The sequence below is a fragment of the Mobula birostris genome, chromosome 13, assembly GCF_030028105.1.
Source record: "Mobula birostris isolate sMobBir1 chromosome 13, sMobBir1.hap1, whole genome shotgun sequence".
NCBI lineage: Eukaryota > Metazoa > Chordata > Chondrichthyes > Myliobatiformes > Myliobatidae > Mobula > Mobula birostris.
In genome coordinates, this window is record NC_092382.1 from 522,092 (window position 1) to 643,987 (window position 121,896).

General features: G+C 46.0%; 4 protein-coding genes and 2 non-coding genes across 6 annotated transcripts; 1 reads left to right on the forward strand and 5 right to left on the reverse strand.

The window, feature by feature from the left end:
- Nucleotides 1–3,022: 3,022 nt before the first annotated feature.
- LOC140208180 (uncharacterized) lies at nt 3,023–10,536 on the reverse strand. Its single transcript, XM_072276666.1, has 2 exons — nt 10,493–10,536; nt 3,023–6,329 (listed from the first exon to the last, which is right to left on the reverse strand). Exon 2 carries the CDS (start codon nt 5,961–5,963, stop codon nt 4,758–4,760), a length of 1,206 nt encoding a protein of 401 aa, XP_072132767.1. The 5' UTR covers nt 5,964–6,329; nt 10,493–10,536; the 3' UTR covers nt 3,023–4,757.
- A 22,770-nt stretch (nt 10,537–33,306) lies between these two features.
- On the reverse strand, nt 33,307–42,134 carry LOC140208183 (uncharacterized). Its single transcript, XM_072276672.1, has one exon. The coding sequence runs from the start codon at nt 42,116–42,118 to the stop codon at nt 41,246–41,248; it is 873 nt and encodes a 290-aa protein (XP_072132773.1). The 5' UTR covers nt 42,119–42,134; the 3' UTR covers nt 33,307–41,245.
- Nucleotides 42,135–56,979: 14,845 nt separating this feature from the next.
- Nucleotides 56,980–120,811, reverse strand: LOC140208185 (uncharacterized). Its single transcript, XM_072276674.1, is given in 3 exon segments — nt 56,980–59,705; nt 78,776–78,780; nt 119,669–120,811. Coding segments are annotated over 3 exon segments (3,069 nt in total). The 5' UTR covers nt 120,520–120,811; the 3' UTR covers nt 56,980–57,492.
- On the reverse strand, nt 75,113–75,303 carry LOC140208783 (U2 spliceosomal RNA). Its single transcript, XR_011888938.1, has one exon. It is a non-coding gene; the product is annotated as a U2 spliceosomal RNA (small nuclear RNA).
- Nucleotides 81,909–104,487, reverse strand: LOC140208184 (NACHT, LRR and PYD domains-containing protein 12-like). Its single transcript, XM_072276673.1, has 4 exons — nt 104,449–104,487; nt 100,267–100,435; nt 88,482–94,943; nt 81,909–88,326 (listed from the first exon to the last, which is right to left on the reverse strand). The coding sequence occupies exon 3, from the start codon at nt 94,873–94,875 to the stop codon at nt 94,048–94,050; it is 828 nt and encodes a 275-aa protein (XP_072132774.1). The 5' UTR covers nt 94,876–94,943; nt 100,267–100,435; nt 104,449–104,487; the 3' UTR covers nt 81,909–88,326; nt 88,482–94,047.
- On the forward strand, nt 81,958–82,140 carry LOC140208745 (U2 spliceosomal RNA). The gene has a single exon (XR_011888901.1). It is a non-coding gene; the product is annotated as a U2 spliceosomal RNA (small nuclear RNA).
- Nucleotides 120,812–121,896: the final 1,085 nt, after the last annotated feature.

Sequence of the window (121,896 nt, forward strand, 5' to 3'; positions counted from 1 at the left end):
AGGTCAGTGAATGGGCCAAAACGTGCATGCAGTGCCAAACGGCCAAGGTGCAGCGGCACACCAAGGCTCCGCCGCAGCGTTTCGAACCCACCCACCGGAGGTTCAACCACATTCATGTGGATATCGTGGGGCCCCTGCCAGTGTCACGAGGAGCGCGGTACCTCCTAACTATGATAGACTGGTTCACGAGATGGCCACAGGCAGTCCCGCTCACCGACACCACCTCCGAATCCTGCGCCCGAGCACTGATCGCAACCTGGGTAGCACGCTTCGGGGTACCGGCCCACATTACCTCTGACAGGGGCACCCAGTTCACCTCCAGCCTGTGGTCGGCTATGGCCAACCTTTTAGGATCACAGCTACACCACACAACTGCCTACCACCACAGTCGAATGGACTAGTGGAGCATTTCCACCGTCACCTGAAGTCGGCTCTCATGGCTCGCCTGGAAGGGCCTAACTGGGTGGACGAACTTCCCTGGGTCCTACTGGAAATCCGCACGGCGCCCAAGGAGGATCTGCACACCTCGTCGGCCGAGTTGGTGTACGGCGCACCCCTGGTCGTCCCAGGAGAGTTCATACCAGCCCCAAGGGGGCAAGAGGAAGAACCCACAGCAGTCCTGGACAGACTACGTGAGAGGCTTGGTAAGCTGGCCCCCATCCCCACTTCACAGCACGGACAGAGCCCGACCCGCGCACCCAAAGACCTGCAGAACTGTATTTTTCTTTTTGTACGACGGGGCGGACACCGGGCACCGCTACAGCGGCCCTACGAGGGGCCGTTTAAGGTGATCAGGAACAATGGCTCCACGTTCGTGCTGGACATTGGGGGGAGAGAGGAGGTTTTCACGGTGGACCGACTCAAACCGGCCCATGTGGACTTGGCGCAGCCGGTCCAGGCTCAGGCACCGCGGCGCAGGGGCAGACCTCCCAAACAGAGGCCGATCCAGACTGTGGACATTGGGGGAGGTATCGCCGGTTCTGGGGGGCGTGGTTATGTGGCGACCCACTTTCTAGCACACACAAACCGGCTCACGAAACAGCGCGCGCAGACAGAGGGCCGGCCCCAAAAAGGCCGCCAGGCCATCTTCACCAGCAGGGGGAAAATCCCGCGTGCGGAAAGGGGCTGGGAATATGCATTCCCCACAGCAATCCCGCCCAGAGAGGGCGGGAACGGGAAGGCTTTAAAGCAGGCCGCGAAGTTAAATAAATCTTTAACCGCAACCCCAACTCACCGACTCCGTGTGGTTATTTTAGCGCTATGTGTCGCACACCGCTACAGTAGTGCAAAATGGGGAAAACCTTTGACCAAATTTAGTTCAAGGCTTAAAAAAACCTGCCAAACAGAGCTTAATAGTTAACAAACACAACAAAGGCAATAAACACTTTCATCAATACAGACATTGACATTTTTTTAAGAAAATATCTTGGTCCCATTTCAATCAGTAAAACTTACAAAGATAAATAAGAGCTGAAATGACAACTTTAGAAAAGTCTATTTACACTCAGACCCACTTAGGCTACGTCCAAACTACACCGGATAATTTTGAGAACAAAGCTTTTTCTCTTCGTTTTGACCCTCCATCCACACTGAAATGGCATTTCCCTCCCCTGAAAATGGAGATTTTCGAAAACACTCTCCAGAGTGTGTAAATTTGAAAACGATTGCTTTGCGTTGAAGTGTGGACGGGGTAAACGGAGATGTTTAAAAACGCTGTCATGACAACACCACAACAACAAAGTTTTTTTTGCTGCTGCTTGGTACTGTGCAAGCACTGCCGGACGGTTGTTATAACGGGCAGTCGGTGTGAACAGCGTGAGAGGTAAATTGTGAAGTGAGCTTTATTGACCAGATCCCATAAATTGATTTGATTGAGTCTATCTTTAAAAATATTAATCTCAGAAATACTGTGCAGGTCTGGCGGCAGAAGATTCCACTCTTGTTGATCTTGGGTAGAGGACGGCTTCATGCATGTGTAGTTTACTTTATTCTCTATGTTAATAGCTTTTTCGGAGTTAAACATCTCCCTCCAACGTTCTCCACTGCTTTGCTGACCTTGTAGTTGTTTGTAACTCGCGGAAACAGCTCGACTTCATTGTCTGTCTAAATGAAGAAGTCCGTCTGCTTTTTCCAGTGGAGGTTTTCTTTGTATTCCTCGAAGACATTTTTGAAAACTTTCTTTCGCTGTTGTTGTAGGTACTCTTGTTTTTGACCAATGGAAATAGCACAACGCCACCGCGGAAACGTAAATATTATACCGTTTCCTCTTCGCTTGTTTTCTGTAGATGTGTCTGCGCATGCCCAGTAGGAGGAAATTCTCCCAAATATCCATTTTAGTGTGGACAGGGATATCTTGAAAAACGCCTGGTGTGGATGCCTGTCGTTTTTACTCAAAACCGTCGTTTTCAAAATTATCCGGTCCAGTGTGGACATAGCCTCAGATTAATACTACCTTGGACAGAAGGAGAAAGAGGAATAACACACATGAAAAAAATAAAATCACACAACACTCAGATAAGACTTCTAAGTATATATTTTCATCAAAAATGAACTGGATTCAGTGCTTCATGTGTGTATATGAAATTCTGATAAGAAACACAGACCAGGAAACCTAAATGAGAGGCTACCTCAGAAAAATGAATCATCACTATGGAAGAAAACATTAACCAGTGGAACGAGTATGACCCTCCATGGGAGACATCCCAACGATCTGAGCAGACTAGATGTTGACAAGGAAGCATCGAGCACCTGACTGAGAGTTGGAGACCTCTACCCCGAAACAGGGGGGTTCCTTGCAGAAGTACAGGACAAGGTGGTCAACAAAAAGAAAAAAAAAATCAAAAATACAAACCATACAAAGTAACAAGGCAATAAATGCAGAAAATGCCAAGAGAAACCAGACACAATCCAACACATTCCAGGATCCTGCTGCAGTTTAACTCAATCTGATTACTGACAGAGGTACGATCAAGTGGCAAATATCATTCACCAAAATCTTGCTTTAAAATACAAACTCATTAATAATCACCATAAACTCATTAAGGCACCTTTAATTCAAGCCTGATCCAGCTAAGGACAGAATCTCACAATTTATATGATAATCAATACATTATTACAGATAGGATAATCTAAAATAACCATCCAGATATAATATTACAGGATAAATAAGCAGGAACAACTCCCTCAATGGATATAACCATTCTCAACACACACATACCTCGACCAGTGGAGCACCTCACCACAGGCATTGTTTGTGTCAGTCAGACAACTGAATTATTTTCCCTGTCAATCAGCTTCCAAACGTTGCTACTCTGTCATTCATTGCCATGCCCTGCAGCTGATTCCCTTCTAATCATCATACGTTGTTTCCCTGACCACCGTCCAGTGCCCCAAACTCTACCCTGTGCAGACCCGCCTCTGGTTTCTGACCCTGCTCCACTGAACATCCAACTAATGGTTTCCCATTCTGCTTTCAGTCTTTAGAGGAGAGTGTTTTCAACAACCCTTCAGAAGCAGGGAAAATGACCCATAATGTAGAAATGAGCCCCGAATAAGGAGATTAACTCCCAATGTCATTCTTTCTCAGCCCAAAGATTTGAGGGGCAAAGAACATCTCAGACAGAACTGCAGTCAGCTCGACTTATTCAGTCTGCAGAAAATTCAAGGGAAACCTTGTCACCCACAGAGTGGTGACTGTTTGGAACCCATCCCACAGATGTGAACAACAGAGGAGGATTTAAAAGGACTATTGTGGAACTGTATCACTGGCTGGGTCCAGCAGGCCTGAGTACACTAGTTGTATTATAAATACTCTAAGTACCAGAAACAGAGTTTAAAATAGAACTAATTAATTTGCCACAGATGCAGAATGTTAAACTCCAGTCCCATTAAAGGTGAATATGCCCCAGAAGAAACTCCTCCCATGCCCAGTGACCAGGGTGCAGAACTGGGTGTGGTGATAATTGCAGCGTTCAGCACCGACAGTCACTCTCAAAATAGCATTCAGCAACGGTGATGGACAAATATCCAGCATGCAGCTTATTGAAACATTCTCCCCAGTGTGAATCCGGCAGTGTGTCACAAGTATAACATGCTGTAAGGTTTCACTGTTAATGTAATGGCCTCTCTGTAATGTTTCACTGCTGAGGTAATGGTTTCTCTGTAGCAGCAGTGTTTAGGTTACAACTAGAGATAACAGGGTTTTGGAGTGCGGGACGATCTGGTGTCAGAAATGTTCTTCCTTGTGAGTCTGGAAGAGATATTTTCATGTTCTTTTGCCGGGGAGAGATGAGAAGATGCAAATGGAGTGGGCCCTTTTTCTTTTTTTTTGTTTTCTTTTCTAACCCTATAGTCAAAGTAAAAATTATAAAGCTCAATCATTTAATCACATATTCTGTACTGCTTGTTATTTCGGGGTACGGATTTGTAACAGGGGACACATCGTGCAGCATCCACCCAAATGAGATTTCTTAAGTTTGGCCGGGCCAGGAGCTATCATCCCCTACATTAAACTGCCAGCCGAAGTGAGAGTTCCATAAGGTTAGATGACTGAGTGAATCGCTTCCCACATTCACAGAGGGTGAACGGGTTTCCCCAGTGTGAACTCAATGATGCAAACCTGGTTGATGTGGCTGAGAGATTCTCTTCCCAAAGTCCAAGCAGGAGATCGGCCTCTACCCAGTGTGAACTTGCTGGTGTCTCTGCAGTTGAGATGACCAAGTGAATCCCTTCCCACACCCTAAGCAAGTGAACGGCCTCTACCTAGTGTGAACTTGCTGGTGTCTCTGTAGGTGGGATGACTGAGTGAATCCTTTCCCACACACTGAGCAGGTGAACGGTCTTTCCCCAGTGTGAACTCGCTGATGTCTCTGTAGCTCTGATGACTGAGTGAATCCTTTCCCACAGTCTGAGCAGGTGAACGGCCGCTCCCCTGTGTGAAATGACTGATGTGTTTGTAGGTGGGATGAGCGAGTGAATCCTTTCCCACACTCTGAGCAGGTGAACGGCCTCTCCCCAGTGTGAACTCGCTGATGTACCTTCAGTTCAGATGACTGAGTGAATCCCTTCCCACAGTCTGAGCAGGTGAATGGCCACTGTCCAGTGTGAACGAACTGGTGTCTCAGTAACTGATTTGACAAAGTGAATCCCTTCCCACAGACTGAGCAGGTAAATGGCCTCTTCCTGGTGTGAACTTCCCGGTGGGTCATCAGGGTGGATAACTGAGTGAATCTCTTCCCGCAGTCTGAGCAGGTGAACGGCCTCTCTCCAGTGTGAACTGACCAGTGTGCTTGTAGGTGGCCTAACTGAGTGAATCCTTTCCCACACTCTGAACAGGTGAACGGCCTCTCTCCAGTGTGAACTCGCTGATGTACCTTCACTGTAGATGATGAAGTGAATCCCTTCCCACACACTGAGCAGGTGAACGGCCTGTCCCCAGTGTGAACTCGCTGATGTACTTTCAGATGTGATGACTGAGTGAATCCCTTCCCACAGTCTGAGCAGGTGAACGGCCTCTCTCCAGTATGAACTCTCTGATGTACGTTCAGTTCAGATGACCGAGTGAATCCCTTCCCACAGTCTGAGCAGGTGAACGGCCATTCCGCAGTGTGAACTCGCTGATGTACGATCAGATGAGATGACTGAGTGAATCCCTTCCCACAGTCTGAGCAGGTAAACGGCCTCTCCCCAGTGTGAACTCGCTGATGTACCATCAGATGAGATGACTGAGTGAATCCCTTCCCACAGTCTGAGCAGGTGAACGGCCTCTCCCCAGTGTGAACTCTCTGATGTACCATCAGATGAGATGGCTGAGTGAATCCCTTCCCACAGTCCAAGCAGGTGAACGGCCATTCCCCGGTGTGAACTGGCTGGTGAGCCATTAGGTCAGATGACCGAGTGAATCCCTTCCCACAGTCTGAGCAGGTGAACGGCCGCTTCCCAGTGTGAACTTGCTGGTGAGCCATTAGTTCAGATGACCAAGTGATTCCTTCCCCACAAATTCAGCAGAAGGCCAGCCTCTGCGCAGTGTGAACTGACTGGTGTGTCCACAGGTGAAAGGCCTTGCCCGATGTGAACTTGCTGATGTACCTTCAGTTGAGATGACTGAGTGATTCCATTCCCACTGTCTGAGCAGATGAATGGGATCCCCCTGTGTAAAATGATGTGCGTGCCAGTCCGTCAGATGATCGAGTGAATCCCTCCTCACAGTCTGAGCAGGAAGGATGATCGAGTGAATCCCTTGCTCCTCTTCTTAAATATCTGGACAGAGACAGCAAAACTGGCGTGTTGTGTTTGAGATTCCCATAGGCAAACTCCTTGTCATTCTTAACCTGTAAAAATATTTACGAAATCTATCAATGGGTGTAGGACAATATTTCAGATGAGATCCCTTGAGTTGTCAACGTGTGATCTGGCATCACACTATTACAGTGAGGTTCAACCCAAGTTGGAGAGAGAAATCATCTAACTGGGCACAGTGCTGGTATCTGGAGTGACCATCAAATTCTCCGATGCTCTTCCTGTCTCTATAAGAATGGAGCATTTCTGCCATCTCCAATCTGTGACCTGGCTCAGTTTGACTCTCTCCATTGGCATTATTCCCTGTTCTCACTGAGCTGCATGGGTTCCTGGCCCCACAGTAACTGAAACACTCACACAAATAGCCGGCAGTGCATTCCATGCACCCGCCACTCTCTGTATAAAAAACTTACCCCTGTCATCCCCTCAGTATCTATTTCAAAGCACCTTAAAACTATGCCCCTCGTGTTAGCCATTTCAGCCCTGGGAATAAACCTCTGGCTATCCACACGATCAATGCCCTCATCATCTTATACATCTAAAAAAGGCTCTAAACATAAACAAGGAAATTATACATTGCTTTGAGGATTTGTTAGAAATATACAAAATTATGAGGGTATAGATAGGGTAAATGCGAGCAGCTTTTTCCACTGAGGTTGCGTGGGATGGCCAGAGGTCATGGGTAAGTGGGGAAGGTGAAAATTTAACAGGAATATTTGGAAAAGCTCTTTACTGAAATGGTCATGAGAGTGTGGAATGAGATGCCAGCACAAGTGGTGAATATGAGCTCAGTTTCACCATTTAAAAGGAGTTTGGATGGGAGCCTGGATGGTAGGGGTACGGAGGGCGATGGTCCCAGTGCAGGTAGACAGCTTAAATGTTTTTTCAGCATTGACTAGATGGGCCAAATAGCCTGTTTCTGCACTGAACTTCCTCATGTTTCTATGACAGAGAAGCTGGACAAACTTGTCTGGAAGGGAAAAGGTGGGAGTGACAACGGAGCAGCAATGGCTGGAGTTTCTGGGAGCAATTCAGGAGCTGAGTGATCGATACATCCCAAAGAAGTGGAAGTATTGGAAAGGCAGGAGGACACAACCATGGCTGAAATGAGAAGCCAAGGCCAACATAAAAGCCAAAGAGAGGGCAAACAAAAGAGCAAAAACTATTGGGAAGCTTTTAGAAATGAACAGAAGACGACTAAAAGTCAGATGAGCTCAGGGGTGGAATTATAATATTGTAGTCATTAATGAGTCTTGGTAGCACCCAACAGTCTGAGGCATTTAGAGGAACAAAATATCCGGGGCCTCAATATCTCTTGAAAACCAAGGTTCCCTGCACCAGTTACCTTTCAACTTTTATTTTGTCAGGCATATACAAACTAGACACCCTCAAAATTTCACTTATGAAGGCCTCCCACTTGCCAAGTACTCCTTTGCCAGAGAACAGCCTGTCCCAAACCACACTTGTCAGATCCTCTCTGATACCATCAAAATTGACCTTTCTCCAATTTGGAATCTCAACCTGTGGTCCAGACCTCCCTTTTGCCATATTTACTTTGAATCTCATGGCATTATGATCACTAATTTCTGTCACCAGCCCTGGATCATTTCCTAACAGTTTATTGCACACTTCTACATCAGGAATTCTACATACTGATTAAGGACATATTTGACAAACTCTACCCCATCTAGTCCTTTTACAGTATGGGAGTCCCAATCAATATATGGAAAATTAAAATCACTCACTGGATCAACCTTTGTTTCTTGGCATGGTCTGTGATCTCTCTACAAATTTGTTCCTCTAAATCCCTCAGACTGTCAGGTGCAAACAAATCCCAATAATGGCTACAATATCATAATTCCCTGTCCTGAGCTCATCTGGCTTTCCTACGATGCTTCTTGCATTGTGATATACACAGCTCAGCACATTCATCTCACCATTCGCAACCATTTGATTGCTGACTCTATCTGAGGTCTGAACAACATCTGACTGGTGTCAAGAAAACAAACTCTCCATCATTGTCACACAAACAAAGGGGCTGATTGTGGACGACAGGAGGAATGGAGACAGGCTAACCTCTATTCAGATCAATGGATCTGGGGTTGAGAGGGTGAACAGCTTTAGGTTCCTCAGCATAAACATCACCGAGGATCTCACATGGTCTGTACATACCGGCTGTGTTGTGAAAACAGCACAACAGCACCCCTTTCACCTCAGACGGTTGAAGAAGTTTGGGATGGGGCCGCAAATCCTAAGAACTTTCTACAGGGAGCATCCTGACTGGCTGCATCACTGCCTGGTATGGGAACTGTACTTCCCTTAATCACAGGAACCTGCAGAGAGTTGTGTGGACAGCCCAGCACATCTGTAGATGTGAACTTCCCACTATTCAGGACACTTACAGAGACAGGTATGTAAAAAGGGCCCAAAGGATATTGGGGAGCCAATTCATCACAACCACAAACTGTTCCTGCTGCTACCATCCAGGAAACGGTACCACAGCAAAAGAACCAACAGGCTCCGGGACATCATCTTCCACCAGGCCATCAGTCTGATTAATTCACTGTCCTATGTACAAACTATTTATTATAAATTACACATTGCACATTCAGACAGAGATGTAACATAAAGATTTCTACTCCTCATGTATCGGAAGGATGTATGTAATAAAGTCAATTCAATTCAATTCACCCTCCCCACTATCTGTTCTGTCATTCTGGCTCCCATTCCCCCTACAACTTATTTTAACCACATCACCCTCTCCCCACACTAGCACTAGCGAGCCTTACCACTGGGATATTAGTCCCCTCTTGTTGTGTTCCCCTAACTAACGAATCCCCTATCACCCCTTTGATTTTCCTCTGCCAGGTAATCCCCCTCAACAGTTTCTAAAGTGGTCCACCCATTGTTGTGTGGGATGGACACAAGCGTACTCTGCGATGGCTATTTAACCTCATTCCCCTTCCTGACTCTCACCCAGTCTCCTGTGTCCTGCACCTTGGGTGTAACTCACCTCTCTTCATGTCATATCTATCTCCTGGATGATCCGGAATTCATCCATTTCAAGTTCCAACTCCGTAAAGTGCAGGGTTACAAGCTGCAGCTGGATGCACATCTTGTAGGTGAGGGCATCAGGGACACTGGAGGTCTCCCCACCTTCCCACCAATGTCCTCTCTAATTTGTCATGACCAGTGTGCACATAAAGCTTGTACTGTACATTTTTTTACCCAGTGACAACATCTGCACCGTGAATTTTCTATAGAGAGGTATTTATTTCAACAACTGGCAAATCACTGTCAGTAAGAACTTTGATCTCCTCTGGCTTTGATTGAGTTCTGCACTCTCACACAACCAATGTAGCAGGCCTGTAACGGGTAATGAAGGATTTCTCACCACAGGTTTTGCACATTGTCCATATGTGGTTTGCTTGCTAAATTACGCTTTAAAAACTCAGATTTCCAAATATCACTCCACTTCTTCCCACTTGTAAATTCTCCAGCAACTTTTGCATCACCACAATACACACAGGTAACACCAGTTTCTGTATTGTACATAAATATTTCCCCTGAACCCTCCCCCAGGTGACTGACAGTGGTGAACTCAGTGATGGCAATGCCAATGAATATGAAGGGAAGGGCAGTAGTCTGTCTCATTGGAGTCTGGCACATTTGTGATGTGAAAGCTACTTGTTGCCCAGGGCAAAGGTGTTTGATATCATTATGTACCCAGAGAGAGTGGGACAAAACATGTTCTCACGGGTAGAAAGTCCAGAACAAGAGGGGGTGGAACAAGCAACAGACACAAAATGCTGGGGGAACTCAGCAGGCCAGGCAGCATCTATGGAAAAGAGTACTAATGCTGAGTTCCTCCAGCAATTTGTGTGTGTTGCTCGGATTTCCAGCATCTGCAGATTTTCTCTTGTTTGTGACTGGAGGCAGAACAAAGGTGATTTTCACAACAGCTGATGTAAAAGATTTTGTTCCCTTTCTCCGAGTTCCCGATCCTTGCATTTAGACAGCTGGAGCTCAGCTCTGTCTGAGAGACCCATCGGTTCCCATTCCCTCATCAGCCGGAAGCTCCCCGGGGCCCGTGTACGGATGGTGGGGCTGAGAGAGAGGGAAGAGAGCAGGACTGTCCCGGGATTGCGGGTCACGGAGTCCGGAGTCACAACATCGCCCCGAGATACCCGCTTACCTGCAGCCGGTCCCGCAGCCGTGATCCCGAGGCCTAATATATACTGCGCGCATGCGTGATATTCACCAACGTCATCAACCTTGACGCCTGCGCATTTGATCAATGCTTCAGCGCCGGCGAAAGTTTTATCGCAGGGCTTTATGGGTAATCACGGTGCCATTAACAGTTTCTGCAAACACCGGTTCCATGTCCATACCTCACTTTTTTTTTGTGTATATAGAATACTCAGCAACTGTTTTAACGCAGAAAGCGGCTCCCATAAACAATATACTCAATATCAACGTGTATCTAATGCCAAAGTACAATCCTTTACAAATGCAGATATAAAATAGAAGAGATTCTGCTGTTGCTGGTAATACAGAGACGCACACACACAAAATGCTGGAGGACTCTGCAGTTCAGGCAGCAACTAAGGAGAGGAGTACATATTCTAGGCGTGCTGAAGGGACTCGGCCGGAACGTTGTCTATTTATTCCCTTTCACATTTGCTGCCTGATCTGCTGAATTCTTCCAGTATTTTTCAGAAAATAACTAGATTTTTTTTCAATCAACCAGTCCGCAAATGTTTCTGATCTTTCATTTGTAGCCACATCATGATGGTCTGATTCCTCCTCTTCCTTGTAAACTCCAGACCCCATCTCTTTCTGGAGCCCCAAAGCCTTGATTCGTGCTGGCGACTCTGGCTTCTGACCCTGCTCTATCGAAGACTCACTCGCTAGTCTGCTGTCAGACTGTGGAGGTGCATTGCAACAACCCAGCTGTCTGAAGGACAGTCCTTTGAAATGAGTGAAAATGTCCCAAAACGTTCGAAAGAGCAGGGAAGAAGGAGTTTAACCTCCTTAGTCCAGAGCCCTGGGGAATGTCAAAACCACAAGGAACTCATCGTCTTATTCAGTCTGGAGAAAACAATGCAGAGAATTCATACAGGTGTATAAAATGTTGAGAGGCATTGGTCGTGGAATAGCCAGAGGCTTGTTCCCAGGACTGAAATGGCTAACACTCGGGGCATAGTGTTAAGGTGTTTGGAAGTAGTTGCAAGACAGAAGTCAGAGGGAATGCTTTTCCATAAAGTGTGGTGGGTGTACGAAATGCACTGCCGGTGACGGTGGTGGAGGCGGATGCAATTGAGTCTTTTATGAGCTTAGAAAAATAGAGGGCTATCTGTGAGGGTAATTCGAGGCGGTTTCCAGAGTAGGTTACATGGTCGGCACAACACTGTGGGCCGAAGGATCTGTACTGTGCTGCAGATTTCTATGATTCTATGAAATTCAAGGGAAATCTCTTTTCCCAGGGAGTGGTGATTAGTTGCAACTTGTCAGCACAGGGAGGGTGAGAGAGGAACGGCAGGGATAGATTTTAAAATACTGATGTGGAACAGAAACATGGGCAGGGTCCAGATGGGCCGAGCGGCCTCTCTAGTATAAACTGTGAGTTTGGTAGAGAGAGTAAGTACTTCTGACAGGGGATTTGATACAGAACTGATTTATCTTTCACAGATCCATGATGTTAATACCAGTCTAGTTTAAGGTTAGCATCAGCAGAACAGACTCCTCCAATGCTCTGTGACCAGGGTTCAGTCCTGGTTGCGATGAGCAGCCGCAAGAACTGCAGAATAACTGGCAGTAACAATCCCTCATGAACCTACAGCTGCGTTCAGTCACCGTGATGGTTAAACATTTAACACAGAGCCGATTTGACCTTCCTCCCTGATGTGAAGTTACTGGTGTTGCAGCAGCTGGGATGATTGAGTAAAACTCTTTGCTCACTCCGGACAGAAATGTGGCCTCTATTTATTGTGAACTCACCGGAGCATCACAAGGTGGGTTAACTGAATGAGTCTCTTCGCACACACGGAGCAGGTGAACGGCTGCTTCCCAGGGCGAAGCTGCTGGTGTATCTGGGATGTCCGACTGAATCCCTTCCAAAATGAGAGCCAGTGGATGACATCACACTGCTATCAACGTCATGGCAATGTATCCAATCAGATCACGGACACGGACACGTGACCGGGCTCTCCTTGTAGCGAGTGGGGCGCTGTCTTCTCCAGCATCTCCGTCTCCACATTCAAGGATCGACGACATTCAAGCGCTGGTGAACTGACAGAAACAGCGGGACTAACGTGCTGTTGTGTTTGTGATTCCCATACACAAATCCTTTGACTTTTCTACCCTGTTAAAAGTTTACAAAGCACGTCAGTGGGTGAAGGACAACATTTCAACTCAGATAATTTTAGTCTCCATGGTGTCTTCTGATTAAAAACACTGTCACAGCTCAAAACAATTTGGAGGAACAAGACTTCATCTTCTAACTGGACACAGTTCTGGCATCAGGCACAATATCAAACTCTCTGCTCCCTCTCTGTATCAAAATGGATCATTCTTCCCCTTCATCAGTCTGCGACTTGGCTCAGTTTGTCTGTCTCCTTCGCATTCTCGGCATCCGCCACACACCTACTAATATCACATTTTATTTACACGGCTGCGACTGGAGACATATTGATTATTATGTCCCTCCTGGCATTTGACGGAGGTAAACTCAGAGACAGCAATTGTATTGACCCTCAGGAGTAGGTTATTAGGCTTTCTCTTTGGAGATCGATGAACTGCCGCTACTGTGTGGCTGGATGAGGGAGTCGTTTTCAGACTGGGAGGAGGTAGCGTTTGGAGTATCCCAGAGATCTCCAATTTAGAATATCAAGCCGCAGAGCAAGCCTATGGTTTGTATATAACCAATAGCAGAGGCGGACCAGCCGAGAGGCCGTCTCCCGCTTCGGCGCCGATCTTTCCTCAGAGCCAAACAAATCCCGAAGTAAATGTCCGCTTTCTGATTTATTTCCATTTCCCTCCGAGGGAAGTTGGGGCGTTTGTGAAGCGTCTCCTGCGGCCGGAGTCTGATGTGTCGCTGAGAGGTAGGAGGAGACCGCTCGGCCCGTCGGTTTGATGCCGGTTCCCCGGGGAGGGAGAGGGGGATTTTATTGAAAGAATGAAGATGGTCAGAGAGGGGGCGGACAGGATGTTTGTCCCGGTGGGGACAGGAGGGGCTCATCTGTGGAAATGTCTGAGCCCATGTTGGTGGCCAGCAGAGGGATTCACCACATTGGGGGGCAAACACCGGCAGACTGTTGCCCTGCAAGCGGGGCCAATGGTCCGGGCAAAGTGACAATTATTTGTGTTTTGTTGAGACTATACCTGGAATATGGTGTAAAATCCCACTCCCCTCGCTAACACGGGTCATACAGACCAAAGAACAAACTGCCGGAGGAACTCAGTGGGTCGGGCAGCATCTGTGGAGGGAAATGGACCGTCAACATTTCGGGCCGAGGCCCTCCCTCTGGACTGAGAGTGGACGGGAAATAGTCAGAGAAAAGAGGTGAGGGGTGGGGATGGGGCAAGAGCTGGGGAGTGAGAGGTGGATCCAGGTGAGGGGGGAGGTGGGAAGGTGGAAATAGTGACGGGGGTGGGAGGTGAGTGGTTGGGGCAACACGGGGCTGCAGAAGATGGAAATTAATTCCATAGAGGATTAACAAAGAGGTTAGAGAGTATTTGTTATAGAGAGTGCAATGAAGATTCACCAGACTGATCCCTGGAGTGGTGGGGTCATCATATGAAGAAAGATCAAATGCGATAACCCTTTCATTTAGAGAATCGAGGACTGAGAGGTGAACACATTGAAATGCACATTATTACCGGTTGAACCAGGGATCCCAGTCTCTGAAAAAAGGGGGTGGACTGTCCGGGAAATGTCTCCATTCTGAGGGTGGTGAATGTCTGTAAATCCCCACCACAGAGGGGGTTAAAATCTATTGCTATGAATTAGGTTCTATTGCTGCCGCGGAGACAACAAATTACATGACACCGACCGCTGCTATTAAACCTGATTCTGATAATTGGTCTGGGAGACACACCACCGGTCACCTGATCCCAGTTACCGCAGATCATAATGCGAGATTGAAGCCTTTTCTATTTATTTGTGTTCCTCAGTTGAGTCAAGTTTCCCTCTGTGGTTCCAAAGCAGAAGCTCAGTTTGTCTAATATTTCCACACAATTAAAATGGAGAATTTGTTTATTCTTATCACGTACTGAGCTACAGTGAAAATCTTGCCCGACCTACCATCCACACAGATCAATACATTGCAACAGTACATTGAGCTGATATACGACAAAACAATAACTGTAACAAAGCATTATGGCTGCAGAGAAAGTGCAGTGCAGATGGACATATGGGGCAGGGTCACGTCCAGTTACATTGTGAGTTCGAGTCCATTTTATTGGACTGGAGACCATTCATTTGGCTTACAACCGCAGACAGGAAGCTGTCCATGAGCCTGGTGGTACGCACTTTAAGGATTTTGTATCTCTTCCCCGGTGGGGGATTGGGTGTTTCTCTGTCCCTGTACCTTCTCATACTTGTGCACTTGGGAATACATTTAATATTACCTGAGAAAACTCAGTGAGATTTGATTAGTGATGATCATCTTGGCAGCTCGGTTGGTCGAATGTAAAGAGACAGTACACTGTTAAATGTAAAGAGACAGTACACTGTTGAATGTAGAGGGACAGTACACTGTTGAATGTAGAGGGACAGTACACTGTTGAATGAAAGTCCCTGAACAGTGTCGATGAGCAGAGGGATTTGGATCCAAGTTCACAGCTCCCTGAAAGAGACTGCACAGATTGATCGGGTGGTTAAGAGAGCTGTAACGAGAGGCTGGACAAACTTGTGTTGTTTTCTCCAGAGCGGCGCAGGCTGGGGTGAGACTGGATGGACATTTATAAGATTACGAGAGGAATAGATAGAGCGGACAGATGACATATTTTTCCTGGGGGTTGAAATGTCTAATACATTTAGAGTGAGAGGAGATGTGAGGGGCAAGTGTTACGAGATCAGAGGTTTCATTTTGCTGTGGGTGTTACTTTAAGAGAGGCTGCAGGAGGCGGGAGTATGACGTCAGTACACTGACTGCTGGAGCTGTCAGTCTCAGAGAGAGGGAGAGAGGAGACAGAGAAAGAGAGGACGAGGGAGGGGGGAGAGAGAGAGAGAGAGAGAGAGAGACACACACACACACACACACTTTGGAATACGGTTCGACAACTGAAAATCTTCTGTGATTTGTATTTCGTTTTCCCAGTGTAGAACCTGCGAAATTCTTTGTGATTACTTCCTCGTTGCATTTTAATGTGGATTTACAAGTTTCCCCATTCCGTGGAAAACTGAAACTTGCCATTGTGAAACTTTCAGAACTGTTCCTAAACTTGACATTTTTGCAGCCACAAAACGCATAACACTGTTAACTTCTGTTTAGAAGAGTAGTTTGTTTAATTGTCTCTATACTAATACAGATATTAGTTTATACTAATACAGACTGAGTTTGTGGTCTATCGCTGCCGGTACATAACACAGAGTGACGGGCGGGTCGCTGGAGTCTCTCCCTGGGTTGTGGGGACCCACCGGTCACGTGATCCCGTTCGCCCCGCCCATTTAACCGCAGACGGGCAGCAGCAGCGGGTCTGTTCCCGAGGCCCCGCCCCCCGGATGACGTTTAATCACTTCGCGCATGCTCACTGTCGCCAGATGGACGGTGTTTGCCTTTCCGCTCAGTGCTGAAGCGAGCCGTCTGCGGGATCGGGAAGGGACGATCGCCTCCTTGGTCGGGGAGCCGGGGGTCGGGATCACTGTCTGCGGGCCGAAGATATCACTTTCCCATCGGTGAGTATTGAGACCGATCCCGAGCGGGGAGATCTGATGTTGGCCGCCAGCCCCGAACGGCGGGCCAATTACTCATTTAGTACCCAGTTATCTGGGCTCGTCAGAAACGTGGCGACTTCACTTAATCTGCATTGAACGACCCAAACCAGGAGCGCAGGCTGTCTATTTCCGCAGAATTGAAATGGAAGTCCCGCCAACTGGTCACGTGAGGCTATTTAGCCCCGCCCTCCGCTTTGTGACGCAAGATCACGTGGTGTGTGCTCACACTCCCCGATGGGTGGCGATTCTCCGGGACCCCTGGTAGCAGCAGAGATGCAGAGGAGCAGATTGGGAGGCAGATTCTGGAAAGGTGCAAAAATAACAGGGTTGTTATCATGGGTGACTTTAACTTCCCCAATATTGATTGGCACCTGATTAGTTCCAAGGGTTCAGATGGGGCAGAGTTTGTTAAGTGTGTCCAGGACGGATTCCTGTCACAGTATGTGGACAGGCCGACTAGGGGAATGCCATACTAGATCTAGTACTAGGTAATGAACCGGGTCAGGTCACAGATCTCCCAGTGGGTGAGCATCTAGGGGACAGTGACCACCGCTCCCTGGCCTTTAGCATTTTCATGGAAAAGAATACAATCAGGGAGGACAGGAAAATTTTTAATTGGGGAAGGGCAAGTTATGAGGCTATAAAGCTCACACCTGTGGGTGTGAATTGGGATGATGTTTTTGCAGGGAAATGTACTATGGACATGTGGTCGATGTTTAGAGATCTCTTGCAGGATGTTAGGAATAAATCTGACCCGGTGAGGAAGATAAAGAATGGTAGGGTGAAGGAACCATGGGTGACAAGTGAGGTGGAAAATCTAGTCAGGTGGAAGAAGGCAGCATACATGAGGTTTGGGAAGCAAGGATCAGATGGGTCTATTGAGGAATATTGGGAAGCAAGAAAGGAGCTTAAGAAGGGGCTGAGAAGAGCAAGAAGGGGGCCTGAGAACGCCTTGGCGAGTAGGGTAAAGGAAAACCCCAAGGCATTCTTCAATTATGTGAAGAACAAAAGGATGTCAGGAGTGAAGGTAGGACCGATTAGAGATAAAGGTGGGAAGATGTGCCTGGAGGCTGTGGAAGTGAGTGAGGTCCTCAATGAATACTTCTCTTTGGTATTCACCAATGAGAGGGAACTTGATGATGGTGAGGACAATATGAGTGAGGTTGATGTTCTGGAGCATGTTGATATTAAGGGAGAGGAAGTGTTGGAGTTGTTAGAATACATTAGGATGGGTAAGTCCCTGGGGCCTGACAGAATATTTCCCAGGCTGCTGCACGAGGTGAGGGAAGAGAATGCTGAGCCTCTGGCTAGGATCTTTATGTCCTCGTTGTCCACAGGAATGGTACCGGTGGATTGAAGGGAGGCGGATGTTGTCCCATTGTTCAAAAAAGGTAGTAGGGATAGTCCGGGTAATTATAGACCAGTGAGCCTTAAATCTGTGGTGGGAAAGCTGTTGGAAAAGATTCTTAGAGATAGGATCTCTGGGCATTTCAAGAATCATGGTCTGATCAGGGACAGTCAGCATGGCTTTGTGAAGTGCAGATCGTGTCTAACAAGCCTGATAGAGTTCTTTGAGGAGGTGTCAAGGCATATAGATGAGGGTAGTGCAGTGGATGTGATCTACATGGATTTCAGTAAGGCATTTGACAAGGTTCCACACGGTAGGCTTATTCAGAAGGTTAGAAGGCATGGGATGCAGGGAAGTTTGGCCAGGTGGATGCAGAATTGGCTTGCCTGCAGAAGGCAGAGGGTCGTGGTGGAGGGAGTACATTCAGATTGGAGGATTGTGTCTAGTGGTGTCCCACAAGGATCTGTTCAGGGATCTCTACTTTTCATGATTTTTATTAATGACATGGATGTGGGGGTAGAAGGGTGGGTTGGCAAGTTTGCCGGTAACACAAAGGTTGATGGTGTTGTAGATAGTGTAGAGGATTGTCAAAGATTGCAGAGAGACATTGATAGGATGCAGAAGTGGGCTGAGAAGTGGCAGATGGAGTTCAACCCGGAGAAGTGTGAGGTGGTACACTCTGGAAGGACAAACTCCAAGGCAGAGTACAAAGTAAATGGCAGGATACTTGGTAGTGTGGAGGAGCAGAGAGATCTGGGGGTACATGTCCACAGATCCCTGAAAGTTGCCTCACAGATGGATAGGGTAGTTAAGAAAGCTTATGGGACGTTAGCTTTCATAAGTCAAGGGATAGAGTTTAAGAATCGCAATGTAATGATGCAGCTCTATAAAACTCTGGTTAGGCCACACTTGGAGTATTGTGTCCGGTTCTGGTCACCTCACTATAGGAAGGATGTGGAAGCATTGGAAAGGGTACAGAGGAGATTTACCATGATGCTGCCTGGTTTAGAGAGTATGGATTATGATCGGATATTAAGGGAGCTAGGACTTTACTCTTTGGAAAGAAGGAGGATGAAAGGAGACATGATAGAGGTGTACAAGATAGTAAGAGGAATAGGTAGAGTGGATAGCCAGGGCACCACTGCTCAATACAAGAGGACATGGCTTTAAGGTAACGGGTGGGAAGTTCAAGGGGGATATTAGATGAAGGTTTTTTACTCAGAGAGTGGTTGGTGCGTGGAATGCACTGCCTGAGTCAGTGGTGGAGGCAGATACACCAGTGAAGTTTAAGAGGGTACTAGACAGGTATATGGAGAAATTTAAGGTGGGGGGTTATATGGGAGGCAGGGTTTGAGGGTCGGCACAACATTGTGGGCCGAAGGGCCTGTAATGTGCTGTACTATTCTATGTTCTACGTTTCCTCTACGTTGTGTTGGGGAAATCTAATGTTGGCCACTGAGTCGCGTTAACTTCCCCCAACTCGCCTCGCTTCCTGAGGCTCCTCGCATTTGTCCCTGAGCTTTAGGCTGTTGACTTCTCCCCGATTGGGGTGGGTGAGAAAGAACGTCCCAGGTTGTGGGGATCTTTCATTTCGCTGCCTGCTTTACCGAGGGACTGGGAAGTCTAGGGGGCAGAAGGGTTTCTGTGATGTGCTGATCTGTATCCAAAGGTCTCTGGAGTTCATCACAGTCACGGGCTGAGCAGTTGCCATGGAAATGTGTGAAGTGTCTGGATGAGAAACTTTCTGTGGTGTGTTGATAAAAATTTGGTGAGGGTCAAAGTATATATGGCAAATTTCTTGTTGTTTGTTCTAACTTTGTCATTTTAGGATCTTTTATACAGTAGTATGTACTATTAATTCAGTATCTGTGTATTGCTGGAGGACCATCAATGATTGTCTTTGATCCCTTCTCCCACCTGGTTCCATGTGCTCATCCCTGCCCATCTTGTTCAACCTCTGTCCAGTCTCCTAACCCCACCCCACTGTCCCGCTTCAGTGATATACATCAACCATCTGGGTCAACCTCGGTCACCCTGTGTCCCACCTCCTCAATGTTGTATATCAGCAATTTTTCTTCTAACCCTTGTTGTTATTGTGAAGTGTTCTTTTGCACCTTTGGCCTTGCTGAGTTATTTCCAGAATCAGTTTTTGTTAGCTGGAATGCCAGAGGGTCATCAGGTACCAGTTGTGTTGTGCATTGGTGTGGAGGTGCTGGTTTTTGAACTGTGACTGGCTGACACACTGCAGCATTTTCCTGTCAGCAAAGAGTACTGGGAGAGTTGGTGCTTGGGCTATAATCCTGTGATCCACATTCCAGGCATATGGAACTGTCATTGTTTCGGTTTTGACTTTGGTTAGTGCTTCTACAGATGGGGCAGGATGGTCGTCCTGCAATGAAGCAGAAATTTCGAGCAGCTGGACATTGGTTGTGTGGAAATCCCAGATTGCACTACCCAGTCTGAGTTGCAGGGGTGATGTGTGAGATTTTCAGGGTCAGTGAGTGGCAGGTTCAGCTGTGTGAGGTTGGATCCTGGGGTATCACAGTTTTTGCTCCAGGTAAAATGGACCCGGGGATCGAGCTGCTTGGGTTTATGAGGTGTTGAGTGAGTATTTCTGGTCTGGGATCAGATGTTTATTTCTGGAGTTCCTTTGGAAGCAATGACTGCTAATCTGAGGAGAGGCTATGAGTAAATGGGCTATTCCGTGTTTACAGCAGTAGAAATAGACCCATGAGTTTGGTGTTCAAACTGTGTTTGGAAATCCCCCCTGTCTGTCACTCAGTGGAAATCAGACAGAATCTCAAGTTGCTGGAGATTGGCACTAAAAACTGAAAATGTTTGAAGTCATTCTGATGAAACGTTATTAACCTGAATTGTAAAGTGTGTTCCTGTCCCCACAGCTATTCCTTACCTGCTGAGTGTTTCTGGTAATTCCAGTTTCCTTTTATTACATTCACCCTGGACTGGTTTATATTTCCTGAAATAAACCTGGTTTCACTTGGAAACGGAAATGGCTTGTTTTGTGATCGTAGTGTTACGTGGTCGGCAACTATGAATATAGAATTGAGTCAGGTTTTAACAAACAAACTGAAATATTTATTAAACTCTGCTTAACCATAGTGAAAAGTAAACTAACGACTAACTTAACCGGAAGTTAACTGCTATATGGCAATTTAACAAACAGCCAAACTCTGGAACAGTTCTTAAAGAGGTAAATTCAAACACAGTCTTAAAGTGGTAAATTTGAAAGTCCAAGTGATTTACGCAGTCAATAAGGAGAGACTTCTCTGGAAACGGATTTCTTCAAAGATGTGACGTTACTGCTGATTCTGTCCAAAGGAAATAAAACGGATTAAAGGAACTGACCTTTTTCTGGATGCTGAACACTGCACAAACCTTTCCCAAGCTTGCAGGGGTTATCTCAGATGCAGATCACTAATTCTGAACGAAGATTCAATAAGGTCGATCTTTTATGAAACCGCCAAATGACACAACCTTTACTCAATCCTTCAGGTTCCTGTAGTTTGGTAAAGGTCTTCACTCTCCGACACTAGACTGCAAAGGTAAACAAACAAAACCTGGCAACGATTGGCAAAACTGCCAGAACAACGGTTTTACCTTAAAATAGAAAGTAAAACTTTGCTTTGAAACAAAACTACGTCATGAGATGATGACGCAGCAAAACTAACTGACGAACCAAAACTGACGAACTAACTCCGTAACAACAGGGGTTTCCCCATGTATACCTGTTGGAACAGGTCATCACATGACCTCACACTGGCAAGAAAATTACTTGACCCCACCATCACAACGCAATTACATCATGCTCACAAGATACTCCATTACTTCATGGTCATAAGACAGTCACAAGATGCCCACAAGGTATGTAACAGTAAACAGTGAAGAAAGCACAACATTTCCCCCTAAATTATCCTGGTACCAATTTGTCTATTATTCCTGGAAATGTGTTTGTACAGTTGTTGCAAACAAGATTTACAAGAATAATCTGAGGAATGATCGGCATTATGTATGAGGAGAATTTCATGGTTCTGGGCCTGTGCTGGATGTAGTTCAGAGGGACAGTTGGGGTGGTGGAGGGATGTATGGTCAAGTAAACCTCTTGAAAGCTGAGAAGCCTGGATACAGTGGACATGGAGAGGATGTTTCCATTAGACGGAGAGTCTGTGATGTGACAGCACAGTCTCAGAATAAAGATGCTTCCCTTTAAAACTGACATGAGAAAAATGTTTTGGCCGAAGGATGTCCGATCTGTAGGATTTGTTGCCACAGATTTTGGTCGAGGCTGCCATTCGGGTATATTTTTGACAGAGATTAATATATTCATGATTGCTAAGTAACTTTGGGGTTACAGGAGGAAGGCAGGAACATGGTGTTGGAATAAAAATCTGCCATGGTTGAGTGGTGAGGCAGACCAGATGGATCGACTCACCTAATTCTGTTCCTGTGTCTTATGTCTTACCATGACTGAATGATGGCTCCTTCTTATCCCACATCGTTCTGTGACGTGTGAAGGACAATAATAGATTGTTCACTGAGATCATTATATCTGCATTCAATGTTTAAATTTTAGTGAGTTTTGTTCTTAGTAACATTAAACAGAAATGTTTTTTTCTCCTTTTTATTGTTATTGTGCTTCATTATCTTTCACGTTAAAGTTAGACCTGCGGTGAGAGATTTATTGGAAGAAAAACCCCAACTGGAAGCAAACCACGACTGAAGATGAGGGAACAGCAACAAGAGAATCCGCCCGAGGGTTGAGAGCATCAGCTGGAGAGGACCCATCTGACTCGGAGAATCCAGTGATTCAGTCAGGGGAAAGTTTGGTGAGTCTCATTTACTCAAACACTGGTCTTTTAGACGTTGCATACTTGTACAAAGGATGGTAGGAAATAGTTGAGGTGAGACTGAATGTTCCCAGAAGAGCCAGTTATGCCTCTGTCAGACCCAGTTGCAATCACTCCAGGTCTGGTAATGTGCTTCCAGCAGCCCAGCCCTTTAAAACCACTCCCATTCTGTGGAAGTCGAATCCGGATAAAGTCACTCAGAGATCGTATAAGTACGAACTCTTTATTCCAAGCACCCGGGGCTATTCAGTTATTCGCTCAAACAGGAACAGTCCATGACTGTTCCTGCCCAATCCACTAACTGACTAACAATTTCCCTTACACCACAGATATATCCGTCCAGATACCCCCCACACAAGACAGGCTGGAGTCAAAGTTATTTGCTAAAGACAAATTACAAAATAGTCATAATGGCTTACACACACAGAACAGACTGAATCTGTCCTATCTCTATGCATGAGTGCACAGGGAGATAAGCATCCTGAAACCCCAGCTAGCTACCCTCAAGAAGAAATATGGCTCAGCGTGGCTCAGCACATCTGTTGATCATCAGCAGTTTCTTTCAGAAAAACAGGCTGCTATCGTTTAACAACGTGTTAACCCTTTTATATACTTTATCATTCCCTCCTTTTGATCATTACATGATCAACAAAGCAGTAATTTTTCACAGAGAAAGCAACCGAGTACAGCATTGACATATCAGTGGGTAATAACAGCGTACAACAGTAATTATAACAATGACATGTAGAACTATTAGGCCATAATGCAATATCATGCCCCACATATCACCGAACAGGCCTTCGAAGACCATCATTTTGACCCTTTGGTGACCCCATGTAAATCCTGTCCAACTTTCTTAATGCTGCAGTCTCCTCGGCAGTGTGCTCGGAGAGGGGTGTAATGTTAGTAGACTCATCAGGGATATAGGTGCAGCATTCTGTGTCAATAATAGCACAGGTTCACCCTTTCTCAGCTGGGATAAAATCTGAAGCCATATGATTCTGTAGGACGGTTTGCCGGATTGCAATCATTTCAGTAGATATTTCTGTTACTTGGGCCTGTGTTTCTGTCAGGGCCCCTGTAGTATTGTGGCCAGCTCCTCAAGTGCTGTAGCCAAATTGATCATCTCTCGTGAATTCCTGGCTACTCCATAGAAGAGAAAAGTGATTATCCAAAATCGTTCAGTCTCAGTTATTCCTCTCCGCTGCTGAGCACCTGCAAGTATGGCCAGGATACATGTTTCCCAGTATAGGAATTTCCATTTAGTGGGGGCCTGAGATACCATTCCTCAAAACACTGACAGCCATGGTCATCTTTGACTGGACCACAGTTCCTCATCTCACTTCCCCGGGTGTTACTTGAGAAAAGCCAGGCTGAGAGTTCCTCACTCTGGTTGAGCGGGATTACTGACATTGTAATCATAGTTTTACCATGCTGCGGAATTGTGACACAAACCCAGCAGACACCTAGTTCTACCTGTATGGCATAGGTGTGATAGAGAGACAGAAAGGTGTTAAAACGGGGGCCCCCGGATGCTGGGGTGAGCCCACTCAAAGACATAAACACGGATACCACTATCAACCAATACATTTTCCTTTAGTCCGAGAGAGTCCTTCTACTCAGTACCTTCAGTATCGTGTTTGTAGTCTGTTCGATTTATCCACCGAGATTGCTCCTTCAGTTTCACAGCCGTGGGAGTGGTCAGTAACACCTGATATGGTCCTCTGTACCGACGTCCAAGTTTCTCTCAATCCCAGTTCTTGATCAGGACAAAATTCCCAGATTCTGTGGTGGGATAGTCACTCCTCTCTGCGGGGTAGTTCTCTTCCTTCTAAGCCTGTCGTAGCTGTGAATGTAATGCTTGGAAAATTTTGGTTAGTTGGCATATATATTTCCCCATCTCTTCCCCTAGAGTATGCACATCTAATTTTGCCGGTAGACTTTCTGGGAGCAATGGTACACAAGGTCTTGGTCCCCAGTGTGTCCTCATGGGCCGTCCATAAGTGATTTCAGCTGGTGATGACCCTGTTTTCCCCTGTGGGGTAACCCTCATGTGGAACAGGGCTAACGGTAGAACCTTCAACCAAGTGGGTCCAGTCTCCGCCGTTAGTTTGGCCAATTTACTCTTCAGAGTGCCATTGGCTCTTTCTACTACGGCAGCGGCCTGTGGGTGGTGTACACAGTGGAATTGTCGCTTCATAGCTAGTTCGTTACATACCCTTTCGTTAAGTTTCACCACAAAGTGTGCGTCATTGTCAGAGCTCAGCATCTCTGGCAGGCCGTACCTAGGAATTATTTCCCATAATAATACCTTCACAGCAGTCAAAGCAGTATTATTGGTAGCTGGAATAGCTTCAGTCTAGCTACTAAACACATCTATAATAACTAAGCAGTATCTATAGCAATGTGCTCTAGGCAATTCAATAAAATCAACTTGTAGACACGAAAAAGGTCCACCTGGTACGGGAGTCGTACCCGGTGTGCAGGGTACAGGTTACCAACTATTCCCTCCTTTTCCAGGTGTCTACAATTATGTATATAATTGACCAATATTGATAAGAACTGTGTAGGAACACAAACCTGTCCCGCTGGGGTGATCCAAAAACCTAGGTCGGGGTCTTTCTGGCATGCCATCTGGGACCACAGTTTGCACTCCTCCTCAGAGGCATCCCCTGAACTTCAGACTGACGTTCCTGCCCTTATCTCCTATCTAGGCCTTGGTTTGCTTACGCTGTTTTCCTGCTCTTGTTTTCAGCTCCCATCCTCCCACTCACGCTCCACTTTTAGTGTCTCCCAACCTTTGGTGTTTCTTCTGCAGTACATAACTCTATTCCTTTGTCACATGCATTATTCCTCCAACTTGCTAATAATATACTGTTCCACTTTACATCTGCCTTTTCCTTCCATTCCCTTTTCAACAATTTCCACTTCTTTCCACAGTTGTTGTGCCATATCTAATTTACTGCTTGTTCTCATGAGGTAAATGTGTACTGCAGACGATCCCAATGGCCACATTTTGTCCCCCAACTGCTTACTGAGCACTGCAGTCAACATTCGCAAATCTTTTTCCTTGTCTGGAAACCTCTCACACACATTGTGTGGGTCTGCTCCTGTTCCAAGCGTATCAATCGACTGCAGTTGACCCGTGTTCTCTGAGTAATTTACCCGGCACAACGCCTCCTGCTCAAGTAACAATCAGATAAACTTACCCGGCCGGCACATCCTGCCCAATTCATTACTTTACCCGGCTGGCATCTCCTGCTCAATTGATAAATTTACCCGGCAAGTCTACCTCCTGTCCACTGAGTAAAGTTTACCAGGTAATACCTCCTGCCCACTAAGTAAAATTTTGCCTTTCTTATACGAGCCTCCTGACAGATTCTTTCCCGATCCCGTCAACGTATGCGATCAGCCTCGGGCGAGGGACTGTTCCTCCAAAGGAACGAACAGAGAGAGACAAAAGGTAAAATACCTATTGGGCGCCTGGTCGGTCTCCGCAGTCCCCAGAGTGGTCCAGCCGCTTACTCAGCCCGTCTGCTTGGTACTCCCTATATTGGGATCCTTTTTGTGACGCCAAATGTTAACTTTGAATCTGAATAAAACACGGGAGACCAGCTTCTTATCGTCACCACAGTTTATTGTGCATTTTCCTGCGGGAGATTGAGACCCAGTTGTCAAAGGGAAGGCACGTAAGCACTGCCACCATCTGACAAGTGGACTGACTTAGTCAGGTTACAGCTGTATATTTACACATAGTAAGCCCCATACATTACTCTTGCAAGATGTTATTTGAATTGGTACACCCAACAAGTCTGTTGGTGCAAAATTTAATTAGTTAGATAAGAGAGTTCGCGAAATCAAAGTTTTATTTACAGATGGATGTACTGTCCAGTCCTTATCAGTTATTCTCTTTGCAAGGCTGTGACTTAATTACAGTCAGATGTTCAGTCCTGTCTGTATCATTGAGTCCTCCTTTCCCCCAGACAAACGAGAGTACGATGTACAATTTATCAATTCTTCCTTTTCTGAAGTGACGGTACAATGTATAATGTTATCAGCTGTCTGTGTGTCTCTCTGCAAGCCGCAGAGAACTGTTATTAAGCTTGTCTTAGCTAACCACTGAAGGCAGAGTTTACTTCAGTTCAAAAATTCCTGTTCGGTCCCAATTATTCTTTTAGATAGAGGTTACATAGGTTCAAAATATTTTTTTTCATATATGCTCAATTCCTCAGGAGGGTTCAGGAAAATATTTATGTTGAATGTGGAAACTGGTGTTACCTGTGTCTATTGTGGTGATGCAAGAGTTACTGGAGAATTTACAGGTGTGACGAAGTGGAGTGGTATTTGGAAATCTGACTTTTTAAAGCATAATTCAGCAAGCACACCACATATGGACAATATGCAAAAGCTGTGGTGGGAAAATCCTTCGTTACCCATTACAAGCCTGCTATATCGGTTGTGTGAGAATGCAGATGAACTCGATCGAACCCAGAGGAGATCAAAGTTCTTATCGACAGTGCTTTGCTAGCTGTTAAAATAAATACCTCTCTATATAAAATTCACTGTGCACATGTTGTCACTGGATAAAAGAATGCACAATACAGGATTTATGTGCACACTGGTCATTACAAATTAGAGGGGACATTGGTGGGAAGGTGGGGAGACCTCCAGTGTCCCTGATGCCCTCACCTACAAGATGTGCATCCAGCTGCAGCTTGTAACCCTGCACTTTACGGAGTTGGAACTTGAAATGGATGAATTCTGGATCAGCTGGGAGTTGTAGGGGGTGATAGATATGACATGAAGAGAGGTGAGTTACACCCAAGGTGCGGGACACAGGAAACTGGGTGAGAGTCAGGAAGGGGAATGAGCTTAAATCGCCATCGCAGAGTATTCTTGTGGCCATCCCACACAGCAACAGGTGGAACCACTTTAGAAACTGTTGGGGGGGATTACCTGGCAGAGGAAAGTCAAAGGGGTGAGAGGGGAACAGAACAAGAGGGGACTAATATCCCAGTGGTGAGGCTCGCTAGTGCTAGTGTGGGGAGAGGGTGATGTGGTTAAAATAAGTTGTAGGGGGAATGGGAGCCAGAATGACAGAACAGATAGTGGGGAGGGTGAATTGAATTTATTACATACATCCTTCATATACATGAGGAGTAGAAATCTTTACATTATGTCCCCATCTAAATGTGCAATGTGTAATTTACAGTAATTTATAATAAATAGTTTGTACAAAGGACATAGAAATCAATTCATCAGTCTGATGGCCTGGTGGAAGATGATGTCCCGGAACCTGTTGGTCATTTTGCTGTGGTACCATTTCCTGGATGGGAGCAGCAGGAACAGTTTGTGGTTGTGGTGAATTGGGTCCCCAATATCCTTTGGGCCCTTTTTACACTCCTGTCTCTGTAAATGTCCTGAATAGTGGGAAGTTCACATCTACAGATGTGCTGGGCTGTCCGCACCACTCTCTGCAGGTTCCTGCGATTAAGGGAAGTACAGTTCCCATACCAGGCAGTGATGCAGCCGGTCAGGATGCTCTCAATTGTGTCCCTGTAGAAAGTTTTTAGGATTTTGGGCCCCATCCCCAATTTCTTCAACCGTCTGAGGTGAAAGAGCTGCTGTGCTTTTTTTTTTAAATTTCTTATGTGTTCTCCTGCATTTCTTATACTCCATAAGAACCTGCCTGCCTATCCCTGTTCTGCAGCTCCATTTTGTGCTTCCCCAGGGTCTCAATATCTCTTGAAAACCAAGGTTCCCTACAGTCTCTATCTTTACCTTTTATTCTGACAAACACACACCCGCTTTGTACTTTGAAAACTTCACTTTGAAGGCCTCCCATTTACCAAGCACACCTTTTCCATAAAGCAGCCTGTCCCAGTCCACAGTTGCCAGATCCTAGTGTCATAATTCCAGGTGTTGATCCATGCCCTGAACACATCTGCCTTTCCTACGCTGCTCCTTGTATTGAAATATACAAGATTGAGCATATTTACTGCACCATGCTCAACGTTTCTCATTCCTGAATTTGTCTGAGGACTGAACAACATCTGTCTCCATAACCCCTCCACTATCTGTTCTGTTATTCAGGCTCCCATTCCCCCTGCAACTTTAGTTTAACCCCCCCCTCTACCCCCACCTCCCACCATGCAGCTCCATCACCCCTTTGGCTTTCCTCCCCCAGATCAATAAAAAGGAGGTGCATACCAGGTACAGGCAGATAGGAACAAATGGGGTACTTATGAGATACAGGAAATTCAAGTGAACACTTATGAAAGAAATAAAAGAAGACATCAGGTTGCCTCAGCAGACAAGGTGAAGGAGAATGCTCATGGATTCTGCAGGTATGTTGAGTGTGAAAAGATTGCAAGGGAAAAATTAATACTCTGCAAGATCAGAATGGTAATCCATATGACGAGACAAAATAGATGTGGGAGATTTTTTGCTCAGGAGATGGACACAGAGTCTATAGAAGTGAGGCAAAGCAGCATCAACTTCCTGGACCCTGTACAGATTACAGAGATGGAGGTGTTTGCTGTCTTAGGGCAAATTAGCGTGGATCAATCCCCAGGGCCTGACAAGTTGTTCCCTAGGACCCTGCGGCAGACAAGTGCAGAAATTGTCGGGGCACAAGCACAGATATTTAAATCATTCTGAGTGACAGGTGAGGTACTGGAGGATTGGAGAACAGCCAATGTTGTTCCACTGTTCAAGAGAGGCTCTAAAAATAAACTAGGAAATTATACATTGTGAGCCTGACATCAGTAGTGGGAAAGTTATTGGAATGTGTGTGCCAGTAGGAAGTTCTTTGGATTTGGGGCCCCATCCCAAGCTTCTGGTGGAAGAGGTGCTGTTGTGCTCTTTTCACAACACAGCCAGTATGTACAGACCATGTGAGATCCTCGGTGATGTTTATGCCGAGGAACTTAAAGCTGTTCACCCTCTCAACCCCAGATCCATTGATGTCAATAGGGGTTAGCCTGTCTCCATTCCTCCTGTCGTCCACAATCAGCTCCTTTGTTTTTGTGACAATGAGGGAGAGTTTGTTTTCTTGACACCAGTCAGATGTTGTTCAGACCTCAGACAGAGTCAGCAATCAAATGGTTGAGCATGGTGCGATGAATGTGCTGAGCTGTGTATATCACAATGCAAGAAGCATCGTAGGAAAGCCAAATGAGCTCAGGACAGGGAATTATGATATTGCAGCCATTATTGGGACTTGTTTGCACCCGACGGTCTGAGGGATTTTGAGGGACAAATTTGTGGAGAGATCGCAGACCATGCTAAGAAACAAAGGTTGATTCAGTAAATGATTTTAACTTTCCATATATTGACAGGGACTCCCATACTGTAAAAGGACTAGCTGGGGTAGAGTTTGTCAAATGTGCCCTTAATCAGTACGTAGAATTCCCGACGTAGAAGTGTGCAATAAGCTGTTAGGAAATGATCCAGGGCTGGTGACAGAATTTAGTGATCATAATGTTATGAGATTCAAAGTAAATATGGAAAAAGAGTGGTCTGGACCATGGGTTGAGATTCTAACTTGCAGAAAGTTCAATTTTAATGGTTTCAGAAAGGATCTGACAAGTGTGGTTTGGGACAGGCTGTTTTCTGGCAAAGGAGTACTTGGTAAGTGGGAGGCCTACAGAATTGAAATTTTGATGGTGCAGAGATTGTACGTGCCTGCCAAAATAAAAGTTAAAAGGTTACTGGTGCAGGGAACCTTGGTTTTCAAGAGATACTGAGGCCCCAGGTATTTTGTTCCTCTAAATGCCTCAGACTATCGGGTGCAACCAAGACTGTTAAATGACTACAATATCATAATTCCACCCCCGAGGTCATCCATCTTTTTTTTAGTCATTTTCTGTTGGTTTCTAAAAGCTTCCCAATAGTTTTTGCTCTTTTGTTTGCCCTCTCCTTGGCTTTTATGTTGGCTTTGGCTTCTCATTTCATCCACAGTTGTGTCCTTCCGCCTTTCTACTGCTTCCACTTCTTTGGGATGTATCGATCACTCAGCTCCCGAATTGCTCCCAGAAACTCCAGCCATTGCTGCTTCATTCTCTCTCCTACCTTTTCCCTTCCAAACAAGTTTGGCCATCTTCTCTGTCATAGAAACATGGAGAAGTTCAGTACGGAGACAGGATATTTGGCTCATCTAGTCAAAGCTGAAAGAACATTTAATCTGTCTAATGAAACTAACAGCACCGGGACCATCGCCCTCCATACCCCTACCATCCAGGCTCCCATCCAAACTTCTTTTAAATGGTGAAACTGAGCTGATATTCACCAGTTGTGCATTCCATACTCTCATGGCCATTTCAGTAAAGAGCTTTTCCAAATGTTTCCGATAAATTTTATTCTTCCCCACTGACCCATGACCTCTGGTTGTTATCCCACCCAACCTCAGTGGAAAAAGCTACTCGCATTTGCTCTATCTATACCCTCAAAATTTTGTATACTTCTACCAAATCCTCAAAGCAATGTATAATTTCTTGTTTATGTTTGGAGCCTTTTTTGGTGTATAAGATGATGAGAGCATTGATCGTGTGGATAGCCAGAGGTTTATTCCCAGGGCTGAAATGGCTAACACGAGGGGGCATAGATTAAGGTGCTTGGAAATAGAAACCTAGGGGATCCCAGGGGTAAGTTTTTTACCCAGAGAGTGGTGGGTGCATGGAATGCACTGCCGGCTATTTGTGTGAGTATTTCAGTTACTGTGGGGCCAGGAACCCATGCAGCTCAGTGGGAACAGGGAATAATACCAATGGACAGAGTCAAACTGAGCAAGGTCACAGATTGGAGATGGCAGAAATGCCCCATTCTTATAGAGACAGAAAGAGCATCAGAGAGTTTGATGGTCACTCCAGATTCCAGCTCTGTGCCCTGTTACAAGATGATTTCTCTCTCCAACTTGTGTTGAACTTCACTGTAACAATATGATGCCAGAATAGACCTTGACAACTCAAGTGACCTCATCTGAAAGGTTGTCCAACACTGATTGATGGATTTTGTAAATCTTTTTTTACAGGTTAAAAATGACAAGGAATTTGTCTACTGGAATCTCGAACACAACACGCCAGTTTTGCTGTCTCTGTCCAGATATTTAAGAAGTGGAGCAAGGAATTCACTCGACCATCCTTCCTGCTCAGACTGTCGGGAGGGTTTCTCTCGATCATCAGACCGACTGGCATTCCCATCATTTTACACAGGGAGGAACCCATTCATCTGATCAGACAGAGGGAATGGATTCAGCCAGTCCTCTGAACTGAAGGTACATTAGCAAGTTCACACTGGACAAGGCCATTCACCTGTTGCGTGTGTGAGAAGGGATTCAGTCGGTCTTTCCACCTGTGGACACTCCATTCAGTTCACACTGGGCGGAGGCTGGTTATCTGCTGAATTTGTGGGGAAGAATTCACTCGATCATCTGACCTAATGGCTCACCAGTCAGTTCATACTGGGGAGTGGCCATTCATCTGCTCAGACTGTGGGAAGGGATTCACTTGGTCATCCCAACTGAAGGTACATCAGCGAATTCACACTGGAGAGAGGCCGTTCACCTGCTCAGACTGTGGGAAGGGATTCACTTGCTCATCCCCACTGAAGGTACATCAGCGAGTTCACACCGGGGAGAAGCCATTCACCTGCTTGGACTGCGGGAAGGGATTCACTTGCTCATCTAAACTGAAGTTACATCAACGAGTTCACACTGGAGAGAGGCCGTTCACCTGCTCAGACTGTGGGAAGGGATTCACTTGCTCATCCGAACTGAAGGTACATCAGCCAGTTCACACTGGGGAGAGGCCATTCACCTGCTTAGACTGTGGGAAGGGATTCACTCGGTCATCTCAACTGAAGATACATCAGAGAGTTCACACTGGGGAGAGGCCGTTCACCTGCTCAGACTGTGGTAACGGATTCACTCAGTCATCCGAACTGAAGGTACATCAGCGAGTTCACACTGGGGAGAGGCCATTCACCTGCTCAGACTGTGGGAAGGGATTCACTCAGTCATCCGACCTACTGTTACACAAGACAGTTCACACTAGGGAGAGGCTGTTCACCTGCCCGGACTGTGGGAAAGGATTCACTCAGTTACCCACCCTAATGGCACACCAGCGAGTTCACACTGGGGAGCGGCCCTTCACCTGCTCGGATTGTGGGAAGGGATTCACTTTGTCATCTCAGTTACTGAGTCACCAGTCAGTTCACACCGGGGAGTGGCCATTCACTTGCTCAGTGTGTGGGAAGGGATGCACTTGCTCATCCCAACTGAAGGTACATCAGCGAGTTCACACCGGGGAGAAGCCATTCACCTGCTCAGACTGTGGGAAGGGATTCACTCGGTCATCTCACCTGCAATCACACCGGTCAGTTCACACTGGGGTGTGGCCATTCATCTGCTCAGTGTGTGAGAAGGGATTCACTCAGTCATCTCAGCTGCAGAGACACCAGCGAGTTCACACTGGATAGAGGCCGATGAGCTGCTCAGACTTTGGGAAGAGATTCTCTCAGCCAAATCAACCAGATTTGCATCATTGAGTTCGCACTGAGGAGAGGCCATTCACCTGCTGTGAATGTGGGAATGGATTCATTCAGTTATCTATCCCTATGACACACTACCAGGTTCACACTGGGGAGTTGCTGTTCACCTGCTGTGAATGTGGAAGCGATTCACTCAGTCATCTTGTCAAATGTAACTATTGCTTCAGCTAGCAGCTTAATATAGGGGGTGATAGCCCCCCCCAGCCCAACGAAGCTTAAGAAATCTCATTTGGGTGGATGCTGTGCGATGTCTTCCCTGTTACAAATCAGTTCCCTGAAATAACAAACAGTACACAATATGTGATTAAACGATTGAGCTTTATAATTCTGACTTTGGCTATAGGGTTAGCAAAGAAAACAAAAAAAAAGAAAAAGAGCCCACTCTCTCCATTCGCATCTTCTCATCTCTCCCCAGCAAAAGACCACGAAAATCTCTCTTCCAGGCTCACAAGAGAGAACATTTCTGTCATTGGATAGCCCCGCACTCCAAAACCCTGTTATCTCCAGTCATAACCTAAACATTTCTGCTACAGAGAAACCGTGATGTTACTATTGTGTCCACTCCTTTTCTGAAAGTTTATTTAAGCAATCTTGTAAATTGTCTGGCAGCCTTTTTGTTTTCTGTTTTCAATTTGTTTTGTCCGTGCTCCACCTGGTACTGTATTTCCTTGGTATTGTTTTATCTTCAATACATTTTGTCTTTGTAAAATTGAAAATTGTAAATAAAGTAATTTAAAAAAAAAGATCCCAGTGTGAGGTGCTCCACTGGTCGAGGCACATGTGTGTGGTGGGAATGGTTATATCTATTGAGGGAGTTGTTCCTGCTTGTTTATCCTGTAATATTATATTCGGATGGTTATTATGGATTGCCCTATCTGAAATAATGTATTGATTATCATATACTTTGTGAGATTTTGACTCTAAAACTGGATCAGGCTCGAATATATTTTGCCTTAATGAAGTGATGAAGGTCATTCATAAGTTTGTATTTTAAAGCAAGATTCTGGTGAATGATATTTGCCACTTGATTGTAATCAAATTGAGTTCAACTGCTGCAGGATCCTGGAATGTGTTGAATTGTGTCTGATTTCTCTTGTTATTCCCTGCATTTATTGCCTTGCTTGTTTGTATTGTACAACGTTTGCATATAGTTTTGATTTTTTTCTTATTTTTCTTAACCACCTTGTCCTGTATTTCTGCAAGGAACCCCTCTGTTTCTGGGAAGAGATCTCCAACTCTCAGTCAGGTGTTTGATGCTTCCTTGTCAACATCTGGTTGATCTTTTCTTCCACAGTGATGATTCATTTTTCTGAGTTAGCCTCTCATTTAAGTTTCTGGTCTGTATTTCTTATCACAATTGCATATATACACACAGACTGTTAAGTCCGGTTCAGTTTTCGTGAAAATATATACTCCGAAGTTTTATCTGACTGTTGTGTGATTTTTTTTTTCCAAGTGTGTTATTTCTCTTCCTCCATCTGTCCAATTGTGTTAATCTAAGTGGGTTTGAGTGTAAATAGTCTTTTCTAAAGTTGTCATTTCAGTTCTTATTTATCTTTGTAAATTTTACTGATTGAAATATTTTCATTAAAAAAAGTCAATGTTGGTATTGATGAAAGTGTTTATTGCCTTTGTTGTATTTGTTAACAATTGATCTCGGTTTGGCAGGTTTTTTTTAAGCCTTGACTAAATTTTGTCAAAGGTTTTCCCTATTTCACACTACTTTCTATTGTCTTTGCTTGTTGATATTCCAAATACGTGGGTATCAAGAGTCCCGATGAAGCATCTTGGCCCGAAATGTTGATTCCCATCCATAGATGCTGCCTGACATGCTGAGCTCCTCCAGCACTTTGTGTGTAGTTCTCTAGATTTCTAGCATCTGCAGGTCCTCTTGTTTCCCAGATACTTATATGTTTCTTGAAAGAACAAGCTGGTAGTGGGGTTGTGTGGCTCTGTTGGTAAAATACTAAATAAGATCATTCGAAAGACGTGGCATAGGGTTGGAAGGTGTAGAATCTCTGTGGGTGGATTAAGGAACAGCAAATGTAAAAAAAAAAATCCCTGATGGGAATTGTATAGAGACCTCCAAACAGTAGTATGTTTTCCACAAATTACAATGGGAGATAGAAAATGCATGCCAAAAGGGCAATGTTACATGGGGGATTATCATGCAGGTGATTAGGAAAATGAGGATGGTATTGGTCTCAAGAGGAGGAATTCCTAGAATACCAACAAGATGCTTTTTTAGAGCAGCTCATCGTTGAGCCCTCTTGGGGATCAGCTATTCTGGATTGGGTGTTGTAATGAACCAGAATTAATTAGGTCACTTAAGTTCAAAGAACCCTTCAGGGCAAGTGATCTCAATATGATAAAATTCATCCTGACATTAGAGAAGGAGAGGCTTGTTACGTACCCCGTGACGGGTTAAATGAACCAGCAGCAATAGAGCAGACCTGGAGTCTGTTTTTAATGTTAAAAACCACTATTTATTAGTAACTACTTAATATAGTAACTTAAACCAGGCAAATCAAAAGTTAGCAATGTTATGTAAGGAAGTTCAGTTCAATCCTCAGGTTAATTGATGAGAGATGTTTGTGTAATGTCTGTGCCCCAATTTACCCCCGTTCACCTAGGGTGAACAGCCGTCACCCTGCCACGAGTGCAATACTTCGGTGTAAATACGGTGTAATGCTCCCAACACAAATATCAGACAATACACCAAAGGCCAGTAAGTAATTACAGTTTTTGTTATTTCTTAGTGATGGGTTAGTAGAAACACATAACCTAAAGGCACCAAAGCAGTAAGTTTATCAGTTTGTGCACATAATGTTTTAATACGTTGGAGCTCACACCTCCGGTTCCATCCACAACGACCCTTTGAGCCCTCGGCCACCGTCCGAACCGCCGACTTCCAGTATCCGTCACCCTGGAACCGCTGTCCGCTCCTCACACGTCCGGCCTCCTCGCTCGCCTCCCGAAAAAGATGGCGAACTCTCACTCAGCTCAGACATACAAGATAGCATAACAATTCTCCAGTGATTAGTTCCACCCGTATCGGCAGGAGGAGGAGAAGATGGCGGCGTGACGCAGCGTGCAGCAGCCACTCCGGTGGTGATACCTGTAATCTGTCAAGTCGGGTGCCGTGCACAATCCTGATTTGATGGAGACAGACGTGAGAGCACGGAGGAACATCTGGAGAAACTTCTGAAATGCCTTCTTCACTACCGCTGCTACCGTGTGATCTGGAATCTCTGGAGGAGAAGGCCCGGAATCCTCGGCTTTGCTTGTTGCTCGGTGGCCGGGGTGGGGTCGAAGCGCTCGGCAGAGGATGGTGGTCAGGAGGCTGTATCGGAGGGGCAAGTCGGAGGCTCAAAGTTTTCGGACAGGCTCAGAGTTGGCTGTGGTCGGATGCTTCCAATGCATCGGCTGTTGTCAGCACATGGAGGTTTACGGCAGGGAGAATTTCTCCCTTTTGCCGCCTGCTATCGGGAGTCGATTGGAACTTTGAGACTTTTTTTTACCGTGCCCATGGTCTGCTCTTCATCAAATTATGGTATTGCTTTGCACTGCTGTAACTATATGTTATAACTATGTGGTCTTGTCAGTGTTAGTCTTTGGTTTGTCCTTTTTTTTTGTGATATCACTCTGGAGGAACATTGTATCATTTCTTAATGCATGTATTTCTAAATGACAATAAACGAGGACTGAGTGTCCTCATAATCTAAATAATCTAACTCAAGCATTTCGGCTATAGAAACCCATGACAGCATTAAGTGACATTACAGAGAAGCCATTCTGTTAGCCTGAACAGCTAACACCACAGTTAATGGTAATGAGAGCCTACATTCTCCCCCCACAGAATTCAGTCATGTCCTCATGACACTCAGATAATTTGCCAACCCTTCCTGCAAAACACAGAGCCCAACCCAAGTGCAGAAAGCAGTGACATAACTCCCCGAAACAGTGGAGATCACACCCTGTTCCCTGGGCGCTATCAAGGCCAACCTATGTGGGGGGTCCTTACTTCTCTGTGACCTGTGTACTCCCTCCTCGAACTCCTCCACCTCGGACATTACAGGAGACTCATGGAAACTATGAGGCGAACCCTCCTGCGAGCGGTCACCCAAACCCCTCTGCACCTCGGAACCCTCTATCTCTCACTCGGGCCCCACATCATCCTCTCCAATGCCCTGTGGTACCCCTGACGGCCCATCAGTAGCCACCCTTACCCCGTCTAACCCAGTGGGGGAAGGGCCAGGAGCCTCCCCCTCAATCATGGGGGCCTCAGCGAACAGCCACATGCACCAGTTGTCCGAGTCATCATCCTCCTCTGAGCGGGCCCGTCTCTCCCGGTGTGGGCTCTTCCTCCATCCCACGTGGACGCAGAGTCCCAGTACTGGTTGTAGCCGGCACCTGGGGCTCCCGTTCCATCTGTACATCTCACCCCAGGGGCGACAGATGATTCCGATGGAGAATCTTGACCGGCCCCTTCCCATCCTCGGGCTGCACTTGGAAAACGGTAAGTCGGGCAACTGACTCTCCACCAGATAGGGTGTGCCCGACCAGCGATCAGCCAACCTGTGCTTCCCAGGAAATCCCAAATTCCTTACGAGGACTCGGTCTGCCGGCAGGAGTTGGGAGAACTTCACTTTCTGGTCACACCTCTTCTTATTTCTCCGATTCTTCTTGGCAGCTGCCTCCCCAGCCAACTCATAAGCCTTTGCAGCTCCTTCTTCATATCAGACACATACTTCAAGTAAGGCTTCGGCGAAACTTCACCTGCGGCAGTCCTGAAACAGAGGTCAATGGTACTGAGAGCCCTACCTTTGTATCCCAAAGGTGAATGTCAAGAGAAGGCAATTACATTGTTTTCCTCGATGATAAACTGGATAAAAATAGCTGCAGGTTTTATCTCTGTCGTTCCCAGATCCACACACGAAGTATCTCCTACAGTGATCTTCACGGAATATCCTTTTGACACGAGTGGTTACCACAACACCACACCCGAATTCAGCTACAGGTCATCCCAAAGTGGTGACCACAGGTTACTCAACCAGAATCCACTTATGCATCATCACCAAAAGATAGCTTATCACAGGGGTAGCGTGTTCGGGGGGAACTACCACCCAGGCAAGGGTAACACACACAGGTAGATTCCACAGGGTTGCCCCAGTCACACAACGTGATAGCCACTTGTCCAGTTCCACGACGTACGAAGTAACTCCAGCAGTGATTTACCACAGGGATACCGTCTTCCAGTGGACTACCACGCCCAGGCAAGGGTAAAACAGAAGTGGTATTCACAAATGTTATTCCCCAACCAGAAAGACCCACTCCAGTGGATCAAACTATGTGACAATCACACATTCCTATTCGCTGGAATCAATAACCAAACCCACCCTTGTGGGCTGTTGGGAGAGTCCAAACAGTGACCCCTTGTCACTCGGTTCTTTGTTTCAAACCTTCCTCCCCACTTCTCTGCAACGGCTTCCACCCACTGCCACTGTGTGTCTGCTTGTGAGAGTCACTTATCAATACCCTGGATCGATGCTCAACCCAAATTTCAAACAAATCATTTGTTCCATTCCCCAAGACCTTTGGTTCCGTATGTTCCTATGACAACATCCGCAGATGGTCTCTCCTGGTCAAAATAACACTCCACTTTGTTTTGAGAGATCTCCAAGCCCTGTCTCTCCAAACCACAAACTTGAAAAAACAACCCCGTTGTTTATTTTCAAATTCCAAAACTCAATTTAACAGAATAACACCCACTTTCTCATCAAACCACTGTTCCCTCAGCAAGACCAAGGGTCCTGAAACCAATCCAGACTTCACAAAAGGACTGAATTCCCTTCCAACCAAATCAGACATTTCAGGTTTTAACTGAGCTTCAACACAACGCTCAGCATCCTGCGGATTTACAGATGCTTCAACAACCTGAACCCAGGCAACTGGAACTGCCTCCTCTTCCAGGCTTTCATCACTAGTCCCAGCTTCCACTTCTAGTTTACCCTGGTCATCCCAGCTACTCTCTTGGAAGCTCTCATCCGAGGTAAACTTCACCTTGTGGGTCAAAACAAGCTCATCTGCTAATCTAGCAGCCTCCTGCAAAGTGGCAGCATCCTTTTCATCTAAATACAGCTTTATGTCATCAGGGACGCACCTTTTGAATTCTTCGATCAAAACCAACTCTTTCAAGTTGTTAATATCCTCATTTACCCCAACAGAGGTGCACCAACGATTGAAGTACACAGACTTCTCATTGGCAAATTCCACATATGTTTGGTTGCCAGATTTCCTCAAATCTCTAAACTTTTGTCTGTAAGCGTCCGGAACCAACTCATAAGGCTTGAGCACAGCCTCTTTCACTGAGTCATAATTAGCTGCCTCTTCAAGTGTTAGGGCAGAATACGCTTGCTGGGCTTTCCCCTGAATTACACTTTGTAACACAACAGCCCAGCTGTCTTTCGGCCACCTTCGATTCTGAGCCACTTTTTCAAAATGCAAGAAGGACTCATCAACTTCTGCTTCATCAAATGGAGGTACCAACTTAACTTCTCAACGGGCACTAAACCTCTCACCAAGGTCTGGCACTGGACCTCCTTGCGGCCATCTCTCCACCTCGAACCACCTCTGTCTTTCTGCCTCTTTCCTCTGTTTGTCCGCTTCCTCAGCCTCAAACTGTTTTAGTCGTAACTCATGCTGTCTTTGCTTATCCTCAGCCTCTCTCTTTAATTTTTCTAACTGGAGCTGAAGCTCAGTCTCAGTAGGTTTACTTTCAGCAAACATTTCCAACACATCTCCGTCAAACCTTCCTTAGATAGATAATACTCCGCTGTCACATCTCTGTCAAACACTTCCTCAGATACATAATACTCCGCTGTCACATCTCCGTCAAACCTTCCTTAGATAGATAATACTCCGCTGTCACATTTCCGTCAAACACTTCCTCAGATACATAATACTCCCGTCACATCTCCGTCAAACACTTCCTTAGATACATAATACACCAGTGTCACATCTCCGTCAAACACTTCCTTAGATACACAATACTCCCCTGTCACATATCCATCAAACACTTCCTTAGATACATAATACTCCACTATTAATGTCTGTATCTGAGCCTTCCTCATTTTAGTGCTCACCTGAAGTTTTAATTTCTGATCGATTTCCAACAGCACAACCCTCTTTGCGCCATCCAATGCTTCAGGAGTTGTCTTTGTCAGAAACCCATCAACCTCCATTGCTGCTGATCTTCCACTCAGACAAATCAAAGGGGATTTCCCCAATCAGATCGATCATTAATCAATCAATTCAGCCCCCAAACAATTTGTTCATATCCCGGACGCAGGCCCCAATTATGTTACGTAAATGCAGCGGTTTAAATGAACCAGCAGCAATAGAGCACACCTGGAGTCTGGTTTTGATATTAAAAACTACTATATATTAGTAACTACTTAATATAGTAACTTAAACCAGGTAAATCAAAAGTTAGCAGTGTTATGCATATACTTGTGTGTAAATATAATTCCCAAACTCGTTAAAGCTCGGGTGACAAGAGTTAAAGTCTTACAATGGTAATGTAAGGAAGTTCAGTTCAATTGGTGTGAGAGAGAGAGAGAATGGGGTATTTGTAATCCAAGGTGAAAACCACACTAGGAGAAGAACGAGTAAACAGGTCCCATTGATCTTCCGTCGTCAGGCTCCAAATCCACTCTTGAGTTAGCCAAACGCAGCTTATCGCTAAGGGGACCGTCTTCGAGGGTAAACTACCTCCCAGGCAAGGGTAGACACACCGGTAGCCTCCACAGGGTCAGCCCTTCCACACACCGTGATAGCCACTGATCAATTACCCTGATCGATCCTCAATCCTCGCTTGTGGGCACTCGAAAGTTCCATCCAGTGACTCCTCTGTCACTGGCCTCCTTTCACTGACCGGTCGCCGTAACCGGTGTCCCACTGTGTGTCTCTGGGAGAGTCATCTGACCTTGCTTAAATAAACACGCTACGAAGCAGTTTCTCTCTCTCTCTCATTTAAAGGCACAGTCCATGTCCACCATGAGTACTTCCCCACATTCACAGTAGGTGATCGGCCTCTCCCCAGTGTGGACACGCAGACGTTCCTTCAGTTGAGATGATTGAATGAATCCCTTCCCACGGACAGAGCAGGTGAACGAACATTTCCTTGTGTGTCAGTATGTGAAATGACCAATTGAATCCCTTCCCACAGACTGAGCAAGTTAATGGTCACTCCCTGGTGTGAACTGACTGGTGTCTCAGTAGATGAGGTGAGCAAGTGAATCCCTTCGCACAGTCTGAGCAGGTGAACGGTCTCTCCCCGGTGTGAACTCGCTGATGTGCCTTCAGATGAGATGACTGAATGAATCCCTTCCCACAGTCTGAGCAGGTGAACGGCCTCTCCCCAGTGTGAACTCGCTGATGTACCTTCAGTTCAAATGACTCTACGAATCCCTTCCCACACACTGAGCAGGTGAATGGCCTCTCCCCAGTGTGAACTGACTGGTGTCTCAGTACAGCAGATGACTTTGTGAAACCCTCTCCACAGACTGAGCAGGTGTACGGCCTCACCCCAGTGTGAATTCGCCGATGTACCTTCAGTTGAGATGACTGAGTAAATCCCTTCCCACAGTCTGAGCAGGTGAATGGCCTCTCCCCAGAGTGAACTCGTTGATGCACCTTCAGTTGATATGACTCAGTGAATCCCTTCCCACAGTCTGAGCAGGTGAACGGCCTCTCCCCAGTGTGAACTCGCCGATGTACCATCAGTTGAGATGACTGAGTGAATTCCTTCCCACAGTCTGAGCAGGTGAACGGCCTCTCTCCAGTGTGAACTCGCTGATGTACCTTCAGATTAAATGAGCAAGTGAAACCCTTCCCACAGACTGAGCAGGTGAATGGCCTCTTTCCAGTGTGAACTCTCTGATGTACCTTCAGGTTACACGACTGAGTGAATCCCTTCCCACAGTCTGAGCAGGTGAATGGCCACTCCCCGGTGTGAACTGACTGGTGTCTCAGTAACTGAGATGACACAGTGAATCCCTTCCCACAGTCTGAGCAGGTGAACGGCCGCTCCCCGGTGTGAACTCGCTGGTGAGCCATTAGGTCAGATAACCGAGTGAATCCTTCCCCACAAATTCAGCAGATGACCAGCCTCTGTTCGAAGTGAACTGACCGGTGTGTCCACAGGTGGGAAGACTGACTGAATCCCTTCTCACACACAGAACAGGTGAATGGCCTTGTCCCAGTGTGAACTTGCTGATGTACCTTCAGTTGAGATGACCGACTGAATCCATTCCCACTGTCTGAGCAGATGAATGGGTTCTCCCCTTTGTTGACGTACAGCTGGGATTTTCTTTTATCTACTGTCAGTTTAAAGTGCCACAGTTTTAAAGCCATGAAAACATTTTCTGCCCAGATGAATGGTTGGTCTGCACAGCTGTTAAAAGGAATTAAATGAACATTAGTATTATTTAATGTTCTTGTCACAGAGTCATAGAAAAGTACGACACACAAACAGGCCCTTTGGCCCATCTAGTTTGTGTTGAACTATTTAAACTATCTACCCCTGTACCCCTACCATCCAGGTACCTATACAAACTTGTTACACGTTGAAATTGAGCTCGCATGCACCAGTTGGACTGTCTGCTCATTCCACACCTGGATGACCGTCTGTGTGAAAAATTTTCCTCTCATGTTCCCCTTAATGTTTCACCGTTCACCCTTAACCCATGGCCTCTGGTTGTAGTCCCACACCATCTCAGTGGAAAAAGCCAGCTTGCATTTACCCCATCTATAACCCTCATAATTTTGGCACACCTCCATCAAATCTCCCCTTGAGCTTCTACATTCCAAGGAATAAAGCCCTGACCTGTTCAATCTTTCCTTATAACCCAAGTCCTCCAGGCCTGGCAACATCCTTGTGAATTTTCTCTGAACTCTTTCAACCTCTTTTACATCTTTCCTGTAGGTAGGTGATAAAACTGCACACAACACTCCAAATTAGGCCTCACCAATGTCTTGTGCAGTGTGAACATAACATCCATCTCCTGTACTCAGTACTTTGGTTCATGAAGGCCAATATGCCAAAATCTTTCTTTCCGTCCCTATTTAACTGTGTCACCACTTTCAGTGAGTTATGGACATGTATTCCCAGATCCCTTTCTTCTACAGCAATCCTCAGTGCCTGACCATTCACTGTGTAAGACCCAGGTCCCACCAAAATGCAACACCTCGCACTTGTCTCCATTAAATTCCATTTTGCATTTCTCCAGCTGGTCCAGATCACACTGCAAGCCATTATACCCTTCCTCACTGTCCACTACACCCCCAATCTCAGTGTCATCCAGAAATCTGCTGATCCAGTTAACCACACTATCATCCAGATTACTGATCTAGATGACAAACAACAACAGATCCAGCACCGATCCCTGTGGCAAACCACTAGTCACAGGCCTCCGGTCAGAGAGGCAACCATCGGCTTCTCCCAAAACCAGTGTCTCATGCAATTTACTATCTTATCTTGAATGCTGAGTGACCGAACCTTCTTGACCCACTTCCCATATGAGACTTTGTCAAGTGCCTTGCTAAAGTCCATGTAGACAACATCCACTGCCTTGCCTTCATCCACTTTCCTGATAACTTCCTCGAGAGACTCTATTAGATTGGTTAGACATGACCTACCATGCACAAAGCCATGCTGCCTATCCTTAATCTATCTATCCAAATACTTATATATCTGGTTCCTGCACGTAAGTTCCAATGACTTTCCCACTACTGATGTCAACCTCACTGATGTACAACTTCCTAGTTTATTTTTAGAGCCTTTCTTGAACAGCGGAACAACATTGGCTGTCCTCCAATCCTCCAGTACCACACCAGTCACTAAGGATTATTTAAATATCTGTGCTTGGGTCCTGACAATTTCTGCACTTGTTTTCCGCAGAGTCCCATGGAACAACTTGTCAGGCCCTGGGGATTTATCCACGCTAATTTGCCTTAAGACAGCAAGCACCTCCACCTCTGTAATCTGTACAGGGTCCATGAAGTTGATGCCATTTTGCCTCACTTCTATAGACTCTGTGTCCATCTCCTGAGTAAATGTGGATGCAAAAAATAATATTTAAAATCTCCCCCATATATTTTGTCTCCTCATACAGATTACCATTCTGATCGTCCAGAGTGGGCATGTTTCTGTACTGAACTGGCCAAACGTGATTGGGAGGGGAAGCTGGTAAGAATGATGATGGAGCAGCGATGGCTGGAGTTTCTGGGAGCAATTCGGGAGCTGAGTGATCGATACATCCCAAAGAAGTGGAAGCATTAGAAAGGCAGGGGGACACAACCGTGGATGAAATGAGAAGCCAAAGCCAACATAAAAAGCAAAGAGAGGGCAAACAAAAGAGCAAAATCTATTGGGAAGCTTTTAGAAAACTACAGAAGATGACTAAAAAAGATGTCAGATGAGTTCAGGGTGTGGAATTATGATATTGTAGTCACTAATGAGTCTTTGTAGCACCCAACAGTCTGAGGCATTTGAAGGAACAAAATATCCAGGGCCTCAATATCTCTTGAAAACCAAGGTTCCCTGCACCAGTTACCTTTCAACTTTTATTTTGACAGGCACATACAAACTCTACACCCTCAAAACTTCACTTCTGAAGAACTCCCACTTACCAAGTACTCCTTTGTCAGAAAACAGCCTGTCCACACTTGTCAGATCCATTCTGATACCATCAGAATTGACCTTTCTCCAATTTAGAATCTCCACCCATGGTTCAGTCCTTTCTTTTTCCATGTTAACTTGGAATCTCATGGCAATATGATCACTAGATGCAAAGTGTTCCCATACACTAATATTCTGTCACTAGTCCTGGAATATTTTCTAATAGCTTATTGCATATTTCTATGCTGGGAATTCTACGTGCTGATTAATGGCACATCTGACAAACTCTACCCCATCTAGTCCTTTTACATATGGGAGTCACGTCAATCTATAGAAATTTAAAATCGCTTAGTATATCAAGCATTGGCGTAGTCTGCGATCTCTCTTGCTAATTTGTTCCTCCAAATTCCTCAGATTGTTGGGTGCAAACAAGTCCCAGTCATGTCAACAAGATCACAATTCCATGCCCTGAGGTCTGAACAGCATTTGCCTGGTGTCAAGAAAACAACCTCTCCCTCATTGCCACAAAAACAAAGGAGCTGATTATGGACTACAGAAGGAATGGAGACAGGCTAACCCCTATTTACACCAATGGATCTGGGGTTGAGAGGGTGAACAGCTTTAAGTTCCTCGACATACACATCACTGAGGATCTCATGTGGTCTGTACATACCAGCTGTGTGGTGAAAAAGGCACAGCAGTGCCTCCCTCACGTCAGACGGTTGAAGAAGTTTGAAATGGGGCCCCAAATCCTAAGAACTTTCTACAGGGACACAGTTGAGAGCATCCTGACTGGCTGCATCACTGCCTGGTAAGAGAACTGTACTTCTCTTAATCGCAGACTTTGCAGAGAGTGGTGCGTACGGACCAGCACATCTGTAGTTGCGAACTGCCCATGATTCAGGACATTTACAGGGACAGGTGTGTAAAAGGGGCCCGGAGGATCATTGGGGACCCTACTCACCCGAACCACAAACTGCTCCAAGCTGCTACCATCCGGGAGACGGTACTGCAGCATAAAAGCCAGAACCAACAGGCTTCTTCTATCAGGTCATCACACTGCTTAATTCATGCTGATACAACTGTATTTCTATGTTATATTGACTGTCCTGTTCTATTATAAATTACTATAAATTGCACATTGCACATTTAGATGGAGATGCAACACAGATTTTTACTCCTCATGCATGTGAAGGATGTAAGTAAGAAAGTCAATTCAATTCACCCTCTCTATTACCTGGCATTCTGGCTCCCATCCCCTCTACAACTTTGGTTTAACACCCCCCCCCCACCCACCACACTAGCACAAGCAAGCCTTAACACTAGGATATCAGTCCCCTTCTAGTTCTGTTGCCGTAACTAGCAAATCCCCTATCACCTCTTTGACTTTCCTCTGCCACGTAATCTCCTCCCCCCAACAGTTTCTAAAGTGGTAGAATACATAGAACATAAAAAAAACATAGAAAACCTACAGCACAAAACAGGCTCTTCGGCCCACAAAGCTGTGCCAAACATGTCCCTACCTTAGAGCCACCGAGGCTTACCCAGAGCCCTTTACTTTTCTAAGCTCCATGTACCCATCCAGGAGTCTCTGAAAATACGTTATTGTTTCCATCTCCTCCACTGCCGCCGGCCGCCCATTCCACGCACTCACCACTCTCTGCATGAATAACTTATCCCCGACATCTCCTCTGTATTTACTTCCAAGCACCTTAAACCTATGCCCTCTCGTGCTAGCCATTTCAGCCCTGGGAAAAAGCCTCAGACTATCCACACAATCAATGCCTTTCATTATCTCGTACACCTCTATCAGGTCACCTCTCATCCTCCGTCACTACAAGGAAAAATGGCCAAGTTCACTCAACATATTCTCATAAGGCATGCTCGCCTGTCGAGGCAAAGTCCTTATAAATCTCCTCTGCACCCTCTCTATGGCCTACCTGTTGCTGTGTGGGATGGCCACAAGAGTACTCTGCGATGGCTATTTAATCTCATTCCCCTTCCTCACTCTCACCCAGTTTCCTGTGTCCTGCACCTTGGGTGTAACTCACCTCTCTTTATCCCACCCCCTCCGACTCCCGGATGATACGGAATTCATCCATTTCCAGCCCCAACTCCTTAAAGTGGAGACACAACATGTGCACACTGAATTTTATATATAGAGGTACTCATTTTAACAGCTAGCAAATCACTGTCAGTAATAATTTTGATCTGCAATCTCACACAACGTATGTAACAGGTCTGTAGCAGGTAATGAAGGATTTTCTCACTGGAGCAATTGCACACTGTCCATATCTGATTTGCTTGCTAAATAATGCTATAAAAAGTCAGATTTTCAAATATCACTCCACTTCTTCCCACTTGCAAATTCTCCAGCAACTTTTGCATCACCACAATACACACAGGTAACACCAGTTTCTGTATTGTACATAAATATTTCCCCTGAACCCTCCCCCAGGTGACTGACGGTGGTGAACTCAGTGATGGCAATGCCAATGAACATGAAGGGAAGGGCAGTAGTCTGTCTCATTGGAGTCTGGCACATTTGTGATGTGAAAGCTACTTGTTGCCCAGGGCAAAGGTGTTTGATATCATTATGTACCCAGAGAGAGTGGGACAAAACATGTTCTCACGGGTAGAAAGTCCAGAACAAGAGGGGGTGGAACAAGCAACAGACACAAAATGCTGGAGGAACTCAGCAGGCCAGGCAGCATCTATGGAAAAGAGTACTAATGCTGAGTTCCTCCAGCAATTTGTGTGTGTTGCTCGGATTTCCAGCATCTGCAGATTTTCTCTTGTTTGTGACTGGAGGCAGAACAAAGGTGATTTTCACAACAGCTGATGTAAAAGATTTTGTTCCCTTTCTCCGAGTTCCCGATCCTTGCATTTAGACAGCTGGAGCTCAGCTCTGTCTGAGAGACCCATCGGTTCCCATTCCCTCATCAGCCGGAAGCTCCCCGGGGCCCGTGTACGGATGGTGGGGCTGAGAGAGAGGGAAGAGAGCAGGACTGTCCCGGGATTGCGGGTCACGGAGTCCGGAGTCACAGCAACTACCCGAAGTCGGTGTTGAAAACGCCGCCCGGTGAGACCCCCAACCCGGAGATCCCTTCTCACCTCAACCGATCATCCGGGGCCTTTTGTGCCCCGCGCGCTGGTGAGCTCGAGCTTGGTCGGTTTAACGGCTGGGCTACTAATCACGTGACCAGCCCCTCCCCCACCACTGTCAACAGAGGAGTCACGCGCTGCGCTATTTCCATTGGTCCGAAGCAGTGTCAATCACTGCTTCCAGCCAATAGCGAAGGCGGACGACCCGAGAGGGCGTTACCCCCGCTGACTCCGTCTCCCGAACTTTCCGTCACGGCGGGACAACCGTCAAAGTAAATGTCCGCTTTCTGATTTATTTCCATTTCCCTCCGAGGGAAGTTGGGGCGTTTGTGAAGCGTCTCCTGCAGCCGGAGTCTGATGTGTCGCTGAGAGGTAGGAGGAGACCGCTCGGCCCGTCGGTTTGATGCCGGTTCCCCGGGGAGGGAGAGGATGAAGACGGGGAGAGAGGGGGCGGACAGGATGTTTGTCCCGGTGGGGACAGGAGGGGCTCATCTGTGGAAATGTCTGAGCCCACGGTGGTGGCGATTCACCACATTGGGGGGCAAACACCGGCAGACTGTTGCCCTGCAAGCGGGGCCAATGGTCCGGGCAAAGTGACAATTATTTGTGTTTTGTTGAGACTGTACCGGGAATATGGTGTAAAATCCCGCTCCCCACACTAACACGGGTCACACAGACCAAAGAACAAACTGCCGGAGGAACTCAGTGGGTCGGGCAGCATCTGTGGAGGGAAATGGACCGTCAACATTTCGGGCCGAGACCCTCCCTCTGGACTGAGAGTGGACGGGAAATAGTCCGAGAAAAGAGGTGAGGGGTGGGGATGGGGCAAGAGCTGGGGAGTGAGAGGTGGATCCAGGTGAGGGGGAGGTGGGAAGGTGGAAATAGTGACGGGGGTGGGAGGTGAGTGGTTGGGGCAACACGGGGCTGCAGGAGATGGAAATTAATTCCATAGAGGATTAACAAAGAGGTTAGAGAGTATTTGTTATGGAGAGTGCAATGAAGATTCACCAGACTGATCCCTGATGTGGTGGGGTCATCATATGAAGAGAGATCAAATGTGATAACCCTTTCATTTAGAGAATCGAGGACTGAGAGGTGAACACATTGAAATGCACAAAATCATTACCGGCTGAACCAGGGATCCCAGTCTCTGAAAAAGGGGATGGACTGTCCGGGACTGAGATGAGGGGAAATGTCTCCACTCCGAGGGTGGTGAATGTCTGTAAATCCCCACCACAGAGGCCGGTGAAGACTCGGTGATCGTCCTGACATAAAACAGCGGCCGGCAGATGTGTGGAGACCGAAGGGATCGAGGAAATGAGGATCGGGCAGAAACATGTGGCTGAGATGGGAGAGCAGCCGTCATCTTGTTGATGGTTAGAGGGGCTGAATGGCTAACTCCTGCTGTTTCTCACTTGATGTTTCAGTGTTCCTGTCCAGTGAGGCTGGAGGAATGTGAATAGAAATGAGTGTTTATAAACATGGACAGATTTAAATGAAAACTGCACATTTCCGTTTTGGGTCTGAATTGTGTGTTGGACCGGGATGGGAATCGAGCCCGTCACTCTGTGACCTGGGGGTGGAGGGTAAGGGACAGGGAAGATCTGGAGGGAAAAAGTAAAAATAGATCTGGTGTAAATATGGAATAATGTGGGAAATGTAGCGGATGGTTCGGGCAGCGTGTGAGGGGCGAGGAGCAGAGTCACCGGTTCAGGTGGGAGACCCTCCACCAGTCATGTGATCCCATTTCCTGTTCACGTTTTTCCACAGACCTGCATCATCTGTAGTTCACTGCTCTACGTGTCTGTGTAGCTTCATCTTTCACCCGTTCAGACAAGTCAGTGAGATCCGGATCTGTCACGTCCTCTCGTTGTGGGTGGACAATGATTTTTTCTGCAATAATTTCAGTATGTTTCGATATAACCACATTACAATTACAGCATGGAAACAGCCCATCTTGGCCCTTCTTGTCCGTGCCGAATGCTTACTCTTACCTTGTCTCAGGCCTCAGACCAATAACAACTGGGCTGAGGCCTGGGACTAGGCCTCATTCCAGTGTTTTTACCTGCTGAAGTGCAGCCAATGTTTCCAAATGTCTGACCCATTTATGTGAGAATTAGCCTTTTCTATTTATCTGAGTATCTCATAAACGTGTAGTTTAGTTCAGCTTCACTCCAGAATTTCCAAAGCAACAACCCAGTCAGTCAAATAGTTCCACACAATAAAAGTAGTTTACAGTATTACATTCTTAAAATATTTATGTTGTACTACTTATATAATTTAACTATTTAATATGTATATTCTTATTTTAAATCACAATGGTTAAAATCTATTGTTATGAATAGACAGAGACAACAAATTACATGATATCTGCCGGTGCTGTTAAACCTGATTCTGATAATTGGTCTGGGAGACCCACCACCGGTCACCTGATCCCAGTTACCGCAGATCGTAATGCGAGATTGAAGCCTTTTCTATTTATTTGTGTTCCTCAGTTGTGTTAAGTTTCCCTCTGTGGTTCCAAAGCAGAAGCTCAGTCTGTCTAATATTTCCACAAAATTAAAATGGGGAATTTGTTTATTCTCATCACGTACTGAGCTACAGTGAAAATCTTGCCTGACCTACCATCCACACAGATCAATACATTACAACAGTACTTTGAGCTAATATATGACAAAACAATAACTGTAACAAAGCATTATGGCTGCAGAGGAAGTGCAGTGCAGATAGACATTTGGGGCAGGGTCACGTTGAGTTACATTGTGAGGTCCAGTCCATTTTATTGGACTGGAGACCATTAATTTGGTTTACAACCACAGACAGGAAGCTGTCCATGAGCCTGGTGGTATGCTCTTTAAGGCTTTTGTATCTCTTCCCTGATAGGGTATTGGGTTTGCAGCAATAATGTCCAAAGTTGTGGGCATCTTTGAGTACACGGCCTGCTTTCCCAAGGCAGGGAAAGTGTAGGAAGAGTCCATAGAGGGGAGGCTTGTTTCTATGATGTTCCCAGATGAGACCAAAGTTCTCTGCAGTTCCTTGCAGTCATGGACAGAGCTTTAGCCATACGAAGGCGTGAAGTATCGACAAGAAGCTCAGAGACCTCGGCCTTCACCCTGACTTGTGTAGCTGGATCCTGGACTTCCTGTCAGATCTCCGGCAGGTGGTAAGAGTGGGCTCCCTCACCTCTGTCTCTCTGACTTTCAGCACACATGCCCCACAGGGTTGTCTCCTTGGCCCCCTCCTTTACTCTCTGTGCACCCATGACTTGTGTCGCCACCCACAGCTCCAATCTGTTAATTAAATTTGCTGACGACACTACATTGATTGGCCTAATCCCAAATAATAACTTTCAATCGATCAAATGCTTCCTGAGAAGGCTCGGTCCAAACAAACTTTTCACCCTTCTTCAGGAGATTAGTCAGAGGAAGAGCGATATCAGCAAAGTTCTTACACAACTTACGATAATATCCAACCATTCCCAGAAACCTTCCAAGAGCCTTCTTACCAGTCTGTCACAAAAACTGTGGGTCAACTGTCTAAGAAAAATAACAAGATGGCTTGAGTGGCAAAAATAGATTGTGGTGCTTTTATTTACAAAAATAGTGGAAAAACAAAACTTGGATGTCCACATCAAAACAAGAAATTAAAAAAAAAACTATATATGTATACACAGCTTGCAATTGTCACCTGTCTGGTTAACAGCCACCCTCAGACTAGACAAAAAAACAACCCAAAGCCTTGGTAACCTGAGGCTTACAACAGCTAAGCCAATCCCCCTAGACCAACCTGAAGCTAATTAACTCAATTATCTTCCATTTCACACAATCTGAAACTCTACCACCAGTTCTCACAATAAACACATAGACTTCATCACAGGATTCACCATTTCCCGGTTAAGTAACTTGTATAAACCCCAAAACTTTACCACAAGATGAGTAATTAGGTAACATAACCCTTGTCCCAGGTAAAGATGGTATCCTCCACCATCGGCACACCTGTGCAGGTTGCTGCTGCCTCTATATAAAACAGCTCTATGCAGCAGCTCTGTTTCAGACCCAGTGACTGTGGAGGAGAGAGACGACAGATTATCATGACACTTCGGCAAAACACTTATTGGAAAGATGAATATGAATAAATTGACCTGAGATAATAAAACTGTGACATAGTGTGTTTCTTTTTTTCATACCTATTACTGCTGGGGATGAGTGTAAAATTGTGACTGTTGATTTATTGTGACGCCTGCACTCACCACAATAACAGAGGGGAATAATGTATGTGGATGACCCTTTGAGTGTTTTACCGAGTGTGCCATGAGACATCTGTAATCAGTGACGGGCCTTCGTCACACAGTCAGAATAGGAACTTCAGAAATGGCCTGGATTTTGCCTGCACAGGAGCCAACTTGCCTTGACCTACAACACAGCCAAGATAGATCACAGTGGCGTGGCCAAATTCACTCTTAGCTAAGTCAACTGTAAGGTTGGCCCTGGAAAGCCTGTCAAACAGCTTTTCTACTACAGAGATATGCTCTTCCCAAATGTCACTCCCTGTGACTAAGTCATCAATATAGGCATCTGTGTGTCCTAACCCTTGAATTACAGAATCAATCATTCTCTGGAATGTTCCTGGAGCATATTTCATTCCAAACAGCAAAACATTGTATTCATACAACCCAGAAGGTGTCACAAATGCAGAAATTTCTCTACCTCAGTCTGTCAATGGAACACACCAATACCCTTCCAACAGATCAATCTTTGTAAGAAATTACCTTTTCCAACCTTATCGATGCAATCATCCACCCTAGGGATAGGATAGGCATCTGTTTTTGTTACTGCATTTACCTTCCTATAATCAGTGCAAAATCTAACACTATCATCAGGTTTGAGCACAATAACGCAGGGTGAGCTCCAATCTGATGTTGAAGACCTAATAATACTATTTTCCAGCATATATTCAATTTCTCGCTCAGCCACTTTACACTTTTCTACGTTCATGTGATATGGGTGTTGTTTAATCGGTTTGGCTTGACCAATATCTACGTCATGTACTGCGACCGTGGTTTGCTTGGGAACATTGGGAAATAAATCTTTAAAATTCAGAATTAATTCCTTCAGCTGTTGTTGTTGCTTTGGCTGCAGATGAGCCAACTTGTTGTCAATGTTTTCGAGAACAACCGAGTTCGTTAGCCTAACTGGGACCATGTTTGGCTTGTGAAAAGTCTCAGACGAGTCAATTGTTTCATTCTCAGGGTTGTCAGATTGATATGTTTGACAACACTCACCAATGGTGCCTGCTTGTCAGAATAAGGCTTTATCATATTGATGTGTACTACCTGTGTTAGTTTACGTCGGTCGTGTGTTTTAATAACATAATTCACATCATTAATTTGAGAGACTATTTCATACAGTCCATTGAATTTCGCCTGAAGTGGATTCGTCAACATTGGAGATAAGGCAAGCACATTATCCCTCACCTTGTATTTTCTTTTGTTTTGGTCCGCTTATCAAACCAACACTTCATTTTGTTTTGAGAAATCTTCAAGTTTTGTCTTGCCAGATGACAGGCTTGGTATAGTTTATTTTTGAACTTCAAAACATAGTCTAACAAGTTAACATGTACATCCCCATCAATCCACTGTTCCTTTAAAAAGGTCAAAGGTCCCCTCACTCTATGACCAAATACAAGTTCAAATGGACTAAAGCCCAGTGACTCCTGTACCAACTCTCTTAAGCCTGATTTATACTTGTGCGTAAAGTGTACGCCATAGGCATCACGTACCCTACGCCGTACCCACGGTGTAGGCACCACGTACCCTACGCCGTACCCTCGCTGTACCCTACGCCGTTGGGTGACGTGCACCTCCTCTAAAAAGTAACTCACGCATTGCGGCGATGCAGACCGCAACAACTGTGATTGGTCCGCTTGGTAGCATCGCATTTCCGGTTGCTTTTCTCCGCCATGTCTGTACACTGATGCGAAATAAATGGTTGGAGACAATAAACCAAATCGTCAAATCTACCTGCCGACATGGGAAAATATTTGAAATGCATTTCCTCGTCCATGTCTCTCACGAAGAAGCTCAACAGTGTCAGAGAAACCCCACCGTCAACTTGCGTTTTGGTGGTGAAGTGCATAGCGATGCAGACACAACTACGCATGCTCGCTACGGCGTAGGGCTACACAAAAATTAAATCGGGCCTACGGTGTAGGATATGGCATATCCCGAACGCACAAGTATAAATCAGCCTTTACCGTGAACAAAAGCAAATGTATTCCTTCATCCCAGTCTTTTCCATTTTCAACACAGTATGTCTTAATCATTGTTTTGACAGTAGAATTAAATCTTTCTAAAGCCCCTTGTGATTCCAGATGGTACACAGACGATGTAATTTGTGTCGCTCCCAGTTCATAAACTAGCTGCTGGAATAATCCAGATGTAAAACTACTTCCTTGATCAGACTGGATTTCTTAAGGCAAACCAAATAAAGTAAAAAACTTGTTAGAGCCTTCGCCAGTTTTAGCTTTAATATTTCTGAGAGGTATTGCCTCTGAGAATCTGGATGCAGTACACATAATAGTTAGCAAATACTGATGGACAGCTTTAGTCTTTGGCAATGGGCCAACACAATCCACTATAACTTTGGAACAGGGTTCTCTGAATGCAGGTATAGGCCGGAGTGCGGTCACTGGGGTAACCTGATTAGGTTTACCCACAACTTGACAAGTGTGACAGGTTCTGCAAAAGGTCACAACATCTTTCCTCAAATTAGGCCAGTAAAATTCCTTTATAATCCTGTTTACAGTTTTATTCACTCCATAATGGCCACCTAAGGGCATACTGTGGGCCAAAGTTAAAATTTCAGTCCTATGAACTTTAGGAACTACAATTTGGTGAACAATTGCCCATTCCTCACTCGCAGGTATAGCAGGTGGCCTCCACTTCCTCATTAACACTCCATCCTTGAGATAATACCCTACTGACATTTTCTTAATCTCATCATCTGAGAGAAATGTTTCTTATAAAGCTTCAATCTCAGGGTCTCGGTTCTGTTCTGCTATAAATTCCTTCCTAGACAGGGATAAATCTTTCTCATCAGACTTACTACCTGAATCCTGTTGAAACAATGAAGGCTGAAAGGTCCCTGACAAGTCATCATAACCTGAATCCTGGTCAACCTGATTTTGGCTATCATGGGTATCAGAATCATGCTGCACAGAACCGTCTGCATTGGCAGACTTTTTAGCCATACTTCGAATTACTGCGATAAATGTTAAAATCCATCTGTGGGTCATCAGTGGTTGGCTTAGTTGTCAACTGCAATGCAGGAACAACTTTACCATCTGCCAGGTCATTCCCTGACAGCAAAGTAACATCTTCCACTGGTAAACTGGAGCATAATCCAATCTTAACAGGTCCTGAAACAAACCCTGACTGTAAAGTTACCTTGTGCAATGGCACAGAAACAATGCTGCCCCCAATGCCTTTAATAAGATTTACCTCACCAGTGTCAGTCTCATCACCGAACTAATATAAGTGACTGAGAAGTCCCAGTATCTCGAAGAATTTTCACTGGTACCGGTGTTGACCCTTCCATTACTAATACAAACCCATCTGACATAAAATGACCAAATCCTTTCTTGATTCAGTCAGACCTCTCAGTCCTTAACTGAGCCTCAGCAGAAAGTTCAGAACCCTGTGGGTTTATAGGTGCTTCAACATACTGATCACAGGCATGTGGGACTGCCTCCTTTTCCTTTTTCTTCTTCAGGACAGAACAATTAGCCACCATATGACCAGCTTTCTTACAATAGTAACAAGGAAGACCAGAATATTTCTCCTTCAACTGCTTCCCTTCATCCTTAGTCTCGTCACTAGTCCCAGCTTTAATTTCTGGTTTACCCTGGTTATCCCTGCTACTCTTTTGGAAGCTCTTATTCTGGGTGAACTTAACCTTTTGAGTTAAAGCAAACTTATCTGCTAATCTAGCAGACTCCTGCAAAGTGGCAGCATCCTTTTCATTTAATTACATCTTTATGTCATCAGGGACGCACATTTTGAATTCTTCAATTAAAACCAACTCTTTCAAGCTGTTAAAATCATCATTTACATTTTTATAAGTGCACCAGCGGTCAAAACACACAAACTTCTCATAAGCAAATTCCATATTAGTCCGGTTCACAGATTTCCTCAAATTTCTAAACTTTTGCCTGTATGCTTCTGGGACCAACTCGTAAGCTTTGAGCACAGCCTGTTTCACCATGTTATAATCAGCTGCTTCATCAACTGTCAAAGCAGAATAGGCTTGCTGAGCATTCCCCTTAATTACTCTTTGTAAGAGAATAGGTCAACCCTCTTTTGGCCATTTTAAACCCTGAGCAACCTTCTCAAAATGCTGAAAGTATTTATCAACCTCTGCCTCGTCAAATGGAGGCACCAATTTAACTTCCCGACTGGCCTCAAACTTATCACCAGAGTCTAACGCTAGACCCCTTTGCTGCAATCTCTCTATCTTTTCCAGTTCAAACAGCCTCTGTCTTTCTGCTTCCTTCCAGTTTTTCTGCCTCTTCTCTCTGTTTTCCTGCCTCTCCAGCCTCAACCTGCCTCTGCCTTTCCACAGCCTCCATCTTTAATTTTGCTAACTTGTACCGGAGCCCAAGCTCACCAGGTTTACTTTCAGGAAACACCTCCAACTCCTCCACTTTAAACACACCCTCAGATACATAATGTTCAGCTATTATCCTCTGCATCTGAGACCTCCTCATTGTTGATTTCACCTTAGCAAGTTTTAATCTTTTAGCAATACTCAACAACTCAATCCTTCTGGTGTCCTTTAATGCCTCAGAGGTTGGCGCTTCCAGACATCTATCAACATCCATTGCTGCTGATTTTCCACACACAAATAAATCAAAAGGGATTTCTCCAATGAAATCGGTAATTAATCAATAGGCCTCCAAATCTTTTCCTATATCGGATGCAGGCCCCAATTTTGTCCCTGTAACGCTTTAGAAATGAGTCCTAAACAAAAGTTAACAGTGTTATGTGTATATATGTGGGTAAATATAACTCCCAAACTATTGAGCTCAGGGGAAACAAGGCTTGGAGTCTTGAGATGGTAAACTATGAAAGTTCAGTTCAACCACAGAATAGTTGAGGAGAGAGAGGTATTTGTAATCCAGGGTAAATGTCGAGAGAAGGCAATAACGTTGAATTCCACAGCATCCATGGTGGTAAAACGAGAGAACAGTCGCTGTAGATTTTATCTGTCGTCGTTCCAAATCCACATACAAATTATCACCAAAAGTGACTTTTCACAAGGGGTATCGTCTTCAAGTGAATTTCCACACCACACCCAGGCAAGGGTTAACACATAAGTGGTCTTCACAGGATACCCCAAATTCGATCCACTCCTGTGGATCAAATGAGGTGACAACCACACATTCGATGTATGCTGAATCGATGATTAACCCAGCCTTGTGGGCAGAGGAAAGTTCGAAACAGTGACCCTTGGCCACTAGTTCCCTTGTTTCGATCTTTCCATTTATCCTCCTTCATCTCCGTCTGACTCTGAGTGTCTGTGTCCTCGGATAAAACTAAACAAGCTGTGAGCGATGTAAACAAGCTGAAAGTCAGACTGATTCACCTTCTTAATCTCTCTCTCTCTCTCTCTCTCAAAATGACAGTCCACAGAAAATGAAACCTAGGGATTCATAACAACGGCCACTCCCCATTGTGAACTGACTGGTGTGCCAGTAGTTGGGATGACTGAATGAATCCTTTCCCATATTCTGAGCAGGTGAACGGCTTTGCCCCAGTGTGATCTTGCTGATGTCTCTGCAGGTTGGATGACTGAGTGAATCCCTTCCCACAGACTGAGCAGGTGAATGGCCTCTCTCCTGTGTGAACTCGCTGATGTACCAGTAGGGTGGATGATCAAGTGAATCCTTTCTCACATTCTGAGCAGTTGAACGGCTTCTCCCTAGTGTGAACTCGTTGATGTCTCTGTAGGTTGGATGACTGAGTGAATCCTTTCCCACATTTGCAGCAGGTGAACGGCTTCTCCCCAGTGTGAACTCGCTGATGACTCTGTAGGGAGGATAACTGAGTGAATCTCTTCCCACAGACTGAGCAGTTGAACGGCTTCTCCCTAGTGTGAACTCGTTGATGTCTCTGTAGGTTGGATGACTGAGTGAATCCTTTCCCACAGACTGAGCAGGTGAATGGCTTTTCCCCAGTGTGAACTTGCTGGTGGCTCTGTAGGGAGGATAACTGAGTGAATCTCTTCCCACAGACAGAGCAGGTGAACGGCTTCTCCCCGGTGTGAACTTGCTGATGACTCTGTAGGTTGGATGACTGAGTGAATCCTTTCCCACATTTGGAGCAGGTGAATGGCTTCTCCCCAGTGTGAACTCGCTGATGACTCTGTAGGTGAGATGACCGAGTGAACTTCTTCCCACAGTCTGAGCAGGTGAACAGCCTCTCCCCAGTGTGAACTCGCTGATGTCTCTGTAGGTTGGATGACCGAGTGAATCTGTTCCCACATTCTGAACAAGAGAATGGCTTCTCCCCAGTGTGAACTTGTTGATGTCTCTGTAGTTCGGATGAATGAGTGAATCCCTTCCCACAGTCTGAGCAGGTGAATGGCCAATCTCCTGTGTGAACTGACTGGTGTGCCAGTAGGTGGGATGACTGAGTGAATTCTTTCCCACATTTGGAGCAGGTGAATGGCTTCTCCCCAGTGTGAACTCGCTGATGACTCTGTAGGTGCGATGACCGAGTGAATCTCTTCCCACAGACTGAGCAGGTGAACGGTTTCTCCCCAGTGTGAACTCGCTGATGTGCCAGTAGGGTGGAAGAGTGAGTGAATCTCTTCTCACAGACTGAGCAGGTAAACGACTTCTTCCCAGTGTGAATTTGCTGGTGTCTCCGTAGGTTGGATGACTGAGTGAATCCCTTCCCAGAGTCTGAGCAGGTGAACGGCTTCTCCCCAGTGTGAACTGACTGGTGTGCCAGTAGGTGGGATGACTGACTGAATCCTTTCCCACATTCTGAGCAGCTGAATGGCCACTCCCCAGTGTGAATTGACTGGTGTGCCAGTAGGTGGGATGACTGAGTGAATCCTTTCCCACATACTGAGCAGGTGAACGGCTTCGCCCCAGTGTGATCTTGCTGATGTCTCTGCAGGTGGGATAACTGAGTGAATCCCTTCCCACAGACTGAGCAGGTGAATGGCCTCTCTCCTGTGTGAACTCGCTGATGTACCAGTAGGGTGGATGACTGAGTGAATCCTTTCCCACATACTGAGCAGGTGAACGGCTTCGCCCCAGTGTGATCTTGCTGATGTCTCTGTAGGTGGGATAACTGAGTGAATCTCTTCCCACAGACAGAGCAGGTGAACGGCTTCTCCCTGGTGTGAACTCGCTGATGACTCTGTAGGTGGGATGACTGAGTGAATCCTTTCCCACATTCAGAGCAGGTGAATGGCCTCTCCCCAGTGTGAACTCGCTGATGACTCTGTAGGTGAGATGACGGAGTGAACCTCTTCCCACAGACTGAGCAGGTGAACGGTTTCTCCCCGGTGTGAACTCGCTGATGTCTCTGTAGGTTGGATGACTGAGTGAATCTGTTCCCACATTCTGAACAAGAGAACGGCTTCTCCCCAGTGTGAACTTGTTGATGTCTCTGTAGTTTGGATGAGTGAGTGAATCCCTTCCCACAGTCTGAGCAGGTGAATGGCCAATCTCCTGTGTGAACTGACTGGTGTGCCAGTAGGTGGGATGACTGAGTGAATCCTTTCCCACATTCAGAGCAGGTGAATGGCTTCTCCCCAGTGTGAACTCGCTGATGACTCTGTAGGTGCGATGACCGAGCGAATCTCTTCCCACATTCTGAGCAGGTAAATGGCTTCTTCCCAGTGTGAACTTGCTGGTGTCTCCATAGGTGGGATGACTGAGTGAATCCCTTCCCAGAGTCTGAGCAGGTGAACGTCCACTCCCCGGTGTGAACTCGCTGGTGAGACATTAGGTTAGATGACTAAGTGAATCCTTACCCAGAAATTCAGCAGATGACCAGCCCCTGCCCAGTGTGAACTGACTGGTATGTCCACAGGTGAGACGACTGACTGAATCCTTTCTCACACACAGAACAGGTGAAAGGCCTTGCCCAGTGTGAACTTGCTGATGTACTTTCAATTGAGATGACCGAGTGAATCCATTCCCACTGTTTGAACAGGTGAACAGCCTTTTTCCTGTATAAAATGACGGTGTGCCAGTCTGTCAGATGATCAAGTGAATCCCTCCCCACTGTCTGAGCAGGAAGGATGGTCGATTGAATCCCTTGCTCCACTTCTTAAATGTCTAGACAGAGACAGCAAAACTGGCGTGTCGTGTTTGAGATTCCTGGAGACAAATTCCTTCTCGTTTTTAACCTGTAAAAAGATTTACAAAATCCATCAGTGGGTGTAGGACATTTCAGATGAGATTGCTTGAGTTGCCAAGGTTTGATCTGGTATCACACTGTTACACTGAGGTTCAACCCAAGTTGGACAGAGAAATCATCTTCTGACTGGTCACAGTGCTGGTATCTGGAATGACCATCAATTCCCTGATGCTCTTCCTGTCTCTATCAGAATGGGGCATTTCTGCCGTCTCCAATTTGTTCCTTGGCTCAGTTTGACTCGCTCCATTGGTATTACTCCCTGTTCCTGCTGAGCAGCATGGGTGCCTGGCCCCACAGTAACTGAAACAGTATCAGGCAAATTGTCTTTCTTGACGTGCATCTGGGATTTTCTTTTATGTATTATTAACTTAAAATGCCACAGTTTTAACGCCATATAAAAAATTCCTGCTGAGATGAATGGTTGGTCTGCACAGCTGTTAAAAGAACTTAGAGTGAATTTTTGTATTATTTCAGGTTCTTGTCACAGTCATCGAAAATTACAACACAGAAACAGGCCCTTTGGGCCATCTGGGTTGTGCTGAACTATTTAAACCACCCACTCCCATACCCCTACCATCCAGGTACCTGTGCAAACCTCTACAAACCTCTAAAATGTTGAAATTGAGCTCGCATGCACCACTTGTGCTGGCTGCTCATTCCACACCCAGATGACTGTCTGTGTGAAGAAGTTTCCCCTCATGTTCCCCTTAACGTTTCACCTTTCACCCTTAACCCATGGCCACACTCATGGTGTGATTGTCGTCCCACCCCATCTCAGTAGTAAAAGCCAGCTTGCATTTACCCTATCTATACCCCTCATAATAGTGGTACTCCTCTATCAAATCTTCCCTCAATCTTCTATGTTCCAAGGAATAAAGTCCTGACCTGTTCAATCCTTCCTTATAACCCAAGTCCTCCAGACCTGGCAACATCCTTGTGAATTTTCTCTGAACTCTCTTAATCTCTTTTACATCTTTCCTGCATGTTGGTGACCAAAACTGCACACAATACTCCAAATTAGACCTCACCAATGTCTTGTGCAGTGTGAACATAACATCCATCTCCTGTACTCAGTACTTTGGTTCATGAAGGCCAATATGACAAAATCTTTCTTTCCGTCCCTATTTAACTGTGACACCACTTTCAGTGAATTATGGACATGTATTCCCAGATCCCTTTCTTCTACAGCACCCCTCAGTGCCCGACCATTCCCTGTGTAAGACCCAGGTCCTATCAAAATGCAACACCTCACACTTGTCTCCATTAAATTCCATTTTGCATTTCTTAACCCATTATTCTAGCTGATCCAGATTGCACTGCAAGCCATGACAGTCTTCCTCGCTGACCACTACACCCCAATCTTGGTGTCATCCACAAATTTGCTGATCCAGCTAACCATGTTAACATTCAGATTACTGATACAGACGACAAAGAACAACAGATCCAGCTCTGATCCCTGTGGCACACCACTAGTCACAGGCCTCCGGTCAGAGAGGCAACCATCTACTGCCACACACTGGCTTCTCCCAAAGACAGTGACTCATCCAATTTACTATCTCATCTTGACTGCTGAGTGACTAAACCTTCTTGACCAGCCTCCCATATGAGACTTTGTCAAGTGCTTTTGCTAAAGTCCATGTAGACAACATCCACTGCCTTGCCTTCATCCACTTTCCTGATAACTCCCTCGAGAGACTCTATAAGATTGGTGAGACATGACCTACCGTGCACAAAGCCATGCTGCCTATCCTTAATCAGTCCACATCAATCCAAATACTTCTATATCTGGCTCCTGCACACACATTCCAATAACTTTCCCACTACTGATGGGCTCACCAACGTATAATTTCTAGTTTATTTTTAGAGCCTTTCTTGAACAGCGGAACAACATTGGCTGTTCTCCAATCCTCCAGTACCTCACCTGTCACAAACGATTATTTAAATATCTGTGCTTGGGCCCCGACAATTTCTGCACCTGTCTGCCACAGAGTCCCAGGGAACAACTTGTCAGGCCCTGGGGATTTATCCACGCTAATTTGCATTAAGACAGCCAACACCTCCACCTCTGTAATCTGTACAGGGTCCATGAAGTTGATGCTGCTTTGCCTCACTTCTATAGACTCTGTGTCCATCTCCTGAGTAAATTCTGATGCAGAAAAAAATCTCCCACATCTATTTAGTCTCCTCATATGGATTACCATTCTGATCTTCCAGAGGATTAATTTATTCCTTTGCAATCTTTCTGCTCTGAACATATCTGCAGAATCCCCGAGGATTCTCCTTCACCTTGTCCGTTGGGGCAACCTCATGCCTTCTTTTATTTCCTTCATAAGTGTTCACTTGAATTTCCTGTATCTCATAAGTATCCCATTTGTTCCTATCTGCCTGTACCTGGTATGCACCTCTTTTTTATTGATCTGGGAGATGAAGCACAAAGGGCTGATAGAGCTGCATGGTGGGAGGTGGGGGTAAGGGGGGTTAAACTAAAGTTGCAGGGGGAATGGGAGCCTGAATAACAGAACAGATAGTGGAAGGATTGTGGAGACAGTTGTTGTTCAGACCTCAGACAAAGTCAGGAATGAAAAAGTTGAGCATGGTGCAGTGAATATGCTGAGCCCTGTATATTTCAATACAAGGAGCAGCGTAGGAAAGGCGGATGTGTTCAGGGCATGGATCAACACCTGGAATTTAGATACTAGGATCTGGCAACTGTGGACTGGGACAGGCTGCTTTATGGAAAAGGTGTGCTTATTAAATGGGAGGCCTTCAAAGCAAAATTTTGAAAGTACAAGGCGGGTATGTGCCTGTCAGAATAAAAGGTAAAGATAGAAACTGTAGAGAACCTCGGTTTTCAAGAGATATTGAGACCTTGGTGAAGCACAAAATGGAGTTGCAGAACAGGGATAGGCAGGTAGGTTCTTATGGAGTATAAGAAATGCAAGAGAACACATAAGAAGTAAATCAGGACGGCTAAAAGAAAGCATGAGATTCCCCTCACAGAAAAGATGAAGGATCATCCTCAGGGATTCTGGAAATAGCTTAAGAGCAAAAGGATTGCAAGGCATAAAGTTGGTCCTCTGGAAGACCAGAATTGCAATCCACGTGTGGAAGCAAAGCAGATGGGGGAGATCTCAAATATATTTTTCATCCCATTTACTCAGGAGATGGACACAGGGTCTGTGGGAGTGTGGAAAAGCGGCATTAAAACCGTGGACCCTGTACGGATTAAAGAATAGGAGATGTTTGCCATCCTGAGGCAGATTAGGCTGGAGAAATCTCCAGGGCATGATGAGGTGCTCCCTCAAACCCTATGGGAGGCAAGTGCAAAAATTGTCGGGGCCCTAGCAGAGATAATTAAATCATCCTTAGTGACAGGGGATTATCAGAGGATTGTAGGATAGCCAAAGTTATTTCGCTGTTCAACATAGAACATAGAAATCTACAGCATATTCTAGGCCATTCAGCCCACAATATTCTGCCAACCATGTAACTTACTCTGGAAACTGCCTAGATTTCCCCAGTACATAGACCTCTATTTTGCTAAGCTCCATGTACCTATCAAAGAGGCTGTTAATAGACCATCTTGTATCTGCCTCGACCACCACTGCTGGCAGTGCATTCCACGCACCCACCACTCTCTGTGTAATAAAACTTACCCCTGACATCTCCCAGTATCTATTTCCAAGCACCTTAAAACTATGCTCCCTCATGTTAGCCATTTCAACCTTGGGGAAAAACCTCTGGCTATCCACGTGATCAATGCCCCTCATCATCTTATACACCTCAAAAAGGCTCTAATCATGAACAAGGAAATTATACATTGCTTTTAGGATTTGTTGGAAGTATACAAAATTATGAGGGTATAGATCGGGTGAATGCAAGCAGCTTTTTCCACTGAGGTTGGGTGGGATGACAACCAGAGGTCATGGGTACGTAGGGAAGGTGAAAATTTAATGGGAACATGTGGAAAAGCTCGTGAGAGTATGGAATGAGATGTCAGCACAAGTGGTGAATATGAGCTCTTTTTCACAAATAAGAGAAGTTTGTTTGGGAGCCTGGATGACAGGGGTATGGAGGGCGATGGTCCCGGTGCAGATAGTTGTGTTATAGATTAAATGTTTTTTCGGCATTAACTAGATGGGCCAAATAGCCTGTTTCTGTACGGAAGTCCTCCATGTTTCTGTGACAGAGAAGCTGGCCAAACTTGTTTGGAAGGGAAAAGGTAGGAGAGAGAATGAAGCAGCAATGGCTGGAGTTTCTGGGAGCAATTCAGGAGCTGAGTGATAGATACATCCCAAAGAAGTGGAAGCATTGGAAAGACAGGAGGACACAACTGTGGATGAAATGAGAAGCCAAAGCCAACATAAAAGCCAAAGAGAGGGTAAACAAAGGAGCAAAAACTATTAGGAAGCTTTTAGAAACCAACAGAAGATGAGTAAAAAAAAGTCAGCTGAGCATAGGGTGTGGAATTATGACATTGTAGTCATTAATGAGTCTTGGTGGCACCCAACAGTCTCAGGCATTTAGGGGAACAAAATATCCGGGGCCTCAATATCTCTTGAAAACCAAGGTTCCCTGCATCAGTTACCTTTCAACTTTTATTTTGGCAGGCATATACAAACTAGGCACCCTCAAAACTTCACTTCTGAAGGCCTCCCACTTACCAAGTACTCCTTTGCCAGAAAACAGCCTGTCCCAAACCACACTTGTCAGATCCTTTCTGATACCATCAAAATTGACCTTTCTCCAATTTAGAACCTCAACCCGTGGTCCAGACCTCTCTTTTCCCATACTTACTTTGAATCTCATGGCATTATGATCACTAATTTCTGTCACCAGCCCTGGATCATTTCCTAACAGCTTATTGCACACTTCTACATCAGGAATTCTAATTACTGATTAAGGGCACATTTGACAAACTCTACCCCATCTAGTCCTTTTACAGTATGGGAGTCCCAGTCAATATATGGAAAGATAAAATCACTTACTGAATCAACCTTTGTTTCTTGGCATGGTCTGCCATCTCTCTACAAATTGGTTCCTCTAAATCCCTCAGACTGTTCGGTGCAACCAAGTCCCAATAATGGCTACAATATCATAATTCCCTGTCCTGCGCTCATCTGGCTTTCCTGCGATGCTTCTTGCATTGTGATATACACAGCTCACTACATTCATCACACCATGCTCAACCATTTGATTGCTGAACCTATCTGAGGTCTGAACAACATCTGACTGGTGTCAAGAAAACAACCTCTCGCTCATTGTCACAAAAACAAAGGAGCTGATTGTGGATGACAGGAGGAATGGAGACAGGCTAACCCCTATTGAAATCAATGGATCTGGGGTTGAGAGGGTGAACTGCTTTAAGTTCCTCGGCATAAACATCACCAAGGATCTTACGTGATCTGTACATACCGGCTGTGTTGTGAAACGAGCACAACAGCACCTCTTTCACCTCAGACGGTTGAAGAAGTTTGGGATAAGGCCCCAAATCCTAAGAACTTTCTACAGGGACACAATTGAGAGCATCCTGACTGGCTGCATCACTGCCTGGTATGGGAACTGTACTTCCTTTAATCACAGGAACCTGCAGAGAGTGGTGCAGATAGCCCAGCACATCTGTAGATGTGAACTTCCCACTATTCAGGACATTTACAGAGACAGGTGTGTAAAAGGGCCCGAAGGATATTGGGGACGCAATTCACCACAACCACAAACTGTTCCTGCTGCTACCATCCAGGAAACGGTACCACAGCAAAAGGACCAGCAGGCTCCGGGACATCATCTTCCACCAGGCCATCAGACTGATTAATTCATGCTGATACAATTGCATTTCTATGTTATATTGACTGTCCTATGTACAAACTATTTATTATATATTACTATAAATTACACATTGCACATTTAGACATAAAAGTAACAAAGATTTCTACTCCTCATGTATAGGAAGAATGTATGTAATAAAGTCAATTCAATTCAATCTCTCCACTATCTGTTCTGTCATTCTGGTTCCCATTCCCCCTACAACTTATTTTAACCTCATCACCCCTCACCCCACACTAGAAGCATTACCACTAGGATATCAGTCCCCTCTTGTTCTGTTCCGCTAAATACCGAATCCCCTATCAGCCCTTTGACTTTCCTCTGCCAGGTAATCCCCCCAACAGTTTCTAAAGTGGTCCACCTGCTGTTGCGTGGGATGGCAGCAAGAGTACTCTGCGATGGCTATTTAACCTCATTCCCCTTCCTGACTCTCACCCAGTTTCCTGTGTCCTGCACCTTGGGTGTAACTCACCTCTCTTCATGTCATATCTATCACCCCCTCCGACTCCTGGATGATCCGGAATTCATCCATTTCAAGTTCCAACTCCGTAAAGTGCAGGGTTACAAGCTGCAGCTGGATGCACATCTTGTAGGTGAGGGCATCAGGGACACTGGAGGTCTCCCCACCTTCCCACCAATGTCCCCTCTAATTTGTAATGACCAGTGTGCACATAAAGCTTATACTGTGCATTCTTTTAACCAGTGACATGTGCATAATGAATTTTATATAGCGAGGTATTTATTTCAACAGCCAGCAAATCACTGTCAGTAAGAACTTTGATCTCCTCTGGGTTCGATCGAGTTCATCTACACTCTCTCACAATTTATGTAGCAGGCCTGTAACGGGTAATAAAGGATTTTCCCACCAGAGCTTTTGCACATTGTCCATATGTGTTTCTCTTGCTAAATGACACTTTAAAAAGTCAGAATTCCAAATATCACACCACTTCGTCCCACTTGTAAATTCTCCAGCAACTTTTGCATCACCACAATACACACAGGTAACACCAGTTTCTGTATTGTATATAAATATTTCCCCTGAACCCTCCCCCAGGTGACTGACGGTGGTGAACTCAGTGATGGCAATGCCAATGAATATGAAGGGAAGGGCAGTAGTCTGTCTCATTGGAGTCTGGCACGTTTGTGATGTGAAAGCTACTTGTTGCCCAGGGCAAAGGTGTTTGATATCATTATGTACCCAGAGAGAGTGGGACAAAACATGTTCTCACGGGTAGAAAGTCCAGAACAAGAGGGGGTGGAACCAGCAACAGACACAAAATGCTGGGGGAACTCAGCAGGCCAGGCAGCATCTATGGAAAAGAGTACTAATGCTGAGTTCCTCCAGCAATTTGTGTGTGTTGCTCGGATTTCCAGCATCTGCAGATTTTCTCTTGTTTGTGACTGGAGGCAGAACAAAGGTGATTTTCACAACAGCTGATGTAAAAGATTTTGTTCCCTTTCTCCGAGTTCCCGATCCTTGCATTTAGACAGCTGGAGCTCAGCTCTGTCTGAGAGACCCATCGGTTCCCATTCCCTCATCAGCCGGAAGCTCCCCGGGGCCCGTGTACGGATGGTGGGGCTGAGAGAGAGGGAAGAGAGCAGGACTGTCCCGGGATTGCGGGTCACGGAGTCCGGAGTCACAGCATCGCCCCGAGATTCTCGCTTACCTGCGCCCGATCCTGGAGCCGTGATCCCGAGGCCTTTGTGTACTACGCGCATGCGTGATATTCACCAACGTCATCAACCTTGACGCCTGCGCATTTGATCAATGCTTCAGCGCCGGCGAAATTTTTAACGCAGGCCCTTATGGGTAATCCCGGTGCCATTAATAGTTTCTGCAAGCACTAGTTCCTTGTCCACCTCAGTTTTTTTGTGTATATAGAATACTCAGCAACTGTTTTAACGCAGAAAGCGGCTCCCGTAAACAATATACTCAATATCAACATGTATCTAATGCCAAAGTACAATCCTCTTAAAAATATAGATATAAAACACAAGGGGTTCTGCTGTTACTGGAAATGCAGAGACGCACACACACAAAATGCTGAAGCAACTCTGCAGTTCAGGCAGCAACTAAGCAGAGGAGCACACAGTCTAGGCATTCTGAAGGAGCTCGGCCTAATCATTGTCTATTTATTCCTCTCCACATTTGCTGTCTGATCTGTTGATTTCCACCAGTAATTTGCAGAATTTAACCACACTTTTTTCAGTTAACCAGTTTCCAGATGTTTCTGATCCTTCATTTGTAGCCACATGCTGCCGGTCTGATTCACTTCCTCCTCGTCCTTGTAAATGATAGGCCCCATTTCCTTTTGGAGCCCCAAAGCCCTGACTCAGGATGCCAACTCTAGTTTCTGACTCTGCTCCATCGAACATTCACTCGCTAGTCTGCTGTCGGACTTCACAGGCGCATTGCAACAACCCAACTGTCTTTGTAATTACTGAAAATGACACGAAATGTTGAAAAGAGCAGCGGAGAAGGAATTTAACCCCCTTAGTCCAGAGTCCTGAGGAATGTCAAAGCTACAGTGAGCTCATCATCTGATTCAAACTGGAGAAAATCATGCAGGGAATTCGTACAGGTGTATAAAATCATGAGAGGCATTGGTCGTGGAATAGCCAGTTGCTTTTTCCCTGGACTGAAATGGCGAACACTCGGGGGCAGAGCGTTAAGGTGTTTGAAAGTATTTGCAAGACAGAAGTCAGAGCGGTGGGCGTATGGAATGCACTGCCGGTGATGGTGGTGGAGGCGGATGCAATTGAGTCTATAAAGAGAATAGATAGGTACGTGGAGCTTAGAAAAATAGAGGGCTATGTGCGACGGTAATTCTAGGCTCTTTGGAGAGTAGGTTACATGGTCGGCACAACACTGTGGGCCGAACAGCCTGTACTGTGCTATTGATTTCTATGATTCTATGAAATTCAAGGGAAGTCTGCTATCCCACGGAGTGGTGACTAGCTGCAACCTGTCATCACAGGGAGAGTGAGAGGGGAACGGCAGGGATGGATTTTAAAATACTGATATGGAACAGAAACATGGGCAGGGACCAGATGGGCCGAGTGGCCTCTCTCGTGTACATTGTGAGTGTGGTAGAGACAGTAAGTACCTGAGACACGGGATTTGATACAGAACCGATTTATCTTTCACAGATCCACAACATTAAACATCAGTCTACTTTCAGGCTAATTATCAGCAGAACGAACTCCTCCAATGCTCAGTGACCAGGGTTCAGTCCTGGGTGCGATGAGCAGCCGCAAGAACTGCAGATTCTGACAGTAACAGTCCCTCATGAACCTGCAGCTGCCTTCAGTCACCGTGATGGTTAAACATTTAACACGGAGCTAATTTGAACTTCCTCCCTGATGTGAAGTTTCTGGTGTTGCAGCAGCTGTGAAGATTGAGTAAAACTCTTTGCTCACTCTCGACAGAAATGTGGCCTCTATTTATTGTGAACTCACTAGAGACAGTAAGTACCTGTTGTGGCTGTGATTCCCATACACAAATCCTTTGACTTTTCTACACTGCTAAAAGTTTACAAAGCACGTCAGTGGGTGAAGGACATTTCAACTGAGATAATTTTAGTCTCCATGGTGCCTTCTGGTAAAACACTGTCACAACTCAAAACAATTTGGAGGAACAAGATTTCATCTTCTAACTAGCTACAGTTCCGGCATCAGGCACAATAAGAAACGTTCTGCTTCCCTCTCGGTATCAAAATGGATCATTCCTCCCCTTCCTCAGTCTGTGACTTGGCTCAGTTTGTCTGTCTCCTTTGCATTCTGAGCATGTGCCACACACCTACTAAGATCACATTTTATTTACACGGCTGTGACTGGAGACTTTCTGATTATTATGTCCCTCCTGGCATTTGACGGTGGTAAACTAGGAGCCAGCAATGGTATTGACCCTCAGGAGTACCTGATTAGGTTTTCTCTTTGGAGATCGATAAACTGCCGGTTGTGTGTGGTCGGATGAGTGGGTTGTTTTCAGACCGGAAGGAGGTAGCGTTTAGAGTACCCCAGAAATCAGTCCCTGACCACAGTTCTTCACAGTTTAATGGCCTGGCGGAGGCAGTGAGACGTGAGATGTCCCAGTCTGCTGGTGACGCAGAAAGAGCGGAGTTGGGGGAGGGGAGGCTATTCACATACAATTTCGTAGTTTTGCAATCTGTACACAGTGCACTGTGGGGCTGCAGTGGCGGGTTCCATTGCTGGGATCAGTGCACAGTCACTGTGGGCTATGAGGATTTTGTGAATAAAGTGCCGTTCTTCTGTTTAGTATCTCAAGCCGCAGAGCAAGCCCATCGTTGGTATACTTAAGTTGTATTTATGGCGTTGTGATAACGAGATGATAGCCCTCCACGACCTCTCTGTCCTTTCCTTTCAATATTCGACTTCACTCGTAAATCTGTCATCCGATGCATTGACATAGAACTCGCTAATACAAAAGTTAAATTTTTTCACCAACAACCCTATGGCTTCTAAGCAAACAACGTTACTTTATTTGCTAATTATATTTTGTGATAATTAGTGAGTGCAACCGTGTCATATTATTAAATTAAGTATTATATGTTTTATTGTACCAGTTACACACTGAAATGCAGTGATAGGCTATAATCTTGTTAATGTCTTAACTATCACTACATTTCTGTGGAGCTCTGGAATTCATAAATTTCTTTCATCTTGGTTTAGTGCTTGACATTGTAAGAAGCCCTATTCATATATATATTCACAGATTCACAGGTGCAGTGTCGCCTCACCTGGAAAGATGTTTGGACAACGGAGAGAGTTCGGCCGTCCGGCCCTTTCACTGTGACACCCCGAACTCCACATCAAATCCGTCCACACCAATCTGGGTGAACTTTAATGACCAATAAATATAATTCCTCTCAGCGATCAGCTGTCTGAGTGATCCCCTGACTCTGAGAGGAAGGGGTGTCTCTGGTCCACATTGTCAGGGTGTTGAGTTTACCAGGAGACAGAGACCGCAGGGACGAGAGGTTTTCTGTTGACTAATACACTGTGTGTGGACCCCGCTGGCAATTCTGGTGTTGTGACCCGAATCGAGACAAACACCAGGCTGCCCACTCCACCAACAACACGGCACAGCCGGACACATAACAGGGGACTTTACATCTCACAACACTGGATTCAGTGATGAAACCCGTGATTAATGTTGTTGTCCCACCGAAATCATCAGAAACGTCCATTCAGGTGTTTCTAAATACGAACGCTCCCCCACAGGTGACGTCACACAGGCGCACCCACACGCCTGACGTCACACATGGGCTCCCCACACGGGAATCTGCCGTCACGTGCGCGGTGTCTACGCCACCCATGCGCTGGTGAGCTCGAGCTTGGTCGGTTTAACGGCTGGGCTACTAATCACGTGACCAGCCCCTTCCTCAGCGCTGTCAACAGAGGAGTCACGCGCTGCTGTATTCCCATTGGTAGGAAGCAATGTCAATCATTGCTTCCAACCAATAGTGGAGGCGGACCAGCCGAGAGGGCGTTACCCCCGCTGACTCCGTCTCCCGAACTTTCCGTCACGGCGGGACAACCGTCAAAGTAAATGTCCGCTTTCTGATTTATTTCCATTTCCCTCCGAGGGAAGTTGGGGCGTTTGTGAAGCGTCTCCTGCGGCCGGAGTCTGATGTGTCGCTGAGAGGTAGGAGGAGACCGCTCGGCCCGTCGGTTTGATGCCGGTTCCCCGGGGAGGGAGAGGATGAAGACGGTGAGAGAGGGGGCGGACAGGATGTTTGTCCCGGTGGGGACAGGAGGGGCTCATCTGTGGAAATGTCTGAGCCCACGGTGGTGGCGATTCACCACATTGGGGGGCAAACACCGGCAGACTGTTGCCCTGCAAGCGGGGCCGATGGTCCGGGCAAAGTGACAATTATTTGTGTTTTGTTGAGACTGTACCGGGAATATGGTGTAAAATCCCGCTCCCCACACTAACACGGGTCACACAGACCAAAGAACAAACTGCCGGAGGAACTCAGTGGGTCGGGCAGCATCTGTGGAGGGAAATGGACCGTCAACATTTCGGGCCGAGACCCTCCCTCTGGACTGAGAGTGGACGGGAAATAGTCCGAGAAAAGAGGTGAGGGGTGGGGATGGGGCAAGAGCTGGGGAGTGAGAGGTGGATCCAGGTGAGGGGGAGGTGGGAAGGTGGAAATAGTGACGGGGGTGGGAGGTGAGTGGTTGGGGCAACACGGGGCTGCAGAAGATGGAAATTAATTCCATAGAGGATTAACAAAGAGGTTAGAGAGCATTTGTTATAGAGAGTGCAATGAAGATTCACCAGACTGATCCCTGGAGTGGTGGGGTCATCATATGAAGAAAGATCAAATGTGATAACCCTTTCATTTAGAGAATCGAGGACTGAGAGGTGAACACATTGAAATGCACAACATCATTACCGGCTGAACCAGGGATCCCAGTCTCTGAAAAAGGGGATGGACTGTCCGGGACTGAGATGAGGGGAAATGTCTCCACTCCGAGGGTGGTGAATGTCTGTAAATCCCCACCACAGAGGGTGGTGAAGACTCGGTGATCGTCCTCACATAAAACAGAGGCCGGCAGATGTGTGGAGACCGAAGGGATCGAGGAAATGAGGATCGGGCAGAAACATGTGGCTGAGATGGGAGAGCAGCCGTCATCTTGTTGATGGTTAGAGGGGCTGAATGGCCACCTCCTGCTGTTTCTCACCTGATGTTTCCTGTCCAGTGAGGCCGGAGGAATGTGAATAGTAATTAGTGTTCATACACATGGACGGATTTAAATGAAACCTGCACATTTCCTGTTTGGGTCTGAATTGAGTGATTAGATCAGACCGGACGCAGCTTTGTCATTGTGCCGACTCCAGATACAAAGCCAATGAAACGCAGTTGGCATCTGGACTCGGGGGGGGGGGGGGGGTGTGTCGGGACCGTCACGTGACTGCTCTGCCCATTTACCTGGCCGGAAACACGTCACCTGCCAATCAAGGTTTGACCCCGCCTGGCCCCTCAATGCACACCTCACCATTGGCCTCGTTAATTAGCCTTGTACTTGGCCTCGGGTAATTGGCCTTTGTAATCAGTTTAACCCTGCTGGCACCGAGCCATTGGCTTCCCTGTGAATCACCTGGGCTGGACCTTCCAGACCTATAAAGCAGCCCACGTGTGCGTGACCCTCTCTCTTTTGTGCTGCCTCCGAGGGACCACCCTGCTGTCCGTGAGTTGTGCTTTGAATAGGGTTGGGTGTGTGGATATTGTCCCTAAGCAGAAGAGCCGCGCCTGCACAAAGTCAAGGGTGGTTGTATACTTTGTCCCCACGCGATTTAATGTGATTTATTGCTGATCCGACTACTGTAAGTTGTGCGCGTGTTGCTTCCGTTGCCATTTTCCCCTGTTTGCCTTCTGTAAATAAAATCCTTCACTACCCAGACTGTGCGCCCAGAGCCCTTGACTTTGAGACCTGCAGAATCTGTTTCCTCACTGGCGCTGCGTGGGGAAAGTGTTCTGGAACAGGGGCAAAATGGCCAGTACAGGCACCGAGCGTAGGATTCCCGGCTGGACCGACGAGAGAGGGATTTGAGGCCTGGCGGACCACGGTAAACCGGTGGACTGGCCCGAGCAGTTGGACCCACGTTGCGAGCACCTGGCCGCGGGGCTGCTCCGGCTGTGGGATGAGGGGGGCCCCAACATGAGCCTCTCTCATTAAGAGGCGAGCGCCCCGGGGAGCCTGTCTGATCAACAACGCCCCACGGGCGCCGCAGCCGAAGATCCGGGTAGGCTCTACCCTGTGGGATCGGGTGGTGACCGCTGTGAGGGTCCGATACCCCACCCTCCTGGAGTGGGATCTACACCGGCGCCCGCAATGGGGTACGGTCAGTCAGGGCACCCGGGTTGTTAGAGAGTGGGCGCTGGTCAACGGCATCTACCAGGGAGCCTGCGACCGTAATTTTTTATAAAACACCCGGGTGACCGGTACCGTCGCAGGATACCTGGTCAGCACCGCGCACCCCGATATAGTCAGTGATCCTGCCCCTCATGACACCAGCTAACGGGAGGACCGTGCGGGATGGTATCACCCTCCTTGAATAGATGTAGTGGGGGCAGAGGCAAGGGCTGGAGACGAGCCCTCCCCGTTTTACGCGCAGGCAGCTGTACATGGACATGGATCCCCAACCCTGACCTCTGCACCCTGTGGAAGGAGCTTTGTGGCGGTGGGGTGGTGGGCAACTGGGCGATTGCACTCATTCTCGTTATTTATCATCGCTGTGTGTATATTATGTTGTCTGCCAAATTTTTATGAGCACGTCTGTCTTACTTTAGTTCTGTATAGTCAGATATAGCGTTCACCTTATAAATAGAGTAAGATGTATTCCTTTCCTTTTCACTGCGGTAACGCCTGGCGAGTGGCGAGGCTGCCGAGGGGTGGACTGTGCTGACTGTCACGTGACAGCACCGCCCACGCCTGGTCAGAAGACACGCCCCCTGCCAATCAAGGATTGACCCCTCCTCGCCCATCACTGCACACCTAACCACCGGCCTTGTAATCAGCTTAACCCTGCCGGCACCGAGCCGTTAGCGTTCCTGTGAATTACCTGGGCCGGGCACTTCAGCCTTCCTGCATGAGAAGGGCTGGACGCTCTCTTTGCCATTTCCGAGGGACCACTCTGCTTCATTCCAGGCTGAGAACCGTGGAACAGCGCTGGAGGAAATTGTTGGTAAGCTGTGCATTGAATAGGGTTGGTGATTGTCCCTGATAGCATTGAGCCGTGCCTGTACAGTGAAGGGGCTCGGGCATCGTATTGACTTTTCCCTTGGATGTGTGTGTGTGTACTTTATTCCCACGTTCGTTATCAATCGTCTGCGTGTGTTTTACTGCCGACCTGACTTTATCCACGACTGCTGTAAATTGTGTGCGTGCTGTTTCTGTTGCCATTTTCCCATGGTTGCCTTTGAGCTGCTGTGTCCCCTCATTAAAAACAAATGTAGCCTGCGAAAAGTACGAGGCAGAAACAGGAAGCATGGAGACAACCAGATTCTATTTTTCATTTGTTCTTAGTTTCCCCGAGGGGAGGTGCACCGTTCCCGGAAGCACTGCAATACCGGATCGATGCGCGGAGTGGACGGAGCAAGCCCCTACTCCATCTCCCTGTTCCAAAAATCAATTTAATATATGGTCCCCTGATAAGGGACGTATCAGATATTAAACTGATAAGAACAGATACTATACTTGATCTTAGCCAAAAGGCCGAGAAGCGATACCACAAATCTCCGGACCCTTTCGGATCTTGCTAGTCTTCCCTCTATTAAGTTGGACCGACTGTCTACAGGACACCGATTTATCCTACCTCTCTTCAACTTTTGAAGTAGGTTTGGTGTAATTTCGCTCAGTCTTTGACATAAGTTGTATTTTTCTCCCTTGTCGCGAAATCTCTTTCGGAATACAGCTGATCATGTAAAATAGCGGATATTCCGCCAACCAAATGAGAGAGGCGGCCCTGGTTTGTATGCAAACTCCTCCTCTCAGCTGTTCTGCCCGCCCCCTAGCGTCTGATGTCATTGCAAGCGTGATGACGTTTACGGAAGGCGTTGCAGCGAGAGAAGCGAAGTTGCGGCCGGGTCGTTTGGCGAGCCTGGCGGGGCAGGTGATTGGGGAGGGGGTCCTCCGGAAACGGGAGGAGGGTGGCTAGGAACATCGGGTGGAAGCGATGGCTGGGGATTGCGAAGAAGGAGAGGGTTGTAAATGGGGTAAGTGAGGTCGTTTGATGGGGGACGATGAGTAGTTGAGTTGGTCGGGGAGAGGGACGGGATAGAGTCGGATGAAAGGGAGGGGGTAGGGTTGCAACTCGGACAATATTTAAGTGTGAGCTGGCATGTGGCAAATAACGGCATTGCAGTCAATGGATTATTTCCACAGAAAATAATCTAACCGTCCGGCTGGACTTCATTGGTAAAGAAAGCTTGTTGACCAGAACTGGTTCCATTAAGAAATCGGAGATAATCGGGAGAATGTGGGTATACTACTTTCCTGACATCCGAAGGCCTTTCTGCCGTATCCCACCAGCCAAATACCGGAAGTAATTATGAACATTCCGTATTTGCCTAAGTTTGTCCAGCTCCATCCAGCATTTAACAACATTCTCCAACCTATGGCTTGTATCACTTACTACGTCTCCAAGGAGGAAAAAAAAAGGTGGAAATCTGGGGAAAAGAGGCATAAAATGCTGAAAAGGATTTGGTGGTAATGCAGCATTCTGTAGAGAAAGAAGCAGTTAATGATTCAGATGTGATTCTTAATCATGGCAGTGATCTTTCATCAGTTCTAAGAGCCATTAACCTGACACATTTGCTCTATTTCTCTGCAAAATGCTGACTGAAGTGGCAAGTATTCCCAGCACTTATTTTATTTCAAAAGATTGCCATTCCGTCGTTATATTATTCTCCCAGTTCCTTTCGTCCATCCCTGGGGAGCAATTTTTTTTTTGCAGGACCAGCCACAGATTAGCGTTTCAATAACCCTATGCAGTGAACCCTATTCGTTCAACACTATTGGTGTGATAGAAGAATACTAAGTTGTAGATTACAGAATGTTAAATAACCAGCACTGTAACATTCTGACTTCTTTGCCTTTCTCCCGCTGTGGTTTGGGAACTTTAAAGCTTGGCTGTTTGCAAGGCTGAAGTTTCTCAAATTTATTTTAATCATTTTCTTTTAAATGGTAGTGTAGCTGTGATTGAACAGGGAGATTGCTCTTCAGTGCCAGGGCACATCTCCTGGGCAGAATGTACTAGCCACAGGTCTTTATGATGCATGTTCTACGGGTCTATGGTGGCCAGTGCTATCATGTTTGCTGTTGTGTTCTGAGGCAGCAGGCTGAGGGTAGCAGACACCGACAGAATCAACAACCCCAGCATCTGCAGATTAGTTTGTGTGAACAGAATCAACAAACTCATTCGTAAGGCCAGTGATGTTGTGGGGATGGAACTGGACTCTCTGACGGTGGTGTCTGAAGAGAGGATGCTGTCCAAGTTGCATGCTATCTTGGACAATGTCTCCCATCCACTACATGATGTACTGGTTGGGCACAGGAGTACATTCAGCCAGAGACTCATTCCACCGAGATGCAGTACAGAGCGTCATTCCTGCCTGTGGCCATCAAACTTTACAACTCCTCCCCTGGAGGGTCAGACACCCTGAACCAATAGGCTGGTCCTGGACTTATTTCCTCGCATAATTTACATATTACTATTTAACTATTTATGGTTTTATTATTATTTATGGTGCAACTGTAATGAAAACCAATTTCCCCCAGGATCAATAAAGTATGACTATGATTTTGGGTTACAGAGTTACCCTGGGGCCAGCCTGCTGTGAGTTGCCAAGAGTACTGCGATTGGGATGCAAAGAAACTACCTGACACCATGGAAGAAGATTGAACCTTTCTCATTGAGTAAGGAAATGATTTGTAATCTGCCCTTTGGCTAGTGCCGCATTGAGTATAGTGAAGTAATTTGGTGTTGTTTTAAAATTTTGGGCTGTTTTTGGAGCGTTCAAAGGTAGACAGGTAAAACTTTCTCCACCACATTGATGACGTCATTGATGCTGTTTCCAGCTCCCGTGTGGAGCTCGTCAGACTTAGTCTGGAGTGAGCCCTGACGAAGGGTCTCGGTCTGAAACGTCGACTGTACCTCTTCCTAGAGATGCTGCCTGGCCTGCTGCGTTCACCAGCAACTTTTATGTGTGTTGCTTAAAATTCCAGCATCTGCAGATTTCCTCATGTTGTCGTCAGATTTGTCAACTTTCCCACCAACATACACCCCCTCTCTCAAATTTGCTTGGTCCATTTTCATGATCTCACTCCCCTTTCCTGATCTGTCTCTCTCTGTCTCCAGAAACGGATTACCTTCTGGCCTCTTTAACAAACCTACTGACTCCCACAGTTACCTTGTCCACAACAGTTACTTTCTGACATTAAATGGACCTATGGAAACTCTGCTCACACTGTCACTTTCAAGGATACTATTCCCTTCTCTCAGTTTCTTTGTCTCTGCTGCATCTGATTTTATGAGGAGGTTTTTCATGCTAGGACATCCAAGAAATCTTTTTTCAATCAATAAAGGGGTTTCCTGCCCACTGCAATCAATACAGAACTCACCCGTAACTCCTCCATTTCCTGCACGTCTGCCCTCTCCCCATGTCCCCTCCACGACATAATAACGATAGGATTACCTTTTCTGCATCTGCCATTCACTGAAGCTCTGCATTCAACATATTCTCTGCAATTTCCACTATCTCCACCAGGATCTCACCACCAGGCACATCTTCCTCTCCACGTCCGTCTCCATTTATCACAGGGATCACTCTCGCTGTGACTCTCGTCTGCCAAACACCCTGCAACCACAATAAGTGTTACATCTATCCCTACACCTCTTTCATAATCACTCTTCCTCCCAGTGTAGCCTCCTCTACATCAGTGAGACCCAACTCAGTTTGGAGATCACTAACTGATGCACAAACACGAGGAATTCTGCAGATGCTGGAAATTCAAGCAACACACATCAAAGTTGCTGGTGAACGCAGCAGGCCAGGCAGCATCTCCAGGAAGAGGTACAGTCAACGTTTCAGGCCGAGACCCCTCGTCAGGACTAACTGAAGGAAGGGTCTCGGCCTGAAACGTCGACTGTACCTCTCCCTAGAGATGCTGCCTGGCCGACTAATTGATACATCTTCACTCTTTCTGCTACAAGTAGGACGAGAGGAGGAGTACACAGGTTGGAAAACCTTGAAAACCTTTGATTCCCCAGTTCTCTGGTGGGAAGCCACCAAGGAGAACATCAAGAAGTTCTTCATACGCAAGGGTATCCAGAAAGCAAGCCAGGAGCAGAGGGAACTGGTCGAGGCAGGTTTGAGGTTGTCATTTAAAGTTAAATTGGACAGGAAAGGAATGGAAGGTTATGGGCTGAGTGCAGGTCGGTGGGACTAGGTGAGAGTAAGAGTTCAGCGTGGACTAGAAGGGCCAAGATGGCCTCTTTCCGTGCTGTAATTGTTATATGGTTATATGGAACTGCGTAAACTCCAGACAGAGTTGCAGCAACTCCTCCTTCTGCAGTCGAAGGGGGTGGATGTCGGGGAGGAACTGCGAGAGGTGAAGAGCCCGAAAGCCCAGCACCTTGCCGCCAAATCCTCCAAGATCATCTACCGATCAAGGGTCCAAACCGTGGAGCAGGACGAGACGTGCTCAGGCTTCTTCTTCCAGAAGGTGCACAAGGGGAGCTCTGTGATCCTCAACCTTAAGGAAAAGGACGGCTCAGTCGTGTCCTCGTAGAATGACATACTGAGGATCTGCAGGTCCTTCTATGCCGGTCTGTACGATGAAAAGGCCACAGAATCCACAGCCTCCCGCAACTTCCTGTCATCTATCACGCAGGTCTTAGGCGACGGCAAGCGGGAGAGTCTGGATCAGCCACTGACTCTGGTCGAGTTGACAGGCTCCATCCATTCCTTTGGGTCGGGTAAGACTCCCGGAGGCGACGGCTTACCGGCTAAGTTGTACTCGGCTCTGTGGAACTGGATGGGCCCAGACCTGCTGGAAGTGTACAACGCTATGCTTCTGGCCGGCAGTATGTCAGAGTCCATGAGGAAGGGCACGATCACCCTCATCTGCAAGCAGAAGGGGGAAAGGGAGGACATCAGGAATTGGAGACCCATCTCTCCTGAATGTGGACTACAAGATCCTGTTGAAGGCCATTGCCAACAGGGTCGAGTCTGCTCTGGGACAGGTGATCCACCCGGACCAAACCTGTGCTGTACCGGGCAGGAAGATCTCAGACAGCCTCACGCTGCTGAGGGACACCATCGCCGATGTGCAGGACGGGGGTGAACGCCTGCCTGGTCAGCTTGGACCAGGAGAAAGTCTTCGACAGGATATCGCACACGTACATGGCGGATGTGCTCTCCAAAATTGGTTTTGGGGAGGGAATCCAGAATCAGATCAGACTGCTCGACACAGACATCTGTAGTGCAGTCCAGGTCAATGGGTGGGAAACCTCTCTCCCCTGTCTTGTTTGCTGCATTGAACCCTTTGCCGAAGCCATCAGGAGGGATGAGGGCATAAGAGGGGTGATGCTGCCAGGCAGTGGAGGGACCCAAGTGAAAACCTCCCTGTACATGGACGACGTCACCCTCTTCTGCTCTGATCCGAGGTCAGTTTGCAGGTTGATTGGCATCTGCGAACAGTTTGAGCTAGTGTCGGAGGCCAGGGTCAACCGCACGAAGAGCGAAGCTATGCTATTCGGCAACTGGCCGGACCGATCCAACGTCCCCTTCGCCATCAGGTCTGACCACGTGAAGGTGTTGGCGATCTGGTTTGGAGGGGCTGAGGCGTGCAACAAGAACTGGCAGGAGCGGACTGCCAAGGTGAAACAGAGACTGGGACTGTGGGGAGGGCGCTCCCTGTCGATAACGGGCAAGAACCTGGTCATCAGGTGTGAGGTGCTCTCAGGGCTGCTGTACTTGGTGCAGGTCTGGCCCGTCCCCAGCTCCTGCAGCTCGGAAATCACCCGAGCTGTCTTCAGATTCGTCTGGGGATCCAAGGTGGAGCGGGTGAGACGGACCATCATGCACAAGTCCCTGGATAATGGGGGCAAGAATGTCCCCAATGTCACCCTCATCCTGATGGCCAGCTTCGTGTGTGGCTGCATCAGGTTGTGTGCAGAACCCAGGTATGTGGGCACCAAGTACCACTATGTGCCCAGATTCTACCTGTCACCCGGGCTAGGAAGGATGGGTCTGGCCCCACTCCCGCGCAACGCCCCAGTCAGCTGGTCGTTGCTGCCATACCTGTCCTTCATAGAAAAGTTCTTCCAGGAGAACGCCTTTGACCACAGGGTCATCAGGCAGTGGTCGGCACGAAGTGTCCTGCAGGCACTGCAGGAGAAGGACGTGATGGACACAGTGGGGTGGCTCCCTGAGCAGACCGTCCAGTTCATCTGGCAAAATGCCTCATCGCCAGACCTCACCAACAGTCACCAGGACCTTGCCTGGCTGGCGATGAGAGGGGCCCTCCCAGTCAGATCCCTCCTGTACGCCTGGAACATCGTCTCCGCTCCCCACTGCTCACGGGAGGACTGCAGTGAGGAGGAGTCTGTGACCCACCTCTTCGCACACTGTCAGTTCGCAGAGAGGGTGTGGAGGATGACAGAAGGGATGGTGTCACGTTTCAACCCCAGCAGCTGCGTAACCGAGGACACTCTGATCTACGGGCTGTTCCCGGGGACGCACACGGAGACCAACATCCGGTGCTGCTGTCAGATCATCAACTCGGTGAAGGACGCTCTTCGGTCGGCCTGAAAATTGATGATTAACCAGCACATGGAGATGTCCGTGGGAGAATGTGCTGCCGACTGGCACATTCTCAGCTGCAGGAGTACTTTATTGTTGCCAAACAATTGATACTGGAGCGTACAATCATCACAGCGATATTTGATTCTGCTCTTCGTGCTCCCTGGAGTACAAATCGATAGTAAATATTAAAAATTTAAATTATAAATCACGTGCTGGGGGATGCACTCAAACTTGGTGCAGCCACTGCAAAAGCCGGGTGGAGAAGGACCACAGTTTTCGGTTTGTCACCCGCGCGCGGGAGTGCGAGGAGTCGGGTGGCGAAGAGTATTCCTCTCCTCAGTGGTGTGGATAGATGAATCAACATCGTGCTACAGGAGTGGCTGGAAATGTGGAAAGGTATAGACTGTAATGGAACATCAGTAAAGGAATGAGAGTCAATGAATGATTTATTGTAAACATCTTTATTTTGAATAAGGACAGTAAACACATGATTTATTGTAAATAACTTTATTTATTCTATAAGGACTTAGGGTCAACAAATGTTTTTTTGCAAATAATTTTATTTTGTAATATTTCTGAATAAAGTATATTTTTCAAAAAAATCAGTTCTTATCAGTTTAAAATCTGATGCGTCCCTTATCTGGGACCATATATTACATTGATTTTTGGAACAGGAAGATGGAATAGGGGCTTCCTTCGTCCACTCCGTGCATCGACCCAGTATTGCAGTACCCCTCGGAATGCTGCACCTCCCCTCGGGGAGATTAAACAACAAATAAAGAGTAGAATGCAGTTATCCGTACGCATTAACCTTCTTAGGCTTTTTCCCTATTCCTTCGTTGTACTTTTACAGGTAGTGTTAATGGTAAGACTCCTGGCAGTGTGGAGCATCAGAGGGTTCTTGAGGTCCGAGTCCATAGGATGCTCAAAGCAGCTGTGCAGGTTGACTCCATGGTTAAGAAGGTGTACGGTATATTGGCCTTCATCAATCGTGGCATTGAATTTAGGAGCCGAGAGGTAATGTTGCAGCTATATAGACACTGGTCAGACCCCACTTGGAGTACTGGCTCAGATCTGGTCGCTTCACTACAGGAAGGATATGGAAACCATGGGGAGGGTGCAGAGGAGATTTACAAGGATATTGCCTGGATTGGGGAGTATGCCTTATGAGAATAGGTTGAGTGAACTTGGCCTTTTCTCCTTGGAGCAACAGAGGATGAGAGGTGGCCTGATAGAGGTGTATAAGATTATGAGATGCTTTGATTGTGGGGGTGTGAGCTGGGTCTGTGCGGAGGAAGCTTGACTCTGTCTGGCCCCGGGTTTGTGTGCCAGGTCTGTAAAGAGGGAGCTTCAGCCCGTGTTGATTGCTTCTGTTCCCTTCTGTTTGCGACCTTGGTGGACGTGGGTCCGATATTATACAGTATATGAGCTTCCAATCTCCTTTATTGTTTTTGACTGTGAGAGCAAGAAAGCACGCAGGAAGGTGGGGATCAGGATAGTGCGAGTATCTGGCGTGAGAGGATGCGGTGGTCAGCCGGGATGGGGAGTGAACAGATCCTGGGGACCAGACACTATCAGACTGACATCCCTCAGCCTGGAGCTGAGACGCTGCCGTACCAGTGTGAGGAGCTCACACCATTATTGCAGTTCACCAGGTGCGGTGGGCAGCAGTAACCCCAGGGTACTGTTTCTCCTCTAGTGAGACTCGAGTCCGACACCAAGACAGGAAATTACAGTGGTTTATTGATTTCATCATGACAAATGTAAATTAAACAATGTGTGAGCTGCTCGTGTGCAGGGATAAATAAGCTGCTCCCGACTCACTCAGAATCACACACAATTAACTGACCGGTGACAATGAGTGACAGATTGAACAATCAGTCCCGTTTCTCACCGTCACTCTGCATCGGGGAACCGATGATTATAAAATCACACTTCAGGGCCGTGTCCGATGTCGCTGCAGATCCAGGGTCACTGCCGAGGTATTTGTCAATTTAACATCATTATATCAGCCAGACCTGCCGAATGCACCGTCCTCAGCAAAGGGAGCAAAAGGATTCTCTCCCGGGATAATCCCGCCCCGGGACACCAGTGTCCCAGACTGAGCCCCGGCCCCCGGGCTCTTCCTGTCTAATTCCCCGGGGTCTCGTGGGGGAGTCTCAAACCCGCACATCCACTGGAAGCTGTGCCACTGGACAGGAGGCGGAAATACATCACTGTGGGAACGCTCCGAACGACAGACAGCTTCAGGCTGGAGCCAGTTCCGTTAGAACGGTTGGGAATTAAACCTGGCGTGCAGCCATTAAAGGGGAGGGCAGGGAATTGGCCAAAATGTCCCCCATCAAAAAAGGTAGTAGGGATAGTTTGGGTAATTATAGACCAGTGAGCCTTACGTCTGTGGTGGGAAAGCTGTTGGAAAAGATTCTTAGAGATAGGATCTATAGGCATTTAGAGAATCATGGTCTGATCAGGGACAGTCAGCATGGCTTTGTGAAGGGCAGATCGTGTCTAACAAGCCTGATAGAGTTATTTGAGGAGGTGACCAGGCATATAGATGAGGGTAGTGGATGTGATCTATATGGATTTTAGTAAGACATTTGACAAGGATCCACACGGTAGGCTTATTCAGAAAGTTAGAAGGCATGGGATCCAGGGAAGTTTGGCCAGGTGGATTCAGAATTGGCTTGCCTGCAGAAGGCAGAGGGTGGTGGTAGAGGGAGGACATTCAGATTGGAGGATTGTGACTAGTGGTGTCCCACAAGGATCTGTTCTGGGACCTCTACTTTTTGTGATTTTTATTAACGACCTGGATGTGGGGGTAGAAGGGTGGGTTGGCAAGTTTGCAGACGACACAAAGGTTGGTGGTGTTGTAGATAGTGTAGAGGATTGTCAAAGATTGCAGAGAGACATTGATAGGATGCAGAAGTGGGCTGAGAAGTGGCAGATGGAGTTCAACCCGGAGAAGTGTGAGATGGTACAGTTTGGAAGGACAAACTCCAAAGCAGAGTACAAAGTAAATGGCAGGATACTTGGTAGTGTGGAGGAGCAGAGGGATCTCGGGGTGCATGTCCACAGATCCCTGAAAGTTGCCTCACAGGTGGATAGGGTAGTTAAGAAAGCTTATGGGGTGTTAGCTTTCATAAGTCGAGGGATAGAGTTTAAGAATCGCTATGTAATGATGCAGCTCTATAAAACTCTGGTTAGGCCACACTTGGAGTACTGTGTCCAGTTCTGGTCACCTCACGAAAGGAAGGATGTGGAAGCATTGGAAAGGGTACAGAGGAGATTTACCAGGATGCTGCCTGGTTTAGAAAGTATGCATTATGATCAGAGATTAAGGGAGCTAGGGCTTTACTCTTTGGAGAGAAGGAGGATGAGAGGAGACATGATAGAGGTGTAGAGGATAATAGGAATAGATAGAGTGGATAGCCAGCGCCTCTTCCCCAGGGCACCACTGCTCAATACAAGAGGACATGGCTTTAAAGTAAGGGGTGGGAAGTTCAAGGGGAATATTAGAGGAAGGTATTTTACTCAGAGAGTGGTTGGTACATGGAATGCACTGCCTGAGTCAGTGGTGGAGGCAGATACACTAGTGAAGTTTAAGAGACTACTAGACAGGTATATGGAGGAATCTAAGATGGGGGGCTTACATGGGAGGCAGGGTTTGAGGGTCGGCACAACATTGTGGGCCGAAGGGCCTGTACTGTGCTGTACTATTCTATGTTCTATGTCTATGTTCTACGTAAGTATTTTTCACTTAATCTGAGATTTTTATTCTGCCATATATAAGAGGAACTTTTGGAATCAACAGTATTAAAAAAGGATTTAGGAAAAAAAATTGAACTTCAGTAAGTCCTTATGCTTCTTATTAATCAATTTGTAACCGGAAAAGTTACTCAACTGAGGAAGCAGAGCTAACACTGCCGGAATGGATTTCTCAGGGTTAGAGATATATAATAATTAATCATCTGCATATAGTGATAGTTTGTGTATCTCATTCCTGCGGGTAATGCCAAATATATTAGGAGAGTCACGAATAGCAATATCTAAAGGTTCCAGGGCAATATCAAATAATAATGGACAAAGAGGGCAACCCTGCCGAGTACCAGGAAATAACTGAAAAAAGGGAGATCTTTGATTATTGGTAAATACCGAAGCCGAAGGGGGTAAGGTGTATCAGTTTAATCCAAGATATAAATATCGGACTAAAATTGAATTTCTCAAGCGAATTAAACAAATATGTCCATTCGACTCTGTCAAAAGCTTTCTCAGTGTCCAGTGAAATGACACATTCTGGAGTTCTGGATGAAGAAGTATAAACAATATTCATTGATCTCCTAATATTAAAGAAGGAATAATGATTTTTAATAAATCCAGTCTGGTCAACAGAAATAATTGGAGGCAATACTTTCTCCAGTCTAGTTGCCAGTAATTTTGAAAATATCTTGGAATCCACATTTAGCAAGGATATAGGCCTATAAAGTTTCAAAGAAAGAAAAATAAAAAGTAAAAAAGAATAAATAAAATACAGAATCAGTAAAGAAAGAAAACTTATCCGAAAATACGAAAAATACCTACCCTACAAACCCAGGGCAAAAGCCCTCAGATTATAAAAATCCAAAGCTGTAAGCTTTTGGAGAGATGTTTTGAAAACCCTATCAAAAGTTTTGGATCTGGATCTACTGAAAAAACAAGCATGTAAGAACAAAGAGAATAAACAACAGTCCGTTAATTAGTCCGGAGCAGAGGAACGCTGATTGTCAAGAAAACTGAGCTTCATCCGGAGATTTAAACAGACGACGAGAGTTATCGGCAAGAACAATTTTCAAACGTGCTGGAAACAGCAACGCTGGTTAAGGCCTTTTTGATAAAATTCTGACATATGTGGTTTAAAAGCTATCCATTCCCTCAGAACTTCAGGACTGAAATCTTCAACGAGGCAAAATTTGAAACTTTGAAATTCGATCATATCTTTCCGCTACGCAGCTCGTACCACACGATCCTTCATGTGAGCATAATGGAACAGAATAATAATGGGTCTCAGTTTAAATTCTCTGGAAGGTTTGGGGCGCAATGTATGGTGCACGCGATCGAGCAATGGAGGGGCCTCCAAAACCTCTGAACCAAACACATCCATTAAAAATTGAGAAAAGTATTTGGTAGGATCGGCCGTCTCGATATCTTTGGGAAGCCCGATTATCCGCAAGTTCTGTCATCGGGATTGATCTTCGAGATCAATAATCTTGGATTTATAACGTTCCAACATGGGATGTTGAAGCCAGATTTTTTTCCAGGGCTTCAATCTTTTGTCCTCTGCCAACGGGCAGCATCCAGTTCTGAAATTCTAGTTTGCTGTTGATCAATTTCACATCTAAACGATCTAATGTCATCTTGAATCATCTTCAAAACTTCTTCAAACACAGCAAATCTTTGATTAAGTTTTTCCTCTAGAAGATTCGACATTATTTCAAAAGTTATTGGTATTTGCTTAGATGCTTTAGGATCGCCATCTTTTTTTCCCCGTTGCTGTTGGAGTCTTTCCCATTTTTAACTTCTCGTCCTCTGGTTCACATTTCCAGCGAGTTAAAATCAAAGTTCAAAGATATATTTGTGTTATAAACCTATTAGTGTAGGTATAAACAGATTAAATAAGGGTGGTTACGGGTAAAAGAAGTAAAGGGAATGGAGCGAAGCCAAAATGTACCTCACACCATGAGCGCCTCCTGGAGAGTCCATTTCAAAAAAGGTTGTTAGCTTAATCTATAAATGGTTATCGAGTTCACGAATGATATCTAATGATAAAGAGTCATTTTCAGATAATCAATGGAGTAAAACTTTTCATTTGGTTAACAACTCATCTATTTGTGCCTGTCGTTCCTTGATACGGTTCAAGGTAGCGCATCGGGCCCATGTGTCAAAGGATAAACCAGCGCATATTTTCTCCAGTATTAATCCTACTTGTGACAGATGTAATATTGAGCTGGACGCTTTAACTCATACGTATTGGTCTTGTATAAAGCCAGATAACTTTTGCAGAGATGTTTTTAAAACACTATCAAAAGTCTTGGATCTGGATCTACAACCTAATTTGCTTACGAAATATTCTTGTTTCCGCTCGATGTATGATAGCCGTTTCGACCTTACCGGCTGGGAGAGCCACTTTATTGGAGTGGAAGGATTCTAATCCACCTACAGTCATTTACTGGCTCTCCTCCATTATGTCCTGTTTAAGTTTAGAGAAAATAAGAAGTCGGACATTTGATACATCCTTTAAATTTGAGCAAATATGGTGACCTTTTATCCAATATTTTCATTTAATTTGATTTATTACTCTTACGATCTTTTTTTAATCGAAGTTTTAGATTTGATCAGAAAGTCTTTCTCTCTCTCTCTTTTTGGGTCGCATCCTCAAAATGAGATGCCCAGTCCCCCTTTTTTTGTTTTGTTATAGTGTAGTGGTTTTTTTCCCTTTTCATTTAAAACCCAATGTTTTTTCCTTTCTCTTCATAAACTGGTTAAGAGGAGAATTGTTATTTTCATTTTCTTTTATTATATATTATACTAGTTTAATATCTATGACTTTGACAATGTCTATCTTAATCTTGGTTTATATTGTTACTGATATATATACTTGAACTAATTCTCCTCTTTACTGTATTTATACTTTTAAATCAATAAAAAGGTTAATAAAGAAATTACTGATCACATTATTGTTCAGTGTCACACACTCAGTGACTGTAAACACAATCTCCCACAGTCTTGTACTTACCAGAGTTTCTGTATTTTACACTCCGGGTTCCTCAGAGCCGCAGACACCAGTTTCACTCCTGAATCTCCCAGTTTATTACCACTCAGGTCTAGCTCCGTCAGTGATGGGTTTGTACTGAGAGTGGAGATGAGATCCTCGGCACCAGAATCTGTGAGACCGACACTGTCCAGCCTGGAGATGAGAGAGAGTGAGGGTGAAGGACACAGAGAGACAGGAGACGGTACAAATCCCCAGTGTTTATCAGCAACACAATTACTGATCACATTAATGTTCAGTGTCAGACACCCAGTGACTGTAAACACAATCTCCCACAGTCTGGTACTTACCACAGTTTCTGTATTTTACACTCCGGGTTCCTCAGAGCCGCAGACAACAGTTTCACTCCTGAATCTCCCAGTTTATTCCTCCCAAGTCTGAACACAAACAAACAAGTTGATCAACAAAGTGATTCAAACTGTGGGTCTGAGGGAATTTCTCTCACTCGAATATTTCAGTAAACATTAAACCCTTTGGTAAATCACTGATCGGAGTTCCCATCATTATCAATGTCCCTCACTGCCCAGCTCCAGGGTATTCACCGAATGTCGGTAATTTAGTCTGTCGATGTGACCCTGTGAACTCCACATATTCTGCCTCATTTCCCGATGAGAGAAATGTTTCTGATGTGAGAGACTCCAGAGGGGTAGGGTTAACCATATAACGATATATAACAATTACAGCACGGAAACAGGCCATCTCGGCCCTTCTAGTCCATGCCAAATGCTTACTCTCACCTAGTCCCACTGACCCCCACTCAGCCCGTAACGCTCCATTCCTTTCCTGTCCATATATCTATCCAATTTTACTTTAAATGACAACATCGAACCTGCCTCAACCACTTCTGCTGGAAGCTCGTTCCACACAGCTACCACTCTCTGAGTAAAGAAGTTCCCCCTCAAGTTACCCCTAAACTTTTGCCCTTTAACTCTCAACTCATGTCCTCTAGTTTGAATCTCCCCCAATTTCAATGGAAAAAGCCTATCCACGTCAACTCTATCTATCCCCCTCATAATTTTAAATACCTCTATCAAGTCTCTCCTCAACCTTCTACGCTTCAAAGAATAAAGACCCAACTTGTTCAACCTTTCTCTGTAACTTAGGTGATGAAACCCCGGTAACATTCTAGTAAATCTTCTCTGTACTCTCTCAATTTTATTGACATCTTTCCTATAATTCAGTGACCAGAACTGTACACAATACTCCAAATCTGGCCTTACCAATGCCTTGTACAATTTCAACATTACATCCCAACTCCTATACTCAATGCTCTGATTAATAAAGGCCAGCAAACCAAAAGCTTTCTTCACCACCCTATCCACATGAGATTCCACCTTCAGGGAACTATGCACCATTATTCCCAGATCCCTCTGTTCTACAGCATTCTTCAATGCCCAACCATTTACCATGTATGTCCTATTTTGATTAGTCCTACCAAAATGTTGTACCTCACATCTATCAGCATTAAACTCCATCTGCCATCTTTCAGCCCACTCTTCTAACTGGCCTAAATCTCTCTGCAAGCTTTGAAAACCTACTTCATTATCCACAACTCCACCTACCTTCGTATCATCTGCATATTTACTCATCCAATTTACCACCCCATCATCCAGATCATTAATGTATATGCCAAACAACACTGGACCCAGTACAGATCCCTGAGACACACCGCTAGTCACCGGCCTCCAATCTGACAAACATTTATCCACCACTACTCTCTGGCGTCTCCCATCCAGCCACTGCTGAATCCATTTTACTACTTCAATACTAATACCTAACGATTGAACCTTCCGTGTGGAACCTTGTCAAAGGCCTTACTGAAGCCCATATAGACAACATCCACCGCTTTACCTTTGTCAACTTTCCTAGCAACCTCTTCAAAAAATTCAATAAGATTTGTCAAACATTACTTTCCATGCACAAATCCATGTTGACTGTTCCTAATCAGACCCTGTCTATCCAGATAATTATATATACCATATATAGCAATACTCCAATCCTCCGGCACCATCCCCGTTTCTAATGACATTTGAAATATTTCTGTCAGAGCCCCTGCTATTTCCACACTAACTTCCCTTAAGGTCCTAGGGAATATCCTGTCAGGACCTGGAGACTTATCCACTTTTATATTCCTTAAAAGCTCCAGTACTTGCTCTTCTTTAATTATCATAGTTTCCATAACTACCCTCTTTGTTTCCCTTACCATACACAATTCAATATCCTCTCCTTAGTGAATACTGAAGAAAAGAAATTGGTCAAAATCTCCCCCATCTCTTTTGGCTCCATACATAGCTGCCCACTCTGATTCTCTAAGGGACCAATTTTATCCCTTACTGTCCTTTTGCTATTAATATAACGGTAGAAACCCTTTGCATTTACTTTGGATTTATTTTCACCTTACTTGCCAAAACAACCTCCTATCTTCTTCTAGCTTTTCTAATTTCTTTCTCAAGATTCTTTTTACCTTCTTTATATTCCTCGAGCACCTCATTTACTCCATGCTGCCTATATTTATTGTAGATATCTTTCTTTTTCCAAACCAAGTTTCCAATATCCCTTGAAAACCATGGTTCTCTCAAACTTTTAACCTTTCCTTTCAACCTGACAGGAACATAAAGATTCTGTACCCTCAAAATTTCACCTTAAAATGACCTCCATTTCTCTATTACATCCTTCCCATAAAACAAATTGTCCCAATCCACTCCTTCTAAATCCTTTCGCATCTCCTTAAAGTTAGCCTTTCTCCTATCAAAAATCTCAACCCTCGGTCCAGACCTATCCTTCTCCATAATTATATTGAAACTAATGGCATTGTGATCACTGGACCCGAATTGCTCCCAAACACATACCTTCGTCACCTGCCCTATCTCATTCCCTAACAGGAAATCCAGCACTGCTCCTTCTCTAGCTGGTACCTCTATGTGTTGCTGCAAAAAACTATCCTGCACACATTTTACTAACTCCAAACCATCTAGCCCTTTTACAGTCTGGGCTTCCCCGTCTACGTGTGGAAAATTAAAATCTCCCACACTCTCAACCGTGTGCTTACTACAAATATCTGCTATCTCCTTACAAATTAGCTCCTTCAATTCTTGCTCCCCATTTGGTGGTCTAGAATACACCCCTATAAGTGTTACTACGCCGTTCCGATTCGTCAGTTCCACCCAAATAGCCTCCCTAGACGAGCCCTCTAATCTATCCTGCCAGAGCACTGCTGTAATATTTTCTCTGACAAGCAAAGCAACACCTCCCCCTCTTGTCCCTCTGATTCTAGCACACCTGAAGCAATGAAATCCAGGAATATTTAGTTGCCAAACAAACCCCTCCTGCAACCATGTTTCACTAATAGCTACAACATCATACTTCCAGGTATCAATCCATGCTCTAGGCTCATCCACCTTTCTTACAATGCTCCTAGCATTAAAATAAATGCATTTAAGAAATTTTCCACCTCTATCTCTCTGTTTATCACTAACGGTGCAAACAACTTTACTATCTCCTTTTTCTTCCTTCTCCCCTACATCTGTTCCTACACTTTGGTTCCCCTCGCCACTTGTATCTCGTTTAAATCCACTAGAGCCTCTCTAGCAAACCTACCTGCAAGAATTGAAGGATGGAAGTAAGTCCCCCAGTGAGGAAGATTTGTGAATGGGAAAGTGTCGATGGGAGATAGTGGTGGGACTCCAGCCAAGCAAAAGGATAGGAAGATAGAACCTGCAGGAGGTAGGCGGATGGGGAAGCGAGATCCTGCGGGAGGAAGGCAGATGGGGAAGAGTGATCCAGCAGGAGGAAGGGGATGGGGAAGAGAGATCCCACAGGATGAAGGGGGATGGGGAAGAGAGATCCTGCGGGAGGAAGGCAGATGAGGAAGCGAGATCCTGCGGGAGGAAGGCAGATGGGGAAGATAGAACCTGCAGGAGGAAGGCGGATGAGGAAGCGAGATCCTGCGGGAGGAAGGTAGATGGGGAAGAGAGATCCAGCAGGAGGAAGGCGGATGAGGAAGCGAGATCCTGCGGGAGGAAGGCGGATGAGGAAGCGAGATCCTGCGGGAGGAAGGCAGATGGGGAAGATAGAACCTGCAGGAGGAAGGCGGATGAGGAAGCGAGATCCTGCGGGAGGAAGGTAGATGGGGAAGAGAGATCCAGCAGGATGAAGGGGGATGGGGAAGAGAGATCCCACAGGAGGAAGGCGGATGGGGAAGAGAGATCCAGCAGGAGGAAGGCGGATGGGGAAGAGAGATCCCAGAGGATGAAGAGGGATGGGGAAGAGAGATCCCACAGGATGAAGGGGGATGGGGAAGAGAGATCCCACATGAGGAAGGGGGAGGAGAAGAGAGATCCCACAGGATGAAGGGGGATGGGGAAGACATCCAACAGGAGGAAGGGATTGGGGAAAAGATCCCACAGGAGGAAGGGGGATAGGGATGAGTTGTCTCACAGGAGGACTCGGGGGGAAACGATAATCATACAAGATGAGGGGTTACAGAAAAAGATTGTACGGGAGGGGTGAGACTGAAAAGAGGCCCAGAAGAGATGCGCTCACGGTATCTGGTAGTGAGAAAAGTCACACACGGGGAAGGGCAGGGAGGACAATCTCACAATGGTATTTATCTCCTTCTCACTGGGAAGGGGGTGTGAATCTCTGACCCACCTGCTGCAGTCAGTGTTGGTAACAGTGAACCATAGAAACATAGAAAATAGGTGCAGGAGTAGGCCATTCGGCCCTTCGAGCCTGCACCGCCATTTATTATGATCATGGCTGATCATCCAACTCAGAACACCGCCCCAGCCTTCCCTCCATACCCCCTGACCCCCGTAGCCACAAGGGCCATATCTAACTCCCTCTTAAATATAGCCAATGAACTGGCCTCAACTGTTTCCTGTGGCAGAGAATTCCACAGATTCACCACTCTCTGTGTGAAGAAGTTTTTTGTAATCTCGGTCCTAAAAGGCTTCCCCTCTATCCTCAAACTGTGACCCCTCGTTCTGGACTTCCCCAACATCGGGAACAATCTTCCTGCATCTAGCCTGTCCAATCCCTTTAGGATCTTATACGTTTCAATCAGATCCCCCCTCAATCTTCTAAATTCCAACGAGTACAAGCCCAGTTCATCCATTCTTTCTTCATATGAAAGTCCTGCCATCCCAGGAATCAATCTGGTGAACCTTCTTTGTACTCCCTCTATGGCAAGGATGTCTTTCCTCAGATTAGGGGACCAAAACTGCACACAATACTCCAGGTGCGGTCTCACCAAGGCCTTGTACAACTGAGAAGGAACATTGTCAATGGACGTGTCACAGTCAGTGAGAAACACGGCCATTCCTGTGATTTACTACCATTAAACCAATGGCCGTTGTTCACTGATCTGATGAAGTCTCCAACATCCCTTCACAAGGAACCACAGAACCCTCCTGTCCTTGGGGAATTACTGACCGATCCCCTGGTCACTTGTCACAATTCTTCACAATCTGATTCACTACAGTTTTATCCAAATCCCTTTACAGGATATCCCCGGGATGTGGATTCAGGAACTGTGCTACTGCAGTTACAAACTCTTGGATGGTGAGGTGTGGGAATGTGTACACCACGCTCCGGGCAGAATCCTCTCTCTCCAAAAGCTCCATCAGGAACTGGGAAGGCTGCAGATTGTAGTTGATCAAATCTCCACCTGTAAACACAATCTTCTTCTCGAGCACTCCTCTGAAGGCCATCTGACCAACCCTGAGTAACACATCAGGGGACTGTCAATCTCACGACCATGGTTTTTCAGGATGTTGTAAATATAGTAGGAATATAGTTGGGTGATGGTCTTGGGAATTCGCTCTGGGTCCCTGACTCTTTGTGTGAAGAAGGGACTTAATGCCAGAGCGAGGATCCAGCAGTAGGAGGGGTTGCTGCCGCTACCGTCTGATCTTCAAAATACCTGATGAAATATTCCTTCCGTTCCTCACCAACAAATCCCAGGATTTCAGCCCAGACACCGATCTCCGCCTTTTCCAATAGATGTAACGCAGTGGGACGTGTGGTCACTAGCACTGAACATCCTGGGAGCAGCTTGCCCTGGATTAAACTGTACACAATGTCAGACACCTTGCACTTGAATTCAGGATCTGGGCACTGGTGCTTGGGTTCTGTATCTCTCTGACTGTCAGCAAAATCGATTCTGTGCTTGAATTCATCCAATCCATCGAATATAAACAGCAATCCCTCTGGGTTCTTCCAGACCTCTCTCAGGGCATTCCCAAAATACGGATATTGATGCAGAATCAGTTCTTTCAAGTTTATTCTGCAATTAATGGAGTTTAAATCTCGGAATTTGAAACTGAAGACAAACTGGAATTGTTGGTATATTTTCTCCGTGACCCAGTCATAAACAATCTTTTGTACCATTGTTGTTTTCCCGATCCCTGGGACTCCGGCCACTGCTGCTGAACATCCCGAAGTTGATTGTGTGAAGAATCTTTTCATTTTGTCCCAAAAACTATGTGAGTAACTATTCTCAAACAGATGAGCAATCCCGATTTTCTCCAGCTGTCCGCGGAGATGTTCCTCTCTGCACTCCTCGTGGTCTCTGCCTCTTGCCAGCAGCTCATGTTCCACCAGTGTCCGATCTCGAAGAGTAGAAATGACCGTGAGCTCAGCGTATCGATCAACCAGCTGGAAAACCTTCACCTTCTCCCTCATCAGGATCGTGTTCACTCTCAGTGTTTCAGTTTGTGCCCGCAGAGTCTCCTTGTGTTTCTGCTGAACATCTTAGGATGGACAGAAATAGGTGGTCAATGCCTGATCTGATGAACACTGAACACTCACGTATTTACCCCAATAATAAGAAATTGTTAATGACACTGTTTGGGTGAAATTGGGAGATCAGAGATAAGAGCGTCTGAAGATGAACGATGGCCCCGAAACATTTCTGATCTGATTCAGGTTCGCTGTTAAAGCCTCCCCTCTCCCCTCTGTTCGTAGTTTGCAGATTCCCCGGTGTTCCAGCGAGCACCAAGTGCACACGTGATTCTGGAGAGGAGAGTGTTGTGTGGAGCGGCTGGTTTCACCGCTTTCACTGCTCAGCTTCTGCTGAACTGGGCAACACCGCAGAGGGTAACAGTGGGGGTCGGGGGGCAATTTACTTGCTCTACTGACTTTTACTTTCTCATAATGGAGCGGATACTCTCGACACTTCTTTAGGTTGAAACTGTCAGTACTGAGCCACAGAAAAGGAACATTATTTCCATTTCCTTTTCCAAGCTCAGCCAGTCACGATGTAACACACCCCGCAGTAGTCTACAGTCTCTTCTTCTCCGAGGAACTGTTACATTAACTCAGGCAATACACCCTCACCACACCTCTACAGTCTCCTCTGCTCTGAGGAGCTAGTACGTGAACTCAGGCAATAAGCCCCACCACACCTCTGCGGTATCCTATGCTCCGAGGAGCTGGGACATGAACTCAGGCAACTCCCGGATGTTGCGCGGAACAGCAGAAATCTGAAGAGGATGTCAGCAGTAATACGGGACTCTATAGTCAGCAGGAGAGGTAAGCGATTCTGTGGACTCAAAAAGGAGACACCGATGCTACTTTGCCTCTCAGGAGCCAGGGTCCGAAACGTTACTGGACACGTCCATAATATCCTGAAAAGGAAAGGTCACGAGTCATGATAAATATTGGTACCAATGATATAGGAAGAGAACAGGGAAGAGGTCTGGAAAACAAAACACAGGGAGTTAGGAAGGAAGCTGAGAAGCAGGAACTCAAAGGTAGTAATCTCGGGATCACTGCCTGTGCCACCCGACAGTGGGGATAGGAATAGAATGAGGTGGCAGATAAGTGTGTGGCCGAAGAATACAGCAAGGGGCAGGGATTACAGCAGGGTCCGATATTCTTGCAGGCGAATTTACTGGAGCTGTTGGGAGTGTTTTAAACTAATATGACAGGGCGATGGAAACCAGTATGATAGAGCTGAAGATGAGCCAGCAGGTTTAAATGTGGACACAGCCAAGTGTTAAATTGTACCACAGAGGCAAAATTCGATTTTGGTTGGTACGACGTTGTGGCCATTACTGAGTTGTGGCTGAAAGAAGATCTTGTTTGGGAGTTTAACATCAAAGGATATACTTTGTTTCGAAAGGACAGGCAGGAAGACATTGGCTATGTTTTCGAGATGGAATTACACCTTCAGAAAAAGGGGACATAAAGTCAGAGGACGTTGGCTCTTTGTGGGTGGAGATAAGAAATTACAGGGGTAACAAAGCACATTATGGGAATCATATACAGGCCTCCAAATAGTCGCCAAGATGTGGGTTTGAGTTGCAAAGGGAAAAGGCATGTAATAAGGGTAATGACACATTTGTACTGACGAACTTCAATATGCAAGGGGAATGGGAAAATCAAGCATACTTAAGGTGTCGGGTCGCAGGAGAGGGGATTTATTGCGATTGTGCTTGAGCCTACTTGGGGAAAGGCTCGCTTAGATTGGGTGTTGTGTAATAACCCAGATCCTGTTTAGTGGCTCGCCGAGCTGGCTTGTTCACTTGCAGATGTTTCGTTACCCAGCTAGGCAACATCACCAGTGCAACTTCGGATGAAATGCTGGTGATCTATACTGTTCACCTTTTGTGTGTCCTGTGATTAGTCCGTGAGTGAGTGAGTGTCAATATGGAAGCAAAACTGAGTGGGAAGTTGGATGATTGGAAACCTTTTAAAATCTAACAAAAGGCAACTAAAAAAGCTATAAGAAGGGAAAAGATGAAATATGAGGTGAGACTAGACAATAATATCAAGCAGGATAACAAATGTTTTTGTTCAGTTACATAAAAAGAAAAAATGGAGTTGAGAGTTGATATTGGTCCACTGGAAAATGATATTGGTGAGCTAGTAATGGAAGACAAAGAAATAGCAGGTGAACTTTAGAAACATAGAAACATTGAAAACCTATAGCACAATACAGGCCCTTCAGCCCACAATGCTGTGCTGAACATGTACTTACATTAGAAATTACCTAAGGTTACCCATAGCCCTCTAGTTTTCTAAGCTCCATGTATCCAGAAGTCTCTTAAAACACCCCTTCATATCCGTCTCCACTACAGTTCCATGCACTCACCACTCTGCGTAAAAAAACATCTCCTCTGTACTTACAAGCACCTTAAATCTGTGTGCCCTCTCGTGCTAGCCATTTCAGCTCTGGGAAAAAGCCTCTGACTACCCACACGATCAATGCCTCTCATCATCTTATACACCCATATCAGGTCACCTCTCATCCTCCACCGCTCCAAAGAGAAAAGGCTGAGTTCACTTAACCTATTCTCATTAGGCATGCTCCCCAATCCTTGTAAATCTCCTCTGCACCCTTTCTGTAGTTTCCACATCCTTCCTGTAGTGAAGTGACCAGAGCTGAGCTCAAGTGGGGTCTGACCAGGGTCCTGTATAGCTAATGCATACTTTGCATATCTCTTCACTGTGGCCCGTGAGTGACGGGAAGCAGCAGTGACTGCAATCACTATTAATGAGAACAAGATTTCTGGATGGTGTGTTGCCATGGTCGGGGAAATCTCGCATCCAGTCTGAAACATGTTTAAGGGTAGTGTGAGCAGAGGTCAAGGTTCACGTCGGCACCAATGACAGGGCAGGAAGGGTGAAGAGGTGCTGCAAAGTGAGTTCATGGATGTAGGTGATAGGTTAAAGTGCACAACATCCAGGGTTGTGTCTTCAGGATTGCCACCCATACCACATGCTAGTGAGGCCTGAAATAGGATATAATACAGTCTAACGTGTGGCTGATGAGATGGTGCATTGTGGAGTGCTGCAGATGTTTGGATGATTCCAAGGAAGATGGGACCTGGACAGACATGATCGTTTTGCATCCGAACTGGAGGGGGACTGATACCCTTGCGGGAAGGGTTGTTAACACTGCATCGGGATGGGGTGAGGTGTCAAACTTGAGCTGCAAGGGGATGAAGAACCAGAGTGGATAGTGGAGTGGTTGTGTGGGAAAGATGCTGTTAATCCAACATAAAAAGTCAGGAGTCTAAAGAAAGAACATGGTGAAACAAATGTTCCCAAATGTGTATTATTTCATTGCAAGGAGTATTGTAGGAAAGGCTGATGAGCTTAGAGCATGGATCAGCGTATTGAATTACAGTATTGCAAGCATTAATGTGATTTGATTGGAGGAGGTGCAGGACTGGCAGGTCAGTCTTCCAGGGTTCTGTTGCGTTAGACACAATTTGATTGAGTGGCAGGGATTAAAGAAGGACAAGTGACATAACTAGTTAGGGAAAATGTCCCTGCATTGCTCATACAGGACAAACTGGAAAGCTCATCCACTGAGGCCTTATGGGTGAAACTGAACAATAAGGAAGGGATGGGATTATATTACAGAGTGCCCAATAGTCAATAGGATTTGGGGGATCAAATTGTTTGAGAAATCACAGGCAACTTAGAAGGTTATGATGCTAGATGGTTGTAACTTTCCACTTATTGACCGGGACACCCATACTTTAAAGGGCTGTTTGGGATATCGTTGGTAAAATGTGTTCAAGGAAGTTCCCTTGATCAATATATTGAGGTCATAACTATAGACTGAAATACTATTAGGGTACATGACGGGGCAGGTAACAGAGGTCTGTGCAGGTAAATACTTTGGATCTAGTGATCATAATACCATTAGTTTAAAGATCATTATGGAAATGGGTAGGTCTGGTTCTAAATTGGAGAAAAGGCCAATTTTAATGGTATCAGAAAGGATCTGGTGAACGTGGATTGGAACAGGTTGTTTTCGAGCAAATCTGTGCTTGGTAAGTGTGAGGCCTTCAAAACTGCTATTTTAAGAGTACAGAGATGGAATGCATAAATGACGACCAGTACAGAGTTTGAATGTTGCTGACAGAATAAAAGGCAGGGCTAACATGTTTAGGGAACCTTGGGTTTTGACAGATATTGAGACCCTGGTGAAGGAGTGCATAGCAAGTATAGGCAGGAAAGAACAAATGAGGTACTGATAAGTATAAATAATTCAAGAGTTACTAAAGGAGGGAATCAAGAGGGCTGAAGTACGGCACGAGTTTGCTCCAGCAGATAATGAAAAGGAGAGCACCAACTCCTTCATCAAATATATTCAAAACAAAAGTATACCAAAAGGCAAAATTGGTCTTCTTGAAGTGCAGAGAGGGCATTAATGCATGAAGCTGACGTAGGTGGGGGAGATTTAAAATGGATTTTTTGCATTTATGTTTACTCAGGAGACATACAGCGTCTTTACAGTGAGGCGAAACAGCAATGCGATCATGGACCCTATACAGATGACGGAGGAGGAGGTGTTTCTGTCTTGATATAGAATATAGAATAGTACAGCACAGTACAGGCCCTTCGGCCCACAATGTTGTGCCGACCCTCAAACCCTGCCTCCCATATAAGCCCCCACCTTAGATTCCTCCATATACCTGGCTAGTAGTCTCTTAAACTTCACTAGTGTATCTGCCTCCACCACTGACTCAGGCAGTGCATTCCACGCACCAGGAAGCAACAAATCTCTCTTTATATTAATCTCTGTCTAATCTTGCTGCTAACATTGTGTTTGTCACAGAGTCCAGAGTCTGGGAACAGCTAGATGGCAGGAAGCAGATGGTGATGATGGGAGGCTGGTTATTGGAGTCCAGGCCCGCGCCTCGTGGAGTTCCCCAGGGTTACACCCATTGCTACTTGTCATCTATGTCAATAATCTGGTTGAGAATGTACAGGGTATGGGGAGTGAGTTTGCAGCAAGTAATGTCAAACAATTACTTCTTTTTGCAAGATTCTAATATAAACACCCCTCTTTCCCTCTCCACACTCAGAACAGACCAAAAGCTACTTCATAAGATGCAAGTTCTTCAAATGAGCAAACACTGAGGGAATGTGAGTGAGATTAAAGAGCTGGGATACTGACAGTACATTACCAGACCAGAAGTGATTGTAACTGGGTCTGACAGAGGCATAACTGGTATTTCTGGGCACATTCAGTCTCACCATAACTATTCCCTACCTTACTCTGTACAGATATGTAATGTCTAAAGGACCAGTGTTTGAGTAAATGAGACTCACCAAACTTGCTCCGGACTGAATCAATGGAAACCCTGAGTCAGAAGGGTTCTCTCCAGTTGGTGCTCTCAGTCCTCGGGCTGGTTCACTTGCTGCTGTTCCTTCATCTTCAGTCGTGGTTCTCTTCCAGTTGTGAGCTTTTCTTCCAATAAATCTCTCATCGCAGGTCTAACTTTAACATGAAAGATAATGAAGCACGTTAACAATACAAAGGAGAACAAAATATTTCTGCTCACTGAAATCTAAACATTGAAGACAAATATAATGATCTCTGTGAACAAATCTGTAATTGTCCCTGACACGTCACAGAACCTGATAAGGGATAGGAAGGAGTCATCGTTCAGTCATGGTCAGATATAAGATGCAGGAACAGAATTAGGTGATTTGATCCATGGAGTCTGCTCCATCACTCAACCACGGCTGAGATTTATTCCAACACCATATTCTCGCCTTCCTCCTGTAACCCTGAAGCTACTTACCAATCATGAATATGATTCTTCTCACCTCAGTCCAATGCCATTTTTGAAATTGTGACTCTTGGTTCTTGAGACTCCAACAGAGAAACATCCTCTTCCTAAATATACCCAAATGACAGCCTCAGCCACCCTCTGTGGCAACAAATTCCACAGATCAGCCATCTTTTGGCTGAAGAGATTGTTCTCATCTCAGTTTTAAAGGGAAACGTCTTTATTCTGAGACTGTGCTGTCAGATCACTGACTCTCCGTCTAATGGAAACATCCTCTCCATGTCCACTGTATCCAGGCTTCTCAGCATTCAGTAGGTTTACTTAACCACCTCCCCTTTCACCACCCCGTCTGAACTCCAGTGAGCACAGCCTCATAACCATCAAATGCTCCTCACACGTAAAGCTGATCATTCCTGAGATTATTCATGTGAACCTTGTTGGCAACAACTGCACTGAACACATTCCCAAGTACAACAGACAATCAGAAAATTTAAACCATTCCAGAGTGAATTTAATAAAAAGCAACTGGAATCACCAGAGTCGCTCAACAGGAAAGGAACTGCTGTGGGGAGATCAACAAATTTAACGATTCAGGTTCACAATCTTCTGTCAGAATGGACTCAAAATTTTCCATTTTTAGTGCAGATCTCCAGCAACTTGAGTCTCTGTTTGATTTCCACTGTCTGACAGACAGGTGACAGCGTGGAGGAATTTTCAAACACAGTTCGAACACTGAACCCCCCCAGATCTATTTCTGCTGGTGCAAACACAGAACAGCCCATTTAATCACAGCCTCTCCTTGTGAGGGATGAATACAAACTCATTCTCTCCTCAGATTAACAGCATTGCTTCCAGAGGAACTCCAGAAACAAACATTTGATCCCAGACCAGAAATACTGGCTCAACACCTCACAAACCCGGGCAGCTTGATCCCCGGGTCCATTTTACTTGGATCTAAACAGGGGTGCAGTGCTGCCGGAGCTCACCGGGGCACCACTCCGGCACCTCGGTAAAAAAACGTCAAAATGAACAAGCGGGGAATTTAACAGCGGCCGCATATTAAATAGGGGGAATTTTACAGAAGTGGGGGTTGGGGATAGGTGGTGGTGATTGGTGGGGAAAATACCACTAACAACATTAGGATAGGATATTTGATCGTTTTTGGTGAAATCCTGGATCTGTGACTGTTTTTTATTGAGGTATTTGTGAAGTTCGTCCTCGCTCGACCGTTGTTTTCCCAGCATGCCCTGCTGTAGCCTCCCGCCATTTCACAGATCCTCAGTCTCTCTCCAGCCGAGGGACGACTGGACACAAGTGTGAGCGTTTTTCCGCTCTTTCCAACGGGTACCATTGCATTCCAGGTAGCAGCTGTATTAAGCAAGGAATGAACATCGAAACCCAGGTTAAAAGTCCAAAATAATGAAAGAAAAATTCACTGCTCGCTTATCTTCGGCCTGATTTTGATGAAGAATTCAAGGTAATCATCCAAAATCTTCTACATCTGGATAAAGTGAATTTAGTTTTTTTCACAAGGCAAATGGGGAAAAAAAATTTCTAGGCTATAAGCTAGTTTTACATCATTTCAACTGTCATTAATAGCGCATCAACCCCTTGGCCGAGCTCCACCAACTATAGTTGATTGGAAAGAGGCTGTTTGTCTCTTTGTGTTGATAGGAAAAAGAGTAACTTAGGGAGGCAATGAACGAGACGAAACGCATTTCCAAACCTCCCAAATGGTTGCCCTCCTCCCCTATTAACATTTATCACTTCCAAATACGATATTTTTTATTCGTATAGATACGACAATAATTTATGTAAAGATTCAAGCTTCTTTAACTTTTTATACATTTAAAGACTAAACAGAATCTGTATAGGTCTAACCATGTAGTACTCGACGTGTGAGGATATTGTGAGTATCGACACTCACAGATACACTTCCTGTCCAAACATTTCTGTGAGAAAAACGGTACGAGGCAGAGTTGCCAACCTTCCACTTTTGATACTAATATTCAGCAATATTCGTGGCTTTAGCAAAACTTCATTAGACGTTCTTTTTTCATACTTGATTACTTGGTTCCAATGTAGATATCTAAAAGTGTAAAAAACTTACTTGCTTTATTTCTGTTATTTTTATACCTGCTTAGGAACACTGCTAAGCGCTGTGGGCCCTGCTGTCTGCTCTGACTCAGTCGTATCAGTAAGGCTACATCTGTGGTGGTCCGTGGATTACTGGCTGATACAAAAGTAAATTTTTCTCACTAACAACCCTATGGCTTCTAAGCAAACAATGTTAACTTCTTTCTTCCGTAAACAAGCTGAGGAGTGTAACAAGGATAACATACAAGTCATTGATAACAGTAAAACTAACAAAAGCTGTGTTTCGTCTGCATCTCGTTCAAATTTTCTAACCGGCTCCAAATGCAGTTCTGAAAGTAATGGTCCTTCGAAGTCAGGCTTGTATCCCTGTTCAGATGTTTGATAGGCTATAATCTTGTTAATGTCTTAACTGTCACTATATTTCTGTGTACATCGGTCACTGAAAGCAAGCATGCAAGTACAGCAGGCAGTGAAGAAAGCTAATGGCATGTTGGCCTTCATAACAAGGGGAATTGAGTATAAGAGCAAAGAGGTCCTTCTGCAGCTGTACAGGGCCCTGGTGAGACCACACCCGCAGTACTGTGTGCAATTTTGGTCTCTAAATTTGAGGAAGGACATTCTTGCTATTGAGGGAATGCAGCGTAGGTTCACAAGGTTAATTCCCGGGATGGCGGGACTGTCATATGTCGAAAGATTGGAGCGACTGGGCCTGTACACTCTGGAATTTAGAAGCCTGAGAGGGGATCTAATTGAAACATCTATAATTATTAAGGGATTGGACATGCTGGAGGCAGGAAACATGTTCCTGCTGATGGGTGAGTCCAGAACCAGAGGCCACAGTTTAAGAATAAGGGGTAGGCCATTTAGAACGGAGTTGAGGAAAAACTTTTTCACCCAGAGAGTGGTGGATATATGGAATGCTCTGCCCCAGAAGGCTGTGGAGGCCAAGTCTCTGGATGCTTTCAAGAAAGAGATGGATAGAGCTCTTAAAGATAGCGGAATCAAAGGTTATGGGGTTAAGGCAGGAACTGGATACTGATTGTGGATGATCAGCCATGATCACAGTGAATGGCGGTGCTGGCTTGAAGGGCCGAATGGCCTACTCCTGCACCTATTGTCTATTGAGCTGTGGAATTCATATATTTCTTTCATCTTGGTTTAGTGCTTGACATTATAAGAAGCCCTATTCATTTATATATGCCACACCCAATTTGTGTAGCTGCTCATTACATGAATGGGGGAAGGAAGTTACCCAGTGCATGAAATGAGCTGCTACACTAACTAGGTGTGACATCGAGTTTCTTAGCCTGAGGTGGAAGGAGTCAATTTTGAAAACCAGTCAATTTTCAATTATCTGACACAGAAATACCACAACAGTTATTAGCTTCAAACTTTCTGCATGATCACTCACAGAGCGGAACTACACGTACATGTAACGACAGCTGTAAACTTCAGGCCTTCTAACTTAGGCCACGAACTTATCAACCACCCCTCGTCCAGCTCCGGCACCCAAAAAACTGGCACTGCACCCCTGCTCCAGCCGTCAGGCAGGGCTCGGGCCCGGGACTTTCCGAATTTAAGCGGCCCAGATTCACACAAACCCGGGGATGTTTCCACTCACCGCCGCCCCGAATCGGAGACCCGCCAGCGGTAGCTGCATTCGGCAGCGCGCATGCGTTAGCAGCATGTTCGTGGCAGCGCCACCAGTGGCCGGAGGTCCGGGCAGCGCCACCAGTGGCCGGAGGTCCGGGCAGCGCCACCAGTGGCCGGAGGTCCGGGCAGCGCCACCAGTGGCCGGAGGTCCGGGCAGCGCCACCAGTGGCCGGAGGTCCGTGCAACGCCACCAGTGGCCGGAGGTCCGTGCAGCGCCACCAGTGGTCGGAGGTCCATGCAGCGCCGCCAGTGCCCGGAGAACCATGCAGCACCACCAGTGGCCGGAAGGCCGGAGCGATAACAGGGAGGCAAATCACGAACACGACAAAGTCTGCAGATCAAAGTTGCTGGTGAACGCAGCAGGCCAGGCAGCATCTCTAGGAAGAGGTACAGTCAACGTTCCAGGCCGAAACCCTTCGTCAGGACGTCGACTGCACCTCTTCCTAGAGATGCTGCCCGGCCTGCTGCGTTCACCAGCAACTTTGGTGTGTGTTGCTTGAATTTCCAGCATCTGCAGAATTCCTCGTGTTTAAAGTCTGCAGATGCTGGAAATCCAAAGCAACACAAACAAAATGCTGGCGGAACTGAGCAGGCCGGGCAGCATTTATCGAAAAGAGTCAACAGTCGACGTTTCCAGTTGAACCCTCCTTCAGGACTGAGATGAAATGACGGAAATACCTGAATAAAATCGGTCCGGATGAGGAAATGTCTCGCTGGAAGGTGATAGGTGAAGCCAGGTAGGTGGGAAAGCTGAAAAGCTGAAGAAAATAGAATCTAATAGGAGAGGAGAGTGGAGAATAGGAGAAAGGGATGGAGCAGTGGACCCAGAGAGAAGTGATCAGCAGGTGAGAGGACGTGGAAAGTCAGAGAGGAAGAGAGGGAGTGGGAGGGAGGGGTGAGGGAGAGATTTGTTCACCGGAAGGAGAAATCGATATTCATGCCATCGGGTTGGGGGGCGGGGGGTACCCAGACGGAATATAAGGTCCTGATCCTGGACCCTGAGGTGGCTTCATCTTAGCACAAGAGGAGGCGATGGGTTGACACGTCGGAACGGGAATGGGAATCGGAATGGGAATGAAAATGTTTGGACACCGGGAAGTCCTGCTAGGAGCGGATAGTTCAAAGGTTAATTTATTATCAAGCAGGTATCCGTAAAAAACTCTGGAGTTTCTTTTCTTCTCCAGAGAGCCATGAAACAAAGAAAGAACATGAAAGTCGTTCAGAGAGAAAAATCAAACTCCCACCCCACCCCTACATCAAAAAGAACGGCATCCCGATCATCAACCCCCAAAACCCACCCCTCCCGCACAAAAGGGAACAATAACATCGACCCCCCCCCAAAAAACACAACCCGACCCCGCACAACTGCGGAGGGTCTGGTGTCACCAGTGTCGAGGCGGCCGCATCGGGAGCAGCGGACACAACGGGCGACCCCGGAAGATTCACAGGTGAAGTGTCGCCTCACCTGGAAGGATGTTTGGACAACGGAGAGAGTTCGGCCGTCCGGCCCTTTCACTGTGACACCCCGAACTCCACATCAAATCCATCCACACGAATCTGGGTGAACTTCAATGACCAATAAATATAATTCCTCTCAGTGATCAGCTGTCTGAGTGATCCCCTGACTCTGAGAGGAAGGGGTGTCTATGGTCCACATTGTCAGGGTGTTGAGTTTACCAGGAGACAGAGACTGCAGGGACGAGAGGTTTTCTGTTGACTAATACACTGTGTGTGGACCCCGCTGGCAATTCTGGTGTTGTGACCCGAATCGAGACAAACACCAGGCTGCCCACTCCACCAACAACACGGCACAGCCGGACACATAACAGGGGACTTTACATCTCACAACACTGGATTCAGTGATGAAACCCGTGATTAATGTTGTTGTCCCACCGAAATCATCAGAAACGTCCATTCAGGTGTTTTTAAATACGAGCGCTCCCCCACAGGTGACGTCACACAGGTGCACGCACGCGCCTGACGTCACACATGGGCTCCCCAGACCGAGATCTGCCCTCACGTGCGCCGTGTCTTACGTCACCCGCGCGCTGGAGAGCTCGAGCTTTGTCGGTTTAACGGCTGGGCTACGAATCGCGTGACCAGCCCCTCCCCCACCGCTGTCAAGAGAGGATTCAGGCGCTGCGCTATTCCCATTGGTGCGAAGCGATGTCAATCACTGGTTACAACCAATAGTAGAGGCGGACCAGCTGAGAGGGCGTTACCCCGCTGAATCAACCTGGCGTCCCTCTCTCCGTCAAAGCGGAACAAATCCCAAAGTAAATGTCCGGTTTCTGATTTATTTCCATTTCCCTCCGAGGGAACAAAATCTTTGACATCAGCTGTTGAGAAAATCACCTTTGTTCTGCCCCCATGTGAGATGAGGAGAGGTGAGGTACACCCCAGGTGCGGGACACGGGAAACTGGGTGAGAGTCGGGAAGGGGAATGAGGTGAAATGGCCATCGCAGAGTAATCTTGTGTCCGTCCCGCACAACAACAGGTGGACCCACTTTAGACACTGTCGGGGGGATCACTGACAGAGGAAAGTCAAAGGGGTGAGAGGGGACTAATATCCCAGTGGTGAGGCTCGCTAGTGCTAGTGTGGGGAGAGGGTGATGTGGTTCAAATAAGTTGTAGGGGGAATGGGAGCCAGAATGACAGAACAGATAGTGGGGAGGGTGAATTGACTTTATTACATACATCCTTCATATACATGAGGAGTAGAAATATTTACATTATGTCCCCGTCTAAATGTGCAATGTGTAATTTATAGTCATTTATAATAAATAGTTTGTACACAGGACAGTCAATATAACATAGAAATGCAATTGTATCAGCATGAATTAATCAGTCTGATGGCCTGGTGGAAGATGATGTCCCGGAGCCTGTTGGTCCTTTTGCTGTGGTACCGTTTCCTGGATGGGAGCAGCAGGAACAGTTTGTGGTTGTGGTGATTTGGGTCCCCAATATCCTTTGGGCCCTTTTTACACTCCTGTCTCTGTAAATGTCCTGAATAGTGGGAAGTTCACATCTACAGATGTGCTGGGCTGTCCACACCACTCTCTGCAGGTTCCTGCGATTAAGGGAAGTACAGTTCCCATACCAGGCAGTGATGCAGCCTGTCAGGATGCTCTCAATTTTGTCCCTGTAGAAAGTTCTTAGGATTTATGGCCCATCCCAAACTTCTTCAGCCATCTGAGGTGAAAGAGGTGCTGGTGTGCTTTTTTCACAACACAGCCGGTATGTACAGACCATGTGAGATCCTCGGCGATGTTTATGCCGAGGAACTTAAAGCTGTTCACCCTCTCAGTCCCAGATCCATTGATGTCAATAGGGGTTAGCCTGTCTCCATTCCTCCTGTCGTCCACAATCAACTCCTTTGTTTTTGTGACAATGAGGGAGAGTTTGTTTTCTTGACACCAGTCAGATGTTGTTCAGACCTCAGATAGAGTCAGCAATCAAATGGTTGAGCATGGGGCGATGAATGTGCTGAGCTGTGTATATCACAATGCAAGAAGCATCGTAGGAAAGCCAGATGAGCTCAGGACAGGGAATTATGATATTGTAGCCATTACTGGGACTTGGTTGCACCCAACAGTCTGAGGGATTTAGAGGAACAAATCTGCAGAGAGATCGCAGACCATGCCAAGAAACAAAGGTTGATTCAGTAACTTTCCATATATTGACTGGGAATCTCATACTGTAAAAGGACGAGATGGGGTTGAGTTTGTCAAATGTGCCCTTAATCAGTTCGTAGAATTCCTGATGTAGAAGCTGTTAGGAAATGATCCAGGGCTGGTGACTGCAATTGGTGATCATAATGCCATGAGATTCAAAGTAAATTTGGAAAAATAGTGGTCTGGACCATGGGTTGAGATTCTAACTTGGAGAGAGGTCAATTTTAATGGTTTCAGAAAGGATCTGACAAGTGTGGCTTGGGACAGGCGTTTTCTGGCAAAGGAGTACTTGGTAAGTGGGAGGCCTTCAGAAGTGAAGTTTTGATGGTGCAGAGATTGTACGTGCCTGCAAAATAAAAGTTGAAAGGTTACTGGTGCAGGGAACCTTGGTTTTCAAGAGATATTGAGGCCCCAGATATTTTGTTCCTCTAAATGTCTCAGACTGTTGGGTGCAACCAAGACTGTTAAATGACTACAATATCATAATTCCACCCCCGAGGTCATCCAACTTTTTTTTAGTCATTTTCTGTTGGTTTCTAAAAGCTTCCCATATTTTTTGCTTTTTTGTTTGCCCTCTCCTTGGCTTTTATCTTGGCTTTGGCTTCTCATTTCATCCACAGTTGTGTCCTCCTGCCTTTCCAATGCTTCCTCTTCTTTGGGATGTATCGATCACTCAGCTCCCGAATTGCTCCCAGAAGCTCCAGCCATTGCTACTCCGTTGTCACTCCCAACTTTTCCCTTCCAAACAAGTTTAGCCATCTTATCTGTGATGGAAACATTGAGAAGTTCAGTAAGAAAACAGGATATTTGGCCCATCTAGTCAACAGTGAAAGAAACATTTAATCTGTCTAATGAAACTACCTGCACTGGGACCATCGCCCTCCATACCCCCACCACCCAGGCTCCCAAACAAACTTCTTTTAAATGGTGAAACTGAGCTGATATTCACCACTTCTGCATTCCATACTCTCACGACCATTTCAGTAAAGAACTTTTCCAAATGTTTCCAATAAATTTTATCCTTCCCCACTTACCTATGACCTCTGGTTGTTATCCCACCCAACCTCAGTGGAAAAATCTGCTCTCATTTACTCTATCTATACCCTCAAAATTTAGTATACTTCTACCAAATCCTCAAAGCAATGTATAATTTCTTGTTTATGTTTGGAGCCTTTTTTGGTGTATAAGATGATGAGGGCATTGATCATGTGGATAGCCAGAGGTTTATTCCCAGGGCTGAAATGGCTAACACGAGGGGGCATAGTTTTAAGGTGTTTGTTAATAGATACCGAGGGGATGTCAGGGGCAAGTTTTTTACACAGAGAGTGGTGGGTGCGTGGAATGCACTGCTGGCTATTTGTGTGTGAGTGTTTCAGTTACTGTGGGGCCATGAACCCATGCAGCTCAGTGGGAACAGGGAATAATACCAATGGAGAGAGTCAGACTGTGCCAGGTCACAGACTGGAGATGGCAGAAATGCCCCATTCTTATAGAGACAGAAAGAGCATCAGAGAGTTTGATGGTCATTCCAGATACAAGCACTGTGCCCTGTTAGAAGATGATTTCTCTCGCCAACTTGTGTTGAACTTCACTGTAACAGTGTGATGCCAGATCACACGTTGACAATTCAAGTGACCTCATCTGAAAGGCTGTCCAACACCGTTTGATAGATTTTGTAAATCTTTTTTTTTACAGGTTAAAAATGACAAGGAATTTGTCTACTGGAATCTCGAACACAACACACCAGTTTTGCTGTCTCTGTCCAGATATTTAAGAAGTGGAGCAAGGGATTCACTCGATCATCCTTCCTGCTCAGACTGTGGGGAGGAATTCTCTCGATCATCAGACCGACTGGCATTCCCATCATTTTACACAGGGGGGAACCCATTCACCTGATCAGACAGAGGGAATGGATTCAGCTGGTCTTCTGAACTGAAGGTACATTAGCAAGTTCACACTGGACGAGGCCATTCACCTGTTGCGTATGTGAGAAGGGATCAATCGGTCTTTCCACCTGTGGACACACCAGTCAGTTCACACTGGGCGGAGGCTGGTCAGCTGCTGAATTTGTGGGGAAGAATTCACTCGATCATCTGACCTAATGGCTCACCAGTCATTTCATACTGGGAAGTGGCCATTCACCTGCTCAGACTGTGGGAAGGGATTCAATCAGTCATCCCAACTGAAGGTACATCACCGAATTCACACTGGAGAGAGGCCGTTCACCTGCTCAGACTGTGGGAAGGGATTCACTTTGTCATCTCAGCTACTGGGACACCAGTCAGTTCACACTGGGGAGTGGCCATTCAACTGCTCAGTCTGTGGGAAGGGATTCACTTGCTCATCTAAACTGAAGGTACATCAGCGAGTTCACACCGGGGAGAGGCCATTCACCTGCTCAGACTGTGGGAAGGGATTCATTCAGTCATCTCTGCTGCAGAGACACCAGCGAGTTCACCCCGGTTAGAGGCTGATCAGCTGCTCAGACTTTGGGAAGAGATTCTCTCAGCCAAATCAACCAAATTTGCATCATTGAGTTCACACTGGGGAGAGGCCGTTCACCTGCTGTGAATGTGGGAATGGATTCATTCAGTTATCTATCCTTATGACACACTACCAGGTTCACACTGGGGAGAGGCTGTTCACCTGCTGTGAATGTGGAAGCGATTCACTCAGTCATCTTGCCGAATGTAACTATCGCTTCAGCTAGCAGCTTAATATAGGGGGTGATAGCCCCCCAGCCCAGCCAAGCTTAAGAAATCTCGTTTGGGTGGATGCTGTGCGATGTCTCCCCTGTTACAAATCAGTACCCTGAAATAACAAACAGTACACAATATGTGATTAAACGATTGAGCTTTATAATTCTGACTTTGACTATAGGGTTGGTAAAGAAAACAAAAAAAAAAGAAAAAGAGCCCACTCTCTCCATTTGCATCTTCTCATCTCTCCCCAGCAAAAGACCACGAAAATCTCCCTTCCAGACTCACAAGAGAGAACATTTCTGTCACTGGATAGCCCCGCACTCCAAAGCCCTGTTATCTCCAGTCATAACCTAAACATTTCTGCTGCAGAGAAACCGTGATGTTACTATTGTGTCCACTCTTTTTCTGAAAGTTTATTTAAGTAATCTTGTAAATTGTCTGGCAGCCTTTTTGTTTTCTGTTTTCGATTTGTTTTGTCCGTGCTCCACCTGGTACTGTATTTCCTTGGTATTGTTTTATCTTCAATACATTTTGTCTTTGTAAAATTGAAAATTGTTAATAAAGTAATTTTAAAAAAAAGATCCCGGTGTGAGGTGCTCCACTGGTCGAGGTACATGTGTGTGGTGGGAATGGTTATATCTATTGAGGGAGTTGTTCCTGCTTGTTTATCCTGTAATATTATATCCGGATGGTTATTATGGATTATACTATCTGAAATAATGTATTGATTATCATATACTTTGTGAGATTTTGACTCTAAAACTGGATCAGGCTCAAATATATTTTGCCTTAATGAAGTGATGAAGGTCATTCATAAGTTTGTATTTTAAAGCAAGATTCTGGTGAATGATATTTGCCACTTGATTGTAATCAAATTGAGTTCAACTGCTGCAGGATCCTGGAATGTGTTGGATTGTGTCTGATTTCTCTCGATATTCCCCGCATTTATTGCCTTGTTTGTTTGTATTGTACAACATTTGCACGTAGTTTTGATTTTTTTCTTATTTTTCTTAACCACCTTGTCCTGTATTTCTGCAAGGAACCCCTCTGTTTCTGGGAAGAGATCTCCAACTCTCAGTCAGGTGCTCGATGCTTCCTTGTCACCATCTTGTCTGCTCAGATCGTTGGGATGTCTCCCATGGAGGGTCATACTCATTCCACTGGTTAATATTTTCTTCCATAGTGATGATTTATTTTTCTGAGTTAGCCTCTCATTTAAGTTTCTGGTCTGTATTTCTTATCACAATTGCATATATACACACAGACTGTTGAGTCCGGTTCAGTTTTCGTGAAAATATATACTCCGAAGTTTTATCTGACTGTTGTGTGATTTTTTTTTTCCAAGTGTGTTATTTCTCTTCCTCCATCTGTCCAAGGTAGTGTTAATCTAAGTGGGTTTGAGTGTAAATAGTCTTTTCTAAAGTTGTCATTTCAGTTCTTATTTATCTTTGTAAATTTTACTGATTGAAATATTTTCATTAAAAAAGTCAATGTCGGTATTGATGAAAGTGTTTATTGCCTTTGTTGTATTTGTTAACAATTGAGCTCTGTTTGGCAGGTTTTTTTTAAGCCTTGACTAAATTTTGTCAAAGGTTTTCCCTATTTCACACAACTTTCTATTGTCTTTGCTTGTTGATATTCCAAATACGTGGGTATCAAGAGTCCCGATGAAGCGTCTTGGCCCGAAATGTTGATTCCCATCCATAGATGCTGCCTGACATACTGAGCTCCTCCAGCACTTTGTGTGTATTTCTCTAGATTTCTAGCATCTGCAGGTCTTCTTGTTTCCCAGATACTTACATGTTTCTTGAAAGAACAAGCTGGTAGTGGGGTTGTGTGGCTCTGTTGGTAAAATACTAAATAAGATCATTTGAAAGACGTGGCATAGGGTTGGAAGGTGTAGAATCTCTGTGGGCGGATTAAGGAACAGCAAATGTAAAAAAAAATCCCTGATGGGAATTGTATAGAGACCTCCAAACAGTAGTATGTTTTCCACAAATTACAATGGGAGATAGAAAATGCATGCCAAAAGGGCAATGTTACATGGGGGATTATCATGCAGGTGATTAGGAAAATTAGGATGGTATTGGTCTCAAGAGGAAGAATTCCTAGAATACCAACAAGATGCTTTTTTAGAGCAGCTCATGGTTGAGCCCTCGTGGGGATCAGCTATTCTGGATTGGGTGCTGTAATGAATTAATTAGGTCACTTAAGTTCAAAGAACCCTTCAGGGCAAGTGATCTTGATATGATCAAATTCATCCTGACATTAGAGAAGGAGAGGCTTGTTACGTACCCCGTGACAGGTTAAATGAACCAGCAGCAATAGAGCACACCTGGAGTCTGTTTTTAATGTTAAAAACCACTATTTATTAGTAACTACTTAATATAGTAACTTAAACCAGGCAAATCAAAAGTTAGCAATGTTATGTAAGGAAGTTCAGTTCAATCCTCAGGTTAATTGATGAGAGATGTTTGTGTAATGTCTGTGCCCCAATTTACCCCCATTCGTCTAGGGTGAACAGCCGTCGCCCTGCCACTAGTGCAATACTTCGGTGTAAATACGGTGTAACGCTCCCAACACAAATATCAGACAATACACCAGAGGTGAGTAAGTAATTACAACTTGTTATTTCTTAGTGATGGGTTAGTAGAAACACATAACCTAAAGGGACCAAAGCAGTAAGTTTATCAGTCTGTGCACATAATGTTTTAATACGTTGGAGCTCACACCTCCGGTTCCAACCACAACGACCCTCCGAGCCCTCGGCCACCGTCCGAACCGCCGACTTCCAGTATCCGTCACCCTGGAACCGCTGTCCGCTCCTCACACGTCCGGCCTCCTCGCTCGCCTCCTGAAAAAGATGGCGAACTCCCGCTCAGCTCAGACATACAAGATAGCATAACAATTCTCCAGTGATTAGTTCCACCCGTATCGGCAGGAGGAGGAGAAGATGGCGGCGTGACGCAGCGTGCAGCAGCCACTCCGGTGGTGATACCTGTAATCTGTCAAGTCGGGTGCCGTGCACAATCCTGATTTGATGGAGACAGACGTGAGAGCACGGAGGAACATCTGGAGAAACTTCTGAAATGCCTTCTTCACTACCGCTGCTACTGTGTGATCCAGAATCTCCGGAGGAGAAGGCCCGGAATCCTCAGCTTTGCTTGTTGCTCGGTGGCCGGGGTGGGGTTGAAGCGCTCGGCAGAGGATGGTGCTCGGAGAGGCTGTATCGGAGGAACTGGTCAGAGTCTCGAAGTTTTCGGACGGACTCAGAGTCGGCTGTGGTCGGTTGCTTCCAATGCATCGGCTGTTGTCGGCACCAGGAAGTTTACGGCAGGGAGAGTTTCTCCCTTTTGCCGCCTGCTATCCGGTGTTGATCGGAACTTTGAGACTTTTTTTTACCGTGCCCATGGTCTGCTCTTTATCAAATTATGGTATTGCTTTGCACTGCTGTAACTATATGTTATAATTATGTGGTCTTGCCAGTGTTAGTCTTTTGTTTGTCCTGTTTTTTTTTGTGATATCACTCTAGAGGAACATTGTATCATTTCTTAATGCATTCATTTCTAAATGACAATAAACGAGGATTGAGTGTCCTCATAATCTAAATAATCTAACTCAAATATTTCGGCTACAGAAACCCATGACAGCATTAAGTAACATTACAGAGAAGCCATTCTGTTAGCCTGAACAGCTAACACCACAGTTAATGGTAATGAGAGCCTACATTCTCCCCCCACAGAATTCAGTCATGTCCTCATGACACTCAGATAATTTGCCAACCCTTCCTGCAAAACACAGAGCCCAACCCAAGTGCAGAGAGCAGTGACATAACTCCCCGAAACAGTGGAGATCACACCCTGTTCCCTGGGTGTATCAAGGCCAACCTATGTGGGGGGTCCTTACTTCTGTGTGATCTGTGTACTCCCTCCTCGAACTCCTCCACCTCCGACATTACAGGAGACTCATGGAAACGATGAGGCGAACCCTCCTGCGAGCGGTCACCCAAACCCCTCTGCACCTCGGAACCCTCTATCTCTCACTCGGGCCCCACATCATCCTCTCCAACGCCCTGTGGTACCCCTGACGGCCCATCAGTAGCCACCCTTACCCCGCCTAACCCAGTGGGGGAAGGGCCAGGAGCCTCCCCCTCAATCACGGGGGCCTCAGCGAACAGCCACATGTACCAGTTGTCCGAGTCATCATCCCCCTCTGAGCGGGCCCGTCTCTCCCGGTGTGGGCTCTTCCTCCATCCCACGTGGACGCAGAGTCCCAGTACTGGTTGTAGCCGGCACCTGGGGCTCCCATTCCACCTGTACATCTCACCCCAGGGGCGACAGATGATTCCGATGGAGAATCTTGACCGGCCCCTTCCCATCCTCGGGCTGCACTTGGAAAACGGTAAGTCGGGCAACTGACTCTCCACCAGATAGGGTGTGCCCGACCAGCGATCAGCCAACCTGTGCTTCCCAGGAAATCCCAAATTCCTTACGAGGACTCGGTCTGCCGGCAGGAGTTGGGAGAACTTCACTTTCTGGTCACACCTCTTCTTATTTCTCCGATTCTTCTTGGCAGCTGCCTCCCCAGCCAACTCATAAGCCCTTTGCAGCTCCTTCTTCATATCAGACACATACTTCAAGTGAGGCTTCGGTGAAACTTCACCTGCGGCAGTCCCGAGACAGAGGTCAATGGTACTGACAGCCCTACCTTTGTAACCCAAAGGTGAATGTCGAGAGAAGGCAATTACATTGTTTTCCTCGATGATAAACAGGATAAAAATAGCCGCAGGTTTTATCTCTGTCATTCCCAGATCCACACACGAAGTATCTCCTACAGTGATCTTCACAGAATATCCTTTTGACACGAGTGGTTACCACAATACCACACCGAATTCAGCTACAGGTAATCCCAAAGTGGTGACCGCAGGACACTCAACCAGAATCCATGTATGGATTATCACCAAAAGATAGCTTATCACAGGGTAGCGTGTTCAGGGGGAACTACCACCCAGGCAAGGGTAACACACACAGGTAGATTCCACAGGCTTGCCCCAGTCACACAACATGATAGCCACTTGTCCAGTTCCACGACATACGAAGTAACTCCAACAGTGATTTGCCACAGGGGTACCGTCTTCCACTGAACTACCACACCCAGGAAAGGGTAAAACAGAAGTGGTATTCACAAATGTGTCCCCTAACCAGAAACACCCACTCCAGTGGATCAAAGTATGTGACAATCACACATTCGTATTCACTGGAATCAATAACCAAACTCACCCTTGTGGGCTGTTGGGAGAGTCCAAACAGTGATGCCTTGTCACTCGGTTCTTTGTTTCAAACCTTCCTCTCCCCTTCTCTGCAACGGCTTCCACCCGCTGCCACTGTGTGCCTGCTTGTGAGAGTCACTTATCAATACCCTGGATCGATACTCAACCCAAATTTCAAACAAATCATTTGTTCCATTCCCCAAGACCTTTTATTCCATATGTTCCCATGACAACATCCGCAGATGGTCTCCCCTGGTCAAAATAACACTCCACTTTGTTTTGAGAAGTCTCCAAGCCCTGTCTCTCAAAACCACAAACTTAGACCATAAGACCATAAGACAAAGGAGCAGAAGTGGGCCATTCGGCCCATCGAGTCTGCTCCGCCATTTTATCACGAGCTGATCCATTTTCTCCTATTTAGTCCCACTCCCCTGCCTTCTCACCATAACCTTTGATGCCCTGGCTACTCAGATACCTATCAATCTCTGCCTTAAATACACCCAATGACTTGGCCTCCACTGCTGCCCGTGGCAACAAATTCCATAGATTCACCACCCTCTGACTAAAACAATTTCTTCGCATTTCTGTTCTGAAAGGGCGCCCTTCAATCCTTAAGCCATGCCCTCTCGTACTAGACTCCCCTATCATGGGAAACAACTTGTTTATTTTCAAATTCCAAAAACATGATTTAGCAGACTAACATGCACTTTCTCATCAAACTACTGTTCCCTCAGCAAGGTCAAAGGTCCTGAAACCAATCCAGACTTCACAAAAGGACTGAATTCCTTTCCAACCAAATCAGACATTTCAGGTTTTAACTGAGCTTCAACACAATGCTCAGCATCCTGCAGATTTACAGATGCTTCAATAACCTGAACCCAGGCAACTGGGACTGCCTCCTCTTCCAGGCTTTCATCACTAGTCCCAGCTTCCACTTCTAGTTTACCCTGGTCATCCCAGCTACTCTCTTGGAAGCTCTCACCCGAGGTAAACTTAACCTTGTGGGTCAAAACAAGCTCATCTGCTAATCTAGCAGCCTCCTGCAAAATGGCAACATCCTTTTCATCCAGGTACGTCTTCATCTCATCAGGGTCGCACCTTTTAAATTCTTCGATCAAAACCAACTCTTTCAAGTTGTGAACATCCCCATTTACCCCATCGGAGGTACACCAACGACTGAAGTACACAAACTTCTCACTGGCAAATTCCACATACGTTTGGTTCCCAGATTTCCTCAAATCTCTAAACTTTTGTCTGTAAGCCTCCAGAACCAACTCATAAGGCTTGAGCACAGCCTCTTTCACTGAGTCATAATCAGCTGCCTCTTCAAGTGTTAGGGCAGACTACCCTTGCTGGGCTTTCTGCTGAATTACACTTTGTAACATAACAGCCCAGCTGTCTTTCGGCCACCTTCGATTCTGAGCCACTTTTTCAAACTGCAAGAAGGACTTATCAACTTCTGTTTCATCAAATGGAGGTGCCAACTTAACTTCTCGACTGGCACTAAACTTGTCACCAGGATCTGGCACTGAACCTCCTCGTGGCCATCCCTCCACCTCGAACCACCTCTGTCTTTCTGCCTCTTCCCTCTGTTTGTCCGCTTCCTCAGCCTCGGACTGTTTTAGTCGTAACTCATGCTGTCTTTGCTTATCCTCAGCCTCCCTTTTTAATTTTTCTAACGGGAGCTGCAGCTCAGCCACAGTAGGTTTACTTTCAGCAAACATTTCCAACACATCTCCGTCAAACACTTCCTCAGATACATAACACTCCACTGTCACATCTCCGTCAAACACTTCTTTCGATACATAATACTCCGCTATTAATGTCTGTACCTGAGCCTTCCTCATTTTAGTGCTCACCTGAAGTTTTAACTTGTGAGCAATTTCCAACAGCACAACCCTCTTTGCGCCATCCAATGCTTCAGGGGTTGGCTTTGTCAGAAACCCATCAACCTCCATTGCTGCTGATCTTCCACTCAAACAAATCAAAGGAGATTTCCCCAATCAGATCGATCATTAATCAATCAATTCAGCCCCCAACCAATTTCTTCATATCCCGGACGCAGGCCCCAATTATGTTACATAAAAGCAACAGTTTAAATGAACCAGCTGCAATAGAGCACACCTTGAGTCTGGTTTTGATATTATAAACCACTGTTTATTAGTAACTACTTAATATAGTAATTTAAACCAGGTAAATCAAAAGTCAGCAGTGTTACACATCTATATGTGTGTAAATACAATTCCCAAACTCGTTAAAGCTCGGGTGGCAAGAGTTAAAGTCTTACGATGGAAATGTAAGGAAGTTCAGTTCAATCCACGGAATTGGTGTGTGTGAGGAAGGTATTTGTAATCCAAGGTGAAAACCACACTAGGAGAAGAACGAGTAAACAGGTACCGTTGATCTTCCATCGTCAGGCTCCAAATCCACTCTCGAGTTAGCCAAACGCAGCTTATCACTAAGGGGACCGTCTTCGAGGGTGAGCTACCACCCAGGCGAGGGTAGACACACCGGTAGCCTCCACAGGGTCAGTCCTTACACACACCGTGACAGCCACTGATCAATTACCCTGATGGATCCTCAACCCACGCTTGTGGGCACTCGGAAGTTCCACCCAGTGACTCCTCTGTCACTGGCCTCCTTTCACTGACCGGTCGCCGTAACCGGTGTCCCACTGTGTGTCTCTGGGAGAGTCATCTGACCTTGCTTAAATAAACACGCTACGAAGCAACTGTGAACATCGAACTGTCCATCACATAACTCCGCCTCTCTCTCACCATGGCAACCAAGAAGCAACTGTGAACATCGAACTGTCCATCACATAACTCCGCCTCTCTCTCACCATGGCAACCAAGAAGCAACTGTGAACATCGAACTGTCCATCACATAACTCCGCCTCTCTCTCACCATGGCAACCAAGAAGCAACTGTGAACATCGAACTGTCCATCACATAACTCCGCCTCTCTCTCACCATGGCAACCAAGGAGCAACTGTAAACAGCGAACTGTCCATCACATAACTCTGCCTCTCTCTCACCATGGCAACCAAGCAACTGTGAACATTTAACTGTCCATCACATAACCCCGCCTCTCTCTCACTATGGCAACCAAGCAACTGTGAACATCGAACTGTCCATCACATAACTCCGCCTCCCTCTCACCATGGCAACCAAGAAGCAGGCAGCAGTACTGTAGACAGTTTCTCTCTCTCTCTCTCTCTCATTTAAAGGCACAGTCCATGTCCACCAGAAATCCTTCACCACATTCACAGTAGGTGAACGGCCTCTCCCCGGTGTGAACTCAGTGATGCCCAATTGGTTGATTTGGCTGAGAGAATTTCTTCCCACAGTCTGAGCAGGTGATCAGCCCCTTCCCAGTGTGGACTCGCTGATGTTCCTTCAGTTGAGATGACGTAATGAATCCCTTCCCACGGACAGAGCAGGTGAACGGCTATTTCCCTGTGTGTCAGCAGGTGAAATGACCAATTGAAACCCTTCCCACAGACTGAACAAGTGAATGGTCACTCCCTGGTGTGAAGTGACTGGTGTTTCAGTAGATGAGATGACCGAGTGAATCCCTTCCCACAGACTGAGCAGGTGAACGGCCTCTCCCCGGTGTGAACTCGCTGATGTATCTTCAGTTGAGATGACTCTACGAATCCCTTCCCACACACTGAGCAGGTGAATGGCCTCTCCCCAGTGTGAACTGACTGGTGTCTCAGTACAGCAGATGATTTAGTGAATCCCTTCCCACACACTGTGCAGGTGAATGGCCTCACCCCAGTATGAACTGACTGGTGTCTCAGTACAGCAGATGACTTTGTGAAACCCTCCCCGCAGTCTGAGCAGGTGAACGGCCTCACCCCAGTGTGAACTCGCTGATGTACCTTCAGTCGATATGACTGAGTGAATCCCTTCCCACAGTCTGAGCAGGTGAATGGTCTCTCCCTGGTGTGAACTCACTGATGTGTCAGTAGGTGAGCGAACAGTTTGAATCCCTTCCCACAGACTGAGCAGGTGAACGGCCTCTCCCCAGTGTGAACTCGCTGATGTACCTTCAGATTAAATGAGCAAGTGTATCCCTTCCCACAGTCTGAGCAGGTGAATGGCCACTCCCCGGTGTGAACTGACTGGTGTCTCAGTAACTGAGATGACACAGTAAATCCCTTCCCACAGTCTGAGCAGGTAAACGGCCTCTCTCCAGTGTGAACTCGCTGATGTACCTTCAGTTTACATGATTTAGTGAACCCCTTCCCACAGTCTGAGCAGGTGAACAGCCGATCCCCGGTGTGAACTCTCTGATGTACCTTCAGTGCAGATGACAGAGCGAATCCCTTCCCACAGTCTGAGCAGGTGAACGGCCGCTCCCCGGTGTGAACTCGCTGGTGAGCCATTCGGTCAGATAACCGAGTGAAATATTCCCCACAAATTCAGCAGATGACCAGCCTCTGCTCGATGTGAACTGACTGGTGTGTCCACAGGTGGAAAGACTGACTGAATCCCTTCTCACACGCAGAACAGGTGAATGGCCTTGTCCCAGTGTGAACTTGCTGATGTACCTTCAGTTGAGATGACCGACTGAATCCATTCCCACTGTCTGAGCAGATGAATGGGTTCCTCCCTTTGTTGACGTACAGCTGGGATTTTCTTTTATCTACTGTCAGTTTAAAGTGCCACAGTTTTAAAGCCATAAAAACATCTTCTGCCCAGATGAATGGTTGGTCTGCACAGCTGTTAAAATGAATTAAATAAGTATTAGTATTATTTCATGTTCTTATCACAGAGTCATAGAAAAGTACAACACAGAAACAGGCCCTTTGGCCCATCTAGTTTATGTTGAACTATTTAAACTGTCTACCCCTGTACCCCTACCATCCAGGTACCTATACAAACCTCTTACATGTTGAAATTGAGCTCGCATGCACCAGTTGGGCTGTCTGCTCATTCCACACCTGGATGACCATCTGTGTGAAAAATTTTCCCCTCATGTTCCCCTTCATGTTTCACCTTTCACCCTTAACCCATGACCTCTGGTTGTAGTCCCACACCATCTCAGTGGAAAAAGCCAGCTTGCATTTACCCCATCTATAACCCTCATAATTTTGGCACAGCTCCATCAAATCTCCCCTCGATCTTCTACATTCCAAGGAATAAAGTCCTGACCTGTTCAATCTTTCCTTATAACCCAAGTCCTCCAGGCCTGGCAACATCCTTGTGAATTTTCTCTGAACTCTTTCAACCTCTTTTACATCTTTCCTGTAGGTAGGTGATAAAACTGCACACAACACTCCAAATTAGGCCTCACCAATGTCTTGTGCACTGTGAACATAACATCCATCTCCTGCACTCAGTACTTTGGTTCATGAAGGCCAATATGCCAAAATCTTTCTTTCCGTCCCTATTTAACTCTGTCACCACTTTCAGTGAATTATGGACATGTATTCCCAGATCCCTTCCTTCTACAGCACCCCTCAGTGCCCAACCGTTCACTGTGTAAGACCCAGGTCCTATCAAAATGCAACACCTCGCACTTGTCTCCATTAAATTCCATTTTGCATTTCTCCAGCTGGTCCAGATCACACTGCAAGCCATTATACCCTTCCTCACTGTCCACTACACCCCCATTCTTAGTGTCACCTAGAAATCTGCTGATCCAGTTAACCACACTATCATCCAGATTACTGATCTAGATGACAAACAACAACAGATCCAGCACCGATTCCTGTGGCAAACCACTAGTCACAGGCCTCCAGTCAGAGAGGCAACCATCG

What these genes read in the sequence shown, in the direction of transcription:
- LOC140208180 (XM_072276666.1), bottom strand. Translation starts at nt 5,963, where the DNA reads ATGGCTCACCAGCAAGTTCACACTGGGAAGCGGCCGTTCACCTGCTCA.
- LOC140208183 (XM_072276672.1), bottom strand. Translation starts at nt 42,118, where the DNA reads ATGGCTCACCAGCGAGTTCACACCGGGGAGCGGCCGTTCACCTGCTCA.
- LOC140208184 (XM_072276673.1), bottom strand. Translation starts at nt 94,875, where the DNA reads ATGAGGGAGAAGGTGAAGGTTTTCCAGCTGGTTGATCGATACGCTGAG.